Source organism: Schistocerca serialis, chromosome 1 (genome assembly GCF_023864345.2).
Source record: "Schistocerca serialis cubense isolate TAMUIC-IGC-003099 chromosome 1, iqSchSeri2.2, whole genome shotgun sequence".
NCBI lineage: Eukaryota > Metazoa > Arthropoda > Insecta > Orthoptera > Acrididae > Schistocerca > Schistocerca serialis.
Window position 1 is genome coordinate 960,567,776 of NC_064638.1, and position 144,179 is coordinate 960,711,954.

The window sequence follows — 144,179 nt, forward strand, 5'->3', positions numbered from 1 at the left end:
AGGAGTCGCTCACTCAGGACATGCTTGGCATGCTGCATATGCTGCCCCACTGCTATCTCAGTGCTACAAGCTTTGTGCAGCTGTCCTGCTATCTCAGTGCTAACCTGACACCTGCCTCCTTCACAACACGTCTGCCTGTGTCTCTTACCAGTTTCATAATGCTACCTGCTACACCATGTACTGAGTTTGATAAATTGTTTTACCACCCAGTTTTGGTGGCACCCTAAAAACTCTTACCATACCTGCATATCCACCAATGAGAGAATGCCCAAAGAGACAAATTCAAGTATTAATACCACAAATTAATTATTATGTACCTATTTCACTATACCCCACACCTCAAACATAAGATTTATGAAAATTGACAATTGAGTTGTCCCCTTGATACTCTTGATAGCTTTACAGGTATTGTGAGAGAGCACATGACCCAAGAGAACCAGACTTGGAGCCTCGGCCACAGCTGACAATAAAACAAAAATTTACAGTTAAGTTCGTCTCGTCACTGAAACATGATACACCACCAGAACACTAAAACAAGTACACCCCACCAGTAAATGGCGCCTAACCTCTTCTTCTCCACCCAGAAATATACCAGAAGGCTCAGTATCATGCACATTTTGTATGATGAGTGGTGTTGAGTGATGTCCGACCCACTATGGATTGCCAGTTGTAAACTGTTTATTATTTGTTACCCAATAACTTGTATTTTTCTCCTCTTATGATTTTGTGTTATTTACACATTTCACAATCATTTTGCTGTGCAGCAAAGCCCTTGCTATACCCTATATGAGTGTACTTTTATAATGTATGCCATTTGTTTTTTACAATATGTACTTGCATTTTATAGTTATGACCCCAGTATGTAGAGGCCTACCACAGGCCTGGGTTCTAGATATGCTGCACTATAGCAACACTCTCATTATGTAAGATTCCCCTTCAGTCGTGATACACAATTTGGTGAGTTAGCAGTTCCTGAATCTTATTATGCACCATGTTTGTGCCCAAAGGTGGACTGGTATGTTTAGAAGAAAGGAAGCACCTGAGTTATCTAAGATACTCAATAGAGAAGAGTCGAATGCACACCTAAGGTTGAGAAGAAGTGCACTACCCTCTCACTTAGAGCGGTAAGCAAAATAGATTTTGTGGTAGGATAAAACCAAAGAAGTTTCACCCAAGTAAGTGTAGAATTGTAGTTCACATCGCATGTGCGTTTTGCACATTTAAAAGTTCACCTAGACGAACACAAGTTTTGTTATTGTTCACCCTACTTTTTATGAAGTAATTTAGTGGTGAAGTGAAGATGTTATGAGCGAGCACAGAAATCAGCACTGCTACCATTTGGATAAAGTGCTCCGCCACATGTTTAAGAAGTGAGAGACACCCGTTTGTTTATTAAAAAAAATACACCCATGACATAATAAGATTAAAGCACCCACTGAAATAAGCACTAGATTGTTTATGATTAGCACCCATGATGTGACATCATTACCCAAACACAGTAATGCATTATCTTGTTGGAAATATAGTTAGCAAGAGACTTCCACCCTAATGAATAAAAGTTTTTATTGCACAATGTCTCAGTAGTTTGCACTCACCTTTTTATTGTAGCTCACCCTGTTACTTCATGGATTTTGGGAATTTTGTAGTAGTTAACCCCCATGAGATGAAATTGCCCCTATGGAGATAGAGCACAGTTTCTCCCTCAACCATGCATTGCACTGGGTTACTACCATTACTCTGAGTCACTCGTCTATCTGTTCCAACCTCAACCATTACTTTGTACCACCCTCCTCCTGGGCCTTGTGCCTTACACAGTGTGGTTACTGCCTGAAGAATGCCCAGCTGATCGGGTTATTCTTTCAGTTTTCACTTTCATAAGTTGATCGCCTACCTATCTCTTTCATCTATGCATCATTGACACATCATGATGAGGCTCACCTTTGTCTGCACCCTGGTTGGTAGCCAATGTTACTCAGACATACTGCCTCCCCCCAGAGGGAGAGGGAAGAAAAAAACCTTGTGACTAGTAGATACATCACTGCTGACTCACACTTATTCTGAAACTCTTTACCTGAACTTGTTCCCGATTATACACAATTCCTTATTCTTTAACATGAGCACCCTTCCGGTTTGCTGTGAGTGGGCCACTTGGTATAGATGGCCAATATGTTGAGCTACCCTGGTGTTGCAGTCATGGATGGCTGTCCACAAATACATCCAGAAAAAACCCTACATTAACCGCAACATAATTTTCTCATTAGTCAAATCCCTTTTCCTCCTAAGCCACAACATCCATTACTAAAGCTTCCAATTCAGCAAATCACTTATGAAACCACTAAATACCAGGAATACCGCATATGTGTTGATTGCAGGCATTGATTAATGCAACCCCACATTTTTGCACTCATGCTGATCAGGATGATGAGTAAGCTTCTTTTCAGCACGACCATACCCCCCTCCTTCCCTCACGACCCCTTTGCTATTAACTTATACCCCTGCAGTTCTTTGGAATTGCCAGTTTAGATTGCCCAGTAATATAGTGCCCACAGGTCTGTTAACCATCAACTTTTCACCCACCACTACAACCTCAGGAAATTACTTACTACTTTTTCAAACACTGTAATACTTACCTTTTGTAACATAACTACCAACTGGAGCTAACAAGATTAGTTTGTTGCTATAGGCTACAGTATTTTATACACTGTACCCCACCCAGTAACAGCCACTATCGTGTGTTACGAGTATCTACGAACAACCCAGCCCTTCTGTATACTACTCATTGGTAGCATTTTACTATTTAATAGATCTCACTGTGATATCACTGCCCCCACCGAACAGGTGTTTGCATACTTGTCTTATGCCTATAACTTGCGGCTCCCCCCTCTCCTGTGGTATTTGACAGAGCAACCGATGGTACTACCATTGCCTGACAATTGGCCATCTCTTCCCAATCATTGACATTCACAGCTGGTCTGATCTTTAACTGACCTGGTAAACAAGGAGACAGGGCAGATTATGCTACACTGTATCACTGTGCATATCACAGATTGGCACCTCAGTCGTATAGTTATTCCAAGTTCTGTATGTATCCCCTTAGTAATTATCCTATTTGGTTTATTTCTATGGGCAGCCATTAGAAAAGGACTTTTTGTGCATCTTTGGTTACCCCTTCCTGCTGTCCCTGAACTTCAATCTCCTGTGGAATATCATGCTTAAGTTTTGTAATGGGAGCAGGAACGTTCCTTGTTGCCCCATACTGTAGTAGCCCAGTAGAAAACAGCCATGGTCTGAGTGCCGTGTCAATAGAAAAGAAACAGTAAATAAATAAAATACCTCCAAGAAGAAAAGGCATGGCCCTCCTTTATATACAAGCAACAAAGTGAATCACCGTGTGCGTGTGAAGTGATGCAAAAATGTTAACCCCTTCCTCTGTGCATCACCCCTTCTGGAACCCCCCACTCATACACTCCCGTGGAAGTTGCAGTATGCCACAGCGTGCCACTGCCCCTCCCCTCCCCCCCCCCCCCCCCCCCTGCAGCCAGCAACCTAACCCATGCCAGCACCAACAGCTGATCGTGCTGCCATTTGCAGTGCCTCATACCACTGCCACACCATCCACCATTGTCCAAATTTTGTCACGCACGATATCATTACCAAATTATTGTTATTCTGTCAATGCAAATTTTACAAAAATCAAAAATGTATTGTTAAAATTATGTAAGGCCATCCTTTGCAGGAGCCCCATAGTAACTGTCAATTTGTGCCCCCCTCCCACCCACTCTCCCCACCCCCCTCAATGCTTCACTCCTGAGGAGGGGAGAAGGGTGTACAGTTGGGGCTGTTTCTGAATGGATTTAAAACTATAAAAATTTTATTTTATTTTTCACTTGATGTCCGTCAGTGCCTTCTGCCTGTCAGCTAGTTGCAGCATATGTCATGTTGCACAAAATGGGGCAGAACCACATTGAAACTCATGTGTTGAACCATCAGCAGCTAAACTCACATGTTGCTGATGAGGTGACGCTACTAAACTGCGCATCTACAACTTGGCTGTCTAATAGGTAGGGTTGGAGTTGGTCACTTGGAGGTGGAACCGTGGCCAGCCGCTGAGGGTGCCTGTTTCTTCTGCTGGCAGCTTCTGACCCAACCAGACACTCTCCTCTCCTGCTCTCTTGGGCAGTTGCACATTCAGTTTCAATGACTTCTCTAAGCCTGCCATGCTTTCTTAATGCATAAATAACCATGCTCTTAAAACATGTTTTGACTTCTTCACATCAGCGGGTGCCCACTGCTTTCCCCTCCTCGCCAATCTTGGCACTTTAACAATATATCAATAGGTTCCTTAATTCTTAGACAGTAGATGCAATTGCTTAATACTTCATTTGCTTTGTATTTGCGTTAGGTACTTGTATACATCACATTCATATTTGGTTGCGCCTTTTGCCAGTCTGTCTTGCATGTGCACAGGTTAATGCCTCATCTCCTACTACTGATGTCAGTGTGTATTGTTCAGTGTGGGCAGCTGAGCCATAAGCTAATTTTGTTTATAATTTTGCTTTGGGTTAAGTGGTGTATTACTTCTCTTTGCTGTTAATTTATGCTTACATGTACAAATCAAAAGAATACTCATGCCTATACACATTACTTTACCTTAAAACACACTCTATAAGAAAAATTACACTTAGAGTTATGTACACTATGTACAATTGTCCTCTGAGAGAAAGAAAAAATGCTACATAGCCTCATCATTCTATAAAACCTTTAATATCTTTGTGAGGGTGGAGACCCTTGTCTCTCCCGGTTTTCTCATAGATTATGGTGTACATCCCAGGGTACGTTTTTTTGGAAATTACACATGGTCCTGAATAGAGCAACTGCCAGTTGCTATCCAGTTTGCCAAATTTTGTCTATTTAGGGTGCATCCACAAGAGGACTCGTTTTCCTTCAAAAAATAGTGTAGCACATTTCAATTTCTTATTATAAATTTCATTTCTATACTCGACCTTATTTTCTAGCGTAACCATGGCCTGTTTCATTTTGTCTTGTAGTGTCATTTCTGTAGTGGATACCTTTGATATGGCTAACTCCCACTAATTCAATTGTTTTGTCTGGAACATCAATTCATGAAGGTGATTGACAACTTGCATGAAAGAAGTTATGTATTCTACCCATCAGATGTGTTTGTGATGTGTGTATGTCCTAATAAACCAGCTAAGTTTAGTAAAGACTCAGTCTATTGGGCTTGCTTCTGTGTGAAAAAAGCTTACTAATACATGTTTTATTCCCTGTGGGGTCATAAATTGTTTCCACTTTTTCCCAACTAAATATGAATCATTATCAGTTAGTAGTACCTTTGGTTTACCTACTCTTTTCAAATATTCTCCCTCAATTCTTTTTCTGATATTTATGGATGTCACATTTTTAATGGCATACTTTTTGACTTGTTTCAAGAAAATATCATATAGTGCTACTATGTATCTTACTCCTTCTTTACTTTTTCGATATGGACCAGCTATACAAAGGGATACTATATCTAGAGGTTGTTTTTGTGAGTATTGGCTGTAGCTCAGTATATTTTGACACATTGGGCTGTTTTGATTTTTGGCATATTGCACACTTTTCTTAATATCTGCAGGACTCACCTTCTCAAATTTGGAAAATAACAAAGTGTTGCAATTTTTTCTGTACATTTGCCTACTCCATAATGTCCCCATACTTCATGTGTGTGTCTTATAAATTCATCAATGTAATCTTCAGGAATACACACAAACCATTGATCAAATGTTTCATGTTTCCTATGAAACAAAACGCCCTTGTACTCCTCATACCATGTACTTACCATTCCACTTTCATCTTGCTTAATATTTTGCATGACTTTACTCCATCTGTGATCTTGTTGTTTTATAATTTTTATTTGGTTACAAAACTTATGGTAATCAGACTGTTGTGTTGTACCTTGCATTAATAACATTTTGATTTCTGCATCTTGCTCTGTTGATTCACCAAATTCCTCTAAACCTTGTGGTAACGTAGACAAGGCATCTGACTTCCTCTGATATAAATGATCTCAAAATTGAATTATTGAAAGTATAAACATGACCTAGCCAATCTATGGTGCAATAGTTTAAGTGTTAAAAGAAAAGACTTAGACTGATGATCACAGTAAACTTTCATATTCTTACCCCACAAAAAATATTCACACTTTTTAAATGCCCATATTACAGGTAAACTTTCCAGTTCTGACACTGAGTAAGATCTTTCTACCTCTGATAATGTGTGACTAGCAAAACTGATGTCCTTGGGTACTTCTTTACCTTCATCTGGAACAAACATATCCCCAGCCCCTGAGATGAGGCATCTGTGCATAGACAAAAATCCTATGTCAGGGTGGCTGAGAATGTTTGCATTGACTAATGCCTGCTTAATTTTATTAAAGCCCTCCTGACACTTATCATCCCATAACCAAGGCCTATTTTTCATAACAAGCTGAGTAATGCATCACTGTTGATTCGTTGCTGTGGTATGACTTTATGAAAAAATGATGCTAGTCCTAAAAAAGCTTTTAGGTGTTTTTGTTCCTTAGAGCTGGACAACTGTGTATGGCATCAAGATTTTTTGGATCAGATACTACACATTGTGCTGACACAACATGTCCTAAAAATTTGACCTGCTCCCCACCAAAACTACACATTTTTAAATGGGCTGTTGTTCTGTAATCTGCAAATTGTTGAAGTGCCTGTTCAAACAACCTGATATGTTCCAACCAAGTGGGTATGTATATTAGCATGTCATCTACATAAACAGTGACTTTGCTAAGCATTTCTGGTTCTAAAACCTCATCCAGTATAGATATAGACATGCCTGCACTAATGTTCAGTACAGAAGGTTGAACATGGAATTCTTAACTTTTGTCACCACAAAAAAATGCTGTATATTTTTGACTTTCTTTGTGGACCTTTATTTGCCAGTAGGACTCCCTGAGATTGAGTATACTGAAATAGTTTGTAATGTAAAACTTTAGAAGCTGTTTGTCCAAGTTGTCTGGTCTTATGCGTACTGGTACTAAAACCTTATTGATACCTGTCGCATCGAGAACTAATCTTACAGACCTGTTTGGTTTACTTACTGGTAATATAGGACTACAATAGGGTGAAAATGAAGGTTGTATAACTCCCCATTTAATCATATGACTGATCTCTTCCCTTACTCCTCGTTTTGCTCATGGAATGGGATATGACATTACACAAAGTGTTTCCTGTGGATAGACTTTAAATTGATATTCATAGTTTTTGGTCACTCCTGGCTCCTTACTGAAAACATTTGCATACTTAAATAACAAGTTAGAAAGGTCTTGTCATTGCATATCATTTAGTATCTGTGACTCACTTAGTTTCTGCTCTACCATTTCATAACTGACCTCAGTGTTTACTTCACTTATCCTTTACATAAAAGGGGCATTTACCACTACCTATGTCAATCTGTGTTTTGTATGTTCTAAATGTGTCCATGCCAATTCGACAATTAACTATAAATTTGTCAATTATAAGAAAATTGCACTTCATTGTAAACGTTCAATTTTTAATGGAATAAGTGCCTGATATTCAACCAATTTTGTCTTACTTCCTGCAGCAGTTTGCACCTTACAATTCTGGACAGGAAATCTTGGAAATTTGCTTCTCTACTTTAATTCACAGAAAAATGTATTTGACATTAATAGTTGCTCCTGTATCTAAAATTAACTGTGTGTCAATGTTAAATATGTGAATTTTAAATTTTCCCGGTGAATTGACTGTTCAAACAAATTTCGGGCTTGCAGCCAGTCATCGTTCAATACTTCACACGATATTCCAACTGGGCACCTGCCAGTCATCTTCAGGTGAGCTGTAGCAGACTGGCGAAAATGTCCTCCATTCTGCAATATATAGTGTACGGTAACTATTCTGCGCATGCATTGAAAACTTGATAGATGAACCAGTCCGCCTGCCGGCAGCACCCTCGCTGCTGGAATAGCAGAACTCAGTCACCCTCTGCATTGCTGTTTGCCACGGCTGTCGACGCACTCTGTCTCTTCGATTTGAGCAAATCGTGGAGATGATGGGATTCCATGCACTATCCAACTCTAAGCCGCTGTCACGGTTTAACGGATTTTCTGCCAGTCATATTTCTACAGCTTCTTTAATAATGGAGTCCCAGAAAGACGTTGCTGTGGACAAAATCATTGTTTTCTCATACTCCATTAAATGTCCAACATAAATGCAATGTTCAGCAATAGCAGACTTGCTTGGCTGCAAAAGGTGGGTGTAATGTTGATGTTCAGTGCAGCGTTCTTTCATGGTGCATGTGGTTTGACCCTCTTTATGAACCTTTCCTGTTGATATCACTGCTTTGTTCAGGATCTGGTAATATTTTCTTCGAAAAATTGTGGAGCCTATTTTCCATAGCTTGTAGGTTAATATTTACCTTGTTCACTAATTCACTTTCTTTCTTCTGAATAGCTTTTTCTACAACATCTGTGTATAACTTTCAATCTGTTACTAACTTCTGTCCAATGATACTCTCCTACCTGCTTCAGTTTGACTAATGATATCACTTAGATTTTCATTAATGCTCTCTGTCTCCTTCTTAGCACATACTGAGTCAACTTCTAATGTTGCTAACCTTAAAGTAAGCTCTTCTACAGCTACAGGTACACCTTCATCATCTTTATTTAGTTTGTTAACAACAGTGGTTACCTATCTTACTATCAAACGCAACTGGTTTTATGTGGCTTCAATATTTGTGTTTGCATCTATGATTTTCTTTATCTGTCACTCTACTGGATCATGACGTTTGTTAAAAGAATCTACCTTTTGTTTTAACCGCATAATGTTACTGTTAACTTCAGAAAGTACTTCATGCTTTACTATTTTTCATATCATTGAATTTTTCATCGATTTCAGTGCAAAATCTTTTTGGCTAAGACACTGAATTTATGTGAGACCGTCTCTTGCAAATCCTTGAATACATGTTTTTGTTCTTGTTTCATTATATTTAGGTCTTGTGTGACAGTGTTCAGAATGTGTGTCAAATTATCAATTTTGGTATTCATATCTTGATTTATATCACTGAAATTGGTGTTCATATTGTGTTTCCTATCACTGAGATGAAGCACTCAAGGTTTCGCTGCCACAAAAGTTTCTATAAAATCCAGTTAACCCAAAAAATGATTTAAGCTTCTTTTTAGCAATAGCAACAAATTTCTCTTTATCAAGTGCAATTTCTTTCTCACTTATAACATGTTCTAAAAAGTTTACTCATCCACATCAAATTTACAGCTACCTATTTCCAAACTCATACCTCCTGATTCCAATTTTGAAAATACATCTCTTAAAAATCCAAATGTTGTTCTCAAGGCTTTTCAGCGACCAAAATGTCATCAATATACACAATTAATTTTGAACTCATTTCACTTCCCAAGACAGAATCAAGAGCACTTATTAATTCAGCTATAGATACATTAAGTCCAAATGGTACCACACAGTACTGAAAACACTTACCTCCATACAAATATGTTGTATACTTTCTAGGACTAATTTCAAGTGGGATCTGGTGAAATCCAGAGGTCAAGTCCAAACTACTCAAGTATTTTACATAATCAAATTTGTGTAAGAGCTCAGCCATGTTCTCAGGATGGACAGTCTCTCTAATAAGAAATTTATTAAAATGTCTAGAGTCCAAAACAATTCTCACGCCATCATTTCTCTTACTTACCACAACACAAAGCATTATTGTAAGCACTCCTACTTCTCTCCATTACCCCACACTTTTCCATTTTCTGAATTTCTTTCTCAACATCCTTCCTTTTAGAAAAGATTATATTATTGGCTTGAGAAAGAAAAGTACATCTCTAAATTAAACCATGCACTGATAGCCTTTTACTCTCCCTGGTGATTCACTGAAGATATTTCTAATCTCCAATAACAAATTCTTAATTTGTTCCTTTTGTTTGTCATTTAGAATCTACTACACTCTCAAAATCCTAATCCGCAGTCCCATCAAAATTTATATCATCATCAAACACCTGGTACTCATGTTGGCTCACAGTGTTTTGCAAATACTTACAACTATCCCCACAGTTTAGAATACAGAAATTAGTTCTTACATAAGAAGTACTTTTAGGTTCCAAAATAAAGGATTCTTCAAAATTCCATCCAAAACAAGAGTCAACTTACACTTCCCAATCCATACTGAGAATTATATTTCCTTCCAGACCAGGGCTCACTAAGTATCCACGTTCAAAAGTTTTGCCATCCATACTAAAGTTTATAAGTACTTGAGATTTTACCACTTTGCTTTGTTTACCTGCAGTCCTCTTGTCTTTATACCTACAATGGGCATTTCCACAAAATTTTTAATGTTGTTGTTGTGGTCTTCAGTCCAGGGACTGGTTTGATGCAGCTCTCCATGCTACTCTATCCTGTGCAAGATTCTTCACCTCCCCGTACCTACTGCAACCTACATCCTTCTAAATCTGCTTAGTGTATTCATCTGTTGGTCTCCCTCCATGATTTTTACCCTCCACGCTGCCCTCCAATACTAAATTGGTGTTCCCTTGATGCCTCAGAACATGTCCTACCAACCGATCCCTACTTCTAGTCAGGTTGTACCACAAATTTCTCTTCTCCTCAATTCTATTCAATTCCTCTTCATTAGTTATGTGATCTACCCATCTAATCTTCAGCATTCTACTGTAACGCCACTTTCTGAAAGCTTCTATTCTCTTCTTGTCCAAACTACTTATCGTCCATTTTTCACTTTCATAAATGGCTACACTCCATATAAATACTTTCAGAAATGACTTCCTGACACTTTCAAAGATGTTACTGACTGTATGTTTCTACTTCAGTCTAGACGTGTTACTCCTTTTCCAATATTGTTTGCAAACATTGTAACTTCTTTGGAGACAACACTCAGTAAATGTCTGAAGATGGCCTTGTAAGCCAAAAACCAGTTAACAATAAAAGTAATGTTGTAGAACAAAAGCAAACTGGTGCTTTTTATTTATTATAATGTTGTCCTACCAAGAACCAACGGAAAATTCTGTTAACATCAACTACATTCCATTATCCTCATTTTGCTTTTGTTGATGTTCATCTTATATCCTCCTTTCAAGACACTGTCCATTCTGTTCAATTGCTCTTCCAGGTCCATTCTTGTCTCTGATAGAATTACAGTGTCATCAATGAACCTCAAAGTTTTTATTTATCCTCCATGGCAGGCTACAACCCTGTCTCACTCCCTTCCCAATCACTGCTTTCCTTTCATGCCCCTCAACTCTTCTAACTGCCATCTGGTTTCTGTACAAATTGTAAATAGCCTTTTGCTCCCTGTATTTTACCCCTGCCACCTTCAGAATTTGAAGGAGTGTATTCCAATCGACATTGCCAAAAGATTTCTGTAGGTCTACAAATGCTAGAAATGTAGATTGGCCTTTCCTTAATCTATGTTCTGAGATAAGTCATATGGTCAGTATTACCTCATGTGTTCCAACATTTCTACCAAATTCAAACTGACCTTCCCTGAGGTCATCATCTACCAGTTTTTTCATTTGTCTGTAAAGAATTTCTGTTAGTATTTTGCAGCCATGAATTATTAAACTGATACATCAGTAATTTTCACTTCTTTCAACACCTACTTTCTTTGGGATTGGAATTATTATATTCTTCTAGAAGTCTGAGGGTATTTTGCCTGTCTCCTTCATATTGCTCACCAGATGGCAGAGTTTTGTCAGGGCTGGCTCTCTTAAGGCTATCACTAGTTCTAATAGAATGTTATCCACTCCCAGAGCCTTGTTCCAACTTAGATCTTTCACTGCTCTGTCAAATTTTTCATGCAGTATCATATTTCCCATTTCATCTTCATCTACATCCTCTTCCTTTTCCATAATATTGTCCTCAAGTACATCACCCTTGTATAGACCCTCTATATAATACTTCCACCTTTCTGCTTTTCCTTCTTTTCTTAGAATTGGGTTTCCATCTGACCTCTTCATATTCATACAATTGGTTCTCTTTTCTCCAAAGGTCTCTTTAATTTTCCTGTAGGCAGCATCTGTCTTACCCATGGTGATATATGCCTCTACATCCTTAAATTGGTCTTCTAGCCATCCCTGCTTAGCCATTTTGCACTTTCTGTTGATCTCATTTTTGAGACATTTGTATTCCTTTCACTTTCTTCATTTACTGAATTTTTATATTTTCTCTTTTCATCAATGAAATTCAATATATCTTCTTGCTACTCAAAGATTTCTACTAGGCCTCATCTTTTTACTTACTTGATCGTCTGCTGCCTTCACTATTTCATCTCTCAAAGCTACCTATTCTTCTTCTACTGCATTTCTTTCCCCCATTCTTATCAATCATTCCCTAATGCTCTCCATGAAACTCTTTACAACCTCTGGTTCTGTTACTTATCCAGGTCCCATCTCCTTAAATTCCCACCTTTTCGCAATTTCTTCAGTTTTAATATACAGTTCATAACCAATATATTGTGGACAGAGTCCTCAACTGCCCCTGGAAATGCCTTACAATTTAAAATATGGTTCCTAAATCTCTGTCTTATCATTATATATTCTGTCTGAAACCTTCCAGTATCTCCAGGCCTCTTCCATGTATACAACCTTCTTTTATTATTCTTGAAGCAAGTGTTAGCTATGATTAAGTTATGCTCTGTGCAGAATTCTACCAGACAGCTTCCTCTTTCATTCCGTACCCCCATTCCATATTCACTTACTACGTTTCCTTGTCTTCCTTTTCCTACTATCGAATTCCAATCATCCTTGACTATTAAATTTTCATCTCCCTTTACTTTCTGAATAATTTCTTTTATCTCATCATACATTTCATCAATCTCTTCATTATCTGTGGAGCTAGTTGACATATAAACTTGTACTACTGTGTTAGGTGTGGGCTTTATGGTCTATCTTGGCCACAATAATGCATTCACTATGCTGTTTGAAGTAGCTTACCCGTACTCCTATTTTTTTATTCATTATTAAACCTACTCCTGTATTACCCATATTTGATTTTGTATTTATAACCCTGTATTCACCTGACCAAAAGTCTTGTTCCTCCTGCCACTGATCTTCACTAATTCCCACTATCTCTAGCTTTAACCTATCCATTTCCCTTTCTAAATTTTCTAACCTACGTGCCCAATTAAGGAATCTGACATTCCATGCTCCGATCCGTAGAATGCCAGTTTTCTTTCTCCTGATAACAATGTCCTCCTGAGTAGTCCCCACCTGGAGATCTAAATGGGGCACTATTTTACCTCCAGAATATTTTACCCAATAGGACACCATCATCATTTAATCATACAGTAAAGCAGCATGCCCTTGGGAAAAATTATGGTTGTAGTTTCCCCTTGCTTTCATCTGTTCATGGTACCAGCAAAGCAAGGCCATTTTGGTTAGTGTTACAATGCCAGGTCAGTCAATCATCCAGACTGTTGCCCCTGCAACTACTGAAAGTGCTGCTGCCGCTCTTCATGAACCACATGTTTGTCTGGCCTCTCAGCAGATACTCCTCCATTTTGGTTGCACCTACAGTATGGCTGTCTGTATCACTGAGGCACACAAGCCCCCCAAGCAATGGAATGTTACAATTTTTACTATACTTGATATTTTCCCTAAATTGTTCTGATATGCCACAAACTGGGTACCTGAATCAATCAAACAGCTACCTATCCACAGATCAGTCTTAATTTTGATGTAACTACTCTCAAAATGTGAATCATCTTCACTGTTGTCAGACACTTCATGCAAAACATCACTTTCAGTTTCATCAAATGCTACACCCACATTGTCTTCACAGGGTTTTATCAAATTTACAGGTATCATTTCATTACTTTTGTTACTCATGTAGTCAGCTATAGATTGAACATAATGAATAGATTCCATGCACAACTAACTTCACTTGTTACAGAAGGAACACAAAATGAAAACCTTAGCTAATGTGTTCCAGAATGCTCTTTTATCTATGTTATCATCAATCTGGTCCCAAACAACCATCAAAACGTTTTCACCTTTATTCTCCAGCCTCACTGAAACCTCACCTTTACTGTTTGGGTCATTACTCTACATGAAATTAATGAATAACTGCTTTGACTCGGTTGGTATTTCATGACTCTCACTTACAGCATCACATACATAACTTACCTTACCTGTATTGCCAACATAATGTACAAATAACTCTGAAACTACACTATTCTTAAACTCCACAAATACCTGGTACTCATCATCATCATACTCCTCCAAAATTACTTCATCAACAACACTAGCAATGCAAGTGTCATGTCTATCAAAGTCACTTACCTCACCTACATTCATTTGCAATAAGCTACCAATCTCAGACTTACCAACTTCATTAATTTCATAGCTCTCACTCACATCTATACCAAAAATATCACCTAGTTCAGATCCATCACAGTCATCACCTGATTTACCTACATTGACAATACTGTTTTCCACTCAAAAGAAGACATCATTAGCACATGTTACACCAAAATTCTCACAACTCTCACATTCTGGTTTGAGATTAGCAACTACACTACCATAATTAAAATGATATTCCAAAACTTTTGATCAAAATATAGCTGACACTGTTATTATTGTCTAATGTCAAGTGTGACTTGCAGGGTCCTATGCTTGTAAAAGTTCCTCACCCCAAAACTATAGACCTCCATTGAGGGGAACTGCTGTTTCCTGAGTAGTTACTTCTACGATTGTTTCTCTATTAAAATGCCTACGGATATCCCCATTTTTCCTACCCTCATGATTTTGAGAATTTCTCTCTCTATTGACACTTTGATCCTGATAGAAGTTACTGTTATCTTTGTTTCTGTAATTATTCTCATTGTGACTTCTATCATTCTGATTATTATGCTACATACCTCTTTATGCTGCCCTATCCAGCCTGTCAACATATTGTAAAAATTTCTCAAGACAATCATCAGGTCCATGTACTAAACCACTCTGGAATCTTTCTGGTAATCTCCTTTTAAGTGCATCAATCCAGGTCATTTCGTCAAATGGTTTGTCAAGATGTGCTAACTTTTAAGTTGGTTCTTACAAAACTCTATCAAAGTGCTATCCCTATTTCTATAATTAGAACTAATCAAAAATTCACTTTTGATTCTGAACTGTATAGATTCTGAACCAAATTTTTAAAAAACTTTTCATGAAAGTCTGATATGTTTCCCACTGACTTAAATTTAAATTTACCCAAGAAAAAGCTTCACCTTCATGACATCATTTAACAAATTAAAGTTTCTGATTGTCATTCATGCCTGACACAAAACCACCTCTGCAGTGGTGCAGAAAATCCACTGGATGTAAATTATCTGATGGAAACCTTTTGATAGTAGTGTTGGACCATGCAGTACCATTGTTTGTACACAGACTTTGGTTCAGACAAATTTCCTAAATTGCTGAAATTTTTCGTTATAAAACAGTTACATTCGTTTTCGTATTGTTTTCCACATTTAAAATATTTTTGTTTGAACTGACATTTGTTTGTTGAGTTTTTCCCACTACGACATTCTGTTCAACTCTGATGTCATCAACACTCTTTGGCTGTTTTGCTCACTCAGCTACAAACTCGTTTTCCAAAATAATAAATTTATTTTCTAAAACATTAATTTTTCCATTCACACTTTTTAACTCCAATAACAACCCATTTTTTAGCTCTGAAACTTAATTACTAGGTTGATCCATCAGATCTTGTCCAATTTGCTAATGTTATCTGACTTCATTTCCTGTATTTTTTTCCGAAATTAGCTGTGAAACATCAGTTTTTACTGTTTCTTTAGTGACAACAATTTCACTCAGCTCAGACATGTCCTGATTGAAACCTACAGCCTTCATTTCTATCTCAGTCCTACCCTCATCTTTATTCAATTTGTTAACAATTGCATAAGTCCATAACCAAATTAACTCTACAAATAGTTTGTACTTATCTTTCCTTTTTGATATCCCTGGTTGTAGTTGTGAATTCCTCTTCACTTTCGTTTGATCTGGTCCATCGTTATTAGTAGTATATTGTCACTGTTGGTATGATTTGCTTTGTTGTGCAGCCTCTGGCTTTTGCTTCATGTGCTCAAAAATTTATTCATACATAAACTGTAAAGGAAATAATGCACTTTCTTCTCTGCAACAGACCAAACTTCATTATTAGTCAACTAATCACCAATGACACCCACATTTGTAATCCACCCCACCTCCCATCTTTGTTGTTGCTACTGTCCACTATAGTAATGTCTTTTCTGAAGATATGAGAGGAATGAGGTTTACAATATGTTCCCATGGTTCAATTGATCTACATAATTTTGAAGAATGTCATCGCAGAATTTTTGTTTTTGTGTTAATTTATTGTGTCACATTTTACTATATCACACTTTCTTTTGAATTTTCAAATTAACAAAGTCAAAATTACTTTCTGGCCCAAAATACAATAATACATCCAATCACATAAGAGGCATGCTCACTACTGTCTTACTCAGTGAAAATAACAATGTTCCAAAGGGTTTATAATTTTTCTTGACAAATGAATTTCTATTAGCTCTATCATTCTTTCCTAAATGTATCCAAAAATAAACATAATAAACAGTACTAGATTACATAATTAATAATAGAAATTTTAAATGTGCCAAATACTTCTTAATTTGAAATGATTCTAAAAAAATAGAAGAAGAAAAAACAGTTTTAACTGTACGTTCAGATCTACTACACATAAATTGTAACAATGAAAATAAACTAATGGCTTTTCATAAATTTTACATTGAAATGTAACATAGTGTGTATAAAAGTATATGAAATGTTTCAGAAAAACAGCTGAGATAATATTGACTTGTACCAAATTCGAAAAATATTACTGGTGTCCACTACGACTGTTGAGGAAAAGTAAGTCTAGAGGAGGATGTATCTTTACATCCTGATGTTGAAGATTTGGAGTCTGTTTCCTGCAGCTTGCCCCAGGTGAAAATTAGATCCTGATGTTTCCATATGGTCAGGCAACTTATGTGTTAGTTAATCTTCTTCTACTAAATGATGTAGCTGAAACATTTAAATCTGTTTTATAACACTTTTATTACATCACAGATATGACAGATATGTTAATACAAGACTGCTGTGTACCTGTTACAAAATTGCAGAGGCAACAGTCTGGATGATTGACTGATCTGGCCTTGTAACACTAACCAAAATGGCCTTGCTGTTCTGGTATTGCGAACACCTGAAAGCAAGGGGAAACTACAGCCGTAATTTTTCCCAAGGGCATGCAGCTTTACTGTATGATTAAATGATGATGGATCTCCGGGCAGGGACTACTCAAGAGGACGTCGTTATCAGGAGAAAGAATACTGGTGTTCTACGGATTGAAGTGTGGAATGTCAGATCCCTTAATCGGGCAGGTAGGTTAGAAAATTTAAAAAGGGAAATGGATAGGTTAAAGCTAGATATAGTGGGAATTAGTGAAGTTTAGTGGCAAGAGGAAAAAGACTTTTGGTCAGGTGAATGCAGGGTTATAAATACTAAATCAAACAGGGGTAATACAGGAGTAGGTTTAATAATGAATAAAAAAAATAGGAGTATGGGTAAGCTACTACAAACAGCATAGTGAATGCATTATTGTGGCCAAGATAGACATAAAGCCCACACCTACCACTGTAGTACAAGTTTGTATGCCAACTAGCTCCGCAGATAATGAAGAGATTGATGAAATGTATGATGAGATAAAAGAAATTATTCAGAAAGTAAAGGGAGATGAAAATTTAATAGTCAAGGATGACTGGAATTCGATAGTAGGAAAAGGAAGACAAGGAAACGTAGTAAGTGAATATGGAATGGGGGTACGGAATGAAAGAGGAAGCTGTCTGGTAGAATTCTGCAAAGAGCATAACTTAATCATAGCTAACACTTGTTTCAAGAATCATAAAAGAAGGTTGTATACATGGAAGAGGCCTGGAGATACTGGAAGGTTTCAGACAGAATATATAATGATAAGACAGAGATTTAGGAACCATATTTTAAATTGTAAGACATTTCCAGGGGCAGTTGAGGACTCTGTCCACAATATATTGGTTATGAACTGTATATTAAAACTGAAGAAATTAGAAAAAAGTGGGAATTTAAGGAGATGGGACCTGGATAACTAACAGAACCAGAGGTTGTAGAGAGTTTCATGGAGAGCATTAAGGTACAATTGACAAGAATGGGGGAAAGAAATGCAGTAGAAGAAGAATAGGTAGCTTTGAGAGATGAAATAGTGAAGGCAGCAGACGATCAAGTAGGAAAAAGATGAGGCCTATTAGAATTCTTGAGTAACAGAAGATATATTGAATTTAATTGGTGAAAGAGGAAAATATAAAAATTCAGTAAATGAAGAAAGTAAAAAGGAATACAAATGTCTCAAAAATGAGATCAACAGAAAGTGCAAATGAATATCAAGAGGTCAGATGGAAACCCAATTCTAAGCAAAGAAGGGAAAGCAGAAAGGTGGAAGGAGTATATAGAGGGTCTATACAAGGGCGATGTACTTGAGGACAATATTATGGAAATGGAAGAGGATGTAGATGAAGATAAAATGGGAGATATGATACTGCATGAAGAGTTTGACAGAGCACTGAATGACCTGAGTCGAAACAAGGCTCCCGGAGTAGACAACATTCCATTAGAACTGCTGACAGCCTTGGGAGAGCCAGCCCTGACAAAACTCTACCATCTGGTGAGCAAGATGTATGAGACAGTCGAAATACCCTCAGACTTCAAGAAGAATATAATAATTCCAGTCCCAAAGAAAACAGATGTTGACAGATGTGAAAATTACTGAACTATCAGCTTAATAAGTCACACCTGAAAAATACTAACGCGAATTCTTTGCAGATGAATGGAGAAACTGATAGAAGCTGACCTTGGGGAAGATCAGTTTGGATTCCGTAGAAATGTTGGAACACATGATGCAATACTGATCCTACGACGTATCTTAGAAGAAAGAGTAAGGAAAGGCAAACCTATGTTTCTAGCATTTGTAGACTTAGAGACAGCTTTTGACAATGTTGATTGGTATACTCTCTTTCAAATTCTGAAGGTAGCAGGGGTAAAATACAGGGAGCAAAAGGCTATTTACAATTGGTACAGAAAGCAGATGGCAGTTATAAGAGTTGACGGGTATGTAAGGGAAGCAGTGGTTGGGAAGGGAGTGAGACAGGGTTGTAGCCTATCCCCGATGTTATTCAATCTGTATATTGAGCAAGCAATAAAGGAAACAAAAGAAAAGTTTGGATTAGGAATTAAAATCCATGGAGAAGAAATAAAAACTTTGAGGTTCCCCAATGTCATTGTAGTTCTGTCAGAGACAGCAAAAGACTTGGAAGAGCAGCTGAACGCAATGGACAGTGTCTTGAAAGGAGGGTATAAGATGAACATCAACAAAAGTAAAACAAATTATATCGGGTGATGCTGAGGGAATTAGATTAGGAAATGAGACACTTAAAGTAGTAAAGGAGTTTGGCTATTTGGTGAGCAAAATAACTGATGATGGTCAAAGTAGACAGGATATAAAATGTAGAATGGCAATGGCAAGGAAAGCGTTTCTGAAGAAGAAAAATTTGTTAACATCGAGTGTAGATGTAAATGTCAGGAAGTCATTTCTAAAAGTATTTGTATGGATTGTAGCCATGTATGGAAGTGAAACATGGACGATAAATAGTTTAGACAAGAAGAGAATAGAAGCTTTCAAAATGTGGTGCTACAGAAGAATGCTGAAGATTAGATGGGTAGATCACATAACTAATGAGGAGGTATTGAATAGAACTGGGGAGAAGAGGAGCTTGTTGCACAACTTGACTAGAAGAAGGGATTGGTTGGTAGGATAAATTCTGAGACATCAAGGGATCACCAATTTAGTATTGGAGGGCAATGTGGAGGGTAAAAATCATAGAGGGAGACCAAGAGATCAATACACTAAGCAGATTCAGGAGGATGTAGGCTGCAGTAGGTACTGGGAGATGACGAAGCTTGCACAGGATAGAGTAGCATGGAGAGAGAGCTGCATCAAACCAGTCTCAAGACTGAAGACCACAACAACAACAACTTTTGGACAAAACTATATCTCATGACATTTTAGTTAAGAATTATAATAAAGACATTCAAAGTGTGCAAACAAACATGAATTAACGTCACGGTACTATTACAATATGTTCTCATTACATATATCAATATTACACACAAATCACGCATTAGTATTGGGTATCCCAGGAGAGTCAGGTGTTACAGATTTTATGTAGCGATGTGCTGTTCTGTTACATTACAAGGTGACCATTTTATGACTATCTATCTATACAAACACATAGGATATTGACATACACAGAGAAGTTATGAACCAATAAATCTCTACTACCTGTATGGAGAGGATTGCGCTTAATAATGTAAGAACAACATTCATTCACAGTATATTCAGCAAAGGCAGAATCTTTTTTTGTCAGTCTCCAGCTCCTTTCATGTTCAGTTAGTCTAGTAGTTATAGCTTCACCTGATTGCCCTATGTATAATTTGCTACACAAGATGCAGGAAAGCCTATAAATTCCATTCTGTTCTGTAGAAAGTCTTTAGCTCTGAACTGGAAGTGAGCAACATTGTTCCTAGTACACAAAGTCAAATACTTTTTATGGATTAATTTTACTGTGAAATTATATGTGCTTTAAGATGAACTTAATATCTTTTCAGTCTTATTAAAATTGTTGTAAGTAATGTAATATTTTGTAGTGCAAGGGTGTTTGAGTGATCATTTCAGTGACAGCTCACAGTGTTCAAAGTATTTTCGTTCAGTGATTGGTTCAGCAATACAAGTTTATTCTTTGGGTTTGTAGTACATTGTCATTCCTTGGTCTTAAACAATAAATATTGTATGCTATGTGGTTATGTCACTTTATCAGTACTACTGTCCTAGGACAGTGCAAATACGCACCATTTTCATTGTTGATCCCAATGTGATCAGAATAATGTAATGTGATCAGAAGCAAATGTGCTACACTGGTTCAACTGTCTGATGTACTTGAAACAAATGCAGCACGCCATGTCATGTTTCACATTTCTTATGTGTTCTGTTGTCATATCCCTGTGATGGACACATCACCTACGATCAAGGCACCTATAGGCACCATATTCAGCAGAGTCTCAATTAAACTCTCACCATTATGGCAGTAAAGTTCTGTTTTATGGTTCATGTAATTAAAGAGTCAGTTTGTGTTGGTACAGGTGACGCCAGATGAAGCTAACTCTAGCTACATCATCAGAGCACTGAACGGGCCATTGCTTCATCAGTGAAAGACATTTTGGTTGCACAGATCAGTTTGTGATGATAAAGAATGCCTGTTGCAGTCTGAGGGGAAAAGCCTTGAGTAATGGTTGCACACTGAGGAGCTGGGAGATGGCATACCCTCATAGCTGCTTAATTGTCTGTGGATGTTTGTGAGCGATGCCATGATTGATGATATGCTACATAACATCTGTGTGTTGTGCCTACCACAGAAAATGTTAACAGTGTACACTGGTGGTTTAGGCACAATAGCTCAGAATGTGGACCATATTTCAAAGATGTATCTTACCACAAGCATTGAAGCTGTAGATCCACAGATGACAGCACTCCTGCAATGGAGCTGTCATATATATGCAAGTACAAATCTCTGAACTTATGGTGCAAGTTGCTGCTTTGCAACATACACAACACCACTGCTCAGTGAGTAGACACAATCAACCACCATCACCAGTTAGTTGGTAACCATTTGAGGTTCAATTCAGAAGCACAAAAATGCAAACCCCTGTACGAGATGGGAAATGCAGTGGGAAGTCAGTGATGAATGTAACTGGTTCTCCCAAAAGCATCCATCACTTATTTGTTGTAGAGCGATACAGGAGGCAACCATTTTTGGTCAATATAGGAGATAAGCTAGTTGTCTTCATGCTGCAGATGTGATGACTTTAATGACCTCTTTTGTTAGACACAATGAATTACCTATAATTGTAATAATGGTTCATGGAGTAATTAAATATTGTTGGCCGGATCTAGTGGTAGTTTTAAGGAAAAAATACTCATCTAGTTTCTTGAGGATCTCTATAAATCCATTGCTTGAACTACTTCTGTCTGGAAGCCAGATTATCTTGAAGGTCTGGAAGCCCTATGGGTTGACATGTTTGTAGACTAACGTTGACAACAAAACTGATCCATACGTAATTTTCATATTTAATAGTTCTAGATGCTTTGCTGCTATAAATTTACAATGTTCACTCAGTGAAATACTTTCCATTTTTACACAACTCCAGAAAACTTTTACATCTCTCTTCCCTTGATTCCCGCCACACACGTGGAAGCCAACCACACCCCATTAACATTTCCGAAGTACATCAGTAAAGATACATTCACACTAAGATCAAAACGTAGACCATAGAACATTAAATTGAAAATAACTTACAATAAATGAAATTCACTCAGCAGTACAATACAACAATTATGGTATCACATTAACAAAAATATATAACTTTTTGTAGCACAGTAATTTTATGAAATTTGTTTCTTAATCACTGGGGTTAACTATGTTAGTATGACATATTACACAGTCAGAGCTTAAAACATTTCAAATAAGATTGAAAAAAGCACAAGATCAAAAATTTTGAATGATAATAGTCCAAATGTCTTATTGCACATTACACTCCCCCCCCTGCCGAATTTCGCTCACATTCCACAGTGAGGGAAAGTCTCTCAGGCACGCATGGTGCTTATAAATTTGAAAAGTAGAACATACAGCAACATAAGTGTTTGCAAAATCATAGGTTTCTGTGGTCTGAATAGTTGAAGGCTGGTAAAAAGAGGCATCATGTGTGCGTTTGGTACTGAATTGGAGGGTCGTGTCCTATGGTTCTTCAGACTGCTGATGGTCTTGATGATTTAATTTTTTCTTTTTTTTTAGGAGAGGGTACAGCTCCCAAGCTATTCCCTAGAACATTTTGCAGTGTATCAGCTTCAGAATCCAACGCCCCGTAATCACATTTATGAAATATTTCGTGAGAAAATGGCAAGACAAATAAAGGCTCTCAGAATCTGATTTTTTTTTTTTTTTTTTTTTTTTTTTTTTTTTTTTTTTTTTTTTTTTTTTTTTTAAAAGGGAGAAATGTCAAAACGATGTCTTCACTGATTTGAAGTTAAGCGAAAAAAATAATTGGAAAAATCAGAACTAACTCATCTCTAAAAAAATTGAAAAGGGTTACTTTTCACAAAAAATATTTTAGATTTTGTAAGATGTAATTATGCTGTTGAATTTTGTACAAGTACTAATTAATAATATTAAAAATACTTATACTAAGACAAAATTCTAAAGCAAATATTAATGCATTAGGGATAACTAGACTAAAAATAACACTTAGTAGTCAGTAAATTTTAACTTGGATGCAGAAAATAATAGGATAAATGATTTGCTCTCTTATACACTTGACTTTCTAAAGTTACACAATTTTGGAAAAGTTAATAGTATTTTGAAAACAGTCTTTTCTGTTATTTTCATCATAACTGTAAAATACGATACCACTTTCAATGTTGTAGATTACGATACCAATTTCACTACCAAAAAATGCGATATGATGTCTCAGAAGCAAGTCCTCTGTGCCTTTTTGGCACTACCATGGCTTACAATACCATTTTATACTGTCAGTAGTTCATGCAATACTGTGTGCAGCATAGACACTACAAAAACAACAAGGCATTTGATAAAGTTCTGTGTGCTATATAATTACTACTCAGTTGCAGGGTACTAGATTATGTGTGTAGTAGTCCAGATATAAGCCCAGTGTACTAACATGGCACAGATTAAATTGAGGATACTGTATGGTAAAATCTATCACATAACTAACAGTTCTTTATGACAATTTAAGTTCAAGTCCAATTGGGGTCACCAATTAATGTGTTTAAACAAACACACAACCAAGTTCACTATTGATTTGGTTCAACTCATGGCTGAGGATACTATACAACAGCAATGAAATAACTTTTTTTATAACCACTATGGTAAATGTCCATAGAACATTTTGTGTAAATAAGACTTAAAGCACAAAAACGGAAATGTCCCCTCCCGATCATGGGAATGTCTGAAATTTACATATTATTTCTGGTCGAAAATTCACTCAAAGTAGGATAGAATTCGAAAATGTCCACTTAGATAATACACAAAATTACAGACTGTACATAGTTGATATTATGCATCAAATTTTGGGAAACAATTGCCCACAGATTTCAATAGCTCTCCTCATATAGTATTCGCATGAAGATAAGATTTATTCATTTCAGAGCTCTGTGTCATAGATATCTACATAACATTGCATGGTGCATTCTGCACTGTTTGCAAGTAGTTCAAACACAAAGAATAGTATACATATGTTACAAATTATCAGGCAGTATTTTCAATGTATTTACAGAAATGATAAAATGTTGTATGGTATTTATGGGGTGGCAAAATGTTCTTGTACCTGTTAGTATCATTCAAGAATGACCCCCCATTATATGTTTCAATAAGTTCACAAACAAACAGTTTTCACTTCTCATTACCTTTCAACAGTGTACAGGTATTCAGTGGTGTGTAGGTATAGTTGTTAATTCACTCAAAAAATTTTCCTGTTTACTTCCTATTTTCAAGTGTCATGTTCTTTACATTAATTACCTACAAGATTCTTTATCACTTTTTTGATGTTCAGATTACTGACATGTTACCTAATTACAAAAGATGTCACACTTCACATAGAATCAACATTTCTGCATAAATGTGACTGAGTATTTACTTGCATCTGTTACTTCAAATTAAAAAACAAATTGCATTACAAACCTTGCTGACTGTGTATGTCTTTCATAAACTTTCTCCAAAGTAAAGAATGACCAGTTCCCTAATCAGTCCCTACCTAACATCATTCTCTGCATTAGATCAGTAATACATCAATACTTCATTAAAGACATCAAACATCTCCTCATTGCACCAATATAATAACTTCTCCTCATATCCTCATAATACCACCCCATTACTCCTCTAAAACCTCCATAATAGTAATCACCTAAGAAAAATCACCTACTTCATCTTACACAATAAATCAACCACAAAATAACACCACATAGCAGCAGGCCTCACAACTGGTATAACTTTTCCTCTAACGATTGAAACAGACATTACACTATTTGCATATTTTATTACTTTACTGTATGTAATCATTGCATTGCTTACATGACTCATTACTGTATACAATCATATTAATCAACTTAAGGGTCAGAAAGGTAACACTCTCTAAAATCATTTCATTACTTTCAAATACGCTTCACTAGGTAGGGGTAATTTCCCTTGTTACATTGTACAAACACTTTGAACAATTAGTGCACGGCATTAAATATCTTAGATGTAATCTTCTCCTGGTAGCATCACTTAAGATTTGAGCATGACTGAGCAATTGTAATACTTAAGTTTGTAGGTAATTTAAATGTTCTGAAAAAACCCTCTTTGTACCATCAAGTTCCATTAATTCTGAAAATTCTCCATCATTATCATCACAACAAAACTTCATCACTCATGTCAGGGAGAAAACTACCACAACAGTGTTGTATAAAATCAACTGGATGAAAAATAATTTATCACTGGGGAAGCACTACAGTGGCATACTCAGAAATCTTGGATGTCCTACATTACAGAATGCTTTTAGATAAGCACCATCTTGTATCTGTTGTACATGTTTTTTTTATAATAGTGACAATCACTATGTAAATCTGACTCATTTGAGTCTGTTTCTCAGTTATCTTCTGAACTTTGTCATCTACATCTGAGCCAACACATATTTTTTCACTTAATTTATTTATAAATGTTATAGCTTGTTTACTAGTGTCTCCAACAGCATCTTTACATCTGTCTTCGACAGCACCTATCTCAGATCTGAGATCTTTGTCCACTTCCCCTACTTTTGTCTCTAATGACTGTATTTTGGATTCTGAAGCCTATACCCTCCCCTCTACTTTGTTCACACAGTCATCTGTAGCTTTCACTTGAGAAAACACACCAACTAAGTCTTTTTCAATATCTGAAATTTGTGCATTAAGCTCTACTTTAATGAGATTCCATTGTTTTTTGCTATTTTGTTTTTCATTGCTGACTATTCTTTTGTTTTCAAATTGTCAGTATTTTTTTCCATTCATGACATTTTTTGCCATTTTTTCATTATTTTATTTCATTGATGACATTAATGCAGTAAACGTATCTTGTAAATTTAGCTGTTTGACATTTCCACGCAGCATTATTTTACTTACGTTTGACTGTACTTGTTTCTCATGATCTGGACACGAATCAAACATGCTACTGTCTAAAAATCCTGAATCTGCACTGTTTTCATTTAACTATTTTGGTTGACTGTTGTCTAATGCATTCTGAAAAATATCTTTATTGGCTTTGTCCTGTTTAAAGTCACTAGTTGAAGCTGGTAGGTTTGGGATAATTATTTCATTGTTCTGATCACAATCTATTTTTTTGTAAATTTGTTTGTAAATTAACAATACAGAAAAAAACTGGTCTAAAAGTTCACACAACACTGCACTGAGAAAATACAAAAATATTTTAATTGGTACTTAGTTTATTATTGTCCTGGATTGGGTAGGAGGTGTCGACTTTGGCAATAATGCTGCAGCCTTTTACAACCATGTACATCCATAGTATTGCATTATTCCAAAACTTCTCCACATGTACTATGTCAAATTATATTTGGTTTAAAAATCATTTCACTTTGCAACATGATTTTATGCTTTTTGATCACCTGAAACATAAACAATGTCAAAAATACAAATTTACAAGTATCCTGGTCACAATGCCACCACTTTAACAATCTACTTTGTTACACACAGTGGATGACTGTTCCTTAATGTTCGTGGAGTTAAAAATATTGTTCGCTGGATCTAGTGGTAGTTTTAAAGCAAAATACTCATCCAATTTCTTGAGGATCTCTACAAATCTGCTGCTTAAACTTCTTCTATCTGAAAGCCAGATTCTCTTGTAGGTTTGGGAAGACCTATTGGTTGACGTGTTTGTAGAATAATGTAGATGACAAAACTGATTCATAAAACAATGTAGATGACAAAACTGATTCATACATAATTTTCATATTTAATAGTTCTAGATGTCTTGTTGCCATAAATTTACAATGTTCACTCAGTGAAATACTTTCCATTTTTACACAAATCCAAAAAACTTTTACATCTCTCCTACCTTTGTTCCCACCACACACATGCAAGACAACTGCACCCAGTTAACAGTTCCAAAGTACATCAGTAAAGATATATTCATACTGTTAATGCATCAGGATTGACAGGGGGGGGGGGGAGGCAGTAGGCACCTGTTGATGTGAAGATGCCGTAAAGAAAGGCAGGCCTGGAGAATCCACCGAGACTGAATGGGCAGCTGCCGAAGAGAGCAGGTGAGGAGGGCGTCTAATCGGTTTGGAAGCTGCCAGCAGAAGAGAGCAAATGGTGTGTCCACTCCTAGCAGCTAGCCACAGTTCCACCCCCACTTGACCTCCTCCAAGCCTCCCTATTGGTTCTTCAGATCATAAGATGTGTTTTTTGGTGGTGTTACCTCATCAGTAACATGTGAGTGTAGCTGCTGATGGCTCAACATGTGAGTTTCATGGTGGTTCTATCCAGTTTTGTGCTGTGTGACTGAGATGCTGCAACTTACCGCCAGGCAGAAGGCACTGATGAACATCAAGTGAAAAAATAAAAATCAAACTTAATACTAATAAATCCACTCAGTATCGGCCCCCACTGTACACCCTTCTCCCCTCCACAGGAGTGAGACATGGGGGGATGGTAGATTACAGATAGTAAGGGGCTCCTGTGATAGGTGGCCTTACATAATTTTAACAATACATCTTGATTATTTGTGTTTCCATGTTATATTTGTATTAAAAATGACAATAATTAGGTGATGAATGCTTGACTGACAAAATTTGGGAGACAGCAGGTGGTGCGGTGGTGGTGTGGGATGCTACGAGTAGTAGCATGTGTTGCGGTGATCAGCTGTTGGCTGTGGCTGCGGTGGAGGTTGCTGACCACTGCAGGCAATGCACAAGTCACAAGGAGGTGGGGGAAGGGGTTAACACTGGTGGAGCACTTCACATGCATATTTTGTTACTTACATCTAAAGGGGGGGGGGTCATGCCTTCCCTTTTGGGTAGATTTTACTTAGTTCCTATTCTCTTCTACTCACAAGTACCTGTTACTGACTACTACAGTATGGGGGCAGCAAGGAACATTCTTGCTCCCATTTCTTGCTTAAGCATGGAATTCCCCAAAAGGTTGCTGTTTGGGGCCAGCAGTTGGGGACGACCAAAGTCGTGCAAAAAGTCCTTTTCTAAATGTTACCCATAGCGATAAACCAATAAAGATAATTACTAAAGGGGTATATGCGGAACTAGGAATAACTATACGACTGAGATACTGGTGGTGGTGCCAATCCATGATGTGCACGGTGGCATGATCTAGTGTAATCTGCCCTAACTCTTTGTTTACCAGATGAGTTAAAGAGTGGACCAGCTGGGAATGTGAGTGATTGGGGAGAGATGGCCAATTTTCAGGTGACGGTAGTACCATCAGTTGCTCTGGTAAATACTACATAAGAGGAGGGAGTCGCACATTTTGGGCATAAGGATAAGTGTGCAAACACTTCCTCAGTGGGGGTAGTGATATCGCAGTGAGAGCTATTAAATAGTAAACTGCTACTGTTAAGTAGAACACGGTAGGGCTGAGTTGCTTGAAGGTACTCGTAACATATGATCATGGCTGTCATGGGGTAGGGTATGGTGTATAGAATCCTGTTGCCTATGGCAATGAACTGAGGTTCAGTTATGGGTACAACTAGGTTGCTACACAGGGGGGTCACTTGCTCCGAGAGAAACAACGTGACTTTGCATGCCTTTTTGTGGTTGTGAAGGATGAGTGTTGAACACATGTAGTACTTTCCCTGCAGGCAGCTTTGCAAAGCACACTCAGACAGGACAGAATGAGTCCCATAGTTCTTACTGATAGCCAGAATTTCGCAAGTTTTCCATATAACATAAACTTGTACAACGGGCCACTACACTGGAGAAGCGTGGATACGGTAGCTTTCACATTCACAATTGGCACAAGAGACTGGTAGGTGGATCTTAGTATTCAAGTAATTGTGGTCTTGGGTCATTTGGACATGAGTAGAACTGTAGTATAATGTGAGAGTTGCTTCTTGCATGGGATATATCATCATCATCCCTAGAGGGATCGGGGGGCAGGATGAAATATTGGTTAAGTTTTGTAGAAAAAGTTCAGTGGGTAATAAATGGGGACTTAGTCAATGACCTAGACCATTCTGGATGACATTGTGCAGAGGGCTCACATGTACTTGGGTGGCCTGCAGATTGTGTAAATGTACTGCAGGGTATTCATCACCATAAGCACGGTGGTTACATTGTTAAGTTCCAAAGTGAGATCATGCTGAATCAAATTACTTACTCCTTCATACTGGTGGGCTAATTCAGTAGCAGTTTCACACACTTAGTGGGTGGTTTCCAATAGGTTATCTTCTATTTGTGTGAAGCAAACGTTCTGATGTATTATAGCCTTGTGCTTGCGATCTGCCATGTGTGCGGCATCATCCCAATGATCCACATCTGATTGATTGGGTGTGCCAAAAACTGTTTTCAAGATTATACTGCCAGCATTAAACCATGCCTGCTTAGTGTGGCAGAAGTTACGGCATCGGATATGCTACACAGTTGCCCCTGGCTATGTGTAATTACTTGTCTTAGATCACGCAACGTGCGGAGAGCCTCTTTCTGATCGGCATGTTCTAATAACCTCTCACAGGTTAACAAACTGTTCACCACATCTTGCAATGCAAATTCTTCCTTTTTAAGTGCAGATAGATCCAAGTTGGTAGAAATTACTACCTGGTGTGGAGTATACAATAGATTATTTAACCGTTCAAACATAACTCCTGAATTGGACGGGTGATTCCGAAATGGTGGAAGGTTGACAACAATGGCAATTAGGGTGAGCACCAAGTATTATATCATTGTGTTAGCGCACTGGAAGACAGGAAGTCATTAACACAATAATAGTGGCATCGAGGTGGCAGGTGGTAGAACAGGATGCAGACAGTCCAGCTTGACTACCTATAAGTAAGAATTAATTTTGTGTGCTCCGGCTAGTGATTATTTTGCAAAAGGGAAGTATTACATTTGCTGAAGAAGTGGTAAGTAAATACCTGAAATTGTAGTGGCAGTTGAAATGTCAAATGCGCACTATGTCAAGGGGTAATCCGAACTGGCGACTCCGGAATTGCTAACTCATAAAGTCAGATAACACAACTGTAGGGGGAGTCTTACAAAATGGGAGAACTGGTGTAGTGCAATATCTCCTAAATCCAGGGCTGTGGTGGGCCTTTACATACTGGGGTTAGCAATAGAAAATACAAGTACATAAGATACAACACAAATGGCATAAATTATAAAAACACACACATGAAATAACATACGGAAAATGGCAGGGCATTGCTGCACAGCAAGATGATGGTGAGATGTTTAAACCTAACATAAAACCATAAGGGGAGAGAAAAAAGAAAAATACAGGTTATTGGTACCAATTATTAACTGGCTATCAACTGACAATGTGTAGCAGGTCGGACATTGCTCAACACTGCTACGCATACAAAAGGCATAAATTACAGAGTGGTGAAACTATTTATCAGGCTCCATACTCGGAAAACAGGTAGCATTATGAAGCTGGCTGGAGGCAATAACAGACCGAGGTGACAGAAGCAGGTATCAAGTGCTGAGGTTGCAGCACAGCATGTGCATGTGGGGGCTGAGATAGCAGTACAGCTGTGAGGCACGTGTAACGCTGAGCTAACTAGGAGTGATGCCGTGGGTGTTGTAACTAACCAGTGGTAGATGTAGTCCATAAAATTAGTAAGATTAAAGCAAATTTAGTGTTTGTAGTGAATAGTATTGACCAATGAAATGGTAAAGAAGGGGTGAATAGGTTGTGATGAGCACGTAATGGTGAAGCCATTTACAAATTTGGAAAAAGTGTAGGTAGTCAGTTTTTAAGAAGTGTTAAACTAGATGAAGGGTGGTAGGTTGGTATTATTCTTCAGGGGAGGTTCAGAACCGCAAAGCACCACCAAACTAAATGTTGATGTGCTGGAAGACACCTCTGTAATGGCGCGCTTCATTATTGAGGTGTGTTTCCCCTTCATGATCCATCATCTGGAGGTCACTTACTTCTAAACTTCCCATGCAGGTATAGCCAGATTAGCTCACATGAGAGTTAGAAACTCGCAACCATTTGTAATCTTAGGCAGCCTGAAAGAAAACAAGGGAATAAATGCTCCAAAAACAACAGTAGACCTAGCACATCTGCAAAGTAATGGAACAGTGGAACATTAGTTGCAAAAATTAGATGAGAAATCAATGTAACACAATCTATTGAACAAGAAAGACAAATGGAATGGACAACACAAGGAGGGGCTCCACATTCTAGGTATGACAACAAAACGAAACATTCAACGGTGTAGGATTGTAAAAAGTAACATTGGAGAAGAATTTTTGTAAGGTAAACTTGATGCATTCTTTCGATAGGCAAAACAAAATCATTGTCAATGGAGATCCAAAAGTGAAAAACAGTATAATACAAAAATTCTGCAACAAAGCTGAAAATAAGGCAAAAAGCTTAATATCATCAAATAGGAAATACTTATACAGTAGTTGGGAGAGGGTGCCTTTAAACACTTAACACTTTCCGTGCATGCAGACATGTTAGGGGCTTAGGAATGCAAATAAATTTATGAGTTGAAGTTACTTGGTCAGTGAGGTGGAAAGGTGGAGAAAAATATGTTTATAATAGGTATGACATAGAAATGTGGTGCACTTCTATGTTAAAGTGCTCTGCATTGTTGGTAAAGATAGTTCTAGTAAGTGTATATTAATTTACTGGTGAAAGACAGGCACTCAGATGGTGTGCGGAGAGCGGGGAAGGAAGGAAAAGTAGGGGGGGGGGGGGGGGGGGGCCTCAGGCAGCGACAGCTGGGTGCGGCTAGTGGGACGGCGCAGGTTGATGGAGGGGCGGGGAGGTACCACAGTGTCAGATGAGTGTCTCTGGACTTCTATATGATGGAAGCCACATGTGTGGCTCCCTGGTTGACACCACAGCTGATTTTGACAGGCAGAGCATACATGTTCAGAGATGTGCAGCATCAGTGTTCAAACGGGGAAATTACATAATGCAATCACTTCTTGATACAATATTCTTATTTAGAATTAACTGTATTGTTACTGAACAAAGAGCTGCTGTCCGACCACTAGGCATGTCATAACACGTAAATAACATAAATAAGAATACCATATGTAGAATGCAGGTTAAAACTAGAGTTTAGGACTAGGCCAGCATTGCAGAACAGGCTGGGCAGTTAAAACTCTAACAATCTCTTTCTGAGGGGGATGCTAGGGTGACACTTTAGTTGTTATAGTGTGGGAGCACAAAATACAATTTGTAGAGGTACAATGTTCACTTGCAAAGAGAAAGAAGAAAAAAGAATAATAAGGTGGTTGCCTGAATCTTTTTACTTTCTCATTTTGTTGATCAAACTAGGAATTTCTTAGGCACAAAATAGCATCTCCTTTTCTAGTCCCTAGCTCTGAGAGCATAAGGATGCTTCAATCTGAGACTGTATTTGGGGCAAGCTGGGGTGGGGGAACTTTCCACTTTCTCCACTTCACAGGAGGAGCAGGCCCTGCAGAAGGTCCGGTGCTTGTCTCAGAAGGTGGTGGGAGGGACATAGTTCCCGAATAGGGTTTTAACCTGTTAAAATGGACAGTCACCTTGTAGTCAGGCAGTTGTAGTTCTGAACTAACAGGGGAAGTAAGCTGAATAATTAAGTATGGTCAATCATACAGAGGGGGAGGGGGGGGGGGGGGGGTAAGTTTCTTCACTCTTCCTTTTTTTACACTAGGTTTTTTCAGTAAAACCAAATCACCAGGTTTGTAGAGGGGGAGGATAGCATTTTTATTTCTTCTTTCTATCTGCTTCCTAGTTGCCTTGCATTTGTTCTCTTGTACCTTCTTCTAAATTGCCTTAAGGCAGCGAGCTAGTCCCTTAATGGCTGTGTGATCAATTCCCAGAGGTAATTTAACGATCTCAAAGGGAGATTCCTTAGGGAGGCCAAACACTATCTCGTAAGGGGTATGTTCAGTGGCTTTGTGGAAACGGATGTTGTATGCACTTGCCATGTAGGGAATGTATCTTTGCCAGTTGCTGTGGGTTGAGTTAATGTAATAGGAAAGCATTCGTTCCACAGTATGATGACCACGTGCAATGCGGCCATTTACCTGGGGGTGAAAAGGAGTGGTTCTCCAGTTTTTAATTCTCAGTAATTTGCAAACTTGGATAAATAAGGTGGACATAAAGATGGTTCCTTGGTCAGTTATAATGGCTCCAGGGCTTCTGAGAGGAAGGACAAGATGATCTACAAAAGTTCCTGCTCCAGTTTCAGCTGACATATCAGCGATGGGTACCAAAATAAGGTATTGGGAAAAGCGATCAATGATAGATAGAATATATTTACTTCCTTGTGTACTTACTCGAAGTGGCCAGACCACATCTAAAGTGATGAACTGAAAAGGTTTTGATGCCTCAGGAAGAGACTGTAATGGAATTTTGATTCGTGGGAGTGGTGCTCATTGGACACATGGTAGGCAATTTTTTCTGTACTTAGCAACATCTCGCCATCCGTTGTCCCACCAATACTTTGCATAAGTGTGGGCTTTTGTGGCTCTTCATCCACTATGGCAAGCTTGGATGCTGTTATGACACTGGGCAATAATTCTTGATTGCAATTCTTTTGGTATTACTATACATTTACCCATGGGGGTCTTACGATATAGAATTGCATCCTCTGTAACAAAATCCAGATGGGAGCATACTGGCAACATTTTGCATCATTTTCCTGGGAGTCTTTTAATTCATCAATTAATACATTACATGTTTGAGCTACTCACACCTTTCTACTAAGTGTATCAGCTTTCTGGAACAATATTCCAGCTTTTTGTTGCACATGGTAATCATACTCACTCAATTTCAGAGCCCAGCATGTGAGACGGCTGCTAGGGTCTTTTAAATTTAATAGCCATTCCAGTGCTCCATGATCTGTTACTATCATAAATTTTCTCCTATGAAGGTAGCATCTAAAGTAATTAACTCCCAACATTAGTGCCAGTATTTCTTTCTCTATTGTATTATAGTTAATTTCTGCCTAGTTCAGTTGATGGGATGCGTAACCAATTGGTCTTTCCTCACCATCAATAATTTGACTCAGAACAGCTCCTATGGCAAAGTCAGAAGCATCACATGAGAGAATGAATTGTTTTTCAAAATTGGGATAGATCAACTAGGGGGAACTAGTTAGAACATCTCTGAGATACTGCACGGCAGCTTCGCACTCAGTGATAGGGTACATTTTTTTGATAGGGTACATTTTTTTTCAACAGGTCTGTGAGGGTTTTAGCTATTGTGGCATAGACCTTAACAAAACGCCTATAATTATTGCTGAGTCCCATAAAGCTTTGCAATTTCTTTACATTTTTAGGGGAGGGGAAGATTCTAACTGCTTCGATTAGATGGGGGTTTGGTTTTACTCCATCAGCACTAATAATGTGCCCAAGATACTGCACTTGACTCTCAGCAAAGGAACATTTTTTCTATTTTTAAGCTTAAATTAGGACTTCTTAGTCTAGACAAAATACTTCTTAACCTGGTAACATGCTCATCTATGATCCTGGAAGAAATAATGATATCATCTAGATAGACTAGGCACATTGTGGGTTTCAGTCCTCTAAGTAATAGGTCAGTAAATTTCGGAAAGTGGCTGGCGCATTGCACAATCCGAATGGCATTCTCAGAAATTTATATAGACTGGAGGGAACTACAAATGCTGGTTTTTGCCTGTCCTGTGGTGCAATTGTTATTTGGTGGTACCCACTCTTCATGTGAAGGGCAGTGAAGTATTTACAATTTCCTAACCTGTCTAGTGTCTCGTCAATATGGGGGAGAGGTTAAATATCTGGAATGGTTACCTTATTTACTGCTCTCATATCACCACAAAAAATGGTTCAAATGGCTCTGAGCACTATGGGACTTAACATCTTAGGTCATCAGTCCCCTAGAACTTAGAACTACTTAAACCTAACTAACCTAAGGACGTCACACACATCCATGCCCGAGGCAGGATTCGAACCTGCGACCGTAGCAGTCCCACGGTTCTGGACTGCAGCACCTAGAACCGCATGGCTACTGTGGCCGGCATATCACTACAAAGACAGTAGGTCTTCTCTCTATTGATTTAGTTCTTGGAGACTACAATGACTGCGGATGGCCAGGTACTGATGGAGGGTTGTATTATCCGTGCTTCTAGCTGTTGTTGGATAGTTTCTTCCATAATGGGCTGGAGGTGGTACAAAATTCTATATGGTTTCTGTGCAATGGGCCTTTCATCTCCTGTGTTAATTTCATGGTAAACAATGTCAGTAGCTGGCAGATAATGCCTTTCCTTGAAAAAGCAGGAGTGTTCTTCCAAGACAGAGTACAATTTATTTTGTTCAGCCACAGGCAGATGAGCTAACTTACCCTTAAATTTGTCTTTGAGCACAGGAGCGATATGACATATGTTACATCCCAGGAGCCAGTGTTTTTGGTTAGATTTTGGCTTCTCTTGTACAAGGTTGTCTTCTTCAGTCTCATGGCTGCTAGCTATAATGGTGCCACTAGGAAACTCTACCTCGTTCATTCCAAAATTGTCCAAAGAGACAGGAATGTAAAATTTCTTCCTACGCACATCTACTATTATTGAACTGTGTTTAACATTGACTTGTAATCTGTCAAGGACATCGTTTTGATGGGGAGGATCCACCAATATGGCTGTTCTTGGCAGTTGGCAGGATGTGACCCCAAGCCAGAGACTGCGTCTTATGCCACCGCTGATTCTAACAGAGGTAGTTGTATGTAATGCCCATATTTGTGTAGAAGGAACTTGTGGAAGTGGCAGCCTTTCACAAATTTCTTGCGATGGAGTGATGTGGGGTCCGCCAAAATGGTGGGTTTCCTCACCGAGATGGACGATTTGAGTTCTGTTATTGACTACACTCTAGTAGTGGTGAAGGAAATCACTCCCCAGGATGACATCAAATTCTTGCCTTCGTTTACGTATTACATCCATGTCAAAAGGGTAGTAGCTTGCTCAGATTCTCAACTTAACTTGATGATACCCAGCAGGTACGATTATCTCATCACTCAGACCATTTATGTGGTGACTGGGTGGTTTTAACACTTGTCTATACCCATGCCCTACAAATAAACTCGTTTGTACTCCCATGTCAATGAGTACTCTTACCCTCTTTCCTCTAATTTTACCCTGGAGGAAGATACTCGCCACCTCATTTACGACACCTTGGTGGACTGGATGCATAAATTTTACAGGGGATGCTGTCTTGTGGTGTGACTTGCCCCTCGACTGTTTCCCAGCTGTCTTTGGGGTCGGTGTGGATTGTTGGTAAATTGTTCCCTCTGGTTGTTATACAAGGGGCACTTGTTCCCCGAGTTCTGTGGGCAGTTTTTACTCATGTGCCCTACAATTCCACACTGAGAGCAATAAGGTGCACTGCACAGCAGCATGGCCTGCCTTCTGGCAATGTTGGCATGCCTGCTCATATTTAAAACTTGGACGCTGCTGTTCATCTGGGTGCGCCGAATTAGCAGCAAAATGTGCTACCTCCTCTTGCATTACCGCATGTTGTGTGGCATCACGCAATGAGGCAGGTGATGCTATTTTGACCTCCCCTCCCATGTATATGTCAATCGAGCGGGCTTGTGCTTGCTCGATTAACACTTCGTTACACACATGATCCGGACCCACCGTGTAAGTGCGGCAAGCCACAATGCATAATCGGTCATAAAATGCTTCTACGTTCTCTCCTTGCTTCTGCCAGAGAGTGGATAACTTATCCCTGTAATAGCAGGCATCACGTTGGTCCAAATAACTTTCTTTCAACCGAGCTTCAAATGTGGCGAAAGAGGTAGTGTTCCTAAGTGTGTGTACTCATTCAATATAGGTACGGGCATCACCTGACAATTTAAGGTGAAGTACAATCACCAGGAAATTGTCTGGCCAAGTGCAAGTGTGGCCTTCATCTTGGACAGTTTGCAAAAAGGAGTTTATCTGTTCAATGGGTTTCCCGGAAAATGTCAGGATAAAGTTAACTGCAAGGAAACTGTTAGTCAAGGTGGCTGTGTGGCTGGGGTATTATGCTACTGGAGGTGCTTGCAGCCATCATTTACGGGGTAGCAGGGTGTGTTTCTGGCAAACTCAAACTGGCAGACTGGGTTTGAGCTAATTTTTGGCATTCTTTCGTTAATTCTATCTTCTGTAATAGTAATTTGTCAATTTCTGCTTTGAGGGCAGCTACTGGGTCTTGTTTTCCCGTAGGTGGGGAGTTATCTTCACCAGTGGTGGTACTATGTGTTTGAGGCATGGTTACAAATTTAGGGCACCTAGTGCTCGCTGAAAACTTTTACAATTGTAACACAGAAAGAAAAGAAAGGGCCTATATTGGACTGGACGATGGCATAGCTGACAGCATGGAGGCGGCAGAGTAGCTAAATGAATTGACAAACTTACAGAAGCTGCTGCAGTGGTGCATTGGGTAACAGTGCCTGGAAATGGTAATGGAGATGAGGGTGACAGTGTTGATAGCTGGGCGCCATGTCTCAGCTAGCCGGCTGTAACATGTGTCCATAATGTGGCGTGGTGTGGAAGGTGGCTTCCTGCAACATAGCATGCCACCTGCGGCGGCAGAAGCACAATGACTGGTGGTGATTTGTGGCAAGGAACCGGCCATGTGGCCTGGTGTTTACTGTGGAAGCTGTCTGTAGAGAATCACCAAACAGCAGAAAGTTGCGTGGCGATACCACAAATGCGTGCGCTTATTGTTACATGGTGCATCTGGCATGTCAAGCGCGAAGTATTACTGGTAGCTTCATTAGGTACAGCTAGTTGAACTTCAAATGAGATGGTCCTAATGGTGAGATATTCCACTCCTGACACCAGTTGTTAATGCATCAGAATTGGCCAGGAGGGGAAAGCAGTATGCACCTGTTTAGGTGAAGAATAAAACATACTCTAAACTATATGAAGTGTTAATGTCATAAAGAAAGGCAGGCCTGGAGAAGCCACTGAGACTGAATGGGCAGCTGACCAAGAGAGCAGGTGAGGAGGGCTTCTGATCAGTTGGGATGCTGCCAGCAGAAGAGAGCAAATGGTGTGTCCACTCCCAGCAGCTAGCCACAGTTCCCTCCCACTTGACCACCTCCAAGCCTCCCTAATGGTCAGTCAGATCATAAGACGTGTTGTTCGGTGGTGTTACCTCATCAGCAACATATGAGTGTAGCTGCTGATGGCTCAACATGCGAGTTTCAGGGTGGTTCTATCCAGTTTTGTGCAATGTGACTGAGACGCTGCAACTTACCACCAGGCAGAAGGTACTGATGAACATCAAGTGAAAAATTAAAAATCAAACTTTATACTAATAAATCAACTCAGCATCAGCCCCCACTGTATAATACTAAGATCAAAACATAGAACATTAAATCAAAAATAATTTACAAAAATAAATTTCACTCAGCAGTACAGGTACAGTTGCTTGTTGGTGGGTTTGATGTGGATGGACGTGTGAAGCTGGCCATTGGACAGATGAAAGTCAACGTCAAGGAAAGTGGCATGGGATTTGGAGTAGGACCAGGTGAATCTGATGGAACCAAAGGAGTTGAGGTTGGAGAGCAAATTCTGGAGTTCTTCTTCACTGTGAGTCCAGATCATGAAGATGTCATCAATAAATCTGTGCCAAACTTTGGGTTGGCAGGCCTGGGTAACCAAGAAGGCTTCCTCTAAGCGACCCATGAAGAGGTTGGCGTACGAGGGGGCCATCCTGGTACCCATGGCTGTTTCCTTTAATTGTTGGTATGTCTGGCCTTCAAAAGTGAAGAAGTTGTGGGTCAGGATGAAGCTGGCTAAGGTAATGAGGAAAGAGGTTTTAGGTAGGGTGGCAGGTGATCGGCGTGAAAGGAAGTGCTCCATCGCAGCGAGGCACTGGACGTGCGGAATATGTGTGTATAAGGAAGTGGCATCAATGGTTACAAGGATGGTTTCCGGGGTAATAGATTGGGTAATGATTCCAGGTGTTTGAGGAAGTGGTTGGTGTCTTTGATGAAGGATAGGAGACTGCATGTAATGGGTTGAAGGTGTTGATCTACGCAGGCAGAGGTACGTTCTGTGGGGGCTTGGTAACCAGCTACAATGGGGCGGCCGGGATGATTGGGTTTGTGAATTTTAAGAAGAAGGTAGAAGGTAGGGGTGCGGGGTGTCGGTGGGGTCAGGAGGTTGATGGAGTCAGGTGAAAGGTTTTGTAGGGGGCCTAAGGTTCTGAGGATTCCTTGAAGCTCCGCCTGGACATCAGGAATGGGATTACCTTGGCAAACTTTGTATGTGGTGTTGTCTGAAAGCTGACGCAGTCCCTCAGCCACATACCCCCGACGATCAAGTACCATGGTCGTGGAACCCTTGTCCGCCGGAAGAATGACGACGGATCGGTCAGCCTTCAGATCACGGATAGCCTGGGCTTCAGCAGTGGTGATGTTGGGAGTAGGATTAAGGTTTTTTAAGAAGGATTGAGAAGCAAGGCTGGAAGTCAGAAATTCCTGGAAGGATTGGAGAGGGTGATTTTGAGGAAGAGGAGGTGGGTCCCGCTGTGATGGAGGATGGAACTGTTCCAGGCAGGGTTCAATTTGGATAGTGTAGGACAGTAAATCTTTGACGAGGGGTTTTTGGTTGAATCTGGGAGTGGGGCTGAAGGTGAGGCCTTTGGATAGTACAGAGGTTTCGGATTGGGAGAGAGGTTTGGAGGAAAGGTTAACTACTGAATTGGGGTGTTGTGGTTCCAGATTGCATTGATTGGAATTTTGAGGTTTTGGAGGGAGTGGAGCTGGAAGTGGGAGATTGAGTAGATGGGAGAGACTGGGTTTGTGTGCAATGAGAGGAGGTTGAGGTTTGCTGGAAAGGTTGTGAAGGGTGAGTGAGTTGCCTTTCCAGAGGTGGGAAACCAGGAGATTGGATAATTTTTTTGAGGTGGAGGGTGGTATGCTGTTCTAATTTGTGGTTGGCCTGTAGGAGGATGCTTTGAACAGCTGGTGTGGATGCAGGAGAGGAAAGATTGAGGACTTTTATTAAGGATAGGAGTTGAGGGGTGTGTTCATTGGCTGAGTTGATGTGTAGGTGAAGGATTAGGTGGGTGAGGGCAATGGATTGTTCAGTTTGGAACTGGTATAGGGACTGATGGAAAGAAGGGTTGCAGCCAGAGATGGGAACTTTAAGTGTGAGACCTTTGGGGGTAATGCCAAATGTCAGACAAGCCTGAGAAAATAAAATATGGGAGCGTAATCTGGCTAGGTCGAAGGCATGTTTGCGGAGGGAATGTAAATAAAACTTAATGGGGTCATTGTGGGGGTGTTGTGAGGGTGACATGGTGTTAAAAGGTGGAAAGTGTAACATGAGGCTGAAATGAAAATGAAAAAAATTTGTATATGGGGAGAGATAAAGGTGAACTAGAAAGCAGCTGGAGATCTGGTGTGATAAAAGGCGAAAAAGTGTTGGTTAAAGCTGGGCTGTGTTGATCCTGTGGTGAACTTGGGTTGGTAGACAACGATGTGCATAAAGGTTAGGTGGTTGTGTTGCCGCCAAAACATGTTAAAGGGTGGAGAAATTCCAGAAAATTTCGAAAAACTACGTGTAAATGTATTAAAAGGAGTGGTTTTGTGGTGGCAGATTATGAGAATGAGGCTAACAATTGTCTGACGAAGAAATAATGACGTTAAAACCTGTGGGAAGCAGCAAAAAATGATCAATGATGTGTGAAAAAACGGAAATGGAAATAAAGCGGAAGTTATTACAACTAGCCGAAATGGTTGTTTAATAGGTGAAAGGAACTATTTGTGAACTAGAAACGGTGGATTTTATACCGGTGGTAGTGTTGAAAGCGGAAAAAAAAGAAAATTTTTTTTTGGTTATGGTTTGTAAGTGGGTTATGTATTATTGAGTATATATAGGCCAGACATACCAACAATTAAAGGGAGCAGCCATGGGTACCAGGATGGCCCCCTCGTACACCAACCTATTCATGGGTCACTTAGAGGAAGCCTTCTTGGTTACCCAGGCTTGCCAACCCAAAGTTTGGTACAGATTTATTGATGACATCTTCATGATCAAGACTCACAGTGAAGAAGAACTCCAGAATTTCCTCTCCAACCTCAACTCCTTTGGTTCTATCAGATTCACCTGGTCCTACTCCAAATCCCATGCCACTTTCCTTGACGTTGACCTCCATCTGTCCAATGGCCAGCTTCACACGTCTGTCCACATCAAACCCACCAACAAGCAACAGTACCTCCATTATGACAGCTGCCACCCACTCCACATCAAACGGTCCCTTCCCTACAGCTTAGGTCTTCGTGGCAAACGAATCTGTTCCAGTCTGGAATCCCTGAACCATTACACCAACAACCTGAAAACAGCTGTCACATCCCGCAACTACCCTCCTGACCTGGCACAGAAGCAAATAACCATAGCCACTTCCTCATCCCCTCAAACCCAGAACCTCCCACAGAAGAACTACAAAAGTGCCCCACTTGTGACAGGATACTTTCCGGGACTGGATCAGACTCTGAATGTGGCTCTCCAGCAGGGATATGACTTCCTCAAATCCTGCCCTGAAATGAGATCCATCCTTCATGAAATCCTCCCCACTCCACCAAGAGTGTCTTTCTGCCATCCACCTAACCTTTGTAACCTCTTAGTTCATCCCTATGAAATCCCCAAACTACCTTCCTTACCCTCTGGCTCTTACCCTTGTAACTGCCCCCGGTGTAAAACCTGTCCCATGCACCCTCCCACCACCACCTACTCCAGTCCTGTAACCCCGAAGGTGTACACGATCAAAGGTAGAGCCACGTGTGAAAGCACCCACGTGATTTACCAACTGACCTGCCTACACTGTGAAGCTTTCTATGTGGGAATGACCAGCAACAAACTGTCCATTCGCATGAATGGACACAGGCAGACAGTGTTTGTTGGTAATGAGGATCACCCTGTGGCTAAACATGCCTTGGTGCACGGCCAGCACATCTTGGCACAGTGTTACACCATCCGGGTTATCTGGATACTTCCCATTAACACCAACCTGTCAGAACTCCGGAGATGGGAACTTTCCCTACAGTATATCCTCTCTTCTCATTACCCGCCAGGCCTCAGCCTCCGCTAATTTCAAGTTGCCGCCGCTCATACCTCACCTGTCTTTCAACAACATCTTTGCCTCTTTACTTCCGCCTCGACTGACATCTCTGCCCAAACTCTTTGCCTTTACAAATGTCTGCTTGTGTCTGTGTATGTGCGGATGGATATGTGTGTGTGCGAGTGTATACCCGTCCTTTTTTCCCCCTAAGGAAAGTCTTACCGCTCCCGGGATTGGAATGACTCCCTATCCTCTCCCTTAAAACCCACATCCTTTCATCTTTCCCTCTCCTTCCCTCTTTCCTGACGAAGCAACCGTTGGTTGAGAAAGCTAGAATTTTGTGTTATATATATATATGCGTGTGTGTGTGTGTGTGTGTGTGTGTGTGTATCCTTGTAGTACAGTAATTTTGAGAAATTTGTTTTTTAATGACAGGGGTTAATTGTGTTACCATAGCATATTACAAAGTTGGAGACTAAAACATTTAAAATAACTTTGAAAAAAGTAATATCATAACTTTGTGAATATACATGGTCCAAATGGCTTATTGCATGTTACAATGTGTGAGTCTATGAAGTAAGTTTGGGTGGCAGTTCATAGTGGCAGATGTGGGACACCCCATTTTTGAGCCTGATATATTTTTATTTCGTAGTCTTTTACCAGATGTCCAGCATTACTGTCTCCTTGACACTGCTACTAGTTTCACCAACCATGGAAGATGATGCAATGTCACTGATAAAACCATACATACCACCACAGCTGCATTACCATACGAAGAACTTCTCAAGCAGTCCCAGAACTTTCCTACTAATGCCTATACAACATACCACATGGTACTATACACATACTACTCGAGGACCTCCAATCCACTTGAGGTCCCATCAGTTAACACCTGAGGAATTGAGCGTAGTGAAGCAAGAGTTTTTGTCAATGTTTGCACAAGGAATTAGTTGAGCCTCAATCAGTAACTAGTCTGTACCATTATAGGTAATGCCAAACAGCAACAGTGATTGGCATCCGTGTAGCGACTATCGTCAACTGAATGTGAGGACAATCCAAACATGTATCCATTGTCACACACTCAGGAGTTCACACCAGAATACATGGAAAGTGCAGCTCCTCTACCACTGATTTAGTGCAAGTGTGTCATCAGATACCCATCCCACCTGTTGATAGAGACAAACCTGCTGTTACTAATCTGTTCTCCCACTTTGAGTTTATGAGATGTCATTTGGACTATGTAACACCATACAGACATTGCAAAATTTCATGGATGAAATAATATGTGACCTTGATTTCTGTTGTGTGTATACTGATGATATTTTGGAAATGTCTATTTCAGAATCAAAGTATGGAAAGCATTTGTGCCAAATATTCAACCATCTTTGTTCACAAGTACTGATTATTAACCCTTTGAAGTGCACATTCGGAGCAACAGAGATGCAGTTCCTTGTATACACCACTGATGCCCTAGAAACCTGACCACCACAAGAGAAGTTTGTAGCCATAGTCAAATACCCATAACTAGTCGTAGTCTGGGAAGTGCAGTGATTTCTTGGTGTTATAAATTTCTACCACCGTTTCTACATAACCATACACAGGCAACAAATCAGTTAAATGACTTGTTGAGATCTACATTGAAAGTGAAGGCTGCAATCTTATGGACCAGTGCGACTGAAACAGCTTTCACAAAAGTGACAACTGCCATCACTGAAGCTATGATGCTAGTGCACCCAGTCGCTCAGGCCCACGTTACTTTGATGGTAGATGCATCAGCAACAGTGATAGGCACTGTTCAACATCAGCATATAGAGCAGTGTTGGCAACCTCTTGCATTTTTCAGACAAAAGCTTTCACCAGCACAAAAAGGCTGTTTGACATAGAATCACAAGTTTTATGTGGTATATGCTCCCATAAACAATTTTTTGCCATACACTCAAAGGGCAGACTTTACCTTGATAACTGACTGCAGACCACTGACATTTGCTTTGCATCAGAAGACAGGCAAGACATCACCATAACAGCTACACCAGTTAGACTGTTTCAGCCAATTTATCATTAATATTATTCATGTTCAGAGTGAACTGAATATTCCAGCTCATGGCTGCAATTGACTATGATGCTCTTGGTGTGTTCGCAACATCTCAATCCAGATCTATGTGGACTGCAGGAACAAACAACTGACCTGCACCTCCAACACATCCCAGGAATACCAGTGAACACATAGATATATTGTGATGTTTCAAAGATGAAGATATGACCATTTTTTTCTCTGCAGTTTCAGTATAAAGCCATGGTATCATTGCATAACTTGGCACATCCAGGGGGCCATCAACATTGTGATTTTATGAACCGCACTATCATGTGGCCCGATATGAACAAGGATTTCAAGCTCTTTGTGTGACAGCCCATTGCTTGCTAGAGCAATAATATCACTCGACACGTCAAAGCACCACCTGGCATGGTTATACCAACTAATCAACAATTCAGGCTCATATATTTAGACACAATTGGACCATTATATACATCTTAAGGTTTCAGTTACTGTCTCACATTTGAAACATTTTGCCTTCCCTATGAATAACATACCTGCTGAAGCAGTGTCAATGTGTTCTTTCAAGGATGGATAGCCCATTTCAGTATGTCTCTTTGTGACACCACAGATCAAGGATACAAACTTTGGGTGTAATTTTTTTTTTTTTTTTTTTTTTTTTTTCAGGCACTCGCTAGTATGTTAAGCTGAAAACATATCCACACTATGCTTCACCACCCTGAAGATAATGGACTTGTGGAACAACTGCACTGACAATTGAAGACAGCATTAAGATATCACAACTCCCCTCATTGGATGGATTGTGCATCATGGCCTCCATCCATCCATTAAAGGTGACCTCCAGCCTACAGCAGCTGATCTGGTACATGGGAAAACAATATGACTACCAAACAAATTGCTCAAGAATACACCTAATGACTATGCTGATGTGTCAAATTTTGTCTCCAAGCTATGGACACAAATTCTACCCTTCTGCATCATGGGGCCAACTCAATCTTCATTTTCCATTTTCAAGGACCTATGAATGTGTGACCAGGTTTTTATTTCTCACAATATCTTATGCAAACCTCTTGAACCTCTGCGTGGTGGACCTTACACAGTCCTAACTGTTATGAAAAGTTGTCCAAGGTCAATATAGTAGGTACACCAACCATAATGTCCATGGATCACCTGCATCCCACATTTTGCAGCTCACTCACTGGCACAGGCAATGCAGATACATCACGTAGGTACTCAGAATACCATACCCCTCAGATACTGGCAACCATCCCATCACAAGCAGCCACCACAGTCAAGAAATGATGAACTCATGGATACTGCAGGTGATGTGGCTCCACAAAAACACATAATGAATTGCATTTCAAAAAATAGATAATGGCCTCCACAAAGTAAGTGATTATGCAAGCAGGATGCCATTTTCATTTCAATACTAAATTTTGTTGACACTAACATGAATGTAATATAGTGATCGGCCATTGCAGTGATGATTGTAGTGAGAGCACACAGTGTTCAAAGTTTCTATGTTCAGTGATAAGTTCGGTGATATATGTTTACTCTTTGGGTTTGTAATAGTTAGTTATTTCTTGGTTTTAAATAATAAATTTTGTAGTCTATCTGCATATATCACTATATTAGTTCTGCTGTCCTGATATAGCACAAATACACAACAACTTTGTGAGGAAATAGTCTATATCATTATTATAGTTTTCTAACTGTACAAGAGAGTAACATTCAAAAAGAGTACTAATACACCAAAATATGTAAACAGCTAGAAATCTATACCACAATGACTTGTTATTTTACCCATTTATACAATAATTAAACCAAGGATGTCAAAAACTATCACATAATTTCTTCTACATAAACTGTGACATAATCACTTTTACTATGAAGTATTACAATAGTATCAATGGCCTTGGTTATGATGTAATGAAAATACATAAACAGTTGAGAAAGATTAGCATCACATGTCCCACTTTCTCACAGCAACACAGCTATTATTTAGTGATGATTAACCTTAAAGAATGTTTTCTTAATTTATGATTAACCTGGAAATTTATTGTGCTACTTTACAGAAACCTACTGAACTGTGTGTCTGATATTGTGTCTGTAGCTCCACCAGATAAAGAGGCAATCAATGTTGATGATTCTGATTACCCATTTTATGTGGACATTGAGCCCAGCATTATAGCTATGAGGATGAATGTAAGATTTTTTTCATGTGAAAATTTTATCAACATGCAGCAGCAAATAAATACTAACAAAAGTACTTTTATTCAGTTTAAATCAGGAATAATGAACACCCTTGAAGGCTTGATTGCTCTCAGTCAGACTCTTTCCATCCATTTAATATCTGGTGAGAATGAGGTGAAACTACATGCAGAAAATGTTTTCTTGTGGTTAAAGGTATGTATTTTTACAATTCAGTAACTTCAGTTTCCAGTTCCTGAAAAAATATTCTTTTTTGTGCCAAACAGACTCAGTCTCGTCCTTGAAAGTGATTATTGACAGAACAGACAACTATTTATTATTTTAAAAGATCTGCTCAGTGATAGGTAAGATTGTAGCATGTAATGCTTACTACTGGTTTTCTGAATTTCCATTTTTCTTTAGAGTACAGACCAAGTCTATAAACACACAAATATTCATGTATTTTTGATACACCATCAGAAGTACATGTGTATTTACTTACATTGATTGATAATCCAGGATGGAACATAATTCAAACTATGAGTGTAAGTCACTTATTATTTAAATTCGTGATATATGTGCATTTTCTGTAATTGCACCATGAGAATAATAAATTAAACTTAATAATATCATAATTAAAATTAAATTTAGACATGTATATTGCTTTAAATTTGACAGTTGGGCTTATATGTAAGATACCACACATTTATCTGTAAGATACCACACATTTATTGTTAGTTCATCAAATTAATTTTGCAAGTGGAAAAATCAGTAGTCATTTGTATCTTCTTTGTGAGATGTGAAAAATCAGCCCTAGCCAAACATTGAATATTGTACATTATGGGGCTCTTTATACTTTTTTGAGCTGTGAAACTAAATTATGGGGCTGTGCAGCAGATATGCACATCAACACAGCTTTTCTGTTACAGAAAATGGCAAAATGTAGTGGATCAGATAATATTTTTAGGATGTTATTAGATTAAATACTCAGCAATATGTACTTCATATAGCATACTATTTTATATTCTGGGAAACTGCAGCTGTTGAAAAGAATGATGTTAGAAGGAAACCTTATAACAACTGGTAAAACTGTTGTTTATTAAAATACAAATGGTTTCGTGCCCTAAAGCCACATCATCAGGTGCAACCTAGGTGGTAAAATGCAAAGTACAGTGTCACCACATTTTGTGAATATTAACATTAATAAAGGAATATATAAAATGTACATACAATATTAAATGTCCACAGGCATACCCATCCCTCCTACTCAAAATCTACTTTTCAGTGAATATCATCAATACTTTGGTGAGGAAAAATTAAAGATGTGAAGATGTGTGTTAGCTCTTGTTCATGCTTGGAGGCAGCCCAACAGCTAACACAAAGTGTATGAATCGGCACAAAATTTTTATAATGAGAGATAATTAATACTTGCAGTACTGGAATTAAAGCATGAATTCTTGTGGAAACTAAATTTGGTGTCATGAATAATCAGCAACAAATAGAAGTCACTATTAAGTTATGCTGATGTTACCTCTAATGTTCTGTAGTTGCTGATTATACAGTCCATCCATTAAATCTTGATGATTAGTAGATATTTTGCCAGTTGGGAGAAATTACTGCCTCTTCTTACAATTCCAGGATAAGTCATATGGAGAAATAAAAAAAACCTTGTGTCTTTTATCACTCATAATATATACTTTTTTCTCTTGCATTTTTATCACATATAGCATTCACAACACTCATTGTTGACGCAGGAGAGAAAATTACACGTCCCTCTTGTATGAAATCTAAAACAGAAGTACTCTCAAGTGAGATCTGAAATTAAAGTTGTTATAAAAAATTGAATATTCTCCTGGCATTTCTCATTTGTTACAAAGATTATTTTCAAATCCTGTCTTTGCTGTCTTCTATGCTGATGTACCCATTTCTTATTGCTAATGACAAAAAGAAAAGATTCATATAATTTGATATTGCGACAAAAAATACAAAGGTATTACACAGATGTGCTCCGTTCTTTACATTTTACATGCTTCTAAAATGGAAAAAAATAAAATATTTTATAGTGGGCAGAGATTAAAAGTTTTAAAAAGGGTCCAGATTAGTGATAAGAAATTGTCACTGCTAACATGTTTAGTCACAGCTTTATGTAAATTACTATGTGGAATGTATAAGGTGGTAGCGTCTCACCGGTGTGATGGTATGGCAGCACGGTGTAGGGGAAAGCAAAAGTGGCCTACATGCATCACAAAGAGCGACCTGCTATCTGGCAGAGCAGAAGCTATCCAATTGGACAGTGTAATAGTGTGACTTCACATACTCATGATCAGGAGCACTGTGTTACTACCTTCACAAGTAAGAATAATACAGAATTTTATTATGTACCTGTACCTAATTATAGAAACTAATCATATTAGCAGTGACAATTTTTTTTAATTGCCAGTCTGACCCCTTTTTAAAAATTTTAGCATCCAATCACTACAAAATATTTTCTTTTATCTTTTTAGAAGCAGGAAAATTTAAAGAATGGAGCACATCTTCTTTACCTTACACTCACCATAGCATTGACAAAATTCACTGAGTAATAAATGTTGATGAAGATTGAGTGTTATGCCTATTACTTTTTAATATTGTGAGTGTATTTTAGACATACTCTAAAGTTCTAATGAATTAAAGTGTAAGTGTGGATCTGGGTTATATTGGCTTATTCCCCCAAACCACTTTCCACTTCTTTACAAGGTGAATTACTTGCAACTTGCAGCCACTTTTCTTTACTGAATAACCAGCTGCTGGAAACCCTCTTGACTTCTTCTCTGTTGAATAACACTAGGAACAGGAATTTTTAGACCCTTTCTACTTATGAAATAAGTAGACATACAAACTCTACTTTTCATCACCGAATTATGTATTTGACCTCCATACAGTCTCATACTGTTGGACAGTAGAAACAAACTCAGGTAAAAGACAGTTGGATTGGATACCATGAGACTTGCCTCTAACAAGGTTGCATCAAGAGTCTACAAGAGTACTTTTCTTTTTCAACTGTTCTTGTTTTAATAAAAATAGCCAATGACCCAATTAGCATAGAGCTGCATATAAACTCCATGGTTCTTCCTTACACACTCACTGAAACATCTATGGATTGCCTAACATGTACTTGTCAGTGCCTTTTGTCTGCGGCATCTACTTCCTTCCCATGACTGATTTTAAACCTGCACACATAACCATGTGATGCACAGTAGGTAGGGTTCTACCATTCCACACTCATATCCAGAATATCATGTGTTCAAGACAGTAGAAGGCTGAGTGGTTCTAGAATTTATGCAGAAATTCTTGAATCACTTCACCAGTTCACAGCCACCTATTACATGATCACTGACACAGCAGTACTGTACTTGAACAACCAGACATCAGATCCCCACCCTCATCTTGTGGTGATCTGTCCATAGTGTACATGATACAAATGTAACAGTCCCTTTTCAGTGTTGGCCTACTCTTAACCTAAGCATTATATTTCAGCTTATATTACTCATAGTAGCCCTTACACTTTGCTCAACTAGCTTCCACAGGAATACATGAATTAAAGTAATATTTACAAAACTTGAAATGAGCCTGCACACACTGCAGATACTGTGCCCACTGAATATATTTATTGTCATGCCTAAGCATGACATTAGCTAGTCTCCATGTTGTAGTGAGGAAAATAAAATTCTACAAGTTACCCACATATTAAGAATCATATTGACAATTTGGAACACACCCATCTAGCATTTTCATAAAAAAATTCACACATGAGACAAACACTATAAAATACTCAAACATGAACATAATGCCAGGCCACTTAGCATGTTAACACATATCAGTACTACTCAAAACTATTACTTTAACTCAGTACCACCACTCAGCTCTATGAGCACAAGAAAACGTCACTAAATGATTCCATAAGAAATAAGCACTTATTCATACTATTCAAATGTTGTCATTCTGAATAAACAATTAACTATATAATCACATACACAGCATAATCATCTTACCTTACATTTTGTTTAGCGACTTTAAACATATTAGTTCTCAGTACTGCTCATAATATAGTTTGATATTTTCCGCACGATGTTTGCACTCACTCCTACCAGACCTTATGTCTTCCTATTCTTATTCTCCTAGTAACAGCTTTGCCTTCCATTCTCAGTGCAATAAAGCATATCTTTTGCTGTTTATCCCACAGTTCAGGTAGCACACCCTTAAACTGGTCTAAATAGCCCCTCTGATGCCATTTTCCATTTGGATCCAAATTCCTAACATTCCCAACATTTAGAAAGACCTCGCCATTTTGTATGCCAAGTATGTTGCCTCTTGTTATGTCCCTATTCCACAATAATAATTTTACTTCACTTTTAACCTGTTGACCCACAAGTGACTGGATCTTGGGTACTCTACACGGCATACGTAAGCATCTTGATTCAGCATAACAACTTGCACCTTGTGTTTACTTCATATCTGTTTGGCTCAGTCTTTATGTTTTGGATAATACCGTCACTAAAAAAGTAAAAAAAAAAAAAAATTGTAAACGTCAGTTCCAGTTCACAAACAAGTGGTTTCAGATGCCAACTGAAATACTGGAAGCTGAGGCCGTGTGCTGTGCTTCTGACTGGTCATCGACATTGTGTTGAGTAAGACCTACCATCGTATTTGTTGCTGTAGCATTTGTTGATCATTGCAGCTCCTCATCTAATGCAAAATCATAATTCAAATTAGATAAAAAGAAAAAAAATAGTGTGTTTTCTTTACAAATTCTCCATATACATTAGCAACAAAATTAAAAAAAAAAAAAAACTGTCATCACCGACATCAATATCAGAGGTATTTTCTCTGAATAAAATGTCCAGAACTTCACTTTCCACTGTCATTTTTGCTCAAAATTCTCATGCATAATCGCAAATTTATGGTTCCGTGCCAAGTGAAAATGTCGTCAAAGAACTGATTGCTATTCTGACAGATACTCTACTCATACAACCGATACACAGATCTCATCATCTGCTGCCGCATCTAGTGGACAAAATATGAACGAATGCAGTTATCTCACAACCGCCAGCCATGTACCACAGTGAAAACCACCTTTCAGTGACCGCAAAAGTGGTGCCCATACAGGATGCAGGTGCCGTCCACACAGCCAAAACATGCTCGCCTGTATGGAGTATGGGCATGGTGCTGAATGTGTTAATACCTACCCATATGTAAAATTTTTGGTGTCCTGTGTGAATGATAATTCACAGTGCTACTACAGAAAGCCACAAGCTGTGACATCAAATTTGTTGATGGCCAGTTCCAGTTTTATAGATCACAGTTATACATGTAAAAGATTCACATCCCTGCCTTCATGATGATATTTGGAAAATAAATAATCCAGACATTAAGTAGTGAACAAATATTTCTTGAATATCAGTGGCAAAATTTGCAGTGACAGAAATATGAAATCATAGTGCAAATGGTATAACTTGTGGTACAGTCACCAAAATTAATTATACTATCCAGTAAAAAGTATTTATGGAAAATTAGTGTTTCAAGTTTATAGGTTTGCTATTGTATATGAGATTCTATGGTGGAATGATATTTTGCAGTTGCAGAATCTTTAGGCACGTAGTTGTTACAATTGTGATATCAAGACACAGACTCTCATTTTAACTGACATAGCTATAGAGTGTGCACATATATGAGTCATACTTCCTCTTTAACTGACGTAGTTCTTAACACGTACTTGCTGATCGCAGACTCTAAGCTACATAATGTTACTTGCTTAATCACTTGACCAGGATGGGCAATTTTTGGGGGATGGATGGCTATTTAAAGACAGTCATAAGAACATGATGTGATTTCTGAAATTACTCAATGTTCTGAAATAGGCTAGATTAGATTTTAATATATCATACGGACTCTAAGATTTTACTGTTATCTGGTTTATAAAAATGTGTTCTAGGTTAATAACACATAAAAGTATATGGAAAGTTATTATGTTCTGATTCTCTGAAAACACCTGCTTGTGAGTATGGTATCTATCTAAAAATCAGTGTATTATGATTCTAAATTATTCAGAATCTTAATTAGTGACTTAATTAATTGGTGAGAGGTGTTGTCTGATATGGAAAACGTATAATGTTCATGTCCAGTATCCTGTATGCACTGAGGCAAAATAGGCAACTATGAGTGTATGAATTTTCACTTCCATTTGTCTCAGAAGTTAATTAGTTTCAAGCAATTTAAAATAAATTCTTGAAAATAAAAGGAAGTTTGCTTCTGACTGAATGGTATGGATATTTCCTATTCTGCCAATTAGCTCAAAATATTTTCCCATTAGATGACATTTGATAAGTCATTACTTTTACATAATTGAGGTTTTAGTGAAATTAATTGTATCATTGGCATCAGCAATATCACTAGAATCACTTAAGTAATAAATTTACACTGAATTCAACCTAAATAACATTCTAGAATACTCATGTGTTTTATACATTTTGTGCTGCTTGTATAAAATTTAAAAAAAGTTATTCATGGTAACAGAAAACACAACAGATGGAGGAGTTTCCAACTTACTATGTATCAAAGATTAGAAAGAATGATATAGGTCTGTAGTTGTAAGTCATTTGTTTATCTTCTGTTTTGTAGATGGATGTTAATACACAATAGTGGGCAACTATAGACTGAGGCTCTACCTATGGTATCTGCTCACCAATGAATGTAATGATGAAACTTGGTCAGTTACTGGAGGTGATGATTTTGGTTTTCAAACTCCACGTACAGATGATGATGCAGTTGTGGTTATATATCAGTATATTAATCAGAGGTAAGAGAAGAAAGCCAACAATAATTAAAAAAAAAAAAATGTTTATGTGAGAACACAAATGTATGTCACATTAGTGTAGCACAGACCAAGGTCCAAAGATCTTGGTGTTCATCATCTTAGGGGCTTGGTGGAATATCAACAGGTGCCACAGTACCAGTGTTAGGTCTGGCAGAGTGGAGCAGTGGCTGGGTGGCGTAAGAAGAGGCAGTCAGCCATATCGCATGACCAGCTATGTCATAGCAGGTTCACAAGAGACATGGCATGACCATTTCTGAATGACTGTGAAGGTTGGAGGTGCAGATGTCAAAGACCATATAGTCTTATAACTAGGCAGAAGATTGTAGATGTCGATCTGCACAGGAAAGAGGGATCTCTGGTGCATATGCCTGGTTATGTGGATCCACAGGTAGAGGTTGTATAGATACATAAGGAAAATACCCAGCACATTATGGCAAAAGTTAAAAACCAATGATAAAAAACACTGGAGCAACTGCTGTAAGCATCGAAAAAGATCTATTTTGCTATGCCAGAAGACAAATGAAGGGAAATTCGTGCAATTTTTTTTTGTCAGTTATTTAATAGACTCTGTCTTTAGTCCTCATAGGGTGAAGACATATTTTTTGTGAAAAATGTATAGTAGAATTTGTGATATCTGAATAAAAATTTTTTTGAAAATCTGGAGTGTGAGGATTCTTATTAGTGCAAAACAACAAAGATTTTATTTTCTTCCATGCATTATGCTAACGTCATGTCACTGTAACTGCCTGCATCTGAAGAAGTCTTATTAGTGCAAAACAACGAAGATTTTATTTTCTTCCATGCATTATGCTAGTGTCATGTCACTGTAACTGCCTGCATCTGAAGAGGAAGTCTGATAAAAATCAGTATTTATTCACGGTCAAAAATGGAAGTACTTATGGTGGAAGAAGAAGAATATAACAAAATTGCATAAATCCAATGGCGTGGAGAAAACAAAAATCAATGTAAGTTCACGTTACTACTGACTTACAATTTTGAAAGATTTGTAAAGTAAGACTGAAAGAAAATTCATTCACTTCAAAATTTATAAAAATCAGACTTGATAATATTGTAATTAATTCAATTATTATTAACAATTTTTTTGATAAATATTTGCACAAGTGATGACTGTGACAGGATATTGAGAAAGCCATGAAACCAGTTGCGTATAAAGTAAGTTGTTCCAAATTATTTATGACATTGTATGAAATTTATTTTTAAATTTTCATGTGCAACATCATGACTGGGAGCAAAATAACCAGAACCAAAAATTCTTGTGGATAAAGTAACTAATTCAAAAGAGAATCAAAAGTTAAACCAGAATTTATTGAAAATTTTGGAAATACGCTGTTTGTTTCATCGCAGCAAAGGTGGCACTGCTATGCAATCCCTTTATTAGCTATGTTTGTTAATGTCTCCTGTGTAGTAATTAGATGGCTCTTTCCTTAGTTTCCCTTCCTAACTGTATTGTAATGAATAGTGAGAGAAAAGTTTGTAGTTTTTGTGTCACAACATTTCATGTGTTATGAAAGTAGTCAATTAATGCTTGACTACTCGTAAATCATATGTTTAAATTTCCAAAAATAACATATTTCAATTTTATATTTTCCAAAATTTTAATTTTAATATTCAATCAAAATGGCACAAAAATCACTTTCCATAATTGTTGATAATGGCGAAAATGCAATGAGACAAGACGGTGTACAATTGCAAGACAGAACATCTGAAGTACCAGTGCCATGTCTTCCATACTCAGAAGTATTAAGTAGCTCAGACACAAGTGCTGACTTGAAAATGTTTTTTGGGGGGCAAGAGTCATTTTTTTAGGTACTACATTTGACAGATAACTTTGCATTTCCATCTACATGTTCGACACTCCAACCCAGTCCTATTTGCAGATGACACCAGTGTATTGATTGAAGGTGGAAATAGAAAGGCTCTTATTCTGTATGCTGAAGTCACAAATGAAAGGATTTCAGAGTGGTTCGTGAGGAATAAGCTACTGATTAACCCTTAAGAAGAAAGAAAAAAAACTGCCACTATACAATTCCACACACACCAAAATTAAAAATCCATTAAAACCAAATATTTCTTTGGCAAACCACAAAATTAAGTGTCACTGAAACAAAATTGCTTTGTTTACTTACAAGACAATTTGAAATGGAATTATGCATCACATTCTTAAATTCTAAGCTATCTATAATGACCTATGCAATGAGAATGATATATAACAACACAAGTGCTGAAGGAGAGAAGTGTATTATGGATGCATACTTTCCCTTTTGAGTTATGACATCATTTTCTTAGGAAATTCCACTCACAGCATAACAACTTTCAAGAAACAAAAAAAGATTGTGAGGATAATGAAAAATGCAAACAGCTGGAAATCATGCAAACTATGATTGGCTGGTGACTAGCCCCTACCCCTTGACTCGCTGAAATGTCTACCACAATGTCATTTCAGAGTATAGGTCAGTGGTACAAAACAAATACATAAATAAAGTTGAAGAAACAAACCTTAATTTTTGATGGCAAGTGTACTCCTCCTCAGATCATTCCTGCGTATGAACTCATCACATATGGCATCAAGGTTGAGTTTCATCAATTCATCTCCATGGGCATTGAGAAGGGCGATGGCATTAAGATGATCCTGCCTCATTATAGAACGAAGATATGTTTTCACCCTCTGCAGACAAGAAAATGATCTCTCAGTGGTGCAGGACATTACCGGAATTGTCAGCAGTACACGTATGAATTTCACTAGTTCAGGCAGTAGGTCAAACAGATGGTTTTCTTGTTTTAGGTACTTCACTACATCATCGAATGAACTAATATTCACAGAATCACTCCTTTGGATAATCTCATGAAACATGTTTCAGTGGAGAAGCATGCATTCTTTGTCTGTATCTGATTTGTAGAAAGATAAAATATCGAATGAATGTTTGATATCACCAATAATAAATTGTTCAATTTGATTTACAAACATGAATGATTGAGTTTTGAACTGTGATTCCAAGAAGCTGATGGATGTATCCATTGTTTCATAATACAATCCTCTATATTTGTCACATACTTCAGTGAATGTTTCTACAGATGAATTGATGCAGTCATCGTATTTCTTAGGGACTTTTCTTCTACAGGGTAATTTTGGGGAATCAACATCCATATCTTGACATTTTGAAGTTACTTCACCCCAGAATGATTCAAAACTGTTTCTCATAAATTTAATAGAAGTTACAAGAGTGGAAATCATCTTATTGGCCTCATCTAAGTGTAGGGATTTCCTCTGAAGTACTATGTTTATGGTATCAATGTGACCTAACAGTTTTACCAAAAGTGATAACATGAAAAAGAAATCATATGTCTGAATATTAATCAAAAAGCTGTTTGCTTTGACACCAGTGTCTGCATTGAAAAAAATCCTGAAGTTCTGTATAACTGGACAAAACTGAATACGTTGCCAAGTATCTTATGGCCCACCTTGTAAGACAGAGTGGTTTCAAATTTGTTGAGGCATCTGCCTTCAGGTGAGCAAAAAGATCTAATCTTTTAGGCGAATCTCTCACAAAATGTATTAAGTCCTTCATAACATTCAATGCATTTTGACATTCTGGAACTGCTTTCACAGTGTCTTGTAGTGTTAGATTTAAATAGTGTGCAAGGCAGTGCACAAACATAGCTCTCTTCTCCATTTCTATTAACTTTGCCCGGACACCATTATATAATCCAGCCATATTAGCTGAACCGTCAAAGCATTGGCCCCTACAATTAGATGTAGGCAAATCAAATCTTCTTAAAATGTCGATAATAATATGAAACAGAGCCTTAGCTGTGGTACTTTGTATTGAGTATAGCCCTAAAAAGTATTCTTCTGTCTCTAGCGAAGCATCAACAAATCTTATACAGATACTAAATTGCTCTTTGGTGGCTATGTCTGTTGTTTTGTCTCCTATTATTGCAAAATACTCTGTACTCTTGATATCCTCCAATAATGTTCTAAGAAGTGTATTACTTAAAATGGCCAAAATTTTGTTTCGAACATCATGGGATGTCCATTTGTAAGTTTTGTGATGTAGCCATATTAAAAGTAGCTGGTTATCTTCACACAAAGGCGTAATAAATTGTCAAAGTTACTTGTTTCATCAGTATGTCCACGTATTGCAAGCCCCTGGACTGCTAAATAATGGAGGGAAGATATGATTTTTAGTAAACAAGCTCGGTTTTGTTTAATTTGCGTCAGTTTTTCTTTGGAAACCCGGCTAAATATATTGACATTCGATTTTAAGGATTTGAATTTCAGTACAGCTTCTCTGTGGCAGCCCAATGCTTCATGCACTTTCAACTTTTCTACCCCTTTCTTCCAGTTCGAAAAACCAGTTTCCATGAAAGTTTCTTCCATTTTGTGAGAAAATTGAAAACGACTTTCTTCAAACATTCGTCTGCAAATTTTGCAAAAAATAACACACAGCACCACTAACACAGGGTCTAGCTTCACCATCGCTAACACTTGCCACATTCTCACATTTCTTCCTAATTATAAACTTGTCCATTTTAAACTGGACAGTAAGGGACAAAAGATTAACAACTGAAGCAAGTCACAATAAGACTAACTGACCACTGGTGATGCCCCGCTCCAGAATATTTACGTTCGCTGCCAACATTAGCTGCGACCTGCATAACAGTACTGTGCGCCTAACAAGAAGTAGTCATGTAACAATAGTGTTGATTATTGTCAGGGCCGGCTCTAGGGAGGGCAGTGGGGGGGGGGGGGGGGGGGGTTAAGAGGCCATTGCTTAGGGTGGCAAATCCATCTTGTGTAAATGAAGGAATGTGAGAATAAATTGGAAATACAAATTATTCATAAAGTCAAGGGTCTAACTGAAAGTTATCTATGTTACAGAAACAGTGTGCTCTGATTTATAAAAGAAACGTTTCCTCCAACAAAAACGGCTTAAAATGTGCTTTGATCTTAAAGACATATTCACAACAAAGAGATGAATGTGTGTGATATGTGAAAATAAGGCATCATGTATGAAATTTATTGTGGGAAAAGTTGACTATGTCGAAAAAGCTGGGGGGGGGGGGGGGGGAGGGGGGGAGGGAGAGGGGCGCTTGACATGTTCAGTGGTGTTGTGCCTAGTGATTGTCAATAGAATTTACAAAAAATGAAAGAAGAGTCTTTAATGTTACCTAGTCCTTCTAACGATTGACATCAAATTCAGTGTCACTATTTCCCATTAGTTTCTTTTACAAGCTGCCAGCAGGCTTCTGTGGGAGGAAGTGGAGTTCGTCTTAGCAGCCAAAGTACTGCAAGCTCATGGTCAGCTTTCATTCCCCACATAGCTCCCTACAGTAAAAGTGTGTGAATAGTACAGATGCAGGGGACAAACCCTGTCATGACAGTTCGTCATATGCAGAGGTTGGAGGAGTAGCAGAAAGGAATACGCAATAGCTCTTCCCAGTAAAGGTTGAGGAAGGCGTAGATTGCAGTGAGAAATGCATGTATGAATACTGGGGGGGGGGGGGGGGGGGGGGAGGGGGGAGGCCCCTGCCTGCTTTTAACTCTAGGGGGGGAGAACAAAGTACCTTGCTCCCCCCCCCCCTCCCCCCCTTCTCCCCCCCCCCCCCCCCACTAAGTCGGCACCACTGAGTTCAGACATGAAAATAACTAAAGTAACAAGTGCTAGTAAGCTTTCACAGAGTTCTAACTTTGGTGTTACACTGATGACAATAGATGAAACAACATCATGTATATCCATGAGCAACATTCTGCTGGCACAGGGAAACATGGGAAGCGAAGATAACATGATTTTTGACACCACTTTACCGTCACCCATCATACAAAATCTTAATGTCAATTTACAGAGTACAGTTGTTAACAACCAAAGTACATTAGATAACAACCAAAATCACACACTAGCCATAATACTTCAGAAACTCAATTGTATGAACACCAATTTGCATGCAGACATAAAAAATACAAACACCAGTTTGTGTACGGACATAAATACAAAATTTAACAGTTTGTATCAAAAACTTACCGTAGCCACACAAGAAATAAACAACATAAAACAAGAGCAGAAGTTTTAAAAGAGTTTCAGGATACAGTCACACAACAGATCAGTGATTTGACAAAGAATTTTCATGAAGAAATGAATGTAAAATTAAAAGACATGGTCAAACAGCTAAAGTAAGATGTACTTTTTGAAGTAAACAATGACATTACAGAAATAAAACAGAAATTAGACACTCTTAATGAGCAGAATGATACAGTAAAGCAGCAACTAAAAGTGAGTAAAGACTCACACGCAAACCTGGAAGCTACAGAAACACAATTAACTTCCACAGTAAAGAACATCTCTGCCATAGTAAACAAACTGCATAAGAATTATGAAAATATACCAATAGCTATTGATGAACTCACTTTAAAAGTAGCATCACTTGAAATCAAATCAGTCTGTGCAAAAATGAAAGAGACAAAATTAGTGAAAATTTATCTGATGTAATTTCACAAGCTGAAGCATGTGCTTTGGACAAAACCAGTACTGCAGCAGAAAAAGTAGTGAAGGAATGTAGATTAATCACTGATGTAGTTGAAAAAGTTATTCAGCAATAGGAAAATGACATTATCAACAAAGTAAACACCAATTTGCAAGCTACAGAGCACAGGATAAGCAACTACATAGGTGAAAGTGTTACAGAGACACAATCTGTTCACATAAACAAAGTAGCAACCACAACAAACCAAAGTAATGCAAGCACACAGATCATTGCAAACCCTACAAACAATGCCAGCAGTAATGACAGACTGCAGAATACAAGTTTACATATCATAACACCAGAACCAGGACCTTTGAGAAATGTAAATAATTATGACAGCTGTGTAAACACACCACAAAATGCAGACAGCTCATCCACTATATTTGCTGAGGAAGATCTATTAGGGGGGCAGGAGAGGAACCACAGGACTTTTAAATTTACACTGTCTATACTTTTACAAAAAAATTCATAAAACTTTGTTATCATGACCAGAAAGGATTCAGGATTCACAGTCATAGCAGAGGAAGTTCAAAAGCATAACAAAACAATTTTTTTTACATGTGCAATTTCATCATTTTTTCACTTGGTATTGGCTGCATTTGTTGCTGTAGGTATACTTTTCTTCATAAGTAAGAGAGAGTCTTTGATGAATTTTGCACAGCATACAAACCATACTTACAGGTGTATGAAACTCTAGAATTTCCCAAATCTGTTAAAAACTGTGATAAAAATTTAGATAATTAAATACAAAATTCGAGTTTTCTCAAAACACAAAGTTTAAAACATAACAGCCCCATTCATTTTTCCATAGATTAAATAAATTATGGAGTTTCATACACCTGTAAGTATGGTTTGTAAGCTGTGCAAAATTCATCAAAGAATCTCTCTTACTTATGAAGAAAAGTGTACCTACAGAAACAAATGCAGCCAATACCAAATGTAAAAAATTATGACATTTCACATTTAAAAAATATTATTTTTTTGTGTTTTTGAACTTCCACTGCTATGAGTGTGAATCCTGAATCCTTCCTGGTCATACTGACAAAGTTTTATGAATTTATTTGTAAAAGTATAGACAGTGCAAATTAAAATGTCCTGTGGTGCCTCTTCTTCTCAAAGTTGACCCGTTTGATGTCCTACCCCCCTTAAGACACTGTCAATTCCCAACGTTTACGAGTGAAGGTAAGAGGATGAACCCTGTTGTATTTATTAGTGCTTTTTGACATGTGTTTCCTAGAAATTGGACAGAAGCTCAAAAGATCAGGTTTGTTGTTGGGTACATGCAAGGCAATATACTTTTGTGGGCAACTGAGGTAGCCGAGCATTGAGCCACATATTTACAATTTGAATGGGCATTTCTTGAAAAATACTAGCCAGAAGCTGTACAGGAGAGACGTAGGCAAGAGGTTTTCAACCCCGCTCCCTTTAATAGCAAATATGGTAGCTAGCAAGGGTATTTTGAGAAGTATCTCAATAAAACATGTTATTGGATGAATCCTATGTCTCATGTTGATGTTTTAAAAATTGTAAAAAGTCGTTTGTCATCACACTTTTGTTGAAAATTAGTTACTACATCTGAGCACAACACAGAATATTTTCTATCCTAATGTATGAAGAGAGAGTAATAACAAATAGAGCATCAGACAGCCAAAAACCACAACAATGTAACTTGAATAGTCAGTACAAAAAGGTAGACGGGAACATACAGCAATGTTGGTATGCGGAACTGCAAGTATACATTAACCATGCTAATGGATACAGGAATGGAAATGGCAAGAAAAAAGATTTAAATGAAACTTTCCATATAACAGAAACGATTACCATCCACAAGCTAAATTTCTATCTCTCATCTCAAAATTATGCACCCCGTGTAAATAAAAAAGTCAGCCGCACCAGTCGCCAGCACACGGCAACAACAATAACATGCAACACACCATACCACAGAAAACCTTTGCACAACAAAATCACAATACAGTTACATTTTGCAACAGCCATGTGAACACATGAGAAAATACACTACTGGACATTAAAATTGCTACACCAAGAAGAAATGCAGATTATCAACGGGTATTCATTGGACAAATATATTATACTAGAACTGACATGTGATTACATTTTCACGCAATTTGGGTGCATAGATCTTGAGAAATCAGTACCCAGAACAACCACCTCTGGCCGTAATAACTGCCTTGATACGCCTGGGCATTGAGTCGCACAGAGCTTGGGTGGCGTGTACAGGTACAGCTGCCCATGCAGCTTCAACACGATACAACAGTTCATCAAGAGTAATTAATGGCATATTGTCACAAGCCAGTTGCTCGGCCACCATTGACCAGACATTTTCAATTGGGGAGAGATCTGAAGAATGTGCTGGGCAAGGCAGCAGTCATACATTTTCTGTATCCGGAAATACCCGTACATGACCTGCAACATACGGTTATGCATTATCCTGCTGAAATGTAGGGTTTCACAGGGATCGAATGAAGGGTAGAGCCACGGGTCATAACACATCTGAAATGTAACGTCCACTGTTCAAAGTGCCCTCAATGCGAACAAGAGGTGACCGAGACACGTAACCAGTGGCACCCCGTACCATCATGCCGGGTGATATGCCAGTGTGTCGATGATGAATACATGCTTCCAATGTTCATTCACTGCAATGTCACCAAACAAGGATGCGACCATCATGATGCTGTAAACAGAACCTAGATTCATCCACAAAAATGACGTTTTGCCATTCGTGCACCCAGGTTCGTCGTTGGGTACACCATCGCAGGCACTCCTGTCTGTGATGCAGCGTCAAGGGTAAACGCAGCCATGGTCTCTGAGCTGATAGTCCATGCTGCTGCAAATGTCATCGAACTGTTCATGCAGATTGCTGTTGTCTTGCAAACGTCCCCATCCGTTGACTCAGGGATCGGGATATGGCTGCACGATCCGTTACAGTCATGCAGATAAGATGCCTGTCATCTCTACTGCTAGGGATATGAGGCCATTGGGAGCCAGCATGGTGTTCCGTATTACCCTCCTGAACCCAGCGATTCCATATTCTGCTAACAGTCATTGGATCTCGACCAACACGAGCAGCAATGTCGCGATACGATAAACCGCAATCGTGATAGGCTACAATCCGACTTTTATCAAAGTCGTAAACATGATGGTACTCATTTCTCCACCTTACACAAGGCATCACAACAATGTTTCACCAGGCAGCACAGGGCAACTGCTGTTTGTGTATGACAAATTGGTTGGAAACTTTCCTCATGTCAGCACGTTGTAGGTGTCGCCATCAGTGCCAACCTTGTGTGAATGCTCTGAAAGGCTAATCATTTGCATATCACAGCATCTTCTTCCTGTCGGTTAAATTTTGCATATGTAGCACATCATCTTCACGGTGTAGCAATTTTAATGGCCAGTAGTGTATGTCATGAGCTGGTAATGATATAAATTCGAGAAACTCTGCAGGAGAGACGCTCAGTAGCTCGGTACGGGCTTTTGTTAAAGTTTCGAGAACATACCTTCACCGAAGAGTCAAGCAGTATATTGCTCCCTCCTAAGTATATCTCGCAAAGAGACCACGAGGATAAAATCAGAGAGATTAGAGGCCACACAGAAGCATACTGACAATCCTTCTTTCCATGAACAATACGAGACTGGAATAGAAGGGAGAACCGATAGAGGTACTCTGGGTACCCTCCGCCACACACCGTCAGGTGGCTTGCGGAGTATGGATGTAGATGTATATGTAGAACAATCACACAATACAGCTGACAGAAGCTGTTCCGTGCACAGAAGTAGATTAGACTACACTGCAGGAAAACTGGAATCGGTCATAATTGAGCCCCGTACTATAGCCCTTTCAAGATTTGGGGGTAAATCAGATTTTCAAACATATTTTATATGACACAAAGAGAAAGGTAAGTAATGTCATAGTTTTATAAGTAAAAAAAAAGTATTATGTGTATATTTGTATGAAATATGTATAGACTTAAGTAATTTTCTTGTTTCATCAGCAAAGACAAACACTTGACTTGAAGGAAGTATAAAAACACAGCTTCAAAATGCAAACTGGAGCAACATGACCACTTTAAGTGTTGGAAAAGATGTATTTTGCTACGCCGGTAGACAAATGGTAGAAACTTCATACAATTTTTTTGTCAATTATTTAATAGACCCTGTCTTTAGTCCTTCTATGGAGAAGATGTATTTTTTGTGAGAAGTGTGTAGTAGAATTTGTGATATCTGAACAAAAATTTTTATGAAAATTTGGAGTGTGAGGATTCTTATTAGTATATACCACAAAAGTTTTTATTTTCTTCCATGCATTATGCTAATGTCATGTCACTGTAACTGTCTGCATCTGAAGAGGAAGCCCAATAAAAATCAGTATTGTATTCACGGTCAAAAATGAGAAGTACTTATGGTGGAAGAAGAAGCATAAAACTAAATTGCGTAAATCCAGTGGCATAGAGAACGCAAAAATCGATGTAAGTTCATGCTACAACTGACTTACAATGTACAAGATTTGTAAATTAAGACTGAAAGACAATTCAAAATTTATAAAAATCAAATTTGATAATATTGTAATTAATTTGATTAATAATAATAATTTGTTTAATTTTTTTATATGTATTTGCACATGGTCCAATAATGGTGACACTACTGCATCCGTTGATGGTGGCCACGATGTTGTCTTCATTGACATCACTCAGTAGCTTAGCTTGCACATGCAGAAACGTCAGTGGGGACGAGCCTAAATGTCTGAAATGTGAGTTGGCCACAAACCAATAAGGCTGATGACAGTGTGGTGAGCACATGCCACTTTGTCCAACACATCATTTATCAGCTGTTGAAGTTTAGAATTGTGTGTCCTTAGGGTGTCAATCTTGGGTAATAAGCTCGACTGAGGAGTTGGTGTGATGAGCGATCAACAAGGAGTACTCAGAGAAAGTAACTAGTAGTTGATCACTTTTTGCCAAAGAAGAGGGTATCAAAGAGCCAAAGGAACCTGGGATATGCATACCCATCAGTTGGTGTTGCAATAACACTATACATAAGCTTGGAGAGAGGCCAAACTTCTTGAGATATTCAATCCTGAGGACAGGGCTGTCCACATCAGTCCAGGGAAACTGCAAATGTGGCATTAGTTGGAACCAAACTCAACCATGCTTTAGACAGAATTGTGAAAACTGTTGCTGGAACGAAGGAAGAGTTTCACTTGGAGAGTATGCTTGGGTGCACGTGAGGAGAGGATGACACTGGATCAGTCCTCATGTCTAGGAGGAAATAAAGGTTCTCAGCATAATTTAAGATGTAAAACCTTCCACTGTTGCATGTAACAGTGCCCTGTATGTCATTGTGAGCCATAGTGCCTAAACTGGCTCCAGTGAAGAGTTTGGGTGACAGGCACCGGGAGGAAGAAGTTTCTTCTCATGCCGCTGGTGTGATACCAACAGAGCAGATAGATGGGGTAGGGAGTTGACATCTGTCACCTGCACCACCTGTTGTGCATTGAAGAAATTTAACATGCAGTCAAGTAAGTGGCTGACAAAAGGAAACAGTGGAGGGGGAACTAGTGGAGGTAGTGTTAGTGACCAGCCACCAGGTGGTGGCAGGGCGTTCTTCTGTGTCAGGTGATCTCTTAATCTCTCATGTGGCCTCTGCCAGGCAAGTGCATTGGAGATGGAGGGGAATGGATATACTGCTAACACCTTTCTCATATGCCGAAGGGCTTCTGGTTGGAAGTAGCTGCCAATGACTTCTGATTCCAAGTGTCTGATCCCCCATCTGGAGTTTAGTCTCTAAGGGGTTTGGGGAGTTTGAGAGCAGCTGAAGTTGTGGATCATGTGGTAACTTAGAAAGCAAAGAGCAATGTCTGGCATTACCTCACATTTGACCTGTGCCTGGAGGTGTCACTACAACTGTGAAGACAATCTGTCACTGAGTTGCTCTTCATGGATTATATGATGAATTGGTTCCATGAGGGGACACAATAGGAATTCAGTGATAACTGACTTTGCAGCAGCATACATGGGTTGTGCAGGAGGGCTGAAAATCAGGTCACTAATGAGGCCTGCAAAATGTATGTTTGTGAGTTCCACAAACAGTTCTAAGTAATTGTTGGGGATTGAATACATGAGGTATTACAACATATGAGGGTACAGTGTCCTCACATGGTGAAGTATTTGCTGTATACTAATAATTTAGATATATATACAATTATCAATGAAGTTCTCCCCTGAGCATATTGTAGCAGTGTGTGGGGTGGTGGTTTGAATGGATAATAATTGGTTTGGAGGGAATTTGTTGTTGTAAATATTGTTCACCATCTTTTATGAGACCCTGGCAACTATTTTTGTGGTCAGCCTGAGAGCAATGGATAAAATACTGACCATAGTTTCCAGTCTGCAAGCCCTCATTCTTGTCCAGCCCACTGAAAGAAACTTTTCTATTCTCTAATTGCTCAGTGGGATCAGGACTAAGATTATCAATGTAGATTTTGAATTGGTATATATATTTAGTAAAGTTTCACATGCACAAAGTGTAATATTCATTATTTTCATACTGACAGGAAATCTTTCTATTCTAAACAGCAGCATGAGCAGTTTATAGGCAATCTCTATGGTAAGTTTCTACCAAATTGTCTTTCACCCTGACTACTGATAATCCAAATAAATGCTCACCACAAAAGTGGAAAATAATTGTCACCACTTGCCATGCTGATTTGTAAATATTATGGGTAGCACACCAATAGTTAATTTTGCTGAATGAAAGTGATCCAGGATGGTGTACAGTCCACATGAGAACACTGTCTACTTTTATTTAAAATAAGAGTTTTGTAATAGCCAGTCTCTGATGTCGTCCGAGGCAGCTCACACTCCATCATTTAACTGATGTGGATCTTACAGTGGCGGGGTGTGAAGAGAAGTCTAGTCTTGTCTCTTGGGCTGTATTTATTCATGTGATGCAGTAGACGGCCATCGGAACATGTGGTGTCATCCGTCCCATGCACACGGCAGCAGTCTCTAAACGGCCACTTTCTCGGACACTCAATATTTAATAAGAATGTTATCAATCAATTAAGATCCTTCATAAATTTGCAGGAATATAGGTAGGTTGGTTGAAATCACAGAAAAAGTTGTAGCTCAGTTGCATATAATTTCTGCCTACTACAATTTCTAGAACGGAACTGACAGTAGATCGTCACCTCCGAACTATATCTTTAAGAGACCTTGTATTGGTTGTCATTAACATCATGGTCCTAAAGCTTGTTCCAGTTCTATTACTTAATAGGTTTTATCATGTGCTATAACCAAAACTTTGTAACATTAATATAACTAATACTTAATCTACTACAAATGAGGACGTGTTAGTTCCAAATTTGGTTTTCATTACATTACTAAGAAACTATTAAAGGTAGCTTAATGGGGCCTATTTAAATGTTATTTTTAGGTTGAACTAAAGTGTCATAAAAATTTTCACATTTCTGTGTCTAATATTTAGCGCCTTAAATTTTTCTTAAACATGTGGATTCTGACCACAATTTTTGGTTAATCATGTTGAGACTTGCACCAGTTCATTTTCACATCCATCTGCACATTACTACTAATTTCTGGCTTTCTAGCCTTATTATTTAATGCCACTTATCTTTTTCTTAAAATGATGTATTTAGGTAAAATATTGACCTAATCAATCTGAGACTTCAGATTTTAAACATTATGACATTAAAGTATATGTTTGAAAAAGCAATTTTAGTTTTTAATTTTATTCTTAATTATGGTGCAATACTTGTGTGCTACACATTTATGCATTATGGTGATGTGGTGCTACCAGCAGTGTACTTGGGTAGTCCCAGCACATTCGCTCACCTCTGTATCTTTCAAGCAATACCTTCTATTTAGTTTAATGAAAAAAATATTTTGAACAAAAGTAAATATTAGAAACAAGGGATGTTATTCTAACTGACCTTTTTTAAATGAAATTGACTTTTAGAAAATTCCTTAATACTACACATACAAAATAACCATGTATATGTACACATAGAAAAACATGACATAACCAACTTTTAGAAATCCTGTAATAAATTACATAGAAACATGAAAAAAAATTTGATGATTACAAAATTATAATATTGTTTTTCTTACATAAATTTTTCAGTCTTTATGTGAAAAAGAAACACACAAATTCTTTTACTTTTCAGTACGCACATATTGCATCACCATTGTAGGCACCAATGTGAGCATCCGTACAACACTTCTACTAATTCAGTAGAAGTAGGGGTGGGAATTCACTTATCCAGCAAAATTTTTATTACAGAAAGGACAGGGGATGATTCACTGAAGATCATGTCTTCCTTGCTTCCTTTTCCACTACAGCTAGTAAGCTGCCTTTCATGAAGCCTCCATGTCATCTGAGAAATGGATACATAGCCTAAGCTTCTGTTCTCAGCTTACATCTAAGAGGTAAAAGCACATTTTATATTCTATTTTCTGTCAATAGCTCTAAGAACTGAGATATTACCATTTAACTATATATGTCAGCCTACTGACTTCATTTCTCCTGTTTCTCCCCGTTTATGTTAATACATATATTTCAGCACTTCTTTCTCCCTTTTCTCTTTGTCAGCCTACTGACCTCATTATTTACTTTTACATTTGATGTGATCCTCACACCACTTCCACACATCTCTTTTAATTAATATTAAAATGCTTCAGCTTTCCTCAAGAGGCACTACATTCTTACCCTTTTTTACCCTCAGACAACCTTATTTCCAACTGAAAAATGTTACTTTATGCAGAACCTATTGAATCAGATTTTAGGAAGTTTCTGCTTCAATAACTTCCCTTAATGCAAAGTGTTTCTCTATTTTCATATTTGCTAGCTCTTTTTACAGATCTTATTTATTATTTATTTGTTTTAGGCATGCTTTTCCTATTATTGGTGCACAAAAGTTCCCCATTGTTGTTTTAACCTTTAGAATTTACTCCTGCAAACTACCTGTCACATTCTTTTTTAAGTCATCAGTTGTGTGTAGTCAGTTAGGAAATCATTCTTATTTACTAGGAAGACATTACAACTTAATAAAATATATATGACATGAAGCCATATGTTCCTTACTTACTATGATAAGAGAGAAGAAGGGAATGAAACTTGAAAGGGAAATATAGTTTCATCCGGCTGGGACTGCATGGTACTCCAAACTGTGTGTCTGCCAAAGAGTGGCAGACTACTTAAGTAACTAGTTATTTTTATTTTTAAATCACCTTTTTATCATCCTGAATGATCCTTGATGACCTTGTGTAAGATTCTTGGTTTTAGATATTTCTTTCTTTTCAACTGCTACTAGTTTATCAACGCTAAAACTAGTAGGGAAAACTTTTGTGTCATGCCTTCTTTTGCTGTTCAATATTTGATTTGTTGGCTGCATCCTAATATCTATTTCCTTTAGTATATAATTCTCTTCTGCATTAGCATCTTGCATCTTATTACTGAATTCAATATCTTGGTGCAAATACCTGTTATTCCTCACTATGGCAATAGGCAGTTCCCATGCTTTGCCTCTTTGTTTACACACAATCTGATCTATTGTTACTGTATCTACATCAACTGGTATCAAATCCTCATGCTGTACTGGTATAGAAAATTTTCCAGCAGCACCTACTATTCTTAAACCACTTTCTTTCAAGTCAGCTAATTCATTCTCATTAGTAACAGCATCAAAGACTGCTTCAAACAAGGCACTTACTTCACTACCACTATCAAGAATACAACACTGTGTTACTCCTGAGATGTCAGTTTTTATAATAGGGTGAGTTATTTTACTCTGAAAAGGTTCCTCCCAGACATCTTCTAATAAATCACTTTCAACCTGTTTCCAGCTAAAGTAGTATTGTTCAATTGCAAGTACATTCACACTTAAATTCTAGGGTTCATCACTCTCTACATTCTCAGCTGCATTTTCCCATGTGTCCACTAATTTTAAATCAAAGCGCTCAATGACTCCCTCTACTTCCATTTGCTGCACATCAGCTAAATTGTTCTCTACCCCTGAGCAACTGTGCCCCTGCGCAACATTGCTGCTTATAACACTGTAGTCAGCTTTTTCAGTTTGTGGCAAGTCAATACAGCTATTAGGTACCTTGACCTCATTATTATTGCTGCCCCTTCATTCATCAATTCCTTCACTTTAAAACTTTGCAAAACTGACTTTAACTCCTCTCTCGCAACTTTAGCCTTCAGATTACCATCATTGTCAAAGACGTAATATTTTACCTCATCTTTTTCCATATCAGACTCAAACCTGTTAATGTCTTTCTCCCTATTATCTATAGTGTTTTCTTGTTCTTCCTTGACCCATTTTTCCAAAGTATCCAAAATTCTGTCAACTATATTAAGAGAATGATTTAACACATGACTGGTACTGTCTGTTCCTATTTCATCATTCCTGTTTTCTGTTTGCATGTGTTGGCTGACTGTGGTGTGTGTCTGTTATTGGCTTTGTTACTGTTACCACATTGTGAGTGGCAGTTTCCTCATGGATGGGATTTAGCTTCCCACATGTGGTTTGCTATCTTCATCTGATATAGCACCTGATATGGCAGCATTTTGCTCTCTGTCTTGTCTCAACTGTACAGCATTTACATTTCTGCTTTTGTCATAATAGCTCTTGTGAATGCATGGTGACTGTCTACCCCCTCGTCCTGTACCATGGCCTTGATTATGATAATTGGACCTCGTATTCCTGACCTCCACACTTCTAACATTCACATTCCCACTGTCATTATTTCTGTTATTTACATGACTGTTAAAAGATCTGTTAGTATTTTGCATCTGCTCCTCAGCAACAGCTACTCTTTTTACTTGCTCTAAATATTCAATGAACCTATCCACATTATCCCTAGTGTGGAAATAATTCTTTTCTGCCAGTACCAAGGCAGCTTAACTTTTAGACCCTTGATAATCATTCCCGGTTTCATCTTTTGTGTCAGATGTGACAGTCGTGAAATCCACTTTGTAGAGAATTCTTCCACTGACTCATGTCCTGGAGCAAACTTTATACCACTCCAAAACTCTCTTAAAACATCGTTTTGTTTGTTGTGTGACCAGTACTCATTAAGAAATAAAGATTTAAATCCATAAAGAGTTTGGCATCTTATCATTCATCAACTGACCACTGTCTCCTGACAAAAGACTTCTTACAAAAGAAATTTTCTCTTGTTCTGACCATGCACTAGGCAAAATATCCTCAAAATCATTCTAGGACTCTAATGGATGAATTGGTTTGTCTGGATCAAAACAAAATAATTTACGATATCCAATGAAAGCGGCATCAACTGAAGCCACATGCTGTACAGTAGTATTACTATAACTACCAGAGGTTATTCTGTTCTCTAAGTTAGCAAGATTAGTATTGAGTTCTTCTATTTGTAGGTCTACTGCTTCCATCTAGTCAGATATCTTTTGTCCACATCATTACATAGCTGCACACAATCTACTTTTGTTTTCTTAATAACTTTCTGATAATCATTTACTTTAATATTTATCTCCTCAAATCGATTAGAGCAAAGTTTGGATTCGTTACCTATTCTTTCTCACAATCTCCATTCCAAAAATTCATCTGCATCTTTGAAATCTTTGAGAACTTTGTCAATTTCACTTTTGAAAGTACTATGCAGTTTATTTAACTGTTGCCCTCCTTTGACTTGTAGATCAAGGTGGACAGCATAAATTTTATAATTTAAACTACTCATTTTTTAGGTCATTTCATCCTTTAACTCTTTACTACTGGATTCAGTCTTACTGTTTAGTAATTTGTTACTGGACTCCATATTACTTAAGTTTTTGCTCCTTTTCCCCCAGTTCCATACTACTAGATTCACTCTTATTTTCCAGCTTTGTATGATGTGATTCAAATTTGGAACTGTAATTGCATCCAATTTAGAGTCTCTACATTGCCACTTGGCATTTCCACTGATTTTAAAGGAGTTTTTAGCATTTCTTAATATGGCTGAATTTCAGACATATTGAGCTCAGTTTCATGATCTGATAACGTTATTAATTCTATCTTCTCCTTTTTGACCTCTATTTCAATTACTTCATTATCAGAAAATGGTTCAAACTTTGCAGTATCTTTGAAATTCAAATAGGTTTCTACTTTTGACAAATCACACTCTGATTTTTGATTTGTTAGTTTGACAGAACCATCCTCATTAAATTCAGTTTCTGATTCTGATGATTCATGGTCAGATATTGGTTCCATCTTAATCTTCATGTAGATTTGCAGTTTTAATAGTCTGTTATCAGCAACTAACATATGCTTTTAATATCCTTGACATAACTTAATTGCTTGACCTCGATGAATGGTGCCTTCATGGTGTACAAGCAACTATGATGCAACGCATCGCCACATAACGCAGGCAGCAGCAGCAGCAGCAGCAGCAGCTGTGGTGGTGGGAATGGGTGTGGGTATTGCCTACCGCAATAGCTCCAGGACGGGGGTGGGACACTGGTGCGCATGTGCAGCAGCTTGCAGGTGTCTGATGGGTCCACACAACTCCGCGAGAATTCCCCATCTTCTTCTAACCTCAGCACCGGTGGCAGCTGTGATCTAGTGTCATATTCTTCCTTCCATTCATCACAATCAAGATTACCATGGGTAATATTCACAGATTATTTACCACATTCACGAGTAAATCTTAGCACTGTTCTAGACTAGTTTCTGCCTATTTCACTATGGTATCCTGTTAGGGACTACTGAGTTAATTGTTTTTCACATATCACTTCCACTGTTCAATTTCCCGGCTGATGCACCATACGTAGGGTGGCACGTTGAATAGATAATAATTGATTTGGAGGGAATCTGATTGTTGTAAATATTGTTCAGCATCTTTTACGAGAGCCTGGCAACTATTTTTGTGGTTAGCCTCAAAACAATGGATAAAATACCGACCATAGTTTCCAGTCTGCAAGTCATCATTCTTGTCCAGCCCACTGAAAGAAACTTTTCTATTCTCTAATTGTTTAGTGGGATCTGGACTATGATGATCAATGAAGATTTTGAGTTCTAATTGATACATATATGTAGTAAAGTTTCACACGCACAAGATGTAATATGCATTATGCTCCTACTGACAGGAAATCTCTCTATTCAAAACAACACTATGAGCAGTTCATAGGTGATCTCTATGGTAAGTTTCTACCAAATTATCTTTCACCCTGACTACTGACAATCAAAATAAATGCTCACCACAAAAGTGGAAAATAACTGTCACCACTTGCCATGTGGATTTGTAAATATTATGGGCAGCACACTGACAGTTAATTTTACCAAATGAAAGCGATCCAGGATGGTGTACAATTCTCATGAGTTCACTGTCTACTATTACTGAAAATAAACATTTTGTAATAGCCTGCCTTTGATGTCGTCCGGGGCAGCTCACACTCCGGTGTTTAACTAACATGGATCTTACAGTGGCTGGCCGTGAACTGAAGCCTAGTCTTGACTCTTGGGCTGTACTTATGCATGTGATGCAGCAGATGGCCAAGGGAACATCTGCTGTCATCCGCCCCATGCACACAGCAGCAGTCTCTAAATGGCCGCTTTCTCGGACACCCAATAATTAATAAGAATGTTATGAATCAATTTAGAATCTTCATAATTTTTGCAGGGATGTAGGTAAGTTGGTTGAAATCACAGAAAAAGTTGTAGCTCAGTTGCATACAAACATTGCCTTCTAGAATTTTTGGAACGGAACTAACAATAGAACGTCATCTCTGAACCATAACTTTAAGGGACCTTTTATTGGTTGTCATTAACATCATGGTCCTAAAACTTGATCTAGCTTTTTTATTTAATAGGTTTATCATGTACTTTAATCAAAACTTTGTAACACTAATATAACAGATACTTAATCTACTAAAAATAAGGATGTTTTAGTTCCAAATTTAGTTTTCATTAAATTACTTGAAAACTATTAGAGGTAACTTAATGGAGTACGTATACTTATTATTTTTAGGTTGAACTGAAGCATCATACAAGTTTTCACATTTCTAAGTCTAATATTTTGCACCTTCAATTTTTCTTAAAAGCGTGGATTCTGACCACAGTTTTCGCTTAATCATATTGTGACTTGCACCAGTTCATTTTGACATCCATCTGCAGATTATGACAAATTTCTGGCTTTCTAGCTTTATTATTTTTTCTTAAAATGATGTATTTAGTTAAAATATTGACCTAATCGATCTGAGAGTTGACGTTTTAAACATTATTACATTAATGTATATGTTTGAAAAAGCAATTTTAACTATTAATTTTTTTCTTAATTATGGTGCAATACTTGTGCATTACACACTGCAATGTTATGGTGATGTGGCGCTACTAGCGGTGAACTGGGTTAAGTCCCGGCACACTCACTCACCTCTGTATCTTTCAAATGATACAGGACTTGTTTCACTATACAGGGGTACCAGTGTAAGATATCCTTGTTTCTGACAATATGCTGGGGACCAGTTACTGTTGTGGCAAGAAATAGTTGCCTTGGGTCCTCAGCCTGGATGGAGTGAGCCAAGGTTGGATAGTGCATTGGTCAGCACTGCTCAGTAGCTATCTGAATGCTTTTATAGTGTGTCTGTGCCATGATCAGTCATTGCTTAAGTTTCAGTGTGGAAGTGACTGGCAGTAAATAATGGCACACAGATTGAAATGCTGAATGTTATCAGAAGTAATAATGTTTATTGAGAGTCTGTATAAATTATAATTTGTCGTTCCGTAGCGATTGATATTCTCTCTTAAAACAGTTATCATAGTATCCCTGGAGGAGTTATTTTATGAGATTAGCTGTATCAAAGGTTTGTTGGGAAAGTGAGGAGAGACTGTGATGTAACATAGCTGGCCTGGAGGAATACCAACAGCATCATTATAACCAGAATACTGTCCTGTAAAACATGAGTGAATGAAACTATAAAAAATGTTAACTTGCTGGCATACATATTCCCAAATTTGACAATTATTCTAATGGCAAAAGTAGCTGAGTCTAAACAATTTTGAAGATATGCTGTTTGGTTTCCCAGTTTAAGTTTTCTTCTATATACACACCTAACATTTTAAAACTTTCTACCATATTTATTTATTATTACTGGCATACTATATTAACAGGAGGAGAGACATTTTTGATAGTACAAAACTCAATGAGCTGTGTTTTCCAAAAGTATGAAGGTAGCCCATTTGTGAAAAACTGGGCCATAACATTCACTGAAACATCATTTCCTGTTATCTTGGTTGATATTTCATGCCTCACTTCACTAAAGTGTTTCCATTATCTGCAAATAGAACTATTTCTACCTCCCATTTCAAATAAAATGACAGATAATTATTATAAAGCAACAGTAGTGGGCCAGTGATTAAATTCTGTAGCAATCTAAGTGTGAATTCTCCTCATTTTACTGTATTGTCAGTATAAGTAATAATAAATGGTATCACTGACCTTGGAAATTTAGACATATACTACAAAATCCATTGCAATTGATACCTAAGTCACTTCTCAAATACCCATATTTCATTAAAGGTGTGTAAAGTTTCTTATGTTTTCTTACCGAGCTCTTATACAGTGATTTTACTTTCACACACGAGGGAAATTCTTCTGATGTCCTTTTATAACCATGATGTAGTACCTCTTCTTTCTTGACCATATTGCCTAGATTTTAAAGTAATGATCTTTCCTTCTCAGTATTCCTTAAGAGAAGTGTACAATTTAATATTCTTTCATCTATAAGTGTATTCATGCTACAAGTACAGTTGTGGTACATTACAGCTGACACAATTATCACCTCTGTGGTACAATAATTTTTGTTCATTATTGAGAATTGATTTTTGGTGTGGCATCTCCACTAGTGACCTTGAAAAAAAAAAAAAAAAAAAAAAAAACTCAAATAATGGAATATTGAATTCATAAGGCTTTATGTAATAAAATGACTTTAATGTCCAACTGTCTGCAGTGTAATGCATTGCCTCACAATAATTATTCTTCGACATTGAATGTTTATGCTCAAGAAGCTGATTGTTTTATATTTTATAAAAATAAAAGTTTATATGTTCTTATTTGGTTTTCTTTGTCACTTGAGTTATTTTACTGTTTGTTAGGACAAATTCCATAATTTTAAACATCAGCCTACAGGATCTGCCATACACTTAAATGGTACCTTAGATTCATCCCCTAGTCTGCCATAAGAAATATTAGCATTCTTGTGGATTAAAATAGGTAGCAGGTAAACCTGCTGTATACATATACTCTACTGGCCATTAAAATTGCTACACCATGAAGATAACATGCTACAGGTGCAAAATTTAACCGACAAGAAGAAGATGCTGTGATGTGCAAATGATTAGCTTTTCGGAGCATTCACACAAGGTTTGCACCAGTGGCGACACATACAACATGCTGACATGAGGAAAGTTTCCAGCCAATTTCTCATACACAAACAGCAGTTGACCGACATTGCCTGGTGAAACATTGTTGTGATGCCTCGTGTAAGGAGGAGAAATGGGTACCATCACATTTCCGAATTTGATAAAAGTCGGATTGTAGCCTACTGCGATTGCAGTTTATCATATCGTGACATTGCTGCTCACGTTGGTCGAGATCCAATGATTGTTAGCAGAATATTGAATCGGTGGGTTTCAGCAGGGTAATACGGAATGCCGTGCTGGATCCAAATGGCCTCGTATCACTAGCAGTCGAGATGACAGGCATCTTATCCGCATGGCTGTAATGGATCATGCAGCCACGTCTTGATACCTGAGTCAACAGATGGGGATGTTTGCAAGACAACAACCATCTGCATGACCAGTTTGACGACATTTGCAGCAGCATGGACTATCAGCTCGGAGACCATGGCTGTGGTTAACCTTGACACTGGATCACAGACAGGAGAGCCTGTGGTGGTGTACTCAACGATGAACCTGGGTGTATGAATGGTAAAACGTCATTTTTTCAGATGAATTCAGGTTTTGAAACTTCCTGGCAGATTAAAACTGTGTGCCGGACCGGGACTCGAACTCGGGACCTTTGCCTTTTGTGGGTAAGTGCTCTACCAACTAAACTACCCAAGCACAATTCACGCCCCATCCTCACAGCATTGCTTCTGTGAGGATGGGGCGTGAGTCGTGCTTGGGTAGCTCAGTTGGTAGAGCACTTGCCCGCAAAAGGCAAAGGTCCTGAGTTCGAGTCTAGGTCCAGCACACAGTTTTAATCTGCCAGGAAGTTTCATATCAGCGCACACTCCGCTGCAGAGTGAAAATCTCATTCTGAATCCAGGTTTTGTTTACAGCATCATGATGGTCCAATCCATATTTGGCGACATCACGGTGAACGCACATTGGAAGCGTGTATTTTTCAGCGCCATACTGGCGTATCACCCAGCGTGATGGTATGGGGTGCCATTGGTTACATGTCTCGGTCACCTCTTGTTCACATTGAGGGTCCTTTGAACAGTGGATATTACATTTCAGGTGTGTTACGACCCGTGGCTCTGCCCCTCATTCGATCCCTGCAAAACCCTACATTTCAGCAGGATAATGCATGACCACATGTTGCAGATCCAGTACAGGCCTTTCTGGATACAGAAAATGTTTGACTGCTGCCCCGGGCCAGCACATTCTCCAGATCTCTCACCAATTGAAAATGTCTGGTCAATGGTGGCCGAGCAACTGGCTCGTCACAGTACGTATCATGTTGAAGCTGCATGGGCAGCTGTACCTGTACACGCTATCCAAGCTATGTTTGACTCAATGCCCAGGCATATCATGGCCATTATTATGGCCAGAGGTGGTTGTTCTGTGTACTGATTTCTCAGGATATATGCACCCAAATTGCGTGAAACTGTTATCACATGTCAGTTCTAGTAAAATATATTTGTCCAATGAGTACCCGTTTATCATCTGCATTTCTTCTTGATGTAGCAATTTTAATGGCCATTAGTGTATGTCAAAGACATTTTGAGCACTTACAATTATGGATTTATTTTACTTATTTTAAAAATTTACTTATATCTAAATTTTCTTTCATAATTTGGTCTGGGGATAGGGAAATTCTTTATTAGGGACCATTTTTTTTAAAGTACACATCCGTTCAAAAATTTCTTGTAACTGATTTACATACTAGAAACTAAGTAATAGTAAAATGTAGAGAAATGCAGGTGTTAAGAATGGTAAGTCTGAATGTATGTTGCTTCCCATTGCGTTTTCAGACATTTCAAAGTTTAAACTCTCACATTATACAGTTTGCACAATGTGTTTAATACAATGTTTATCCCCTGCAAGTCTCTTTATTTCCATTCTTGAAAGTGTGTCTTGATTTATTTTTGGCTGTACTATTTTCCCAACTCTAAATTGTTGAGTGCTGTCTCTCTGCTCTCAGCATTTGTTGCCTCAGCAATGCAAACAGTCAGTAACAGCGAGCAGCTTATATAGCTTGATGCCTTGTTAGCATTAGGTGGAAATATTCTATCCTAAGACATACTACTAATTGTGAAGGGTTACAGAGTTAGGAGTACACAATGGACAGCATACCACCATAGACTTCTTGTTTATTTTTCTAACTCTGTTAGATTTTGGAATGTTTTCATAACAATCTCTCATCTCCTGTCTGTAAGGTGTAAGTTTGGCCCAAATTCTTGTCACACTTGGCCTTCCTCTTTTGTGCTCGTTACTCACAATAATTGCAGCTTGTCTTATTTTCTCTTTAAGTGAAATTTTGGGTACTGTCATATGTGGCAAAGGTTTTGACAACTCATGAAGCTCATTTTACCCTAAAATTAGTTTGGCAGATGTAGATTCTCAAGAACGGTTGTAGTGATTCGAGAATTTCTGTGTAAATTCTAGAACCACTCAGCCTTCTACCATTTCAAAAACATGATATTCTAGATACAAATGTGGGATGGTAAAATCCTACCTACTGCGCATCACATGTTTGTGTGTGCAGGTTTAAAATCAGTCATGGGAAGAAAGTAGATGCGGAGGTCAAATGGCACCGACAAGTACCTGTCGGGCAGTCCATAGAGGTTTTAGTGTGTGTGTAAGGAAGAAACATTGACAGGATCGAAAAAACAGGAGTTTTCAGTCAAAAATGAGAAAAGATGCTATTGCGTGTTGCCACAGCAACCAAACATAACACGACAAGGGATTTACTCTGAGACACTCAAATATGTCCAAGTATCTAATGGAGCAAAATTTGAATGAAAAATGAAGAAGACGTGAAATTGACAATGACATGAAATTCAAAACTATAAAACAAGAAAGAAAATTTTGATGTATTTGTCTAAAAAGAAATACTCATAGAATGCTTCAACCAAGAGGATCCAGTGTGAGGAGTATACAGCCCTCACTCACATCACAGGGAAGCAGACATGGAAACCAATGTACACCTTATGCTTCTGGCACCAGATGCTGTTCACCAGTGCTGACCTGCCTTCACATCTGCTCACCTATGCTACGAGAATTCTGCGCTGAGTGAGTGTGAAACTAAACTTCATTACTTATATCTAAAAACAAAGATGATGTGACTTACCAAATGAAAGTGCTGGCAGGTCGACAGACACACAAACAAACACAAACATACACACAAAAATAACCATAAACTTCATTACTTTAATACAAAATGGTACAAGATATTGTTGAGTGAACTTTATTTCTGTAGTTATCATATTTAAAGTTAGTTTTAAATGCTTACAAGACCTAAAGCATACAAGAGAATGGAAAACATACAACAGGTTGGAGAAACTCAAGACCTGGCTATGGCTATGAAAGTTTGCAAAGATGTACCTGACTGGGCTAGGTTGAGTTAAATGTTCAGAGTGAGACTCTAAGGAAAGAATTAGGCTTGGTAAATTCTCAATTAAATACCCAGAGTGAGGCTGTAAATGCTCAGAGGGAAGCTTTAAATATTCAAATGACAAATTTAGGTTTTTAAGTTGCAAGGTCAACTCTCAAAGCAAAGAATTTAGTAATCCTCATCAAGGCATGGGTGCTTTGAAGACAGGTTTGATGCTATAAGTACTATAGTAGAGAATTTAAAAGTAGATCTAAAGAATGAGTTGACAAACACTTTGAGTACCCTTATAAATCATATATGTACTGACCATTGAGAACAAATGTCATAATGTAGAATCCAAACTTATTGAAAAGTTAGGCTTTTTTGAAAATGTGTACAATATTAAGTATAATGATGTAAGACATGTGTTGTATGCTTTGCAAAAGAGTGTAGATTAGCACAATGAGTTAATGCCAGTCATTCAATTGCAAATTACAGGTATCAACACACAGGTAGATAATGTAGAAAGGAATTTCAAAGAGAAAATAGCTAACTTGAGGAACAATTTGGGGAAATTATACATCAAAAAGTTACCGAGAGAATAACATCTGGGAATGTATTGCCTATTCTTTCTTCTGAACTTAATGATAGCAGGAAGGGTATGAACGGCCTGTGTAAAGTGATTAAGCTTATGCAGGATAAAAAGAAAAAAGGGTTTCTTCAACTAATTTTGTACTAACTAGTGAAACTGTGACCGATTTACAATGGGGAGCTAATTCAGGGTTATCTAGACAATTCCCTAAATTTAAGCTGGACGGTGATGTACATCTGACCCATTTCTTAAGAAAGTTTAACCAGGCTTTACCAAAAAACTGGGAAGATCAAATTTGTTGTGGGGTACCTCCTAGGGGAAGCCTCTGAACGGGGTATAGTAAATATTGAGAATATTTTTCTTGGGAAGACTTCAAAAGAAATTTAAAGAAAATTACTGGTCTGCCAGTGCACAAGAAAGCTTAATATCAGATCAATGGCACCTGGGCGGTGTCATCTATCCCCCAGGGATGTTAACACTCTGAGTTAACAGGCTGAGTGACGACCATTGGATCCTGAATTGTTTTTGGTGTTTCTTCCAAAATAGTTTTCCTGCACCGAATTCCTTTAAAATCTAAAACTATCCTATAATCTTATTACTTAATAAAAAGAAAAAAGAAAATAACTGAATATGAATATGACCATAACTGGCTTAGGAGAATCACAAAGAAAGGTGATATCTAAATGAAATATACTGAATAAAGTAGTGTATTTGTAGAAAATGTAAAATGATGTGACTAATTGAACAATTGTTATACCAAAGTGTATAACCTTTCTATTTTGTATAGAGTATTTTATACCTTTTATGAAATGTGATATAGATGGGAGGGTTTGTATAAATTTTCAAAGGGATGGGTATGTAGCTAAAAGCTTGATTTACAAGAACAGATAAATCATGACTCACACAAAACACACATCACATCTTTCAAACAACCCTCACAAACAAGTGTGACTGATTATTCTTCATTTACTGATTCCATAGGTTTGTTAGGATTTCCTTCTGTAGGAGACGATTTAACACCAAACCTCCTCTGGCATCTCACCCAAGTACCTGAGGGGTTGGGATCCAGGGGAAGTGGGGTGGAAAGGGTTTCCTGTCTTTGGGGCTATCTTCTTTCTCTTCATTGGTCCTAGCAACCACATCTATCTTTTTCCTTTCTTACTTCTCATCTTGAGGACCTGTCTATCTTTTCCCTCTTTCCATATTCATAAACTTCTATTGCTGAAATCCTTCCTTATTTCCATGGTTATTAATAACCTCCATCTTATCTTTAGATAAGAAGGCCGAAGAATCAGATTACACAAACACACGTTCACATATACACACATATACACTTCTACGCAACCATTAAATTATATAAGACAAAGCTTGTCATGATGTGAGGACTGCCAGGTGTAGGGAAAAGGGTGTGTACATATGGAATTATGCACAAATATATGGGGAGTTATGATGGGTCTACATCAAATATACATAAGGAGAGGTGCCCATACTTAACGAACAAATATAAATTAGTAATGAGTAATGGATAAGTAAGAAAAAGGCATGAACAATGTCAGTGCAGTAAAAACTCTGATGAATTGAAGGATAGGGGGATGTAAGTAGTATATATAGACATAATATCTATTGTAAGTACAGAAGTTGATAATTAGAGGAGGACTCTAGGGAGTAAATGACATATTAAAGAATGACTGCAAGGTTTAAGATAGCTTTATACATTTACCAGATGATGCTTAATTATAGTATACATAGAAATGTATATTAGGGTAATGAACCGTAAGGCCTACTCAGAAAGGATAAGGGGGGCATACCAAGCAATCACTAACTATAAAGGACAGACGTACCTATGTGGAGATAGAATGATCTGTGGCCAAAACAATAGAGATGTTTTGTAAGGGGCGTACCTACCAGAATGTAAAGAGGAAGTCCTCTCATAAGGTCAACCCACAAGCAAGGAGTAGGTGTATCCTAGGAGAATGGGAAAGTATCATGACAAAAGTCACAAATTCTATAGGAATTATTCTGGAAAGTGTAAATTCTATGAACAACTAGTATTATTATGTTTCATGGAAGTAAATGAATGTCAAAACAATACTTTAATTTCGTCCAGAGTTCCTCCAAGCTACAACTAATGAAAATAGCACATACTAGGAAAAAGTAGTACAAAAAGATAAGAATAGAAAATAGATGACTCATGTGTCATAAACAAGTGAAGTTTTTGATTGAAAAGGAAATAAAGGAAAGAAAAAGTGTCCTCACAATTCCTAATTATTAGTAAAGCTGACTAAAACCATGAGTAAATGCTCATGTCTTAATAACAAAGTAAAATAATAAATGAACAGAGAAACAATAAGTGAAAGATTGTTCTAGAGAGGAGAGAAAATTGTTACGGAAATAAGAGATATGTAGTGATTCAAGAATTTATTTGTAAATTCTAGAACCATTCAGCCTTCTACCATCTTGAACACACAATATTCTAGAAATGAGTGTGGGATGGTAAAAGCCAACCTACTGTGCATCACATGTTTGTGTGTCCAGGTTTAAAATCAGTCACAGGAAAAAAGCAGATGCGGTAGACGAACGGCATCGACAAGTACCTGTCGGGCAATCCATAGAGGTTATAGTGTGTGTGTAAGGAAGATCCATGGAGTTTTTATGCCACTCTGTGCTTATTGTGTCATTGGCTATTGTTGTGTGAAACCAGAGCAGTTGAGAAGGTACTCTTGTAGATTCCTGACTCAGCCTTGTTAGACGCAAGATGTATTTTCTGATTCATATTAAGAAACTCATGGTAGTCAAGCCAACTTTCTTTTAACTATAACTCATTTTCTTTCTAATGTTTGATGGTATGAGGTACTTACATAAAGTTACATATGTATATTGAAAGTGTGAACTATATTGTGTATGAAAGTCAAATATATCATTAACTGATGAAAGGGAAAGTTTTTATGTCTACTCATTTTATAAGTAGAAACAGGATTAAAAGTTCCTGTACCTAGCACTATTCAATGGAGAAGAAGTCAAGAGATTTTCCAGTAGCTGACTATCCCATAAAGAAGAGGTGTTGAAAAATTCCAAGTAAGTCACCTCATAAAGAAGTGGAATGTGGTTTGGGGAAATAGGTCAGTATAACCCACACTCACACTCACACTTTAAGTCATCAGAACATTAGAGGGTGTGGTGAATTATTAACTATGTGCTGAAAGTGGGCAATGTACTCTACCCATTTCATTTGCTTGTTTGGCATATAAGTCCTAATAAAGTGACTAAATTCTTTAAATATATGTTTACTGGACTTTCTTCTGTGTGAAATTGGAATACTAAAATTTGTTTTACTGGTGTCCTTTGAGAAAAAATTTCCATTTAGGATTTATAAAATATGATGTGTTGTCAGTTAATGGAGACTTAGGTACACCTGTTGTAGGAAAATAGGCCACAATTATCCTCCTAATAATTATATTAGTTACAATGGTTCTCATAGCATGCATACATTCATACATATTTCATGAAAACATCATATATAGCAATCAGATATTTAACACCTCCTCTTCCTCCAGGAAATGGTCCATCTGTGTCAACTGACCCTAATTCTTGTGTTTTTTTGTTATGATAGGATGTTATTCATTCACATGAAACTGATTTGTGTGACCTTCTGACATACAATATAAATTTTTATTACTATTTGGACATTGCAGTGCAAATTTGGAGAAAGACAATAAGACATAATTAACACATTGCACCTTTTTACTCCGCAATAATGCCACATGTTGGGTGTAAACCTACTAAATTCAGTTACGTACTCTTCATGTATACAGACCCAGCAGCAGTTTGATTCTGGTGCTTGCTGGTGAAATAGCAAGCCTTTGTGTATTGTGAGATACTTACATATATTCCCATCTTACTTGTTATTTAGTTTCTCTTTTAACTTCCTCCAACAAGGATCCTTTTCTTTTAAATTTCCCAGTTTGTGACACAGTAGGGTCTACAATTTTTGTCTTGTATTAATAATATTCTACAATCTGAGGTCTGTTCATTTAGTTCTTTAAATTTATTTAGTCTTGTTGGAGTCTAGAAATTATGTCAGCTGAAGCGTTTCACTCCCATTTTATATACATTTCTTCAAAACTGAATTCTGTAAGAATAAGTACCATAAGCAAGTTTCATGTGTAACAATTTGCAAGTCATCAAAAAAGACAAAGCTTTGTTGTGAGAATAAACTTTTGGTGCTTTTCCCACAAATAGTATGCAATCTTCTAAAAGCCCCATACTACGAATACACTTCATGTTCGGTAAGGTTCTCCACACTTGATAAGTGTTAGGCTGAGAAAACTGATTAAACAGCTTGTATTCTCTCCATCAGTTTCTCTAACTTGAAACTGACAAGGCCCAAGACTCTGAAATGATACGTCTGCGCCTAAGCAAAACTCTTGTGTCATATTGGGATGGTGTAAAATATTTGCATTTACTAAAGTTCCTTTATGACCTGGAAGTCTCTTTGCAATCCTTCAGTGCATGTATTATTTTATCTTAACAGTTTAAGGGTCGGTTCACTATTTAACAATTGTTTAGGTATGAACTTTCTAAAGAATGAAGTTAGTCTGTAAACACTGTTAATTGTTTTCTGTTCTGTAATGTAGAAAAATTTCTGGGATCAAGAAAAATAACTGTGGGGGAGATAATGTAACTGAAATATATTATTTTTTGTCTTCCATGTGTGGAGTTTTCTAAATTAAATATAATATTAAAGTCAAGAAATTTTCAGTACCTCACCTAACAAACCTAAATGTTTCCTACACGAACTCGTGGTCAATATGACATTGACATATATGGTGACTCTCTTGTGCAGTCCTGATCCCAAAACAGGGTCCAGTGCTGCTGTAAGGACACTCACACTAACATTGAGTCAGAAAGTTGATAAACAAAAATTATAACTGTGGCCAGGACATAAACATGCAGTATATTTCCTACTATCTAGGTGAAGTAATGCCTGCCAGTACGAAAAGCACAGATCCAGTGAAGTTAAATACTTAACACTATTAAATTTCAAGTTTTATTCATCCTTACATGAATAACAATTTTGTTAATAGATCAAGCAACAAGTAGTAATAAAATACTATCATTTTCATTAATGATGGCCAACAACAGACTGCAATATGGAAAGTTCAAAGGTTCTGCTACTCACCAACTTAACATTCCTTCTATTTCTTTATTTGCTACCTCTTTCTTTACCCAATGGATTGGGTAAGAATTATGACAGATAGTTTGATGTGGATATACATCCACTTTCTAAATGTAATCTTTTATAATACTTGGTTATTTACAAAACATCTGTGTCATGGCGTATGAATAATTTACATAACTGCTTTCTTTGTGCCTCAGCTAAATAACCTCACCCCCCAACCTTTTCTTTGATAACATTATGTGATATCAAGTTACCCAACACCTCATAACTGCATTGCTCATTCATTAATAGTATTTCGGGATAGGTACAGTTAAAAGTTGCTTTAAAGCTATTTTGTGTATAGTTTTCCTTCATCATAACCAAATTAACTGATAAAATCTGTCAACCTGCAAGCAGCAGTTACCAGTATCTACATTGATATCTTAAGTTTGTCTTATACTGTGTACAAAACTCCATTCCTAGAATACAATTTACTATTAACCTGCCAAACATAAGAAAATATATTTGATCATAGTATTATCTAAGATAACAGAAATGAATGCTTGCTAGTTGTCACCTGATGTCTTGTTTCCTATGGCTGTTAATACTGTGGAGTTCTGTCAAGGAAAAGTGGTCCTTTGCTATCATGTCAGACAAACTTTTGGAGAAAACATTTGCAGAAACAACTGCATCCAGCATTTCCTATGTTTGCCTATATTTGCCTATATTGCTTGTACCATTTCCTCTTTGTCCTTCATTGTCTCATCAGAAAGTAACTACTCTCCAAAGTTGTTTTCCTCATCATACCTCAAAAGATGAGTAGTTGCCAAATACACTCCCATTAATCCTGAATCTCATGGGCTAGCATTATTTTATGGTGGCGTTGGAATACTCTCATTACTATTAACCATCTCAAATATTTGAACTGGATTCTCTTAAGTATGCCAGTTATTGGTTTGATTACTATGAAAGGCTGGTTCCCCTTGTCTAATGTTATTACTTTAGACAGGTTTCATGTGATATTTTGTTTTTCTGTGATAACCATTGCTATTTTTTAGATTCCTGTTAGATGGTTCACCATACCAGTTTTGTCTATTATGATTAATTTGCATTTTGGGATAACCAAGCTTGATATGTTCTGTTCGCTTTTCTGTGTGTTTCCATTGGCTTTAAAATAATTGCTATTGGGTTTATTATCTAATGTTACTGGTTGCTGCTACTCCTGTTGGTAATTAATATTATTGACTTGACCTGCCATAGTAATACTATGAAAATCACAGGGTGAATCCATGTTTCTTGTTTGCATACATCCCTCCTCAGAAATGAGGTCAATGGCATCAACTACAGACCAAAGAATTCTCTAAATCAATTTCTTGTATTGCAACTAACTTCTCCTTAATGTGTGATATAGCCTAATCTTTAAAATCTTAAAATTTATCTACATGTGACATAGGTTTACTCCACTAAGGAATCTTCTTCAGATGTTTTTCGAAATATTTTCTTAGTTCACTTGTATATTATTAAATGGTTCTAGGTCAAAAACGTCTTGTTTGAGTTATTCCTGTACTCCTGGTGACAAAAATGTAGGAAAAAAAGCCTGTTCAAATTGTTCAGAGTTTCACAACACTCTCTTATGTTCGCAGCTCATAGCAAGGTGCCCCCTGTGTGTTTCCTACCACACAATGAATCTTTTCCTGTTCATTCCAGCTATGTGGTAGAATATCTTGAACATATTTAATGAATACTATGGGGCACACCTTTTTTTAGGTAGAATATACCTGGAACTGTTTATGTTTTAAAAGACTTTCATCTGCCAACATCATCAACTTGCAAGATGTATGAACATGTGTATGCGGTATAGTTACTGGAGTCACACATGAATAGTTTCCTCACTGTACATAAGGTACTGATAACTGCTAACATGCCTTCTACTCCCTTCTTTTACACAGTGTGTAATATTAAGTAAAGAACTATTGATTTGCTTATTTACTGTTTTACCATTTGTCTTCTTGTTATTAACAACAAAGGGCTAACTTGAACTCAAGCTTGTACACCTGTTCGAGAGAAGGAAAAGAGAGAGAAGGAAACATAATAGGTGAACTTGGATTGGGGATAAGAAATGAAAGAGGAAGCCATCTGGTAGAATTTTGCATAGAGCATAATTTAATCATGGCTAATACTTGGTTCAAGAATCATAAAAGAAGGTTGTATACATGGAAGAATCCTGGAGATACTAGAAGGTATCAGATAGATTATATAATGGTAAGATAGAGATTTAGGAACCAGGTTTTAAATTGTAAGACATTTCCAGGGGCAGATGTGGACTCTGACCCAAATCTATTGGTTATGAACTGTAGATTAAAACTGAAGAAACTGCAAAAAGGTGAGAATTTAAGGAGATGGGACCTGGATAAACTGAAAGAGCCAGAGGTTGTGCAGAGTTTCAGGGAGAAGCATAAGGGAACAATTGACAGAAATGGGGGAAAGAAATACAGTAGAAGAAGAATGGGTAGCTCTGAGGGATGAAGTGGTGAAGGCAGCAGACAATCAAGTAGGTAAAAAGGTGGGGGCTTGTAGAAATCCTTGGGTAACAGAAGATATATTGAATTTAATTGATGAAAGGAGGAAATATAAAAATGCAGTAAATGAAGCACGCAAAAAGGAATACAAACGTCTCAAAAATGAGATCAACAGGAAGTGCAAAATGGCTAAGCAGGGATGGCTAGCGGACAAATGTAAGGATGTAGAGGCTTACCTCACTAGGGGTAAGATAGATTGATGAAAGGAGGAAATATAAAAATGCAGTAAATGAAGCACGCAAAAAGGAATACAAACGTCTCAAAAATGACATCGACAGGAAGTGCAAAATGGCTAAGCAGGGATGGCTAGAGGACAAATGTAAGGATGTAGAGGCTTACCTCACTAGGGGTAAGATAGATACTGCCTACAGGAAAATTAAAGAGACCTTTAGAGAAAGGAGAACTACTTGTATGAATATCAAGAGCTCAGATGGAAACCCAGTTCTTAGCAAAGAAGGGAAAGCAGAAAGGTGGAAGGAGTATGTAGAAGGTCTATACAAGGGGGACATACTTGAGGACAATATTCTGGAAATGGAAGAGAATGTAGATGAAGACAAAATGGGAGTTACAATACTGCATGAAGAGTTTGACAGAGCAGTGAAAGACCTGAGTCGAAACAAGGCGCGGGAGTAGACAACATTCCATTAGAACTACTGATAGCCTTGGGAGAGCCAGTCCTAACATAGCTCTACCATCTGGTGAGCAAGATGTATGAGACAGGCGAAATACCCTCAGACTTCAACAAGAATATAATAATTCCAATCCCAAAGAAAGCAGGTGTTGACAGATGTGAAAATTACCGAACTATCAGTTTAATAAGTCACAGCTGCAAAATACTAACACAAATTCTTTACAGACAAATGGAAAAACTGGTAGAAGCTGACCTCAGGGAAGATAAGTTTGGATTCCATAGAAATATTGGAACACGTGAGGCAATACTGACCTTACGACTTATCTTAGAAGAAAGATAAAGGAAAGGCAAACCTACATTTTTAGATTTGTAGACTTAGAGAAAGTTGTTGACAATGTTGACTGGAATATTCTCTTTCAAATTCTAAAGGTGGCAATGTTAAAATAGAGGGAGCGAATGGCTATTTACAATTTGTACAGAAACCAGATGGCAGTTTTAAGAGTTGAGTGGCATGAAAGGGAAGCAGTGGTTGGGAAGGGAGTGAGACAGGGTTGTAGCCTGTCCCCGATGTTATTCAATCTGTATATTGAGCAAGCAGTGAAGGAAACAAAAGAAAAATTTGGAGTAGGTATTAAAATCCAAGGAGAAGAAATAAAAACTTTGAGGTTCGCTGATGACATTGTAATTCTATCAGAGACAGCAAAGTACTTGGAAGAGCAGTTGAACGGAATGGACAGTGTCTTGAAAGGAGGATATAAGATGAACTTCAACAAAAGCAAAACGAGGATAATGGAATGTAGTCTAATTAAGTCGGGTGATGCTGAGGGAATTAGATTAGGAAATGAGACACTTAAAGTAGTAAAGGAGTTTTGTTGAAGATGGTTGAAGTAGAGAGGATATAAAATGTAGACTGGCAATGGCAAGGAAAGCGTTTCTGAAGAAGAGAAATTTGTTAACATCGAGTATAGATTTAAGTGTCAGGAAGTCGTTTCTGAAAGTATTTGTATGGAGTGTAGCCATGTATGGAAGTGAAAAATGGATGATAAATAGTTTGGACAAGAAGAGAATGGAAGCTTTCAAAATGTAGTGCTACAGAAGAATGCTGGAGATTAGATCACTTAAGTAATGAGGTGGTATTGAATAGAATTGGGGAGAAGAGGAGTTTGTGGCACTTGACAAGAAGAAGGGACCGGTTGGTAGGACATACTCTGAGTCATTAAGGGATCACAAATTTAGCATTGGAGGGCAGCGTGTAGGGTAAAAATCATAGAGGGAGACCAAGAGATGAATACACTAAGCAGATTGAGAAGGATGTAGGTTGCAATAAGTACTGGGAGATGAAGAAGCTTGCACAGGATAGAGTAGCATGGAGAGCTGAATCAAACCAGTCTCAGGACTGAAGACCACATCAATAACAGCATAAGGTACTGATAACTGCCCATATGCCTTCTACTCCCTTCATTTACACTGTGTGCAATATTAAGTAAAGAACTGTTGTTTTGCTTATTTACTGTTTTACTATTTGTCTTCTTGTTGTTAACAACAAAGGGTTAACTTGAACTCAAGCTTGTACACCTGTTTCATTACATATTTTTTGAATAGCATTCTTCTAATCAGTGTTGAGTTTGTTAACAATCATGCCCTCTCTTTCAGTTAGTATTTTCCATAGAAAATACCTGAAACTGTTTATGTTCAAATAGACTTTCATCTGCCAACATCATCAACTGGCAAGATGTATTATCATGTGTATGTGATATAGTTACTTGAGTCACATATGAATAGTTTCCTCACTGTAAGTAAGGTACTGATAACTGCCCATATACCTTTTAATCCCTTCACTTACATTGTGTGTAATATTAGTTGAATATCTGTTGTTTTGTTTATTTACTCTTTTACCATTCGTCTTCTTGTTACTAACAACAAACAGTTCACTTGAACCCAAGCTTGTATACTTCTTTCATTACATATTCGTTGAGCAGCATTCTTCAAATTAGTATTGCTTTTGTTAACAATCTTCTCTTTCAGTTAGTATCCTTTCCATTCCTGCAAGGTGAGTATGGTGTTGCTCTACTGCCTGTTCTGCAAGTGTAGTGTCACGGTCAAATAACCCACCATTAGCAAGACTGTTTAATTTTTGTATTTCATTACTGATGTATTTCTGTTCTAATTTAAGAAAACCCATGTCCTCCAATATCTTTTGTATCTGAACCACTCAATCACCATATATGTTGTGTAAATCTGACATGCTAGCTTTCATCACTTGATACCACCTTTGCTAAGATTCAATTTTCTGTCTGTAAACTTGTTTGTTTCCAGGTAAGCTCATCTAACTGTTAAGTAATGTTCTTCTGTTTGGCTTAAAGTTTGGAAAATTTTTCCTGAAACTTGTGTTTAAATTTTTGCTCAAAACTCAAAAATTCTGTTTTGAAACTCAAATATTTCTGATCAAAATTATTTGACATTCTTTCCAACTGCTTAGACAAAATTTGTTAAAACTGCTTAGACGTCTGCTCTAGGCATTTTAGGACAAGGCTGTCACCTTCAGATGCTGATAAGACTGGTTTCCTACTATTTTTTTATTGTTCTTTTTCAATGGATACTTTCTGTTCTACTATTTGCGTGCTAGGAAAGATATGTGATTCACGCAAATCATTATGATAGAAACTATTGCTCTTGTGGGCGCAGTTCCATACAGCCACTTATCACAAGTTATCACTGTTATCATCTGTTTCGACAAACCATTCTTCGTTAATTGTATTGAGTTTGAGATCCAGTTACCACCTGTCCTTCTTTCTATGGTTTTCTGTCTCACTGCAATTGCCAGTGATGACTCTTTATCAGTTACCAGTACATTCATTTCATGGGACTGCATTATTTCACCCAGTTTTTCAGTAATATTGTTCACTTCCATAACAAAATTCTGTCAGTAATGTCTATATTTAGTGAAAGATATCACTTATTACTATAGGTATGAGTAAGCTACAGGAAGGACGGTTTTCCTCTACCTATTGAATGCAAAAACAATACAGACACTGTTTCATCAGCCACTACAGGTTTTATGCTATTGTAATAAGTGAAATTACCTGTATGAAAGAAAGAAATTACTGAGAATAGACTACCAAAAGTGTAATACAAAGTGGAAGGAAATGTGCCTAGTATGATTAACGTGACATTATTAACTGAAATTTTACTCAGATTTTTCAAAAATGTGTACATTTGTAAATGTTATTGCCTATAAATGGTTTATTATATTCTTTAATAATTTATACTTTTCCAGGATACCAGTTCTTTTTATGACATGTATATAAAATTCTTTTTAATGAAATGGAAATTATTGGCTTATTCTCGAAAATTATATTCACACAGTGCTAATACTTCAATCCTTAAAACTCTGTCATGATTTTATAAACTCAGGTCCTGTCATGCAAAGGCACAAGTATACTATATTATCAATATAGGTAATGATACAGTGATGTGACTGACCTTGGAAAGTCAGATTTATGTTACAAAAATCATTACTGTTGTTCCTTGAGTCAATTTTGGAATCTGCGTATTTCATGAAACGTGTAATTTTTCTTATATTTTCTTAGCAAGCTCTTGCTTAGTGATTTTTCCTTTTGTACATGAGGCGAATACTTCTGACATCCTTTTATGACCACATTGTTTTACCTTTTCTTTCTTGGCTGTGTCACCGGCCTTTTCGAAGTACTGAACTTCACTCCTCAGCATCGTTCATGGGAAGGGCCAAACTTGATTTTCATCCATTTGAAATTGTATTCTTGTTATAAGTACAGCTGTGATACATTGCAGCTGACACGTTTGTCACCTCTGTGATACAGTAACTTTTGTTTATTATTCAGAAATGACTTCTGGTGTATCAGCTTCACTAGTGATCACAGAAAAAGCTCAAATAATGCAACATACAGTTCATAAGACTTCATGTAATAACATGTCAAGATGACTTGGACAGGATTTGTGATTGGTGTAAAGAATGGCAGCTAACTCTAAATATAGATAAATGTATATTAATGCAGATGAATAGGAAAAAGAATCCCATAATGTTTGAATACTCCATTAGTAGTGTAGCACTTGACACAGTCATGTTGATTAAATATTTGAGTGTAACATTGCAAGGCGATATGAAGTGGGATAAGCATGTAATGGCAGTTGTGGGGAAGGCGGATAGTCATTTTCAGTTCATTGGTAGAATTTTGGGAAGATGTGGTTCATCTGTAAAGGAGACCGCTTATAAAACACTAATACGACCTATTCTTGAGTACTGCTTGAGCATTTGGGACTCCGATCAGGTCGGATTGAGGGAGGACATAGAAGCAATTCAGAGGCAGGGTGCTAGATTTGTTACTGGTAGGTTTGATCATTATGCGAGTGTTACGGAAATGGTTCAGGAACTCGGGTGGGAGTCTCTGGAGGAAGGGAGGTGTTCTTTTCGTGAATTGCTACTGAGGGAATTTAGAGAACCAGCATTTGAGGCTGCCTGCAGTACAATTTTACTGCTACCAACTTATATTTCGTGGAAAGACCACAAAGATAAGATAAGAGAGATTAGGGCTCGTACAGAGGCATATAGGCAGTCATTTTTCCCTCGTTCTGTTTGGGAGTGGAACAGGGAGAGAAGATGCTAGTTGTGGTACGTGGTACCGTCCGCCACGCACTGTATAGTGGATTGTGGAGTATGTATGTAGATGTAGATTTCTCCAATGTTCAGACATCTACAATGTAATTTATTGTCTCACAATAATTATTCTTTGACATGGAATTTTTATGCTCAAAGCACAGAAAACATAATGTTTTATAAAAGTAAATGTTGAAATATCCTTATTTGGTTTTCTTTCTCATTTGGAACCTCTTAGCATTCATTAGGACAAATTACATTATTTTGAACTTCTACCTACAGCACACATTGTACACTTACTATGTACCTACATGTTTAGTTTGATGTTGATACTACATCAGAATATTTTATGATCTGTAGATGGTAGCAGCCAAAACCAGTCATAGTGAAATGTAAAATTTATGTGATCAAAACGGACCTGTAAAATAAAGTACCAAAAATATGATCATTTTCAGACTTTATGTCTTCAATATGATAACTTAAATGATACATTATACCATGCAGAAGGTGTGGCATCCATCACTGTACCACTCAAATATATACAATAACTTTCTGCTTTCTGTTTCTTAAATAGGAACTAAACTAGACATGTACTAAACTCAAATTGTTTAAAAACTTAAATTCTATGACTGACAAAATCAAATGGCTTCAATTAGTTACAGAAGAGACCAGTTGGTGCTACTTCATAATTCAAAGATTCCAATATGTGCAAATATTCCATTATGACATAGATGTGTAACAAGCTTGGAGTCAGAAATTTTAGAAAATGATCTAACAAATGACACTGTTAGTAGTTATTTGCATTTGTTAATTTATACTTCTTATAGAGAAGCTTGACAATGGCATGTTGCAGTCTGACTGGGGAACACACTGAATTAATGATTCATTACATTAGTTAATAAGAACTGATACATCTGATGTGATGTAGTGATATTTGGCATGTTTGTTGCCAAAGACCACATGGCGTGTAGGCAGATTGGAGGTGTGTGTGCTTGAAAACATGTCCTTTTCAGTGTTCTGTGGTGGAGCCATGGCCTGTTGCCTGTGGGTGAGAATGACACTCACTAGAAGGGGCCAGTGGCAGAGCAAGACAGGTCTGTGTTGAGAGTGCAGCCAGGAGAGAGTTCACAGAGAGAGGACGAAAAGCAAGCCCAAGTGCCTGCTCACCCACAAGTGTGCTATATATGATATTGCATACAGTAGTTAGTAGTGGCTCATGGAACTTATCAATAAAAGTGCTGGAAGGAACTGGATTCCCAGTTCACCCAATTCTGGTTGATCCAGGCACTGTTCTTGTTTAGCACTCCTGGCTGTGCCAAGCAATAGCAGGAAATAAACCAATTTTCCCTTTTTAAATAATTGTTCACTGACTGTGTTTTGTACTCCCTGTTATCTTTGATATACATAATCTCATATAGTTTTTCTGATCTTTTAGAACTCAAACTGGTTACTTAAGTAATGTTTTGTTGGTTGTTAAATTCATAGCACATTGTACTGCTGTGGCGTACCAAAGGCAGTTGTGACCATTCAAATACCAGATGCCCTTCCCACTCTTTTGGATGACTGCAACTGGCCCAAAAATTCTGAAACTGTACTTGTAGTAGTTACAAACTGCTTAGAGATTTGGTTATGTAAAATCCACCAAGTACTCTCTTGATAGGGTGAAACTGATGAAAATTTCTATTTTCACTGTGGCAGTTTTATTATGAGTAATAGTATATGGACTAGTTAATGATTTGCAAATCATGTGAGGGCAAATAACAGCAAATGCCTGGTTATTCCTTTTATATTGAAACTTGTTTTACAGCTGAAGGGGCTAGTGTTGGACATCTATTGCTGATTTTTGGTATTAATTATTTTTAATAACTTATTATTAATAGAAGTCAAGGTTGCTTCATTTGTTCTATATTGAAATTTGTTTAACATTTGGTGGGACCAGTTTGCAGCCACTGTTTCCTGCTTTTTCTGCATTAATTGTTTTTAATAACTAATAATTCAAAGGGATAGTGTTCACTTATTCTCTCCATATTGAAATTTGTTTAACATCTGCAGGTGCTAGATGCCAACACCTATTTGCTGATTTTCGTGATAAGTGTCTTTAGTTACTAATGATTAAAGGAGGCCAGTGCTAGTTTATCTTTTCTACAATGAATTTTGTTCATTAATTGTTACTTATCACTAGTCATTTAAAGGGGCTAGTGTTTACTTTTCTTTCTATTTGTTCAATATTTGAAGGTGCTAGTGCCTCATATCTGTTTGCTGATTTTTCTGCATTAATTATTTGTAATCACTAGTCATTGAAAGGGGCTACTGTCCAGACATTCTTTCTATATTTAAATTAACATTTGAAGGGTCTAATTCCTGATGTTTATTAGTTAATTCTGTACTGATTGTTTTAGTCACTAATCATTGAAAGGATTACTGCCTCTTTATCTTTTTCATAGTGAAAATTGTTTAATATTTGAAGGGACTAGTGTACAACATTATATTTAAATTTTCATACCATCATCTGAGACTAGTGTCCATTTGCCTTGCTATATCCAAACCATTTTGACATTTTGAGGAGCTAGAGGAAAGGCTTATGGTCATAACTTGGCTTATATCATGTTACTGTTATCATGTGTTTCAATTAAATAAATGAACTGAAAGAGCCTTAGAACATTAATCGGCAGCCCTTTAAAGATTTTAAGTGGCAAGAGTTGTTAACTAATTGTTGAAGTTGTATACTGCTCAAGACACATTTATACTGTTGTTGTTTAATAAAAGTGTTTAAATATTAAAAATTAGTTCATTGCCCAATTGCTTCCACATCATGATCCCTGTATCCTAGCTAGCATGCTCTAAAAAGGTGCAAGAATGTGTGTGAAAAGCATTATGTATTATTGGGTCACAATTTTTGAAATTTTACTGGAACATTGTACACACCATGTGCGGTTTTAATTTTAGAGTCATAATGATCTTAGTTATTTGAAATGGGGATGTAAGATTAGTTCTTTTTTCACCAATTGTTCTTTCTGTTGCTTATTTGGTGTATTGTTTTGCTCTCTGTTTCATGCTGTTTGCACCAATATTCTTACTTATTTTAAAAAGGTAATTATTAATAATATCAGCTACCTTTGAACTGCTTTTTAGACTGTTTCCATTCTCTTTAGCAGAAAGATCATCAAAAATCTATGGCTTTTGTCCCTGTCTCTCTTCTAACAGTATTTGATTTTGATTTTATTTTATTGCCTGATACGTCACTTTGAGAGAAGATGTGTGTACTTCAGGATTTTTAACAACTTTTCTTAATATACTGCAGTACAGTTTATAATATGAATATATTTCTCCTTCATTACTTCTTCAGGCTATTTTTCACACAGGGACTCCAAAACAAGAGCTACACATTATTATAGCATGTCAATTAACTATTATTGAGTATTGCACTACACCTCAGTGTACCAAAGATACATTGCTAAGTTTTTCAGCATAGTCATCAAATCTCCATAAACAATGTTAATAATGTTCTACCAATCATTCTGTTCCTCAGAGAGAGAAATCTACTACTTGGTCATACTCATTATTGGAAAACCTCTCCCCCACCCTGGATACCTTTTCGGCTTGTCATAAAAGTCTGGACTAAATGATGTATCAACATCACCCAATTTTATGGAGCCTCGAACAAATTGTTGGCTACAACTGGACACAACACCCTATTTGGTCCATAAACTGAAAGAGTGTCAAGGCGAGTCAGTAAGCAATTTAGATGATTTGCCAATTAGAATCATACTTAACTTCATCTGCATCAGAAATTCGTAAGGTTTCTTTAAAATTTCCAGTAGTGCTGTCATTAATCACCATCAGTGCTACCTCTGAGTGCCTCCAAACTGAATGTGGAACTAAGTTAAGGGCAGGGATGTTAAGGACAGGGATGCATTTCTTTAACTTCTGTTTCTTGTATGAAGACTTTACCTGTGTACTACTATTTGGAGCAAACCAGTCAGGAAGTTTATGACTGAAATTATTAGTAGCTTACACCACATATGAATCACATTTTCTGTCAGATTCCTTCAAGAGATTTACATTTAAGTCACCGCAACTAAACAATCCCTTCTTCGTGCCTGCAAAGCAACACAATAAACCATCACAGTTTCTCATGAAAATCTCTCAGTTATCCAGTAGGGACATGTATAATGTAACAATCACAAGTATTAACACACAAGTAGATCCCTTTAAATCCTGATCTATAAATTTTTTTATTGTTTCTGTATTTTTGTATTTACATTCCTGTTTTTTATATGAATGTGCTGTCTCTTCCTGTGAACTGATCTACTTGAATATGAAGCTTATGTATAACCACTGTACATGTCACAACTTCTATGTGTCTCCCATATGCACAGTATATGGCACTGGTGCTGACTACACAGTTCTCTAGCAGTTCTTCTATGTTAATATATGTAAGCGTTAATTGTGGCCCTGAAAAGGGCTCAGTTATGTATATACTTAGGAGTGACACTTGACATATCTCTTACTTTCAAAAAGCACTGCATGAAATGCAAGTTGAAAGTTTCCACCAGGAACAATCTCCTATGGAAATTGGCCAGATTACAGTGGGGTAGTCAACCTGAAACAATCCGAACATCTGGAATGGTACTACGCTATTCTGCGGCAGAATATGCCTGTCCTGTTCAGTAGATTTCAACTCATGCCAAACAGGTTGATGTAGCCCTTAATGAAACATGCAGAATTATAACAGGTTGCTTGAAATCCATTCCATTGAAATGGCTTTACCACCTCGCAGAAATAGCACCACCACCTGTTAGAAGAGAGATAGCTGTGAGCAAGGAAAGAAAGGCATTGGAACAGGAAATTACCCATCCTCTGTATGAGCATGAGCCACATCTGCAATGACTGAAGTCAACGACACCAAAGGAACTTAGAACCACTGCTGAAAATGTTAGGTTACAACTGTGTAGTGTTATGACCTACCTTCCCACTGGTTGGAAAAGAGTTGTTGAAGTTTTACCTCCAGGCCTTGACAGGGAATGGACAAGTTGGACACCCTCAATAGACTGAGATCTGGAGTTGGAAGATCAAAAGTTAACATGGCAAGATGGGGACACACTGATGCAAACAATATTCAGAGTGACTGTGTAGAACAACAGACAGTTCGGCACATGCTTCGGTGTCAATTGTGCCCAGTCTCCTGTACAGAAGATGATCTTCAACAATCAACAGAGAATACACTGGAAGTGGCCAAGTTTTGATCAAAAGTAATTTAATCGTAGCTGTGTAAAATGTATGTACCTGTACCGATACATTTCTGACATGAGAAAAATAATAATGTATAACCACTAACATTAATATTTTCTATTGCTGTGGTTATGTAATGCTATGATGCTCTGATAGGCAACTAACACTTTTTTTTTCAAATGATTTATACCTCCTAAAAAAATGAATAACTCATATAGTTTATTTGTTTTATTCCTTTATTCCCCCCTCCCCTCTCCACTAATATTCTGATGAATGAAGTGGCCTTCAGCTTTCCATTTCTCTCTCAGTTTCATTTCCTGTAATATAGTGTGTTGGAATTTGACTAAAGCCAGTGTTTCACCTAATCCCAATAACCAATGGCATTTACCTCTGTGTGCTGGTGCACCCTCTCTTGTTTTTTGCCAACAGATATAATTACTTGTCCTTACCTTGTCTATTGAGTTGTGAGCCATGAGGATTTGCATGTCTGAAGGAGCCTCCTCAGCTCCATGTTTACTCACTCACTGGCAGAGTGGTGCCATGGAAACTCCACAAATCCCACATTTCTGTGCTGCTATTTTGTCCAGGTCATCTCAAATACTATACAGACATATAGAAGTGGTGCATAAACCAGAATAATCAAAAAGTAGATAAATATTTTTCTTTTAAACAAACATATTTTTTAAAGTTCAGTTACATAAAATTAACTTATTAACAATATCAGGGAGTAGAATTAAGTTCCTTTCATTCAGCAAAAGGATAACAGAGAGTCAACAGAAACATTTCTGCCTCCTCCTGTAGAGCTCATAGAATACTTAAGGCAGTCCTACATATCATTATGTAATAGACTAATATCCTTATTTATTTCATTTGGCCAGATGTGGACTTATTAGTGGAACATACTTCATTTAGGATTTAATGAGTAAAATGTCAGTAAATGTGATGTTATAAAACAGTATGTATCTCAGTGCAAAGTGATGATCACTACCTATTCTTTGAGACCAATATTCAAATTTTATTCATAAGATTTATAAACTGAGATGGGAGTGAAAGTGAAAAAGGGTCACTGACACTTTAATCTCTTACTAGAAAACATCTGAACCTTTATTACAGTTTTGTTTACTGCAGTTTCTTGTGTTTTTCAGTCTGATACAGTGAAAAGCTTGAGTGCTGCAGTGGTGCCTTATGGAGAAAACACGAATGGAGTGAAAATATCTGGAGATCTTTCTGCATACTTGGACACAGTTTCTGACAGCATTAAACTACAGGTATTTTACTTTGAAAATTTTAAAAGTAAGTGTACATATTCATAATCATAGTTTAGTTGTCATAAATGTTTCACAAAAAAAGAAAAAATAAGAAATAAATTCACTCAGAAGTTCCACTAAACTTCAGGAAGTGGGCGCTATAAATTATACTGTATATCCTGAATAAGTGATTGAAAATCTAAGAGCATGTTCTTTAAATCTAAAATAAAAAGTTCATAGAATAAAATAAAAACATTTAGTGGAGCCATGCCAAAGATCAGAGCATACAGAGATGATCAAAGTATGCTCTATTAGTAGCATGATTGATAAAGGTGAAATAGTTGCCAATATCTTCAACAACCTCTTTTTGACACTAGTTGTAAGTGGTCTTTGATTGAATCCACAAACCTTCTACAAAAATCAGTGCAGTACAACATTAGCCAGATGCATGTACACTATATAGAAACAGATGAGGTAGAGAAGGTGGTAAGCCAAATGAAAAACAAAAGTGCCACTGGTGTGGAAAACATCTCAGTGAAAGTACAGAATCATGCTGCAGTTTTATTCTTCAAATTATCTCTTGCATACTTAGTGAGTCTCTGAATGTAGGTAATGGCTCTAAAAGACTTACATATGCAATTTTCAAACCACTGTTCAAAAAAATGATGAAGCAGAGGTTTCCAACTACTGACCAGTTTCATCATTAAAAAGTCTTTCTAAATGAATAAACACAACATTCTTAATTTACATTAGTTTGGATTCCAAAAGGGTACTTCAACATAACAGGCAATTTTTATCATTTGTTAACCATTTCCTTGAATTAATAAACCATAATAGTCACCAGATGGAATCTTTCATATCCTCTCTAAAGCACTTGACTGTGGAGATTCTACCTAAAAAGGCTGAGCACTATGACTTAAATGGTAAAGTAGTGAAGTGGCTGGACTCATACCTCAGACAAAGAGAGCAACAGTGTTGAATAAATGTGGAATGACAACTGCCTGCTCCAACTGAGTCATAATGAAATGTGGAGAGCCACAGGGCTATTTTGGTCTCTTGCTGTTGTTAATATTTATGAATAGCCTGCCATGGTGTATGAGACAAAAAGCACACTTCATGTTACTTGCAGGCAACACGACTGTTATGATTTACAAAGCCCTCTGTGCAGTCCAGAGAACACTGTGATCACTATGTTCAAACAAGCCCTAGACTGATTCAGAATTAACAGGGTATCTTTCATTCACTTTCACAGTGCACACAAAAAACTGGATGACACCAAAATTAAAAATGGTGACAAAGAAATGTTTAGAGAGAACTCTTCCAAACTCCAGGGATTACAAATTAACAACAACCTACAGTCACTGTACACTGCGGTGGCACAGTGTGGGGCTGCTGTGAATAGAGTACCAAGCACCTTGTGGTGAATCTCTTCTCAAAGGCATGCCCCCTTGAAGTTACTGAAATGCAGCTTCTAGATGGAACAAGCTATGGCAAAACAGCTGTACACCTTATAACCACTAAAAACAATTTCTTTTGGTGGAAGGTTAATAACAGTTAATGAAAGTATTTATGTGCATAAAATTTATTTTATTACGGGAAGCTTGCATACACTAGTTACAACCAAGCCTTACACTAAGGTGTACAGAGTATGGAATTCTACATGCACACATCATTCATAACCATAGCCAGTTAATTACAATTATTAGCTATCCTTCGCAGAAAGTGTATACCTAAATGGACTGTTTCATTTAGATCAGCTTGCTCAAATGTTGCTATAATCAGTCTCACCTAATAAAATGTCCATGTTCAAGAGAGAAGCAACATGCTATGCAGAATTCAGTTATTTTTGATGTCAAGAAGTTCTGAATTTCACAATGTGTATTACACTGAACTCTCTTCCACACTTAATGACATTCTCAAACATTTTGGTGCAGGTATATCACATTATTAATAATTTTTTTCAGAGCACCTATCAATAGGTCTGATCAGTATGAGATCCTAACTCATACTCATCTCTCTACACATAAGAAGTTTCCAGTTCACAAAATATGCACAAATATGCTAATTTCTGAATGGCAGAGAAATGTCACTGAATTGTTAAGTTTTTATACTATAGATTGAAGTCAGTTATCTTATGAGGAATGATTGAGAATAATGTGTGTGTTAGTCATTCCTACTGGAGCATTTGTTATAAACTATTTCGAGAGTTTATGGTGCTGGGGAAATGAGATTATGATTTCAGTAAAGAATTTTTGTTAAGAGGGAGATAATTTTATATTCATGGATTTTCAGAATTTATTTATGTTGTTTTACCTGTTCCGATTCAGTGACAAAATTTGATTGGTTCTATGTATGTGGGTGGTACTGAACAGGTTTGATGCTGCTTTCTAAGCTATCAGTAGTTCTGATGGAATATTGTCTACCCCAGAGCCCTTGTTTTGATTTAGATCTTTCAGAGCTTTGTCAGATTCTTCTCACAGTACCATATTTTCCATCTCCTCTTCATCTACAATGTCAAAGTTTATCTCCCTTGTATAGATCCTCTATATACCCCTTCCATCTCTCAGTTTTCCCTTCTTTGCTAATCACTTGATTTTCCATCTGTGGACTTGATATTCATACAGCTGCTTCTCTTTTCCACAAAGGCCTCTTCAATTTTCCTGTAGGTGGTATCTATCTTGCTCCTAGTGAAATTTGCTTCTAAATCCTTACATTTGTCCTTAAGACATTCCTTCTTAACCATTTTGCACGTCCTGTGAATATGATTTTTTAACCTTTGTATTCCGTTTCACTTGCTTCATTTGCTGCATTTTTATATTTTTTTCTTTCAACAGTTAAAACAAATATCTGTTGTGTTATCCAAGGATTTCTACTAGGCCCTGTCTTTTTACTTGTCTGATCCTCTACTGTTTCATTATATCACGTCTTAAAGCCAACCATTCATTTTCTACTGTATTCCTTTACCCTGTTCTAGTCAATTGTTAACTAATCCTCCCACTGAAACTGTCAGCAACCTCTAGTTCCTTCAACTTATCCAGGTCCCATCTCCTTCATTTCCTATCTTTTTGACATTTCTTCAGTTTTAATCTGCAGTGCGTAACCAATAAATTGTGGTCAGACTCCACATCTGCCCCTGGGAATGTCTTAAAATTTAGAATATGGTTCCTAAATCTCTGTCTGACCAGTATATAATCAATCTGAAAACTTCTTGTATCTTCAGGTCTTCTTCTTGTGTACAACCTTCTTTCATGATACTTAAACCAAGTGTTGGCAATGATTAAATTATGCTCTGTGCAGAATTCTACCAGACAGCTTTCTCTTTCATTCCTTTCCCCAAGTCCATATTCATCTACCATTTTTCTTTCTATTTCCTTTCCTACTATCGAATTCCAGTCCCCCATCACAATTTAATTTTTGTTTCCATTATCTATCTGTATAGTTTCTTTTATCTTATCATACATTCCTTCACTCTGTTATTTCTGTAATAATCTCACATGTTCTAGATCCTAGCAATATACTCTCATCAAGCAGCCATGGAATTAAAAAGTAAGTAAAAAATAAATTAATTAATAAGCTGTGGTGATTCACTAAATACCAAGGAATACTCACCATGAGGTGACAGTACATTCTTTCACTTTTGTGCTTCGTTGGAAAAAAGTCAAGCTTTATCAAGACTTAGCAGCACATATCATGATTGTGATAGCAACATTAGGCAATATTTACATTGATAAATAGAAAATCTCACTATGTTAAGTAAAGGAGTCTCCCACTAAAGTGTATAAAGATATAATGTCTTATAAGTTCATGTCAAATCTGTTGATGGTGACCTAACTAAATTAAACCAGAAAAATGTATGTTGTAAAAGGTATTCTTATTTGTTTAGCACCCATTTTATCACAGTCATGATGTAGGACCTGTCAAAATACTCATGACGTAGGACAGAAATTTTTTTTTCATAAGTATATACAAAATACAATTGTAAGTTGTAATATCGTATCTACATTAAAGAGCATCTGTAAAGTTTGGAAGGTAGGAAGAGAGGTAGTGGTGGAGGTAAAGCTATGAGGATGGGACGTGAGTCGTGTTTGGGGAGCTCAGTTGGCAGAGCACTTGCCTGTGAAGGCAAAGGTCCCGAATTCGAGTCTTGGTCTGGCACACAGTTTTAATCTGCCAGTAAGTTTCACATCAGTGCACACTCCTCTGCAGAGTGAAAATCTCATTCTTGAAACATCCCCCAGGCTGTGGCTAAGCCATGTCTCCAAAATACCTCTTCTTTCAGGAGTGCTAGTTCTGCAAGTCACGCAGGGGAGCTTCTGTAAGGTTTGGATGGTAGGAGGGGAGATACTGGCAGAAGTAAAGCTGTGAGGATGGGGCATAAGTCATGCTTGGGTAGCTCTGTTGGTAGAGCACTTGCCCACAAAAGGCATAGGTCCTGAGTTCGAGTCTCAGTCCGGCACACAGTATAATCTACCAGGAAGATACACATCCACGCACACTCTGCTGCACAGTGAAAATCTCATTCCTGGAACATCCCCCAGGCTGTGGCTAAGCCATGTCTCCGCAATATCCTTTCTTTCAGGAGTGCTAGTTCTGCAAGCTTCACAGGAGAGCTTCTGTAAAGTTTGGCAGGTAGGAGGTGATGTGCTGGCAGAAGTAAAGCTGTGAGGACGGGGTGTGAGTTATGCTTGGGTAGCTCAGTTGGCAGAGCACTTGCCCGCAAAAGGCAAAGGTCCCAAGTTCGAGTCTCGGTCCGGCACACAGTTTTAATCTGCCAGGAAGTTTCACATCAGCACACACTCAACTGTGGAGTGAAAATCTCATTCTGGAAACATCCCCCAGGCTGTGGCTAATCCATGTCTCCACAATACCTCTTCTTTCAAGAGTGTTAGTACTGCATGTCACGCAGGAGAGCTTCTGTGAAGTTTGACAGGTAGGAGGTGAGGTACTGGCGGAAGTAAAGCTGTGAGGATGGGTCGTAAGACATGTTTGGGTAGTTCAGTTGGTAGAGCACTTGCCTGCAAAAGGCAATGGTCCCGAGTTCGAGTCTCAGTCTGGCAAACAGTTTTATTCTGCCAGGAAGTTTTACATCAGCGCACACTCTGCTGCAGAGTGAAAAATCTCATTCTGGAAACATCCCCAAGGCTGTGGCTAAGCCATGTCTCCGCAATATCCTTTCTTTCCCGAGTGCTAGTTCTGCAAGCTTCGCAGGAGAGCTTCTGTAAAGTTTGGCAGGTAGGAGGTGAGATACTGGTGGAAGTACAGCTGTGAGGATGGGGCATTATATGTGCTTGGGTATGTCAGTTGGTAGAGCACTTGCCCATGAAAGGCAAAGGTCTCAATTTCAAATCTTCATCCGGCACACAGTTTTAATCTGCCAGGAAGTTTCACATCAGCACACACTCTGCTGCAGAGTGAAAATCTCATTCTACATACACTTGCATTTGGTGTCACACTGGTCGAAGATTTTATTGTCCTGCTGATGTATTGCTTTATTGGCCTGGCATTTCATGGGTGATTCTCCCAAGTATTCATTATTTATGTCCTTGCGAGGGAGAACCTCCGTAGCACAACACTGTTCATTCAATTTGCTGTTCACTACTTCTTGGATCTGTGATGTAAATAAGTCCTTCCCTAGTCTGCTAAGATGTAAGCCATAGGATGCATGCAATCTTTCTCCTATGCAGCTTATGTCCACAAATGTCATGTTTTTGAATCTTGTGCACATATTTAGGATCTGCTTACTTGTGCATTGGACTTCTTTATTTACACACAACCAGATTGGTAAGTAATGTCAATGTGGAACAGAGAAGATGAACCTGTTTGAGCTTCTCAGTTCACATTGTCTTATTTTGATTGAGACCACTGGATCTTTCATTTCGTTTTTGGCTACATCTTCTATTCCCGCTAAGAACATGAAAAAGTCATTATTTGTTGTTGCTGTTTTCTTGTCATGGTTCATGGAACTCACTGCCTGAAATTTTGTGCCTGGTTTCACTATGCTAGTTATTTTGTGATTGCTTCTAGACTGAAATTCGGCTGCTATGTTCCTTCCTTGACTATCTGCAAATAGGTTTATTTTACACATTTTTGATGGTGGATGATGACTGTTTTGAGACCTGCCAGTACTTGTGTGTTGAATTGTGGCAGTGTTTGTTTTGTCTTTTTTGTCCACATTAGTCAATAATCCATCATTCAGAAGTGTGTATTCCAATTGTATCTTTAAAAAAATGTTGTTATTGTTGTGGTCTTCATTCCTGAGACTGGTTTGATGCAGCTCTCCATGCTAACCTATCGTGTGCAAGCTTCTTCATCTCCCAGTACTTACTGTAACCTACATCCTTCTGAATCTGCTTAGTGTTTTCATCTCTTGGTCTCCCTCTACGATTTTTACCCTCCACGCTGCCCTCCAATACTAAATTTGTGATCCCTTGATGCCTCAGAACATGTCCTACCAACAGGTCCCTTCTTCTTGTCAAGTTGTGCCACAAATTTCTCTTCTCCCCAATTCTATTCAGTACCTCCTCATTAGTTACGTGATCTACCCATCTAATCTTCAGCATTCTTCTGTAGCACCACATTTCGAAAGCTTCTATTCTTTTCTTGTCCAAACTATTTATTGTCCATGTTTCACTTCCATACATGGCTACACTCCATACAAATACTCTCAGAAACAACTTCCGGACACTTAAATCTATACTTGATGTTAACAAATTTCTCTTCTTCAGAAACACTTTCCTTGCCATTGGCAGTACACATTTCATATCCTCTCTTCTTCAACCATCATCAGTTATTTTGCTCCCCAAATAGAAAAGCTCCTTTACTACTTTAAGTGTCTCATTCCGTAATCTAATTCCCTCAGCATCACCCAAGTTAACTAGACTACATTCCATTATCCTCATTTTGCTTTTGTTGATGTTTTCTTATATCCTACTTTCAAGACACACAAATCAATTAAGATTGCAAAATAATTTTTTGAACGGACCCAGTTACAAGAGTGGGAAGGAAAGTATGAGAGAGTTCTGTGTTAGAGAACTGAATAAATGAAATCATCTGGATAAGCCACAGGATATTTTAACAGAAATATCAACACTAAAGAGAAGATTACCAGAGCATTTGCAATGGGATTTGATTCACAGTGCAACAGATGGAGTGGAAGAATTTCTTAGTTTTGTGGATAATATGGACAAGGCATTGTGTTACAGACCTAAATACACAGAATAGAGGGAGAGTGGAAGGTATCATGAAAGGGGAAGCAGTATTAATTATGAGTACAGTAATAATCATAACAGGTGGAGAGAAGATAGAAGTGATAAGAATAATCAGGATAGAGATTGGAGAAGTGGGCCACAAAGATATAACAGAAATTTTGGGGGGAGAAGAGGCAATTTTGATCAGAGGAGTGATAGAGAGCTGTGAAAATAGAGGGAATACCAGATACAAATGGACAGGGTAGGCAGTAACAAAACCAATTGGTGCCTCACTTAATGTCTGCAGGGAGGCTGGTAATTTTGTGAACAGAGCCAGACAGGGCATGATGGGGTGAGTAATAACATCAGCAAGGAAAATAGGGTAAATCTGAATTAGATTAGATTAGATTAATATTAGTTCCATGGATCATGAATACGATATTTCATAATGATGTGGAACGAGTCAAATTTTCCAATACATGACATAATTAAGTTAATTTAACAACATACTTAAGTTAATATAACAACTTTTTTATTTTTTTGTGTTTTTATTTTTATTTTTTTTTATAATTTTTTTTCTTAATTTATGTCTAAAAATTCCTCTATGGAGTGAAGGAGTTGTCATTCAGAAATTCTTTTAATTTCTTCTTAAATACTTGTTGGTTGTCTGTCAGACTTTTGATACTATTTGGTAAGTGACCAAAGACTTTAGTGCCAGTATAATTCACCCCTTTCTGTGCCAAAGTTAGATTTAATCTTGAATAGTGAAGATCATCCTTTCTCCTAGTATTGTAGTTATGCACACTGCTATTACTTTTGAATTGGGTTTGGTTGTTAATAACAAATTTCGTAAGAGAGTATATATACTGAGAAGCTACTGTGAATATCCCTAGATCCTTAAATAAATGTCTGCAGGATGATCTTGGGTGGACTCCAGCTATTATTCTGATTACACGCATTTGTGCAATAAATACTTTATTCCTCAGTGATGAATTACCCCAAAATATGATGCCATATGAAAGCAATGAGTGAAAGTAGGCGTAGTAAGCTAATTTACTACGATGTTTATCACCAAAATTTGCAATGACCCTTATTGCATAAGTAGCTGAACTCAAACGTTTCAGCAGATCATCAATGTGTTTCTTCCAATTTAATCACTCATCAATGGACACACCTAAAAATTTGGAATATTCTACCTTAGCTATATGCTTCTGATTAAGGTCTATATTTATTAATGGCGTCATACCATTCACTGTATGGAACTGTATGTACTGTGTCTTATCAAAATTCAGTGAGAGTCCATTTACAAGGAACAGCTTAGTAATTTTCTGAAAGACAGTATTGACAATTTCATCAGTTAATTCTTGTTTGTCAGGTGTGATTACTATACTTGTATCATCAGCAAAGAGAACTAACTTTGCCTCTTCATGAATATAGAATGACAAGTCATTAATATATATTAAGAACAACAAAGGACCCAAGACTGACCCTTGTGGAGCCCCATTCTTGACAGTTCCCCAGTTTCAGTAATGTGCTGATCTTTGCATATTATGAGAACTACTTATTTCAACTTTCTGCACTCTTCCAGTTAGGTACGAATTAAACCATTTGTGCACTGTCCCACTCATGCCACAATACTTGAGCTTGTCTAGCAGAATTTCATGATTTACACAATCGAAAGCCTTTGAGAGATCACAAAAAATCCCAATGGGTGGTGTTCGGTTATTTAGATCGTTCAAAATTTGATTGGTGAAAGCATATATGGCATTTTCTGTTGAAAAACCTTTCTGGAAACCAAACTGACATTTTGTTAGTACTTCATTTTTACAGATATGTGAAGCTACTCTTGAATACATTACTTTCTCAAAATTTTTGGATAAAGCTGTTAGAAGGGAGATTGGACGGTAATTGTTGACATCAGATCTATCCCCCTTTTTATCTCCTTTTTTAAACAGAGGTCTAACCTTAGAGATTTTCAACCTCTCAGGAAAAACACCTTCACTGAAAGACAAATTGGCAATATGTACCAGGGGCTTTATAATTTGTTTGGCAACTTTTTTTATTATTGACACAGGCACTTCATCCACACCTGCAGACATTTTTGATTTTAGACTCTTATCCACCTTTAATATTTCATTATCATTTGTGGGAGTTAACAACGTACTACTGTCTACTTTTGGGGCTGTTCAAGTCTCATGTTTGGTAAAGTTTTTACTTAATGACACTGGTACACTTAAAAAGTAATTATTAATGTAATTTGCCAGAGTTTCATCTTTTAATTCAATATTTTCACTATTTTTTAGTACTATTTCCTGATCCTTGAGGCCCTTACCTGTTTCCCTTTTCACAATTTCCCAAATAGTTTTTGATTTATTGTCTGATTTTCTTATTAATTTATCATTGCTTAGTAATCTACGTACAAATGAGGACTGCCATAATTATAATACTAGAACTTGTAAGAATTTGTATGTAGAAAGGGTAAGGACAACACAAACCCAAAAGCATGTAAGTTATTTTGGAATAAAAGTCTACAATGCTCTGCCAGTGTACATGAAGGCAATAATAGATGAAGTAAAATTTAAGACTGAGCTTAAAAATTACCTTTTAAGCAAAACTTTCTATGATGTAGATGAGTACTTTGATTGTGTGTAAATTTATTGCCAAAAAATTTAATTTATATGTCTAAATTTGTACTTTTAAAAAAATGCCTTGAAAGTGATATTCCATTATTATGTCTGTAGTACTTGTACTAGTATGATAACTTTGTTGTGACAATTCCTACATCATGTAAATGATATACAGGAAGATAATAAAATGAAAATGAAAAAATGAAATGAAATATGCAAAGGTATAACAATAACATATTTCAGTCTATCAGGGAAAATGCCCTGTTCCAGAGAGCTATTACACAGGCGGCTGAGAATCTTACTTATCTGTTGAGAACAAGCTTTTAGTATTTTGCTCGAAATGCCATCAATTCCATGTGAGTTTTTGCTTTTATGCAAGTTTATTATTTTCCAAATTTCAGAGGGAGAAGTGGGTGAGATTTCAATTGTATCAAATTGCGTAGGTATGGCCTCTTCCATTAACAGCCTAGCATCTTCTAATGAACACCTGGTCCTACTATATCCACAACATTTAGAAAATGATTATTAAAAATATTTTCAACTTCTGACTTTTTGTTCGTAAAGTTTTCATTCAATTTGATGGTGATACTGTCTTCCTGTGCTCTTGGTTGACCTGTTTCTCTTTTAATAATATTCCAAATTGTTTTTATTTTATTATCAGAGTTGATGATTTCAGACATGATACACATACTTCTGGATTTTTTAATAACTTTTCTTAATATAACACAGTAGTTTTTATAATGTTTGATAGTTTTTGGGTCACTACTCTTTCTTGCTGTCAGATACATTTCCCTTTTCGGGTTACAAGATATTTTTATACCCTTAGTAAGCCATGATTTGTTACAATGTTTGTTATGAGTATATTTAACTATTTTCTTGGAGAAGCAGTTTTCAAATGCATTTACAAAAATGTCATGAAATAAATTATATTTTAAATTGGCATCAGGTTCACGGTACACCTCATCCCAGTCTAACTGCTGTAGGCTTTCCCTGAAATTTTAAATTGTTAAATCGTTGACTGAACGTACTACTTTGGAGGACTGTTTAGTATTGCTGAATGGAGCTATGTCATATATTGTAACTAGCTGTGCACCATGATCAGAAAGACCATTCTCAACATGCTGAGCATTTATCTGGTTAAACTTATCTTGGTCTATAAAGAAGTTATCTATCAGTGAGCTGCTACCCTTTATCACCCGAGTAGGAAAATCAATAATGGGTGTAAAATTGAAAGAACCGAGTAATACTTCAAGGTCAGTTTTCCTATTACCCTCTTTCAGAGAATCTACATTGAAGTCCCCACAAATAATAATTTGCTTCCCCCTGTCTGACAGATAGCACAACAAGGAGTCCAAATTTTTCAGAAATAGATGAAAATTTCCTGATGAGGACCTATATACAGTTACAATTATAAATGTGCCTTTATTTAATTTAAGCTCACAGGCACATGCTTCTATATGTTTCTCTACACAAAACTTTTTTGTTTCTATACTTTTTGCACAATGATAACTTTTGACATATATGGCAACTCCTCCTTTCTCCATATTTTCTCTCATTACATGTGCAGAGAGCTTATATCCACTTACATTTACCTCATCCATATCAGTAACAATGTGATGCTCAGACAGGCATAGTATATCTATTTCATCCTCAGCTTCTAAATCTTCTAAACAAACCAGAAGCTCATCTATTTTATTCTTTAAACTCCCAATATTTTGGTGAAATATACTTACATTATTTTTAATTATACTTTTATGAGAACCTTTCCTTATTCTAACATTTGCAGTACTCTCCTGTCTGAGTTTCTCATTGTGCTTAGGCCTAGTTCCTATACCAGTGGTCACATGGTGTTCAGAGAGGCAGATTATGTCAACTGGGTTGGGTGACTTTAATTCATCAATGCAATTACCTAGGACTGAGATACAACTTGGTGGAGATAAAATTTCTGGTGATTGGTGAAAATTTATAATTGACAGCTGTGATTGGTGATCCAATGTGCTAGAATTGTGCTGTTTAATTTCTTTCCTAAACTGAAGATTTGTTCCAATTCTGACCTCTTGTAGAACTTGACATCTTTCTGTCTTACTTATCCTAAAAAAGGTGCTACTCCAACACCTGTAACCACTGGTATTTTACCATTCATGGCAGTGCCCCCCCCCCTTAAATTTCCTGCTATTACCCCAGCCAGTTTGCCCTTCCCTTTCCTGTTGAGATGTGTACCGTGGCTGGTATAGTCCCACCTACTCAGAGAATCAACAGGAACCACACCAATATGAGCCCCCGCACCCGACCCAAGCAGCAGTTCCAACTCCAAATTAACTCTCCCAACAGAAGAGCTCAAATGAGGCCGGTCATGGCGTCTCAGGACAGATACAAACTCAACATTGGTGTGTCTCGATGCCGACGCAATCTTTACCAGGTCACACTCTATACTGTACCCAGGATCTCTGTCGATGCTGTTCCCTGGCCCTCCTACAATAACCACGGTGTCTTTCCTGGTAAATCCTTTACAGAGTGAACCTAAATCCTCCGTCACCTGATCCAGACTAGCACTTGGTTTGAAAAAATTTGTGACCTGGTATTCTGGTCCTAATTCCTCCTGCAGAAGTTGGCCTACACCTCTGGCATGAGAACTGCCTAACAACAAACCTTTCTTCCTTTTCAATGACTTTCCTACATTCTTTTTCAATTTACTATTGAAAGTTTGTTGTGTCCTGTCTACAGCTACCTCTGCTTGAGGCTCATCAGTTTCTAACTGAAGCAACAGGTCAAACTTATTTTTGACATTCACCACAAAACTGTCAGACTTAGTTCTAGGCCTGTTCCTTCTGCTACCTGTTGCCACTTCCCACCTCTCTTTAACCTGTCCAGATCTTCCCTAGCCTGATCTAGTTCAGCCTGAAGGACAACAATTTTCCCCTCCTGTTCCACTATCTTCCTATCTCTGCTGCAAATCCTACATAACCACTGATGAGCCTGATCCACTTTCCCGACACCCACGCCACTGCAGTCCCCCCAGTGAAAAAAACTACTGCATCCATCACACCAAACCCCGGAACTAACAATTCTACGGCAAGTCAGGCACTTCTCACTCATGGCAAAAATAATACTTAAGCTAGAATAAATCAATTAAATTACCGAAAATCAAAAAAGACGTTACAAGAATTAAGCCTATTCACAAATGTATATAAGCAAGTTTCTGATTTAAAATTCCGCTGTTTTTCTGAGATCTGTATTCAAACAATGAAGGTATACGCTATTTATTATATATTTCACTCGATGGAATGAAAAAAAGGACAATTAAACGAGATACTTTAACTTTGATTCTCCAAAAACGTTACGAGAATTAGGCCTATAAACAAATGTATATAAGCAAGTTTCTGATATAAAGTTACGCTGTTTTTCTGAAATCTGTATTAAAACAATGAAGTTATACGCTATTTACGGTAGTTTACTTATTTGTTACCGAGAAACTAGTTAAATTACCGTGAAACAAGAAACTAACACGTTTACATAATTTAAGCCTAAGCGCGACTTCGCGAAGTTACGATCTTTTCGTGTTTTCTGAAAAAATACGCAAAGAAAAGTCAAACCTTTAACGGCAAGATTAAACGATACACTAATGCACGTATTTAATTTGTTGTCAGCGTTAAACTAAATTATATTCCTGTCTAAATCACTTAACTTTCTGGAAATGGTTTCTGGCGTCACTTACTCGGCGGCCATCTTGGAACTAAAAAAGAATGTGTCATATGGATGCTGTCTTAGGAAATGGAAATCAGTGGGGACGTTTTAACAATTACAGACATAGAGATAAAAGGTGTAACAGGAAAAAATAGAACAAGGCTAATATCAGCAATGAATAGTGTGAGTTTAACACTGATGACATGTTTAAGGGGGAAGAGAAATTACAAGCAGAGGATGACAATATTGGTTTTTGTGCAGCAAAATTCATTTAGTGATCAGAGACAGAGGTAATTTCATCAAAAGGGGAAACAGAATTGGATATGGAAATAAGGGGCAATGTTCACAGTAATAATGGATGTGATGAACAGGTAGAGATATCTATCAGAAGTAGTATGGAGAGTTATGGAAAGGGTTAAGAGAGGATTATTCAGTGTGTTGTAAAGGTTAATATGAGCGGTTTATTTGACAATGTGGAAAATGCTGTACTTGTGGATGCAGGTGACGACTGTGGTAGTGATAATGAGTTCAATGTTGATATGGAAACATGTAATGATATGGAGAATGTTGCTGTAAGTTGCCCTGAAGATAAAATTGAAACTTTTGTTTTCTTGACTGCTGAGGAAGCAAGCCTGAAAGATGTTAATTGTCGATGGTTAGGAAAGGAGGAGACTGATTATGATTTGAGGGACTGGGTATCCTATACAAGATTACATAAAGCTTTGTTGCCTGAAGAATGGGGTAAAATAAAATTTAAAATTGCCAGAAAACTGGATGAATTAAGTGAAGAAGAGAATGTTGAGTTTGCTATTAAGGATCTGTTTGAAGGGGATACTGATGTATGTTTTGGAGAAAGACCTAAAGATGTTTGCATTATGCAAAAGGAAAGCAGGAGTGAAATAGAAAGTGATTTATTACAGGAATCAGGGTTGAACAGAGTAAAAATAGTGGTGATACAGCCAATAATTGATATAAATGTGGGAGAAATTACAGATATAGCAATATTAGACTCTGGCTCAAGTTTATCTGCAATTTCTGAATCTTTCTGTCAGCAAATTAAATGTTTAAGATTAATAGAACTACGAGTTACAGGAGTCAAAATTAAGACAGCAACTGGGACATGTAGTAAGTCCATCAGCAGAGAAGTATCACTGGAATTTAATAGTAGTGATTATTGTTTTCATATTAGTTGCTTTGTGGTGAAAGGTTTGGCATTGAATGTAATTTTGCTTATGGATGTCTTGCACAAGTATGGCTACATACAGCGTTTTTGTAAAGGACAGAGTGGTAGAATTTGATGCTGGTGGAAACAGGTGAAGAATAAAATTTAAACAGGAATTAAAAGGGGGTGAGACAATGACTCATTTACAAAGGATAGATGAGGTATGTGATGAAATGTGTACTGAACAGCAGATATATGACAAAGAAAATGAAATGGGACATTTAAATGAGGAGCAAAAGGTGCAGCTTACAGATTTATTGTGTAAACAGAAGCATGTATTCTTTGACAGACCTGGAAAAGTTGTAGATTGTAATTATGTTTTGAGGGTATTGCCACATGAAGTAAGGGCCAAACCTTATCCTATAGCAATAGCTGATAAAGATGCTGTAAGGGGCAGGATACAGAAGATGTTGAAATGGGGCATACTGGAAATGGGGAGGAGTGAGTATTTTAATCCAATAGTAGTGGTGAAAAAGAGAGATAGTTCTATAAGAATAGTATTGGATGCAAGAAATTTAAATAAAATAATAGTCGAGGAAAATGGTCAGCCAGAGAACATGAATGAGCTGTTGCAGAATTTTTATAATGCTAAAATTCTGTCCAGTATAGATTTGACTTCAGGGTTTCGGCAGGTGCAGTTGGCTGAAGAGAGCATAAAGTACACTGCTTTCTTATTTGAAGGAAGGACTTATATGTTTATAGTTGTGCCATTTGGTTTATCAATATCTGTAGCAGTTTTTGTAAGGGCTTAAAGTCATGTGTTGGGTGACAAATTAATAGGAAAATTGACAGTGTATGTAGATGACATTTTGATCACGCGTAGCAATTGACAAGAGCACTGTCAGCTGTTGAAGGGTTATTTGTGTTACTGTGTATGTTGCAATGCCGTTGTTTGGTGGTCAACAAACTTCATTATACTGTATGTAGTTGCATTAAGTGAATTTGTTGTCCAATGAATTTGCACAACTGGTGTTGGTGTGATAGAAGCCTTGTTGAAAAAGTCATATGGGAACTGAAACCCACTATATGTGTAGTCTCTATTTCTGTATAAATAAGCATGGGAACTGAAACTTAGTGTATGTATAGTCTCTATTTCTGTATAAATATGTGTGGAGAACATAGAAGCAGGGAGGAAATCTGCAAGTAGTTTGTTTATTAAAATTTCTAATGTATCTGTGGCACCAGGAGTTGATACTAGTGCGTGGGGGTACGCTTGTTTCTGGGATATCATGTAGGGCACTTACTAAATACGCAAATTGTAGTGGCATATGGGAAATAATTAACTTGGTTATTATAAGATGTTAATGAGGGAAGTGAGGGAAAAACCCTAATGGTTAAGTGCATGCATGTAAAAGTTTTATGACCTTAGTGAGTTTATTTGGCATTTATGATTGAATCTAGTTAACCATGGAAATGGCAGAAAAGAATGGGTTCCAAGATATTGACAAATATTATGTGAAAAAATGATATAGGAATTCATGGGCAAAATTGGAGTTTATTTATGTGCAGTGATACAGCTGTATGGGTGCTTAAAAATATAAGAATCTGCATCTGGGAATAAATTCTCTTTCTGTGGGGAGTAGAAATATGTCAGAGCTCCTGATTTGGGAACATTTGAGGAGTGAAATAGAATATATTTAACTATGCCATGTTTGTGTTTGATTTTTGTGCATGTTTGTCATTTGTATAAAACTCAATAAGAGCTGATCAGTGAACACAGGATGTTCCAGGGAGAGTTTGGATAGCCTGACTCCTGGGAAATGTGGGTCTACATGACTAGGCAAGATTTATGAGGATTTGATTAAATTTTGATAGGATGGCTTGGATAACAAGAGGAAGTGCAGTACTGCTGGCTTACAAGTTTGGAAGGCCAGCACTCCAATGCATAAAGCTGTGAACACAAGTATCTTGTTACAACAACCTCGTGCAACCACAGAAACAACTGTGTAAAAAATGGAAGTGTTAATGTGCAGTGAGTGTGCAACCTACGTATAGACTAACATTGGCATTCATATAATATAAATTTATTTGCATTTTTCCATCCAAATCAGACTCAATACGAGACTATCTAATTGTATATTTAGATTGGGCACAATGTCGGATAATGGTTTTATGTTTTCTGATGACAATACTCACACTGATTAATTCACCACTATAACACTGTTCTATATGTTTTGGTGCCATTAAAATGTTTTGATATATATAAAGTAATATGGGTTGGCAGTGTTTGGTGCTACTTCATGTTGCCATTACTAAGGTAATGTCTTCATGAACTGGGGGATATGTAAGGTAACAGGGTATAATATGGAAATTTTCCAAGTATTTCATAATTTAAATTTAAAGCACAACAGCAGAAATAATATATTGGGCTGGTGTACTTCAATCAGAATGTTTCATAGTAGAACTAAGTTCTAAAGATGTTTAGAACAACTGCAAAGTAAGTCATTATTTTATTAAGAAGACACCATTCAGTTTCAATCTTTGTAGTGCCAGACAAGAATTTGTATGTCTCATATTTTGTGCAAAGACATCATTAAATGAAGGGAGAGGGGCAAAGCTGTGGCAAAATATGGAGTTATTTCTAATGACGTAAATCTGTCTGCATGTCATAAATTAGTTCTGATTTTAAATTTTTGTGCTTAAGAATAAAATTGTGTATTAAATGCAGAGTAAAAATAGTGTAATGCAAAATGGACACAAAAATACTTGTTTTGTGTTTTGATGAGTGTTGTAGTTCTGTTGCATAGTTTCTTTTCTTTTTTTACCCAATGAATTATAAAACTATGTGGTGATAAATGTGAGTAAAATTATATGATGGATTTAGGTTTAAGTATTTAAAACTTACAAAAATTATAAAAATTGTAAATGAATTGTGGACATGTTTAGGAATTATTTTGATTGACCTGACTCAGGACTGGGAATATGAGTAGGAAAATCTGGTATTTGGTCATTGTCCATTGTGGTGGTAGGGTTAGAGCGACAAAGTGCCGCAAGTGTAAGTATGGACACTAGCGTAAGTGAATAAACTGCGAAGGAACAATGTGAAAGTGTGTTGGTGCGAAACAATAAACCATGTGTATGAATTGCATCAATTATTAACTATCCAGAGTGGTTTCATTGTGAAATTTTCATTTATTTATTTATTACTTGTCATTAGCCAACATTTGTTGAAATAGACAGTTTTGACATTACATTTGATATTGAATCTAAAATTGGGAAACTATGTACATTCAGATTACATTACATGAGGATAAAGAGTTATTCTCTACATTATAATTCCTTAAAATCATAGTTACTCTCTACTATATTCCAATTCCTTAACATCGTAGTTACTCTCTACTACATTCCAATTCCTTTACATCATAGTTACTCTCACTCTCTACTACATTCTAATTCCTTTACATCATAGATACACTTATCAGCTAACAATTTGTGCAGCTGCTTCTTGAAGGCATCACCTTGTAGGTCTTTCAGTGATTGTGGTAACTTGTTGTATAATTTTAATCCTGTTTGCTTAAAGCTACTTTGGACCTTAGACAGCCTAGGAAAGTCTACATCAAGATTGTTTTTATATATGGTATCATGTGAATGAACATCTGTTCTGGAAGGTAAGGTATGGAAAGAAGACACTTTTTATATACAGAGAAGGTAATGTTAAGATGTTAAGTTCCTTAAAGTGCTTTCAACATGATTCTTGGCTTTTAATACCTGTAATTACTCTAATTGCTTTCTTCTGCCACATGAACACTGTCTGAGCACCAGTTGAGTTGCCCCATAATTTTATTCCATACTGTTAGTGAGATTCAAAAAAGGCATAATAAGAAGATCAAAGTTGTTTTCTGCTAACTAATGTTTTTAGTTTCCTTAGCAAAAAGAGTACTCTAGATAGTCTGGTACATAACAGTTCTGTGTGGGTGTTCCATGTTAATTTCGGGTCCAGGTGGATTCCTAGAAGTCTTACATAGTCAGACTCATTTAATTTTTCCTGTGGATTGTGCAAGAAGAAATACATAGTTTCAGTCTTGCTACTGTTGAGTATCAGCTTATTACTCTGGAGCCATAGGGCAGACTTTTCAAGCATTTCTTTTGTTTGTTTCTTCACTTCCTCCAATTTGTTATCTGAGGTAATCAGGGTTGTGTCATCAGCATATATTATTGACTTGTGAAGCATGAAAGTAGGCAAGTCATTCATGTATACCAGGAAGAGAAAAGGTCCAAGCACTGAGCCTTGTGGCACGCCTCTTACAACTGGTAGGGCATTTGATTGCTGACTATTTACTATAACTACCTGAGTTATGTTTGTCAGGTATGATCTGATTAATGCCAGTTTGTTATTTTTGACACCATAGCACTCTAGTTTATTTATTAGTATTTCATGGGATACAGTATCAAATGCTTTACTCAGATCTAGTAGTACAGCACAAGTGATGGAATTGTTCTCGAAGCCATCAAGTATGTCTGTCACAAGAGTTTCTACTGCATTTATTGCAGACAATCCTGGCCTAAAACCAAAGAGCAAGGAGGAAAAAAGATTTTGTTCAGCAAAGTAGTTCCAAAGTTGTGTTTTAATGCAGCATTCTATTATCTTGGATAATATAGGTATGAGGGATATTGGACGGTTAACTTTCAGGTTTGTTTTTTTCTCCTTTTTTATAGATTGGGATAACAGTAGTAGCCTTCAGGACCTCAGGAAATTTTCCAGCTGTAAAAGTACTATTGGTCAGAAAGGTAAGAGGGGCAACAATAATGTCAATTATTTGTTTCAAGATGGTGTTGGAGATGCCATAGAGATCTTCACTGTATGAGCCATGTAGGTTTGTGATGACTTTGTGTACAGTTTGGCAGGTCACCTGTTTCCATTTAAAGGATAAGTTATTTAGGTCAGGAATGTTGTAGGTAAAACTTTCAGAAGTTGCTTCATCTGGTCCAGAGGTAGATGTAGCTTCGAACTTAGTACTGTTAGCAAAAAATTCATTTTATTTTTCTGGCGCAATTAGAATTTCTTGTCTGTTTTTATGCTTCCCTGCTATTTTGTTTATTACCTGCCAGGCTGCTTTGCATTTGTTGCTGGAGTTTTCCAATGAAAGCATCATTGGCTCTCTGCTTTGCTGTCTGTATTTCAGTTCTATGATTCTTCCTGGCTTCTTTATACCTCTGCTTCTATTCTAGGTGACCAGTTTTAGCCATTTTATGTTGGGCAATAAGTGTGTTTCTCAGGTCATGCAGTTCAGGAGTGAACCAGTTGTGCTTCTTTTTTCTATTTGGTGCACCATCTATTTTCATCTTTTTGATTATTTGTGGGCAACGGTTTTGAACTAAGCTCGTTAGTATGTTCATGAATGAGTTAAAAGAATTATCGTTGTTATTACAATTATATACTCTGTCCCACTCAACTTCTGATAATTTTTGCCTTAACTTTGTAATGTTGTCAGGATATAATAATCTGATCCTCTTAATGTGTTCAGGTTGCTGAGTAGGATAGTTTTCACAGTTGACCATTAACCATAGACTGTCATGGTCAGATAAAACTGGATTTATCGCACCGTACTGACACTCGTCTTTTGTCAAATTGGAGATTATGTTATCTAGGCAGGCATCTAATATGGTTGGCTTGTTATTCATACAGTACAAGTTGTTAGACCTTAACATGTTTTGAAAGTGGGCGACAGTTGGTGTTTTTAGTCATATGTCTATATTTATGTCACCAATGTATGCTATCTTGTGGTGTCTGTATTTTAGCACCAGGTACTTATTTAAAGTCTCCATTTGGTCAATAAACTGATGAATATCAGAGCTAGGAGTGTGATAAATAGAGATGATCACTAATTTAAGTTTGGGAAGCAATAATGCAGCAATTTCAAAAAGTTGCTCTTTGCAAAAATGATTGACTTTTTGTGCTACATATTCAATGTTAGAATTTCTCTTTATAAAAATAGCGACTCCTCCATGACTACTATTGGTTCTACAATATGAGCTTGCTAATTCAAATCCTTCTGTGGTATACAGGGCAATTTCAGCTGGTGTGAGCCAGTGTTCATTTACACAGAAAACATGGCATGGGTTTGAACTTAGGAACACATCAATTTCATCTATTTTGTTTTTGATTGATTTTACATTTAGGTGCATAATTAAAGTTCTGTTTTTGAGAAGGATAGGCAAAGAATTAGATGTTTCTATATTTACAGTTTTTGTGGCACTGGCTGGGGGATGATAGTCCATAAAAAATCTTCACTGCAGCTACTCTCATTCTTACTGCTGGTAGATAAGCAAGTGGCAGCTCTATTGTCCCTCGTGGCTGTTGATGTGGCTGTATCTGCAGTTCTAGCTGGTGCACTGCTGTTGTCCTCTGTTGAAGGGGCTGCTCTTGTTGATCTCACACAAAGTTCATACCACACTAGTTCTCTGACTTTCTTTTGGGACTTACTTTAAATTAGTTCACTTATCAGTTTTCCTAATTTGCACTTTCCTTTACGATTCAAGTGAAGTCCATGTCTGGTGAAGCATGTTCTGTCAAGCGAGCTGACATCTATTAGTTCCACATTACTGAACATCTTACACGTTCTCTTGAGTTTATCATTTATTTTACGAATTTCTTTGTTTATGGGTGAGTATTCAGGCAGGTCGTATCTGCGGCTGAAATTCACGAGTATGATATTTGTGTTAGTTAGGAGTAATAGAAGTCTCACAAGCTGTTTAAACATGTACATAGCTCTGTTTTTGTATATGTCATTAGCTCCAGCACAGATAATTACACTGTCTTGTCCAGTATAGTTATTTTTCACGATGTTTGTCGTCGCCTCCTTGAAATCGGCTCCTGGCTTGATCATACCTGTTACTGCCAATGACTTACTGATGCTTTTAAGTTCTTGAGAGAGTCCCTTGGCGTGGCTGTCCCCATATACATCGAATTTTGATTCACACTTTTTCACAGTGCGTACTTCATTTTTGTTTACACTTTTTAAGGGTCTTTTTGGGTCATTTTTCGTAGATAGATTTATACTAACGAGAACTGTAGTAGCGGTATCGTGAGTTTGTTGTGTGTTCACATCTAGGGGTGGGAAAGCATTTTTGTCATTGTTCATTGCACTGCATTTTTCCTGACACTCGAGAGCACCAAATTTGTTTGTAACACTTAATACGTTCGCACTTTTAATTTTGTTTCGCACAACATTCCATGGAACACTGTTTGTAGGTCAGTGCCATGTGTCTTTGTTTACATTTGCATGGCCACAAAGTTAGAAGTGTTTTGTTTCAAATAAATAAGTTTCAATCTGAACTTGTATAGTGTACCTCATTTTGTGCAGGGTTGTGGTATAGACAATTGTGTATTCAATTCATTGCTGTTCAAAGGCTAGCCAATATATGACTCATTATTAGGGGTGCAAATGCAACCGTTCACTACTAACCCCCTTTGCAAATGAGCCACATGAAAAATAGGTAATGAACGAGCCCGAGTATAGTTGCAATATATTGTTCAGTAACAAGATTTTTTTTTATTATTTTTTTTTAGATCTGTCAGCTGTTTTGTTTACTACATATTTTGTCAGTTTTGAGATTTGGATTTGTAGCTGCTGTCCATTATTTTGATTTTCTTTATGGGAATACTATAGTTAAACAGGATCAAGAATGCATTAAAAAATCTATCAAATATTATTTTGGCTGGCAATTCATTGCTTGATGTGTAATGTCCATCAGCACTACAATGGCCAAACCAGTCTCTGCCAGCAAGGGAATTACGAAATGTGTTAACTTTATCCTCAGTTACTGGCCTGGTAATCACAACTGTTCGGACAGGTCTGTTTGTATTGCTCCTATTGCGGGGAATTTTACTTGCATAATTTAGAGATACGGAGTCATCATCTGAGAATGAGAACACTACAACTTCACACATGTTTTCAGTGGTCTTGAAGTTTACGAAGATGTTATCTAAACATGCTTTGTTTCTTGTAGGCCTGTTATTGACATGATGTAAACTGTATTGTCTTCGTAAGTTTTACAGTTCTGCAACACTACCCTTACATTAAGTAACATCAAAATCAGCATTCAAAACACCACCTATTGCAATATCATAGTGTAGCCATTTAATATTACTTAATTCACTCAATAGCATGTCCATTTTTTCTAAAAATATGTTAATGTTTCCCTTTGGTGATCTGTACATGGATACTACTATTCACTTATGACTATTAATGATTATACCCATAACTTCAAAGTGCTGTTCATCACACAAGGAATTTAGGTCAAGTTTAGTTACTGTACAATTGAGTGACTGGTTGGTATAAATTGCCACACCACTTCTAATGTGCTCTTTCCTACAGTAGCTATTTACTATACTAAAATTGTCAAATTTGGTAACTGCAAGTTGATTCTCATTAGCCCGGTCTTCACTCAGACAAAAAATATCAAACTGGTTATCAAGACCAAACTCATTTATGATAAGTTCTTTATCTTTCAGTCCTTGAATGTTAAGGTAACATATTTTAAGATCCACACTCTTATTGCTTACTCACTGAACACTATGGTGATTGGTTTTCAAACCTTTTACAGGGCTTATCTTTTGGATTTCTGCCTCTTGTTGCATTTTACTAAGGAATTGTTCACTTGGAGTGGTAGCACATCTACTGTTGTATGCCTCCCTCCTTGTGATGATATTGTAGGTGAGGCTGTTATTATAGGAATTGATGGAACTGCTGTTATGGTGTGTGGAGACACTGTTGTGGCATATGGTGACTGTAGAGATGTGGTTGTTGTTGTTCTTCTTCTGCTGCTGTTGAATCTTGCTGACGAAGTGTGGTAGGTACTGCTGCTGCTGCTGCTGCTGCTGTAGGCACTGTTGTGGCAACTGGTGACTGTGGAGATGTGGATGTTGCTTCATCTTCTGCTGCTGTTGAATCCAGTAGATGAAGTGTGACAGGTGGGGTAAGTGAGGTTAACTGGTCATGGAGGTTAACTGAACCACTCTATTAAAAATTAACGAGGAGGGAAATTTTAGCCAAAGGAAAATTTGGTTATTTAAAGTTGGCAGCCCTCCATCATTTCATGTGATGTTTTGGTGCCTAAAGCTGGTTACTGCAGTGTTATTAACCATAGTTGTGTTTTCAAGATTCAAGGTAAATATTTTGCTATTTGTGTTTTTCTTCTGCCTGCAGTCATTGAGTCTCAAATAAATTGGTGATACTTTCATTTAAAAGTATGTATTTAAAGGCTTCATTACATATCTTATTTCCAAATGTTCTTTTGGTTGAGGTTATGCTGTTGCACAATATATTCCATGAGTGCATGTGGGGTTAAGTGCCCACACATTTTGTGGTTAACTGGTCAGCGGTCCAGTTAACCCCACTGAAAACTTGCCTGACAATTACCCTTATACTTACTACTGTATATAAACAGAAGCATTATTAAACATAATAATTACACATTCTGTTAATTGCAGGGTTCATAATGCCAAGAATTAGGTAGTGAACAACGAATAACAGAGATTTTCCACCAGAACTGCTGAAAGACGCAGACAGCCAACATATTCATCGATATGTGTCTTTGCAAAAATTAGAAAGAAGTGTGGGCATTCCTAGACCAACCTTTAAATGATTCATAGAAAAGGCTGTTCATCTAGAAGTTGACAATATAAATTTTAGGCCATCAAATGAACATCTACAAATTTTCTCATAACAGGAGGAGAAAACACTTGCTGACTATATTACTACTGCATGCAATATTCATTATGGCTTAACCACAAAAACTGCAAGGATTCTGGCTTATGAATATGCTAAGAGGAATGGAAAATCTGTACCACAGAACTGGGAAAGAGAGAAAATGGTAGGACTGGAGTGGCTCAGGGCATTTATGAAATGAAACAGACCTTCACTACGAACACCAGAACAGACAAGCATATCAAGGGCCACTTGCTTCACAGAGGCAAATGTGAAAATGTTCTTTGGCAATCTGATTTGCCTTAAAGAAAAATACAGGTTTGAACAACAAGACATATACAATCTGAATGCGATTGCAGCAACCACTGTGCAGAAACCACCTAAAGTATTGGCACAGACTGGGTGCAGAACAGTTGGACAAGCTACATCTACTGAAAGAGGATCACTTGTGACAATGGTTGCAATAATCAGTGCTTCTGGAACAGCTGTGCCAACATTCCTTGTGTTTCCTAGAGTGAATTTTAAAAATCACGTGCTGCATAATGTTCCACAAGGCTCCGGGGATGCAGCCACTGCCTCGGGCTGGATGAACAGTGAACTATTTTTACCAGTCCTGCAGCACTCTGTAAATCATCAAAGGCCTACGCACAAACATCCTAGGCTCATGATTCCTGACAATCACGAAAGCCACACAAGCATAGCAAGTGGCAAATCTCTTCCCTTTGTGGTCCTCTGTGAGGTGTCTGGGTACCCACCGAGAACACAGTTTCTTAAAGTTTAGGTTTTCAGACACAATTTTGTACAAAACCAATCTTGAAACTTGTGGAAATTCCAAAGAAAGAGTGTAAATTGTGATTCTTCTGTCCTCACGAATCTTTGTTTCGACTGGAGCCACCAAATCATAAGTGATCACAGAGGGCCGACCTGAGCGTTCTTTGTCATGGACGTTTTGAGGGCCATTTTTAACTCTCGAACCCATTGACACACTTTACCTTCACTCATTGCATTCAAGCCATAAACTTTTGTTAACTGACGATGAATTTCTGCAGCTGATAGGCTTCTTGCGGTCATAAAATGTATCACTGACCGTATCTCACATGCAGCGGGCGATTCAATAATCGTAAACATTATAAAGTAGCACAGCGATGTGTACACGTCAGCTACAGAGCTGCAACTTGCATCAGTGTGAATGCAAAGGATGCCGGCAAGTGGCGCAGTAGCAGTGGCTTGCGGCGTCCGCGCGAACTACGGGACTATACGTGCGAACGGCCCTTACTTAAAAAAACAACCCTCGTACATCTACAATTAATTGCAGACTTGATACACGTTCATTCAGCTTCACTATTTCACTGTTATAATTTACGTATATTCCATTTTTCACTTTCTGACTATAAACAACTGCACCAGATGCCACCTTGAAATACCATAATGACATAATCTTCAAGTGGTTCTGCTGGCATAGTTTGGCAAGTCTTTTGTTTTACATTTGTCCATGGAAAAATTTTCCACAGTTCTCTGGTGACTCTTTCTCTGCTGATTTGTGCGTTGAAATCACTTAGCAAAATTTTTATATCATGTTTGGGGATCTTGGGCATCACAGCTCCTAATGTATCCCAGAATTCCTCTGTTGACATTTTTTGTTATCTCCATTTGGGGGTTTGTGTATGCTGATAGTAGCATACTTCTTGTTAGCATACAGTAGGTGCATTGTCATTAGCCTCTTGTTTATGTGGGTGCCTTACCTGATTGAGCTGAATACCTTCTTATGTACTATCAAGACTATGTCCAGAAATGGAGTACCCCTGGTGAATCGTTTTTCTGTTTAGCTCTTGAAAATGTGGTAGTTTCCATGGTCCACTGTGCCTACATCTGTTATGTGTGTTTCCTGCACAGGAAGGGCCATTATCTTCTGGGTTGGATCAATGTGTTTATGTTAATGTTACTAAAGAATGTAGAAGTTTTACTTGACAGTTTGTCAGAGGACTCCAACTTTCTCTGTGACTGTGTAAGTCCAAGTACCCCAGAATCCAATTTCCTGATCGCTGTCTAGTGATAGATGGATTAGTTATGACCTAGGGTATTGTTTTCATACTTTGCATGAGTAATGGTAGCTTGTAATCATGTTTGTCCCATGTTTCCAAATGTATAATAGAGCCAGAGAATGTTAGTTCCTGGAGCATTTGTTCATTGGCACACTCTCTGGGTGGACAGACACTGACCTGGAAGCCACTCACTATGGATAGCATCATGTGTGTATTTGCTGTGCTATTTTTGCCCCACCCTGAGTATTTCAGTTCCTCAGTACACATAATATCTGATGAACATTCCCCTACACACACACACACACACACACACACACACACACACACACACACACTCAGAAGGAAGAGCTGACTGAATATTTATGCATGTACTTTCAGATAGTACTACCTTGTAAATAAGTGCATCATGTGCAAAAAGTATGATTATACTATTAATATTGTCTGCAAGGTCATTAATGGATAACATGAACAGCAGAGGTCCCATCCCACTTCCCTGGGGCACACCCAAACTTACTTATCAATAATTATCAGAAATGGTATGTCGTTTAGCCAAAAAAATGTTCTTTACAAACAGTCACTTGGTACAGTCAAGAAGCATTTAACAATACATATAATTCAGTAATTCTATAAGCAATACAAAAATTCTATGTAACACAAAAGTATTGAATGTGTTTGTATGTACTTAAACCAAGTAAATTTTGTGATATCATACACATAATGAATATTGTCTACAGGTAAATAAATAAATTATGATGGCTGACAAAAACAAAAACAAATAGCTCAGCAGTGTCTGGCACTTTACAAAAGGATTTCATAGGATTTTGCTTACTAACATGTTACTTATGTTGAGACATATGCCTGACGCTTCAAGCCAAAAACAAATCATTGGTCGAAGTAGTTTGAGGAATCCAATAGCCCTCTACCGAGATAAAAATAAAGTTCAATTTACTCACCGAAAATACTGTACTCTAGAATGGACAGGTGATTCCTGTGATTAATTACCTTGAAAAGAGTAAACCAAAACCTTGTGAATACTATGCAAGTAATATGGAAGAATTAGGTTACAAAATATGTAAGGAGGAGACTGGCCAAAAGAGAGGGGGGAAAAGTCACCTTTTTTCAGGACACTGCAAGTACTGACAAATGTGATTCTGTACTGGAAAAGCTATAGCTTTGAAGTACAGATCATTGGAAAATCTAATCTATTTACTACATTTGTGACCCAATTGATTTCCACTTACTCCTGCATTTAATGAAGTTAAACTGTAGAGAATATTTTGATTCAAGAGGAGACATTGGAAATATTATTTCATGATCATTCTAAAAGGTGTACAACTTTGCTTCCACCGTTTACCAATAGGTGGCGACAACGGTAAGTAGCGGTTGAAAGAAACAGATTGCAGATCAGGCAGTTAGCTTGAACCTCAGTCAACAGAACCTCATGCAAACATTAGCCGATATGTGTCTGCATCACAAAGTTGTTCTTGACTGAAAATGTCAGTTTATGAGCCTAATTCTCGTCATTTGCAGGAGGTGTTACTGTTTTGTTTCAATATGAAGAAAACAGTGGCTGAGCCTAATTGAATGCTCTCAAGTACATATAGTAAGGATGCTGTTAGTGAAAGAATGGGTTGTGAATGGTTTAAATGCTTCAAGAATGGTGATTTTAATGTCATAGAGTGGCATAGTGGTGGAAGAGAGAATGTTTTCGAAGATGCAGTATTGGAGACATTGCTGAGTGAAGACTCACATCAAACTCAAGAAGAATTGGCATGATTAGTGGGAGTGACACAGCAAGCCATTTCAAAATGTCTCAAGGCTATGAGCATGATTTAGAAAGAAGGAACTTGGGTTCCGTGTGGGCTGCAACCAAGAGACATTGAACAGCATTTGTGTGTTTGTAAACAGTAGCTTCAGAGGCAACAACAGAACGGATTATTGTACTGCATTGTGACCATGGACAAAAAATGGGTTCATTATAATAATCCTAAATGCAAAAAGTCATGGAGATATCCTGGCCATGCTTCCACATTGACGCCCAAACCGAATTTTCATGGCTCCAAGATCATGCTTTGCATTTGGTGGGAACAGCTTGGCGTCATGTACTATGAGGTGTTAAAACCAAGTGAAACAATCAAAGGTGCTCATTATCGAATACAATTCATGCATCTGAGCAGAGCATTAAAAGACAAACAGCCTCAATACAGCGAGAGGCACAACAAAGTGATTTTGCAGCATGAAAACGCTTGACCACGTGTTTCAAAAGAGGTCATAACATACTTGGAAACATTAAAATGGAAAGTCCTACCCCACCTGCCATATTCTCCAGACGTTGCTCCCTCTGACTATCACCTGTTTAGATGAATGGCGCATGGCCTAGGTGAACAACACTTCCAATGTCATGGAGAAGTCACAAATTGGATCGATTCGTGGATCACTTCAAAAGATGAATAATTTTTTCAACACAGGGTTCGTACACTGCCCAAAATATGGGAGAAAGTAGTGGCCAGTGATGGAAAATACTTTGAATGATACATGTGTAACCAATTTGTTTCATTCAAGCCTCAAATGTTGGGGAAAAAATGGCTGAAGCAAAGTTGTACGCCTTATAGTTAGCAACTTTGGAAAGTGTTACAACATTTTTCAAAAATTTGAAAGTTATGGAATATAATTTACAAAAATATTTCTATTAAAAGGACTATGGGAACCATCTTTAAGTATTTTCCTGTCTTTCATTAAGTACACTTCAGAGATGGGTTCTGCTTATTGGAAAGACTTATGCAAATTTTTTCAATTAAATGGGGACTTCTTTTATCCAAAACATAGTCTGCGAAAATTTCATTTTGTCTTAGTTGACACTCATGTTTAATTGTCATAATATAGTTTCAAATTTCTTCCCACACTCCTTACTGTGGTACCACTTTGGTTCAAAACATTCCTATTAGCAAAAGTGCTGGATTATTGGGTTGTGAAATTTATTTTATTCGTTTATTTTGAAAACTTAGGGTATATAGTGTACTGTACTTTATTAAGCCAAGGACACAATTTTAAAACATAGAGGATATACTTTATTAAATCCAAAAATATGTTAATTTTCAAGGAAAACTTAGTTCTTGAGTGTACAATATACTATACATAATTATACAGTTGTATCAGTCACTATGAAACATGTCCCTAATTTTTAACTGTCACAATGATATTACACAATGGTGGCATGTTTCATCAGACAACCACTTTACAAGCATTACATTGGTGCTGAATGTACCTGGTTGTTGCATAATGTACTCCAGGAAGACCTTGGCAATTTCAGCACCAGCAGTGTGAGAAATTTTTATGCTCTCTCCTCCTGTGTCCTCTTCTTCATTACGTTCATCATTGCTTCCTTGCATGCTTTTGATTATTTCTTTATCTGTTAAGTTTGGTCCATATCACAGTTTTCCTGATTCAGCCACTTAGTAACATCTTCATCATCAATTTCTTCTCCTCTTGGTAGGTTGTGGAACATGTCAGTGTACAAAGTAATTCTCATCATTGTCACTCCCTGCTGGGTCCAATTCAGCATCAATGGATGGCCACAATTTTCTCTAGTTCTTCATTATGGTAGCGCTCTCCACTTTATCCCATGCTTTGGCTGCTTGGAAAACTACATAACGTATTGTGGCGACGATGAGGTCGACAGCAGCATTGATCTGAGTATCGTCTTTGAACTAAGATAAAATCATCTTTGCTCTCTTCCGCCATCACCAGTTCTTTGTAAGCCTTGCTTGTGTAAAGAGGTGTATAAATGAACTACTGCAAAATGGGAGTATTGTTTGGTGTAACCGACCCGAACTTCCTCCTCACTGGTGACCCCAAGTTGTAACGTCTTCTGTTTTTGCACTTTTACTGTGTCTGTGGCCTTCGCGTCGGTTATTTTCGCGTGTATTACTTTGACACAACATTCGCACAATGACTTCGGCCCAACGTCTAATGCCAGATTTTGTGATTGACATGCATCGTGTTGCATGTGATGTACACCCACCAGGACTGCAACATGATGTCTCTCACTTGATGATTACGCCGATTTCGCTGGACGTTTTTGAGCCTGCAACAATAAGTGAGGTTAGGAGTGTGCATGACTCCGGCTATCAAACGCCTTTGTTCCCACCACATGTGCCCTCCCTCATCAATTGTGCAGTTACCTCTTACAGATCTCTGTGCAGTGCGGGACCAATGCCAATTTCTGCAAATGTTTTGTTGGACAACCTACCACCGTCAGGACAACGATTTGCCACGCCAAAATCCATGCAGTACCACGCGGATACCTGCCACATGGCCAGAACTGCTTAGTTCACAGGTCAACCTGCTCAGCATCCAACCATGCCTGCGCCTGCCTCAGTTCAGCATCAGCACTTGCCTTCCTACTTCGATACCTCAGCCTGCAACAGGAACAATTATTTGTTATCTGTGCCTGACTTCCACCTGCGCCCCAGTGCTACACCTTAGTGTTTTGTGCCATGACATTCACCTTATCCTCACACCATTTTGAGTGGAGTGACTATGAACAGTGAACTTTCACACATTCCATCCCACGTTGGACATCATTTCCCACACTGTGCTTCTGGGCAACCCGCACCTCCACAGCCTTCCTGCAACACAGGTGGCCCTGGTTCTAATCATACATCGAGCTTTCCGCGGACTAGCATGCGTTCACATACTTTGAACTTTTTCTCACTTATCTCCCAAGTGCCGGCTCCAGTTGAGCTTCCGCTACCATGCTCGGCATATCTCGGTGCCTCATCCACGTCGGTCTTCTGTGATGCATCAATCCAAATACACCCACAATGTGTTGACCTTCCGCAACCGCAATCGACACATTATGGTGTTTCACCCGTGTCAGCCCTCTGTGTCACGACAGATCGCGCTCAACCACAACATGTCACCTTCACGCTGCCACCCAGCACAGCAACAACAGCTCGTTTCAGGCAGCGCCCCTACGAACTCAACTCAACCTGTTCTTCCGAACATTCTACAAAGTTTACTGATGCTGCCGCCATTTAATCCTGACAGAGCTACAATCTGGCTCAAAATTGCGGATGAAGTGTTCGACCATTACAAACTCGATGAGTTAACCAGGTTTCTGTGCCTCATCACCCACCTGCACGACCAGGAGGACTTGATTGCAGACTCTAGCCAAAGAGACAGTTCTACATTGGCTTGCATGCTCAACTGAGGCAGCAATATGGCAAGTGCTCCACGTCGAGCAAGTAGGCAACAACAAACCTTCCCAGTTCTGCAGAAGGCTATGTGCCCTGGTCAGTGCCAATCTATTCTCTGACACAGCTCTACTCGCCATCAGGTCAGATAAACTATCTCCTCACATCCACTTTGCTCTGGCTCAATGGCCTCCTGAACCTGTTGAGCAAAGAATGACGATTGCTGACAAGCTATATGATGCATCACTGCTCAACTTCAGCAGCCACTGCCTACCTGACAAGCCTCAGGATCAGGCTCATCGCCCTGCGGCCGGACGTGGCCAGGGCCGTACTGTGCCGACCATTCCACTCACTCCGGGAAGCAGTAAACAAGCAACTGCGACATCACCGGCTCTTCCCGTGGTCACGCCCCCTCCTGCAACCGAACCTCGGCCACCGCCACTGGCAACCAACTTTCCACAGGAAATACAACCACACTACCTGTACTGTTACTTCCACACACGGTTTGGTGAGGTGGCACGGATCTGAAGACTACCCTGCTACTTCCCAAACGCCAATCGCAGGTAGGTTCGGGTGCCGCCTCCTGCGCACAACATGACAGGCACCACCCAGTGCTCCATTCTGACCGGGAATGACTGGATAATTGTGGATGACTTTACATTAAAGACATTTCGTCAGGATATCTTTTCCTAGTGGACACAGGTGCCGATGTTTCACTGGTGCCCACATCCTTAGCATCGTTGAACAGCCGCCCTCATCATTTTTCACTGCAAGCCATGAATTCAACTAAACTACAATGCTTGGGTTCAACTTCACATCTCATCTCACTCTCTGCAAACTGCAAACTCAAATGGACTCTTTTAGCGTGCGAAATTGACAAACCTATACTGGGCATTGACTTCTTGCGACACCACAAACTTTCACTGAACTTAATGCGAAACACCATGGTTCACCATCCATTCCATCAAGCAACTCCGCCCCCCTCCCCCCCTCCCCCTCCCATCCCTCACTCCCTCCCCCCCCCCCCCCCCCCCCCCCGTGACACATCGATCCGGGCTCATCTCTTCTGTACATGCTTATCTCTGTCGACGATGTTACAAGAAACCATGCGTAAGTGCCTTGTTGAGCTCGAACACGTCACTTGCCTACACCAGGAAAACTTTGAGCTCTCCCTCCAGCTCCACAAAACACAGCTCCAGCACTCCAATGCAGCAAAGGAATTACAGACACTACAGCAAGGACAAAGCAATGTCAGTAAGTGTGGCGAATCTGCTTGCAATCCCAGCAATCGAGCCTCCATGTCACGTGTTCCCGAACTGATGGCTCTTACCCCGCCCCTCATGGACAGTACCTCCAACTATACAACTTTGGCTCCCGTGCACCGCTGTGCGACCGCCACTGACAACACAAGCAGTGCATTCACACCAAGCGTCTCGCCCGCGACCGTGCTGCCACAGCCCGCACCCTTGGACAAGGGGCCCACTAACGGCTCCCGATCTCTACAGAGCTCAACCCACCATGGTGCCACGACTTCAGTCCCATGGCCATCTTGTTGCATCATCTCCTGGGACACTTCACTGCCTTGGCTCCCATTGGATCTGTCGAGTGGATCTGAACACCATGACCACGCCTCGCCTGCCCTGCCTGCCACATATTGTAAACAAACCTCCTAGCAACATTTACGTCGTCACCAATGGCACGGTTCACAAGTTTCGCCTCATGCCAGGTCCCCTGATCTCCAGTAAACCCCATCGACCTTGTCCTGAACACTTCTCCAACCTTAAAAAACTGATTTCTGATCTACTAAGCTCCGGCGTCATCGAACCCTCAGCCAGCAGCTCGTCCACGCCCATACATATGACACACAAGAAAGATGGGTCCTGGTGCATGTTCGGAGATTACCATTGACTAAACGCGCAAACAATTATGGACACCTACCCCATACCCAACATTGCCAACTTTACCAGTTCTCTGTCATTGATTGCAAGTGGGCGTACCACCAGATCCCCATGGCACCTGAAGACATCAAGAAGACAGCAATCACCAACCTGATTGGGTTATTTCAGTTTCGATTCGTGCTCTTTGGTCTGAAAAACACAACCCAGACCTGGCAACACTTCATTAACGAAGTGCTATTCGAACTAAAATTCTGCTTTGCATATCTTGATGACATTCTTGTGCTCAGATCCTCCATCGAGGACAACATTCGACATGTGCAAACTGTTATGAACACTCTCAAAGCAGGCATCGAGACCATTCAGGAAAAATTGCAGCTACATCAACCTGCTGTCTCTTTTCTTGGTTTCCGGGTCTCTGCTGATGGCTTTTTACCGGCCCCTGAGAAAGCACAAAGAACACTAAACCTACTCAGACCTTCATCATTCAAAGAGTTCCGGCACTTTCTGGGGACAGTAAATTATTATCGCTGACACCTACCTCGGGCTGTGGAGATTCAGGCTCCACTGCCGGATGCCTTGGCAGGCACCAACATTTCTGGATCTCAGCCCATTCTATGGACCCCTGCTATGACTGACTCTTTCATCGCCCTCAAAAATCTTCTTGCCGAGGCTTGCACCATCGCACATCCTCATCCCAATGCGCAGCTTTTCATCACCACAGACGCCAGCAGTACTGCCATCGGCGCTGTCCTTAGCCAGACATTTGATGGCCAAACTTCGCCTCTGCTGTTTTTCTCGTGCGAGCTCACCAGTGCACAATGGAAATATTCCGCGTTTGACGGGGAGTTTCTCACGGTCTATTAAGTGATCAAGCATTTTAAGACTGATGTTGAGGGATGCCCTTTCTATATTTTAACAGACCACAAACCCTTGGCTGCAGCCATTACAATCACAGCAGCTGACCCGCCTCCTCGCCGCTTCAGATACATGGACTTCATATCTCAGCTCACCACTGATGTCAGACACATAAAGGGTGCTGACAATATTGTTGCTGATTTCCTTTCACGAGTCAACACTGTTCATTCGCTGTTAGAACTCTCTGAACTGCCTAACCTCCAACCGGCCAACGAGGACACACAAAACCTTATTTCAGACTCTACCTCTTCACTACACTTCATCCGCACCACCTTCCCTGGCATTTCTGGTGAGATCTGGTGCAACGTGAGTACGGGTACGTTACACCCCCTCATCCCAACCACGCTCTGTCGAGCTGTCTTCAATGCACTGCATAATTTAGCCCACCCCGGAGTCCGTGCATCCGCCCACCTTGTAGCGGAGCACTTTGTGTGGAGAAATGTCAACAAGGGCTGCCAGCAACGGGCACACTCCTGCATCGCATGCCAATGCTGCGAAGTACACAAGCACACTTCATCCCCCCTCGGCACCTTTTCAATCCCTCCTGGACGTTTCCAGCATATTCATATTGACATTGTCGGCCCTCTCCCCCCCTCTAACAGCTTTCGTTACGTTCTCTCACCTATCGACTGAACAACTCGCTGGATCGAGGCTGTTCCCCTCCCCAACATTATGGCAGAAACTGTTGATCGAGCTTTCGTCAAGTCATGGGTATCGCTTTTCGGATGTCCAGCTATCATCACGACTGACCAGGGCAGGCAATTTGAGTTGGCCCTGTTCAATGAGATTTGTAATATTTGTGGCATCCGACGCATCCATACCACAGCATAACACCCACAAAGTAACAGGCCAGTTGAGCACTGGCACCGCACTTTCAGGGCAGCTCTTCAATGCCACGACTCTCTATGGATGTAGGCGCTTACCCTTGTGCTACTTGGCATTCGTGTGCTCTATAAGGAAGACCTCAAAGGCACAATAGCCAAGTTCATATACTGCCAGAACATTGTTCTCCCTGGTGAATTTGTGAGCCCTTCCACTTCTCTCCCTCAGTCTGACTTACCTTCCTTCGTGGACTGTGTCAGACACCACTTCACCAACCTCCATATCCCTCTACCTGCCAGCCACTCCTGCCCTAATGTTCATGTCCTGAAATCTCTGGACAATTGCGAATTCATCATGTTCCGAGGTGACACTGTCCGTGCTCCCATCCAACCTCCATATACTGGCCCGTACTGAGTTCTCTGATGCTCAGCCAACACCTATGACATCCAGATAAAAGATTCGGCTGTTACAGTCTCTCTCAACAGACTTAACCCTGCTCACGTTGAGCTCATTTCTACCCCCCTTCAGGCCACGACCATGCCACTCACTGTCATGGCTCACGACGCTCCGACCGCTCCCTCCTCTTCGGACTTACACACTCGGTTGAGTGACTTCCAGCTCCAATCCTCGAGCTCTTCTCCGACCTCACCTTCTACTCCAGTCTCACACACTCCGTTGAGTGATCACATGTTCCCCACGTCGAGATCACCTACGATCACGCCCTCGCCGCTGGGCCCTTCGCCGGCCCCTTCGAGCTCTCCCCCGTCACCAGCCTCGCCCTCTGGAGGTTTCTCACTCCCCCCCCCCCCCCCCCCCCCCATCTTGAACGCGCCCTCACTTGAGGTGATTGTGCCTGTCCTCCTAGACATAATCCACGACATCTCCATAATACTATGCGATGACACACTGATCGTCATGTGTTTCCCTTCATCCAGTGCTCATGACAACACAACCTCTGCCACTCCCTGCCATCCAGTGAAATGTGTTTCCCTCTCGCCTGACGTCGACTTGGACATGCTTCATGTGTTCACCACACCCTCCAGAGACGTTGTCGTCATCACTCAATTCCTCCCGCAAACCGCCGGCCTCCCTGTCGCCGCACAACCAGCATGCCCAGTACAATGCCCAGCATGCTTCAATGACTTCCAGGTTCAGTGGCCGAACCTTCCTTCACAACATCTACCAACACAACTCCCCGACGATGCTGTCGAGCTGACCGTGGTCTGGCTCCCGCAGGCCACCCCTGCCGACGCCATAGTCAACCACCACCCCCCCCCCCCTGGCCTCTCAAGAGTACTCTGTACTGCGGGGGAGGGGGGGGGGGGACTATGTGGTGCCGATGAGGTCGACACAACCATCGATCTGAGTATCGTCTTTGAACTAAGCTGAGATCATCTTTGCTCTCTTCTGCCATCACCAGTTCTTTGTAAGCCTTGCTTGTGTAAAGAGGTGAATAAATGAACTACTGCAAAATGGGAGTGTTGTTTGGTGTCACCGACCTGAACTTCCTCCTCAGTATGTTAATTGCTTTCCATACCTTCAGCATAGTCTTGATAGAGTTATTTTCATTTTCATTCAGATAGAAAACAAGAAGTGAATGTCAATAATGACATTTAATTGATTCCAAAATTTCCTGGTCAATGGGCTGAATTAGGGCTGTCACATCAGGTGGGAGAAAGAGTGCTTGTATACCAATGGACTTTAGAGAAACATCTGAAGGATCACTAGGAGCATTGTCAATTATAAGGATAGCTTTCAGTGGAAGCTTTTTCTTCTTTAGCTCTTTTCTCACTGCTGGCAAAAACGTTTCATGGAACCACCGAGAGAATTTTTGTCTGTCGATCCATGCTTCCTTCTGAGCACAATACTGCACTGGTAGAGTATTTATGTCAGTGTGTTGAAAACAATGTAGATGTTGGGATTTTCCAATCACCATAAGTGGTAGTTTATGATTCTCATTTGCATTGCAAAACACTATTAATGCTGTGCTCTGTTTCTGTTGCTTTTAACCACGAGCTTCCTTCTCGTTTTTGGCAGCCAGTGTTTTTGAAGGAAGCATCTTGTAAAAGAGTCCTGTTTCATCATCAATAAACAAGGCATCAGTGGTTAAATCACCTTCCTCTATTATCATCTGTATCTTGCTTACAAACTCATCAGCATCCTTACGATTAGCTAAGCAACTTTCCCCAGTGACTGTCAGCTGCCGAATGCCATGTCAATTTTTTCGTTTTGATAGCCAACCTTTACTCGCTGCAAACATGTTACTATCACCAAGCTGTTAGTTAAATGCAGCTGCTTTTTCCTTTATAATCAGGCTGCTGACTGGAATTCCTTTACTGTGTTGTTGAATGAAATATGTATAAACAGCTACATCCAGTTCTTCATTCTCACTCTTTTGCATAATCTTCCACTTTCCCAACTCACTATCCATTTGTGTTGAGTACTGTTGAATAACATCTTCTTTCTTTTTGATGTCATAAATAGTTGCCCACCAACACTGAACTCAGCAGCAATGGCTTTCTGCGAAGAACCTCAATTTAACTTATCTAAAATTTTGAGTTTCTGCTTGAGGTCTAGTGTAACATGTGTCCTTTTAGAAGACATGATTCAGAATTGTAAATAAAGCTACAATTTCAAATACAGTATATAAAGCACTGCTTAACTAAGCATTGTTGTGCACAATAATCCATTGTGCATGTGTTTTTGGATTTGCACTGGATTACTGAGAGGCTGGACTTCTGAGGGTCAGATTAGTGAGAGACTCATGTATGTAATCCAGTACCTTACTCTTACTGCTTAAAATGCTCCAAATTTCTTGGATCTTGAAGTTTAGTGGGTAACTGAAATATGGTGTAAGTTAAGTGTTTTAAAGTATAATTAACAAAATCAACAAATAATTTGGTCTACTTTTCTGCCTTTTCAAGAGAATATAAGGCACATGAAATGAGACAAAAATTTTGGTTTTTATTAGATCTAGAATAGTGCTGCATTAACAAGGAGTTACAGTAATTTTTTCAGTATATTTAACACTTCCAATTCTTAAGTCATTTCACTATTTAAATACTACTTCATACTCTGTTTCTCATTTCTTTCAGGTTGGAATTGTATTTAAGAATCAGTTCTGGTGGCAAACCTCAGGATATCAGATAAAGACAGGAGTTATTCTTGTCTCAATAGCTGCTGAAAACAATATCATTATTTCAGCTGAGCTACCATCACCCATTCATATATACTTTGAAACAAGTGAATCACAAGAGAAAGATAGTACTTTATCTGGAAATTTGGACATGTCTGTCAACTGGAATCATGACGATACTCTTGATGAAAACATCATAATGCATCGAGTTGAAGTAAAGAGTGGAATGGCATTAATGCTTGTATTTGCACCATTCAGTGATTCAAAGTGCAAGATCAAGGTGTGCCAAAGATTATATCTATTATATTTATACTCTGTACAACTCAAAGATGAATTATCAGCTTCATTTGTTACAAATTTCCCTTCTGTTACCGAAATGTTTAAAAATGTGAGTGATCGGAGAATAACGTCTCAAAGTTATTCAAGGGGAACAATATTTCAGTTGAAAAACTCCCTGCAATGCATAAACTGCTAACATTACTGCCCATGTTCTACAATTTATAACTGCAGTGGACAGTGAAAATCTAGGAAGCATTTTCTGACAACTAAAACCATGGATAATGAGAGTCACGGGTGTTTTCATATGGCAATAACTGTAGCTGGGAAGATTAATTGGTAGAGCCTGTGTGACTCCTCTATTGTTGAGAACCTGTACTTTTGGTACTGTTTCTTGTGATTAAGAGTTATTACTGGTCCGGGAGGCAGTGGTGAAGGCTGTGGGATGTTAAGAAAGTTGGCCAAGTTCAAGTTGTAGGAGAGGAGTGGTGGTTTATAGAGTGGCTATTGTGAGAGACAGGAAGGGAAACACCACTGTTGACATAGTTTAGGAGAAAGTGGGATAGCTTTTTGAGGTGAAGTCTGGCATGCTGTTGTAGTCTGAAATTGGCTTGGTTGATGATATCGTCTAAGAAAACGAGAGAGGCAGATAACTGCAGGATTTTGTAGAAGGAAAAAGTCTGTTGGAGTCGAAACTGGCAGGTGAGGCATACAAGTCACAGATTAGTTGGGTAAGTGCAAGAGATTGCTGTATTTGAAACTGTAAAAGAGGCTGGTACAGAGTAGGATTACACCCAGAAACAGGGACTTTCCATGTTAGGCCTTTGGTAGTAGCTCCAAGGGGCAAGTAGATTTCAAAAAACAGAATGTTGGACCTTAGTTTTGATAGTGCAAAAACATTTTTCCAAAAATAATTGTAATATGAGATGGGATTCAACATGGCAAGAGACAACAGTTTAGAGTGTTAGAAATGGTTGGAGTGGTAAAAAAGAGAGGTAGAGGGTGTAAAAAGATGGAAAAATTGAAGAAAAGCTGGGAAAAATTTTGGAAAAGTCCTTCCATCTCAGCATTTCTTCACAGTAACTACTCTTTCCTCCAGTCTGTTTTAGTTTCCTACACCATTCATTGTCTTGCCCAACTCATCTGTCCACTCTCCCACCTCTGTTACATACAATGTACTTATCCTTTCACCTTTACTGACTCATGCATGATGTTTTAATGGTAATCTCAGTCTTGCATATTACCCTGTCTTCCACCTTTAAGCTCTCAGGTTTCCAAATCTTGTCCAGTGCAGCCCCCAACAATTAGTTTCTCGTTCTCACCCCTTCCTGTAAGTCTTCCCTGACCCAAGGTTCTGGGTGACCTCGACTTTGCTGAGGAGCACTCAATATTAAAACTGACTTGAGCTTTCATCTGTATTTGATAACACATATTTTCATCCCTGTCAGACATTTTTCAACATCAGGTATGCTTTTTCTCTGTCATCGATATGGGAGTTTGTGCAGCAATCAAATGATGTTATTGGTATGTCTGTATGATCCTCCTGTCTGAATGATTTTTTAAATGCGAAGTTTAAAACTTTAGCTTCCTTTTTGGTGTCTTCTTTTGATACACTCAAGTGCTTTACAAATGACTGAACAGAAGCCTTGAACCTGCTTAATGATTTATGTATGACCAGAGTTTTGTAGGATTTTTGGCAAGATCTTTCACTAATGTATGATGGCAGTAGTTGCTGTATGCTTTGTGCATCAAACTTTTTATGTATGCGTGAATTTCTACTAACAAAGATGTAGATATATTTCCTCACCAATTCTTTTTATACTTATTCATTTTGTACTTGATGTGTTCAATTCATTACTAGTATTCTTTGATAGTATCACATTTCAAATGCTTCCAATATCTTGTATTCATGATTTTTGATAGTCTATTTAACACTTTGGAGACCAAGCCTGATCAATGCTCAGGCTGTAACTTTGTGTTAAAATGATATGTAATCTATCAAAGAACTAAAGTAAATATGACAAATAAATCTTGAAGCTTGTTGCATTTAAGTATGTGTAACTTTTGAAGTACACCAATTATGTGTGTACCAACAATGCTTCAAATAATGGTATAAATGGCCAATTTCCTAGGACCAGTATTCTTTCAAGTGGCCAGTCTTCAAAGTGTTAACTCCAGAAGTATACTTCCAGGAAGTTCTTCTTCATTTCCACATTAATTTCAGGTACCAGCAGTACTATTTTACTGAAGAAAGCTTTCATTGTGTGCGCTTATCTAGATTTGATATCATTATTGCTCTGCCCATTGTTTATAATCTTGTTCCATAGATGTGAGACTTTTATCACTACTAGCTGTATTGCTCAACATATTGATGTAAAGTAAGTCAGAATTCTCCTTTCTGCTACTATTTATTGCCATTGGCTGGTTTATCACCACCCATATTCTGTATGAAGTATGTTATCCACACCTTATTAACTGTTCCTTACATTTACCCAGAAGAGTTACGTTGTTTGCACATCTGAGCATAGTAATCTGTCCTCTTTGCACTTTGATCACTCTTTTGAAGTTTTCTTCTGCTTTCTTCGTTGCTCCTTTTATGTACAAGACAATCAGCATAAAAGCTCAACAGTGCCAACAAGATGCAACCTTGCCATATAGTTATACTACACTTACCTTTCTTGCATTCCACTTTTATTAATGCCACTTTGTTTTTGCTTATCTCCATAATTTTGTCACAGTATTTTAAATATTAAGAATATTTTATGCTAACTTACATTACTGAAACCTTTCCCACATCCATAAAAATTAAAAAGGTATTTTGATTTTTCTTTATTCTACATTTCATTGCTCAGCACAATGTCAGGATTACTTTTTGGATACATTTACCAATCCTGAAAATGAACTAATGTCAACCCTCAACCAATGATATTTCTGAACTGGGGCAAAAACCTAATAGTGGCACATCCCCTACCCCTGCCCCCCCACAACTCACGCACACCCTTCCAATCCTCCAGTCCCAACCCATGAAGAGTTGGAGGTAGAACATAAAAATTTTTAAAAATTCAATTTTTCAAAATTATCTTCATTTTGTAGTGTACATTGTTCTGAAGAGTTATTTATATATAAAACATATATGTCTGAGGAAATGTAACACATTTTATTTGGTCTCAAGTGTGCCAAAGTACTGTGTCATGCCTCTTTACACAGCATTATTCTATTGTATGTCACTGTATTTTGCTCTATGGAATGAATATTTTGTAATGGAAGTATCAAACCCATATTCAGGACAGTGTAAATTAAAATACCCTGTGGAGTCTCACCTGCTCCCATTTGGATGGTTTGAAATCCTACCTTCCTTAAAAAAAAAACCTCACAATTAATATTAGGTGGGATTATTTGTGACTGGGAGAATCAGAACGCTTCAGAAAATTTGCGCTCTTTATTGCCTATTAGCTAATAATGTTCTCTTTTGCGTGACATAAAATTAAATATAGGAAACATAAAAGCAGTTAAGACAAGAGACAAGCAATACAGTGCACATTTCTTCAACCCTTAGGTCCCAGCAATTTTTTCTCTCTAAACTTGCTACAGATTTACATGGAATGCTTTCCTTTCTTTGAAAGAATCTATTACCTCATGAAAATTCATCAAACATTTAGCTACATGAAAAATCAAAATGTCATTGCCTTATATTGAAAAAGCTGTTAATACAAGTAGAACCCAGGACTGATGTGATTTCTCAATTTGATTACATCTGTTTTCTCACTGTCTGCTAGATAAAATGAAACAGGCTTCTCTAATATTGCAGAAATTGTAATGTACACCAAATAAGTGAGACCATTTCTGTACAAATGGTCATTTTATCTACCTTGTTTACATAAGTAATGTGAGAGAATATAATTGAACAAGTATGTAACCTCCTCCCCCCCCCCCCCCCCCTTTCCTTCTTGCAGTTATTGTCCTCAATGAGCAAAGTCTTTTCTGAAGATTAGAGAGGAGTAAGAATACAATAAACTTTTTGGTTTACTTATTTTTTCTTGTAGAGCTGGCTCCAGTTCTACTTGTGTAGGGGTCTGATTCTTGAAGCTAAAATTCTCACATCTTAGGTCCTTATGGTTGAATTGGTCTAAATAATTTTGAAGACTGTTGTTGCAGAATTATTGTTTTTACATTAATTTATTTTGTCACATTCTAGTATATCACACAGCCTTTCGAATTTTCACAAAATAAAAAGTCAAAATTACATTGTTCACCCAAAATACAAAAATACATCTGATCACAACTGAGGCATGCTTTCTACTCCTTCACTCTGTGGAAAAAACAATATTCCAAAGGGTTTACAATTTTTCTTGACAAATGAATTTCTATCAGTTCTGATTTTTATTTCATAAACGAATCCAGAAATAAACATAATAAACATACTAAATTGCATAATTAATAATAGAAATTTTAAGTATGCCAAGTAACTCATAATTTCAACTGTTTCTAATTAAAAAAATTTAACTGTATATCCAGAACTTGAATTTATTGATTATAACATCCAAAATAATATTTCCTATTAATAAATTTTGGATTGAAATATAACATATTGTGTATAATATGATTTTTCAGAAAAACAGCTGAGATAATATTGAACTGTCAAAAATTCAAAAAATATTTCTGGTATTGGTTACTATTGCTTAGGAAAAGTACTGCTAGAGGAGAATGTCCAATATCAAGTACTGCTGGGGCAGATACCTGGTTGCCCCCCCCTCCCCCTTCCCAGACCTGGACCTAACTGATGTTCGTGATATGTGTCATAATTCCTTCTCTTTTGTTTATTATTCTGGTCAGCAGTTTCCAACCAGGCCCTGTCTGACAAATTATCTGAAAGTTTTCATATTTCTCCAAACCTGCCTCCTTTAATAATATGATGGTAAAAGTTATATAGCTCAGATCATGCTTCATCCATTTCTGAAAACATTCCTGCATCATCTATTTCTTCAAGATTAATTTACTCCTCCTCTTCTTCCACAATTTCTCTCCATTGTACAGATACTGAATGCACCCCAACCATGCCTTCAAATAAAAACCCATACTGTACATATTTCTGTTTCACAAGTATGGCAGTAAAAGTTTTGAATTTCCACATAAGACTTCCGATGTGCTGCTTCAAAGTCAAATCCTCTTTTTCCGGCTATTCTATAGCGTCTTTTGCACCAGCATTCCTTAACTCCCCATCCTTGACACAAAGATAGAACACCAATACATGCTTCATACACAAGAATTTAAGTAGTATTAAAATTATCTGCAAATCACACTTTCATTAATTCTGCTGCTGTCAGACTTCTTTTTTTCATGTACACCAGAACACACATTACTCTCATCATGAAAATATGTGTCTGTTACACTATCAACAGGCTGAAAGTTGTAACCAAGTAATTGACTTCAGTATATGAAGTTCAATTGCCACCTATATTGGCCTATTTGGTGTCAGACCTTTTCTCAAAATTTGTATCCTCCATCTCTGTCAGACAATCACATTCCAATCCTGTTTTCTCATGATTTCATCT

At 38.0% G+C, this 144,179-nt stretch overlaps 1 long non-coding RNA gene across 2 annotated transcripts; it reads right to left on the reverse strand.

The window, feature by feature from the left end:
- Positions 1-16,804: 16,804 nt before the first annotated feature.
- LOC126458621 (uncharacterized) lies at positions 16,805-99,397 on the reverse strand. Of its 2 annotated transcripts, XR_007585669.1 has the most exons (4): positions 99,176-99,397; positions 93,806-93,912; positions 56,074-56,242; positions 16,805-17,092 (listed from the first exon to the last, which is right to left on the reverse strand). It is a non-coding gene; the product is annotated as an uncharacterized LOC126458621 (long non-coding RNA). The 2 variants fall into 2 exon arrangements; XR_007585668.1 differs by lacking the exon at positions 56,074-56,242.
- Positions 99,398-144,179: the final 44,782 nt, after the last annotated feature.